Genomic DNA, 121,120 nt, shown 5'->3' on the forward strand with positions numbered 1-121,120 from the left:
CGAGTGTGACCAGGTTTTTACTATTGAGGCTGCCTATGCGGCATCAATAGTAAAAGATAGGATGTTAAAATGCTAAAAAAAATAAAAAAAATCGGGGTATATTTACCTTCCGGCGTCCCGCGCTGCCTTCCCGGGCCACAGAGTTCTCAGTAATGCCTTGCGAGACCTGTGATGACGTAGTCTCGCGTTGCTATAGCGATCTCGAGAGACCGCTAGAGTCACGCGAGACTACGTCATCACAGGACCTTGCCGCAAGGCATTACTGGGAACGCTTAGGCCGGGAATGCAGCGCGGGACTTTGGAAGGTAAATATACCCCGATTTTTTATTTTTTATTTTACAGGGGTATGGTACCCAGGGCCTGGAGGACAGTCTCCTCTCCTCCACACCGTGGGTACCATCCGCATGAGACACTTAACTTCGCGCATGGTGGGCATAGCCACATGTGGGAAGTAAGCGATTCTCATGCATTCCTATGGGTGCGGAATCACGGCAATTCTTTGCGATTCCGCACAAAATGAGCATGCTGCGATTTTTTCCGAGATGCGATTCCGCCGCGGAAAAAAGCGCAGCATTAGCACAGTATGTGCGGAATGCCATAGGAATGCATGGGGGGCGTTCTGTACACGATTTTTAAACGTTTTTGCGCCAAAAATCGCGGCAAAAACGCTTAAAAATCGCTACGTGGGCACACAGCCTCAAAGAGACTTATCCAAAGTGACATGCAGCTGTAATTGCCACAAAAGGAGGCTCCACAAAGTACTACTTTAGGGGGGTAAATACTTATTCACACTGACATTTTCCATTAGTTTGTCCTATTTGTTGTTAGCTTCACAATAAAAAGAAAATGTTCACAGTTGTAGGCATGTTCTTTACATGAAGTGATGCAATAAATAATAATGCAAACTCTCAAAAAAAAAAAAAAAAAAAGTGAAATTAAAGATTGTGAGGTAGCAAGAGACGAAAATGCCAAGGGGGTGAATAATTTTGCAAGCCACTGTATTACTAAAATTTGAGATAAACACATTTTTTCCCTTTAGTTTACAGCTTGACGCTGCTCTCTAGCTAATAATAAGCACTGCACTGGGACTAGGAGATAACAGCACACTCCTGTGATCCTGGCCTGCATAAAAACAGTACTTACAAGCTTAATAGAAAAGAGCTTGTAAGCAATGCATATCTTCTGCTGTCTAGCAGTGCTGGTCAGTCTCCAAGGCAACGAGCTAAAAATATAAGAAAAAAAATGTTGTAAATTGTAAATATGTAATACACTATGTAATGTCGATTACATACATACGGTACAGACCAAAGTTTGGACACACCTTCTCATTCAAAGAGTTTTCTTTATTTTCATGACTATGAAAATTGTAGATTCATTCTGAAGGCATCAAAACAATGAATTAACACATGTGGAATTATATAATTAAAGTGTGAAACAACTGAAAATACTGTATGTCATATTCTAGATTCTTCAAAGTAGCCACCTTTTGCTTTGATTACTGCTTTGCACACTCTTCGCATTCTCTTGATGAGCTTCAAGTGGTAGTCACCAGAAATGGTCTTCCAACAGTCTTGAAGGAGATTCCTAGAGATGCTTACCACTTGTTGGCCCTTTTGCCTTCACTCTGCGGTCCAACTCACCCCAAACCATCTCGATTGGGTTCAGGTCTGGTGACTGTGGAGGCCAGGTCATCTGGCGTAGCAACCCATCACTCTCCTTCTTGGTCAAATAGCCCTTACACAGCCTGGAGGTGTGTTTGAGGCCATTGTCCTGTTGAAAAATAAATGATGGTCCAACTAAACGCAAACCGGATGGAATAGCATGCCGCTGCAAGATGCTGTGGTAGCCATGCTGGTTCAGTATGCCTTCAATTTTGAATAAATCCCCAACAGTGTCACCAGCAAAGCACCCCCACACCATCACACCTCCTCCTCCATGCTTCACGGTGGGAACCAGGCATGTAGAGTCCATCCGTTCACCTTTTCTGCGTCGCACAAAGACATGGTGGTTGGAACCAAAGATCTCAAATTTGGACTCATCAGACCAAAGCACAGATTTCCACTGGTCTAATGTCCATTCCTTGTGTTCTTTAGCCCAAACAAGTCTCTTCTGCTTGTTGCCTGTCCTTAGCAGTGGTTTCCTAGCAGCTATTTTACCATGAAGGCCTGCTGCACAAAGTCTCCTCTTAACAGTTGTTGTAGAGATGTGTCTGCTGCTAGAACTCTTGGTGGCATTGACCTGGTCTCTAATCTGAGCTGCTGTTAACCTGCGATTTCTGAGGCTGGTGACACGGATGAACTTATCCTCCGCAGCAGAGGTGACTCTTGGTCTTCCTTTCCTGGGGCGGTCCTCATGTGAGCCAGTTTCTTTGTAGCGCTTGATGGTTTTTGCCACTGCACTTGGGGACACTTTCAAAGTTTTCCCAATTTTTCGGACTGACTGACCTTCATTTCTTAAAGTAATGATGGTCACTCGTTTTTCTTTACTCAGCTGCTTTTTTCTTGCCATAATACAAATTCTAACAGTCTATTCAGTAGGACTATCAGCTGTGTATCCACCAGACTTCTGCACAACACAACTGATGGTCCCAACCTCATTTATAAGGCAAGAAAAGTCTTAGTTACTCACCGGTTAACGGTATTTTTCGGAGTCCATGACAGCACCACCTGAGAGGGGATCCGCCCTTTAGGAACAGGAAACCTACAGATACAAAAAGGGCGGCACCTCTCCCATGCATCAGTTGGATTACAGAGCACAGAGGACCACAATGGTTAATAGCATAACTTATACATAATACTATACAAAATTTAAATTACCCGTGTACGTATAAGAGGAAGAAGTGCACACCCAAATTAAACTAAAGGGAGGGAATATACGGGTGCTGTCATGGACTCCGAAAAATACCGTTAACCGGTGAGTAACTAAGACTTTATTCGGTTGTCCATGACAGCACCACCTGAGAGAATTACAGAGAGTAATAACTACTTTAGGGAGGGACTACAGCCTGCAGCACCCTTATCCCAAAAGAGAGGTCTGTGGAAGCACCCAAGTCTAGCCTATAATGACTAAAAAAGGTGTTCGGAGAGGACCAAGTAGCCGCCTTACATATCTGGTCGATGGAGACTTCTGATCTCTCGGCCCACGAGGTCGCCATGGCTCTGGTGGAATGTGCCCTCAGCTTCCCGGGTGGCGACCTGCCTTTTGAGGTGTATGCTAAGGAAATCGCTTCTCTAATCCACCTGGCTAGTGTATTCTTTGACACTCTATAACCTTTCCTAGGGCCTTGGTGGGAAATAAACAGGGCATCATCTTTCTTCCAAGGATCGGTAGCTGCCACATATTCTATAAGGCACTTCCTAACATCCAGGGTATGTAGTTTCTCTTCCTTCTTATTAGCCGGATTAGGGAGGAAGGATGGAAGGACTACTTCCTGAGTCCTATGAAAGTTAGAAACCACTTTAGGTAAGAACGCTGGATCAGGTGTGAGTATTACCCTATCATCTTTAATCTGTATATAAGGAGGACGCCTAGATAATGCCTGGATGTCGCTAACTCTGCGAGCTGAGGTTAGAGCTACCAGGAAAGCTACTTTGAGGGACAGGTTTTTTATGGAAGCTGATGAAATAGGTTCGAATGGAGCTTCCGTCATGGCCGTGAGGACTAGATTCAAGTCCCATGGCATGAATCTATCCTTCACTACTGGCCTGGATCTTCCTGCTGCTTTAATGAATCTACTGATCCAGTAATTACCGACGATGTTGCAGCTAAAAAGGGCCCCTAAGGCTGCTACTTGTACTTTAAGGGTACTAGTGGAAAGCCCCATGTCCAGACCTTTCTGAAGAAATTCTAATATCTGACTTATAGGCGTTGAACCCCCAGCGACTATTCCCGAGCTCTGAAGGAATTTCTTCCAAATTCTAACATAGATTTTGGTAGTAATGGCCTTTCTACTTTTAAGAAGGGTATTAATTAAGTCTGGGGAGAAGCCTTTATCTTTTAAGAGTGCCCGCTCAAACTCCACGCCGTCAGATGTAGGCCAGCCACCTGAGGATGGAAGACTGGGCCCTGGGATAGGAGATCCGGGATGTCCGGAAGAACCCAAGGTTCGGACACCGACATGGTCCTGAGGCATGAGAACCATGTCCTCCTGGGCCAAAATGGGGCGATGACTAAAACCCTTGCTCTGTCTCTCCTGATCTTTCTCAACACCAAGGGTAGTAGCAATAGGGGAGGGAAGGCGTATGCCAGCTTGAAGTCCCACTTTATCAGAAAGGCATCTACCGCCAGGGGGTTCTCTCTGGATTTAGGGAGCAGAATTGTCTCAATTTTCTGTTTTCTTTGGTGGCGAAGAGGTCTACCTCTGGCTGTCCCCACCTTTGTACAATAAGGTGGAAGATCGAGATGTTTAGGGACCATTCTCCTTGCCTTAGCAGATTGCGGCTTAAGAAATCTGCCATAATGTTTTCTTTCCCTTTTACGTGTAGTGCTGTCAAAGATAGAAAATGTTGCTCTGCTAGTTGGAACAACCATTCTGCCACATTCATCAGGGGTTTGGAACGAGTCCCGCCTTGGTGGTTGATATAAGCCACGGTGACCTGATTGTCGGAGAGCACTCGCACATGATGGCCCTGCAGATACATAAGTAGCTTCTTAGCTGCCTGTTCTACTGCTGTCAATTCTTTCAAATTAGACGACATATTTATCTGGACCACGACCTCACCCATATGAGCCCCCCAGCCGGATGGGCTAGCATCTGTAGTGACTATGCGGGATATGTCGAATTCCCAGGGAACTCCTCTGGATAAAATATCCTTGTCCAGCCACCACTCTAGGGACTCCCTTGTGTTTCGGGACAAAGTTAGCTGGCCCTTTAAGTAACCTCCGAGGATTCTTTGATGCAGTAAAACCTCGCCCTGAAGTGTTCTTGAATGAAACTGGGCCCACTGGACCGCTGGGATACAGGAGGAAAGGGAACCCAGAAGGGACATGGCTTTCCTGAGGGACATGGTGGGGTTATTGGAAGCGTTTAGGACCTGATAGTGTAAGCAAACAAGCTTCTCCGGAGGCAGACGGCATTCCTGTTTCTCAGAATCTAGAATCAGGCCTAAAAACTGCTGGATTTTCATCGGCTGTAACCGAGATTTTTTGATATTCAGCAGCCATCCTAACCGCTCCAGGGCAGACATTGCCCTCTGTAGCTGTTCCGTACAATGTTTTGCCGTTTTTCCTATAATCAGGAAGTCATCTAAGTAGGGTACTACTAGAATGTCAGATTCACGTAGATGGGCCATAACTTCCGCTACTACTTTGGTAAATACCCGGGGAGCGACTGCCACCCCAAAGGGGAGGGCCGCATATTGGAAATGTTCAACTGACCCATTTAACTGAACCGCCACTCTGAGGAAGCGCTGATGAGCAGCATGAATGGGTATATGGTAGTAGGCATCTTTTAAATCCAACACCACCATAAAGCAGTTTTGAAACAACAATTTTATTGTTGAATTAATTGTTTCCATTTTAAACGGCCGTATAACCAAGAATTCATTGAGGGACTTAAGATTAATTATAGTCCTAAAGGAACTGTCTGGCTTGCGGACCAGGAACAGAGGGGAGTAGAAACCTTTCCCCCTTTCTCCCTCTGGAACCACAGTTAGGACCTTCTTAAAGGGAAAGATCATGAACCTCGGCCTCCAGGGCAGCTTGTTCTGATGTGGAGGACCTGATTGGGGTGACCCTAAATCGATCATGGGGAACCCGGGCGAATTCCAGTTGTAGACCCGTAGCTATCACCCCCCGTATCCAATTACTATCCGAAATCATGGACCAGGCTGGGTAGAAGGCAGCTAGTCTCCCCCCTACCGGGGCCTATAGTCATTGGGGCGGCTTTTTAGTGTCCCGTGCTGGACCTTCCTGGCGCCCCCCTCCTCCGAACATGAAACCTGTACCTCTCCTTCTTTTGTCATCCCATCTGCCCTGATCTCTGGACGACCTTCTACGGAAATATCCTTTCCTGGTAAAGGGGCGTCTATAAGGATTCGGGAGGCTCGGAAACTTCTTTTTATCATCCCCGGCTTTCTCTAACAGTTCATCCAGGGCAGAGCCAAATAGATATTCCCCCTCACAAGGAATGGAGCAGAGTCGTGACCTGGCCTGGATATCCCCTGGCCAGCATTTTAACCAGAGGGCCCTTCGAGCTGCGTTAGATAACCCTGCGGATCTAGCCGCCATCCTTGCAGACTCTGCTGAGGCATCAGCCAGAAAAGCAGCGGCACTCTGGATGATTGGTAGGGTTTTCTGAATGGATGCTCTTGAGGCTCCGTCTCTCAGATGGGAATCCAGTTGATCTAGCCAGACCATCATGGATCTGGCGTACAAGTGGCAGCTATCGCTGGTCTTAGGGCGCCTGCTGACATCTTCCATGTTCCCTTTAGAAAGGAATCTGCTCTTTTATCCAGCGGGTCTTTTAGGGAAGCCATGTCATCAAAAGGCATGGAAGATTTTCTGGAGGCTTTGGCTACTGCCACGTCCAGCTTAGGGGCCTTATCCCATCTGTTCACCACTGGGTCATCAAATGGGTATCTTCGTTTGAAGGCCGGTGGCAAGGAGCCTCTTTTTTCGGGTTTTTTCCACTCCCTAACTATCAAGCTATCCGGCTTTCATTCTTTTTGGTACAGATATGATATGGATAGACAGATATGGATATATAGATAGAACAGATTTCTAATCTGCTTTTGATATTGAAAACATTATCTATGAGCTCAAAAACCTTTCAGGTGATGCTGTTTTTTAAAAAGCTGATCTGCTTTTGCAGCTGAAAAACGTATCCTCAAAAAACGCAGGAAAAACGCTGTGTGTGAATGTAGCCTTAGATCAGGAATAGAACAGTCATTTATAGGACATTTCATAACTTTCCCAAATTCCTATGAAAAAATATTCAGCACATTCTGCATTGAACTACTGTACCCAACTTTTTATATATTCTAGGAGTCGGAGACGGTCCATTTTATACCGACTCCAACTCCGACTCCACCAAAATGAGCACCGACTCAGACTCCACAGCCCTGATTTACCTGCGTTATCTGACAACACCCATCAATGAACAAGGGGGATAACCCTTTAAGGGTATGTGCACACATGTTGGGTCTCTGTGGGTGAAAAATCTGCAGTAAAGTAGCTTTAAAGTGGATGACATCTTAACAAATGCAATCCACATACGGTGAACATTAATATATAAGGTGAAATCTACAGTGAATCCCTAGTAACAAGTCTGCATATGCTTTGGCAGGGTTCACTAGTGGCGTGTTTGGCTGCAGAATTTTCTACATTTAAAATCTTAACTTAAAGGGTTGGTCCACTACTTGCACAATCCCTATATTTCCCCCAAGTAAAATAACACTTCTACTCATTTCTGGGATCGGCGTTGTTCCAGCGAGGTTGGGGCTGTTCCAGCGGGATAGGCGCTGCATCTCCAGGGGATCACACGAGACTGTTAAAATGCACAACCAAGGGTGGAAGTATACATTAATCTTTGATGCAGAAATGCTGCCGATTTCAGCTTGCACACAATCCACACTAAATACACAATGTATGATCCTGGCCTTGTACAGATTCTTTGGGAGGGTGGGGAATATTAGGATTCAATGCAAATACACAGCAAAACATTGCATGTGTATACATACTCAGAAACCATGACAGTAGTGTGAACAGAACTTTCCGGATATATCTGTCCTGAGAGCAGATACGTCCTTTACAAGGGTTATCCTTAAGAAACAGAAGACGACGTGATTCTTGGTAAAGATGTGTAGTAAAATAAATGAATATTTGCGACTGCTGAGCCCATCCCCCCATTGGCTGCCTGTTAACTTTTAAAGCTAGATATATACGGCCTAAAAGCCATTTATAGCATCTGAGTGATCGCTACATTAGGGGTCAGGGTAAATGAATGTGACATAACATGGGCAATAATACACGACGCCTGTGTGAGGCCAGCAGTGTGCGGGTGACAGATTGCCAAACACTGATCATGCAAATTACATGTGAATGGCCATCGTTAACCCATTAGTCTGATCATGGTTTTATAACTGTACGGAAGTATCATTAGGCCGACGGTGAAAACTCAGGCTTTTTGAGAAAGTCAATGGCTAAAAGCCATGATGTATATTAGCGTTTGTACAGTCGCTTTGTGCAAGTGTTTTATGTTTTTTCTCTTTTATCCCAGACTCGGAGCAATTTGTATTGCACAATTGTGGAGTTACAAAGTTGCACTTATTTGCAACTTTTTGCACGTCTTTTGATGCCCTTTCCGCATTTTTAAAAGGTGACTGGGATTAGCTGGAAGTGCGGGGCTATCTGGACGTATTAAAGGGGACGTTAGGATTTTGGAAATCCCCCAGATTTCCTTGATGAGACCACTGCTTGGCAGCGGCGTTGTCACTGGGATGTCAGCGCTGCAGACATTAATAGAGCAGCGGCGGATGCTCAGTGCTGCACCCTCGTCGCTGGACCGGGGGATGTTGAATAAAGCAGAGTTTTTTAAATCTGCAGCTATGATATTCTGGAATAGGAATATCCCTTATTCTAATTAGTGCCAAAAATTGACAAATTACGGTGGAAATCTTCGCCCCCTTGTAGTTGGGGTAGACTCTGGGATGTGGCGTATGGGCTCTGCACGAAGTTTATGGGTCTCCTTGGTCGTAGAGGGACCTGGAGGTCTACACCCACCTTCGGGGCCTAATATTAGGAATCAGCAGTCTCCTATAAAGGAACAAGCAGGAGCCTAGAAAACCAGATGCATTGCAGAAGTAGACGAGCAAAGAACTGTTTTTAACCCTTTGGCTGCTTAGGACATATGTAATTGGTTATGATTATACAGTGGCAAGCTCTAGGCTTAGTACGTCCATCAGTTACATAGTATTGATATAGGAGATATTGCTGATACTGAATGAAGGTACATTAATCATATACACAGCTTATTAACACCAGTATATCAACCATGGTACGAGGGGCAGCGGCTGTCACAGGTCCTGATGCCACGTACACACATAGCCCATGATTAAGGTGAAGGTTAACGCATCCTGACCCGCCAACCAGAAATGCTCATCCAACTCCGATAGCTCTTAGTGCGGCCATTGGAGGGGCCAAGCCTTTCATGTGAAGAGGTGGCAGGAGGTAACTGCGGCTCTCTGCCGGGGACATCAGCAAGTTCCCGGGGCTCAGTGAATGAGGTAGGCCCAGGATGCTTGTGCTGCTTGCAGAGAAGCCGAAGTTGGGATCCAGCCGGACGTTCACCCGCTCCAAAACAGGAAGGCAGGGGCTGGAGATTGTTGTTCGAAGACTGGTGAGCGGAGAGCCGAGTCCTGCGAAGGAAACAATAAGAAATCAGTCTACAGCAGACATCAATGGCTCCGGAGGAAGCACCGAGGAATGCTGGAGCAACAGGAAAAGCCTGGAAAGCCACAGGCTAAGACCTAAATATTGCTTTCTAACATGCAGGTGTGGGGGTCCGCACATAGATGTAGAAATACAAGAACTGCATAAATAACAATTCCTTAAAGGGGACTTGTAAGCAGGTTGTTGCTATGTAATCCAGAAGCAGCAAAACGTAGGGACAGAGACCCCAATTCCGGCAACGTGTCACTCGCTGTGTATTGTTGTTTTAATAAAATCAGCGTTTTATCAGCAGGAGATTATCACTACACGACTAGTTGTTTTGTGCTATGCAGTCCTCAGGCTCTGTGTAACCCCACCACAAATTAACAGCTTTCTGCCTATGCACAGCATAGACAGAAAGCTGCCATTCAGAGCTGTGAGCAAGGTCATACAGAGAACGGAGATCTGCAGCAGTGATTTTATCAAAATGACAGCAAGAAGCCCAGTAAGTGACAACGCTGGAATTAGGGTCTCTGTCCCTATAACACACTACTCTCAGATTAGGGGGGTATAAACCTGGTGACAGATTCCCTTTAAAAAAAAAAAAAAGTGTTGCTACCCTATGTAAGAGCACCGTAACTTAGGGGCAGAGATCCTGATTCCAGCAATGTGTCATTTACTTTACTGGTTGCTGCAATTTCGCTAAAATCACTGTTTTCTCTGCTGCAGATTTAGCAGTTCTCTGAATGCAGAGCTCTGTATAACCTGCCCACACCACTGATGGCAGCTTACTGTGTACACTGTGCATAGACAGAAAGATGCCAGTAGTTAACAGAGCTAATAAATATGAAGGATTGAATGGCAGCAGGTTTACTAGGCCTCAAGTAATCTCCTCCCAATAAAACTAATTTTAATAAAAACCACAGCAAGTAGCCCAGTAATTGACAAATAGCTGAAATCTCTATGTTATGCTTCTCAAACTAGGTGTCAAAAACCTGGTGACAGATTCCCTTGTAGTAGATATCTAGCACAGCAATCATTACTACCTTATACACATCTATCCTGCATCATCACCTAGGCAAAAGATCCAGAAATCTGTGCAGATTTGTTTCCCCAAAAACTTTATATTGGTTAAAAGTCAATTTTATCTGTTTAGAAGCTGCAAATCTACTACAGACACGGCAAGTTAGGCCAGTTTCACATGTCAGTCAGTTACAGTCGGGAGCAGCTGTATTAGCAGCGCTCCGGCTGTAAATATATTAATCCCCGAGATGGATTTACGCAGTGGGACGTGACTGAGCGCCGGACAGGTAATACATACACTCACTGGCCACTTTATTAGGTACACCATGCTAGTAACGGGTTGGACCCCCTTTTGCCTTCAGAACTGCCTCAATTCTTCGTGGCAGAGATTCAACAAGGTGCTGGAAGCATTCCTCAGAGATTTTGGACCATATTGACATGATGGCATCACACAGTTGGCGCAGATTTGTCGGCTGCACATCCCTGATGCGAATCTCCCGTTCCACCACATCCCAAAGATGCTCTATTGGATTGAGATCTGGTGACTGAGGAGGCCATTTGAGTACAGTGAACTCATTGTCATGTTCAAGAAACCAATCTGAGATGATTCGAGCTTTATGACATGGCGCATTATCCTGCTGAAAGTAGCCATCAGATGCCTGTTCTTAGCTGAGAGGAGTGGTACCCAGTGTGGTCTTCTGCTGCTGTAGCCCATCTGCCTCAAAGTTCGACGCACTGTGCGTTCAGAGATGCTCTTCTGCCTACCTTGGTTGTAACGGGTGGCAATTTGAGTCACTGTTGCCTTTCTATCAGCTCGAACCAGTATGCCCATTCTCCTCTGACCTCTGGCATCAACAAGGCATTTCCGGCCACAGAACTGCCGCTCACTGGATTTTTTTTCTTTTTCGGACCATTCTCTGTAAACCCTAGAGATGGTTGTGCGTGAAAATCCCAGTAGATCAGCAGTTTCTGAAATACTCAGACCAGCCCTTCTGGCACCAACAATCATGCCACGTTCAAAGGCACTCAAATCACCTTTCTTCCCCATACTGATGCTCGGTTTGAACTGCAGGAGATTGTCTTGACCATGTCTACATGCCTAAATGCACTGAGTTGCCGCCATGTGATTGGCTGATTAGAAATTAAGTCTTAACACACAGTTGGACAGGTGTACCTAATAAAGTGGCCAGTGAGTGTATATTTGCTTTATTATTTTCAACTTTTTTTCAGAAGAACGAGGGCTTCGCTATGGAATTACCAGTGTAATAAAGATTATAAAAATGTGCGAGTTGTCTTCTTTCATTAAAATAATTTATTCTTATTGTGCGATTGTGTTTATTTAACCCTTTATTTACTGTAGGATTAGTAGTGGATCCCTGTCTTATTGACACCCCTCCATTACTAGTCCGGGCTTAATGTCACCTTATAATAGAAAGGTGCCATTAACCCCTTCATTACTCCACTTGCCACCACTACAGGGCAGTGGGAAGAACCAGGCAAAGCTCCAGATTAGGAGCATCTAATAGATGCGTCTTTTCTGGGCAGCTAGGGGCTGCTGTTTTTAGGCTGGGGGGGTTACCAGCCCTCAGCTGTCGGCTTTAGTCAGGTTGCTTGTCAAAAATACGGGGGGGGGGACCCCACGCAGATTTTTTAAATTACTTATTTAAATAATTAAAAAAACAGCGTGGGGACCCCTCTATTCTTCACAACCAACCTGGCTGAAGCTGACAGCTGAGGGTCGCAGCCCCCAGCTGTAAGTTTCGTCTGGTTGGTTAAGAAAATGAGGGGGACCCCACGTCGGGTTTTCATTCATTCTTCTCTCCTGCCAGCAAAGCAGGAGAGAAGAATTACAGCAGCGGTCAACACCAGCTGCCGGGAACAGCGCTTACTGTAGCTCTTCTGCCCGGCGCCGTCCATGTGGTCCTGATGCGGCACACGTGTGGCACACGGCGGTACCATGTGTCCACATGAACACGGATAGCTCCGGTACCGTTTTTTCCGGTACCGGAATTATCTGGACGTGTGAAACCACCCTTAAAGGGAGACCAACATTACAACATGACTGTTCAAACCAAGCTCAGGTGCTGTGGCCAAACAGTTCAGTTCTGCTTCCATCCTACTTTTTTTCCCCATTTGTCTCCATCTACCTTTTCTTCCTTGATTGTCAGCTTTCTGGCTTTACAAGAGCCACAGGAGGGCAGAGATAAATGGGAAGGTATGCTAAACAGTTTGGTCATGCCAAGGGTGCACCGAGCGCCTGTACTTGGTTTGAACAGTCATGTTGTGTTATACTAGCAACTGATCTATTTGAATGCCGCTGTCAGAAAAAGCAGCAACTAAATAGTTAAAAACAGCGATCGGCGCTCAGCTCTGGAGGTAGCCGATAGTCGGCCTCTGCTGCTCCTGAACTCACTACCAGACTGGCGGAGCCCAGAATCTTTATGTCCTAATGCAAGAAGAGGTTAACAATGTGACCGACCGCTGCTGCTGGACGGCAGAACATCTTTCTATCGAGATTGTAAGTAACATTTTGAAGCTGGCCAGCTCAGAACTTGCAAGCAAAATAGCAGCGGTGGTCAGTCTCCTAGGCAACAAGCAGTAAATGAGAAAATTGTTAAAGGGAGTCTGTCGGTAGAATCAACCCTCCTAAGCCATGAATAACATGGCACCTTGATATCTGCGCTCCGATGTCTTATTCCAGATAAATCCAGATTTTCTTAATATGTAAATGAGCTGCTAAGATCTATGGGCCCGACGTAGATCTCCCCGAGAATCTGCCTCCAGAGCCTATTGACAGGAGATGTTACCAGTGTGAGACATGTAATGACTGACAAGTCTGCTCTCCTGATCCACATGTCTCACACTGGCAATTTCTCTATCATTTATAATAAACCCTGGAGGCAGATTCTCGGGGAGATCTATGTCCGGCTCATAGATCTAAACATCTCATTTACATGTTAAGAAAATTGTGAATTTCTGTGGAATAAGACGTCGGATCGCAGATATCAAGGTATCATTTTATTCAGCTTCCTATGACCTACGTGCCCATATACTGTAGACAGCTTAGGAGGGTTGATCCTGCTAACAGATTCCCTTTAATATCTCAAGAACGGATGCAAATTTTAATAAGCTTTAAATTGCAAAACTGCTCGTTTTTAGAAGAATTATTCGAGATTATTTATCTGTGAAGATGGCAATATCATTTTAATTATGGTTCTCATAAATTCAAGGACTATCAGAGGGTGAAAATCTTGATTAAACTGTTCTATACATATGGGCACTTCCAGGAAGGAGCTACAAAACACTGGGACAAAAGCACATGTGTCCTGACACCAAGCCTTCACATGTATAAGTGGTGTCAGGGGTCAATCACCCTGCACTAAGCAGCCTGGAGTGACGACCTGCAGCCACTTGACCTGCCGTGTAATTTTAAGCTCTAATTTCTGGAGTTGACAACAAAATATAGCACAACCAACAAATTGCAGATTTCCCCTATTAAATCACACAGATTTTCACAATGAGGACGTGTGGTGCACCCTTTATGTGTCAGTGACAATAATAAAAGGCAACACTTTGACAATATCTTAAAAGTTACTGTTGAATATTTGGGATAATGTGGATTGTAAATCAGAGTCAACATGTTCTAAGAAATTAATTGCCAAAAATGTATGAAGACAGCAAGGGCACCCCCTAGTGTCTTTATCATAATAGACAATGTGTGTGCCAATGGTACTATCATGGGAGCTTAAAATAATTTTCATTACTGAATATATAAGTATTTTGTTCCAATAACGACTATTTACTGAAGGTAAACTAATCAAATTTGTAGATGATGCAAAGCTAGAAGGGATACCTAACACCAGAGAAGACATAAAAGATTCAGGAGGATCTAGATAAGCTGGAACAATGGGCATTGACTAATAGAATGGTATTTAACAGGGAAAAATGCAAGATTCTACATCTGGGAAAGAAAAATCAAAGTGACATCTATAGAATGGGAGGAATAGAACTAAGCAACAGCACATGTGAAAAAGCCTTGGGTATACTAATAGATTACAGACTGAACATGAGCCAACAGTGTGATGCAGCAGTAAAAAGGCAAACACAGTTCTAGGATGTATTATGAGAATCATAGAGTCTAGATCACATGAAGTAATTATCCCCCCTCTACTCCTCCTTGGTCAGGCATCATCTGGAATACTGTGTCCAGTTCTGGGCACCACATTTTAATAAAGACATTAAAAAACTGGAGCAAGTTCAGAGAAGAGCTACCAGGATGGTGAGCAGATTGCAAAGTATGTCCTACGAGGAACGGTTAAAGCATCTTGGAATGTTTAGCTTGCAAACAAAGAAGGCTAAGGCCGGCTTCACATTTGCGGATAGCAGAGCTGCAGAGGGCTGTGGACTTCCTCCGTGAAGCTCCACCCACTGCCGCACCTTCTCTGTTCAGCTCCGCCTACGTCTGCATGCGTACCTATCTTTAACATGTGTACCTATCTTTAACATTGGGTACTCAGGCCATGCAGATATATGCGGACGCATGTAGACGTAGGCGGAGCTGAACGGAGGAGGTGCCGCAGTGGGCGGAGCTTCACGGAGGAAGTCCGCAGCTCTGCCATCCGCAAATCTGAACCTAGCCTAAGAGGAGACTTAATAGCTGTCTACAAATCTCTGAAGGGCTGTCACATTGTAGAAAGATCATCTTTATTCTCATTTGCACATGGAAACATGAGAAGCAATGGGATGAAACTGAAAGGGAGAAGATACAGATTAGAAATTAGAAAAAACTTTTTGACAGGCTGATCAAAGAGTGGAACAAGCTGCCACGAGAGGTGGTGAGTTCTCCTTCAATGGAAGTTTTCAAACAGAGGCTGGAAAGACATCTGTCTGAGATGGTTTAGTGAAACCTGCATTAAACAGGGGGTTGGACACGATGACCCAGGAGGTCCCTTCAAACATTCTGTAATTCTCAGCTAGATTGCAAAATGCATAGGCCAGACAGGATGGATTTCCCAGCTCAGAAAAAGGGCGGTCACACCCTTATATGCACAGAATGCACATTGAACAGAATAAAAACAACTGGGGTCTGAGCTGAGAAAGTAAGTTAATGTGTAGGCAGAATGTAAATGCATATTAACACATGCCCATTACATAGAGAAAACCAAAAACAAGGCACAAAACACAAATATCCTAAAAATCCATCCTGCCTGGCCTACGCTCTTACAGATGGTTCAGTCCCTTGGTCCTTGTTCACTTTTACGTCACTTGACAAGTGGAAAGGTTTTAAATACAAGAGTTAGGACTGTCCCACAAGGGTTGACGAGACGTGGCGGGATGGCTTGTACATTCTTTTGATCAAAATTATGTTTACTGAATACCCTTAGGATTACCGTCATGCATTTTTTGCAGTATAATTTTTTTTATTTTAGGATATTTGTGTTTTGTGCCTTGTTTTTGTTTTAACATTGTGATATTGTCGTCTATAATATAAGCGTCAAAACAATCAAGTTCAGGCTAACAGAAATAAGAATATCTATCTACACACACACACTATATATATATATATATATATATATATATATATATATATATATATATACACACACACACACACACACACACACAACTGTCTGATCTATCAAGAGATATATATACTTTAACCATACATTAAACGAAAATAAAAAAATAGAAATGCAAGAGGAACACTTTTTTCGGTTGCTGCATTCCCCACAAAAAAATGCAATAAAAAGAGAAAAGATGCAGTATGTACGTCAAACTGGTATAAGTAAAAATGTGAGCTCAGAGTTTTTTGGAAGCCCTTGCCTAGTTCCAGTAATGGAAAAATAAAAAGTTATGGGTCTCAAATAATGGCAACACAAACAATTTTTTTTTATTTTACAAAGTTTAAGTTTTTTTGAAGAAAATATAAAAAAAAACCCCATAAAACAAAACTGTATACGTTTGGCAGGCTTTATGCTTACCTTCAGTCACATGAGGCTGCAGCTCCAGGAGTTTCTGCTGAGATGCTTCATGTCCCGATTTTGCAGCTCTTTCAAAATGTCTCAAAGCTTCCGGTCCGCTGGTCGTAACGCCGAAGCCTCGTTCATAGCACATGCCGAGGTTGTACCGGCTCTGAACATCCTGATGAATCAAGACAAAGATATTAATGAAATAAAGTGAAATTCCATCTAAATACAAGGCAGACTAGTGGTTGCCACGACAGCTTATCGGTGCCCCGCGTTCATGTGCTTTAAAATATCGAAGTTAGTGATCCATAGCGGTCATTAAATGGTTAACAGCACTGCGTAGAGTTCAGCAACATCAGCTGCTGTTAGAAGCGGATGCCGGCTGTGTAAAACAGTCAGCGTCTGCCAGCAATGATGCGGGCTCAGCTGCTGAGCGTGTACTGAATATGGGGACCGTGGTAAAATTACATGACCAATACATACTCCATTTTCAGCTGCCATCCAAAAATATTTTGCCGCCTTCTCAGGATCCAAATGAGATTCTTTACTATAGAAGACCCCCAGATAAGCTTGTGCCTGGGAAGGAAACAAAAAGCCTGAGCATGTTCTTCATAGATGATCATTAATTTCACTATATAATACAATACCGAAGTTATGCACAATTTAGTGATCAAACAAGTGTATGTTCAAATCCCATAGGAAAAAGAAGGGAAAAAAAGGGTTTAAAAAAAATCCCCAATAAAAAATTCAGTATAGCAACATTGGATTCAGTATTATAGCAACAGTATAATTCAGTATAGCAACATTGTATAGTATTCAGTATAGCAACATTGGCAAAAGTGCAATTTAAAAAAAATATAAAATTATTTCACCCATAAAACACTGACAAGCAAAAATTTTAAACTCAGAATTGCTATTTTTTGGTTGCCAAACCTAGTCCAAAAGTGCAATAAAAAGTGATCAAAAGATTGTATGTATCCCAAACTAGTAGCAATAGAACTACAACTCGCCACACAAAAAAACAAGCCATCACACAGCTCCCTTGACAAAGTAGGTTAAAAAAAAGTCACGGGTTTCAGAGAATGTTTGGCATCACTGTATATATAGTCGACTCTCACTAACAACAAAAAAATTGTTTTTTTTTTCTCCATTTCTTCCCACTTGCAATTTTTTCCCCAGTACATTATATAATAAAATGAATGGTGTCATTCAAATCCACAACTCGTCCTGAAAAATTAATCCCTCATATGTTTTTTTTAATAGAAAAATAAAAAAGTTATGTCTTCTGGAAGAAGAGGAGGTAAATTGCTTGTAGCAGGAAGGTGATCACCATGTTTGCTGCGCCCACAGGTCAGGTGGTGATCCCGAGAAGTCAATGCAGAGTATATTATTTGTAAAGCCTTTTGGGTTCCTGCACCGGACCCACCTCCTTCACTCCGGCTTCAGCAGCTTCTTGCAGCATTTTCACTGCTGACCGAGTGTCCTCAGGCTTAACATTCAGGAGATAACGGGCATAGCGATATTTGGCCTGCTGGTGCCCCCCTCTGGCAGCCAAGAGGTACAGCTCCACAGCATGTAGGGAAAGCAGAAACATTAGGTGCTGATAACTTCAGCAAAAGCCATTTACAGCTTCTTGGAGAACATCAATATATCTGCAATGATCTAATCTAAAAAAAAATTGAGGAACTTCAGGAGATCAAAGAAAACAATGTGCAGGTGAAGACACCTAATCACTGGTTTCTTGGATCTATTGGAGCGCTGCCTCTATGTAGGTCACGTGCATTACCCATCAGTTTAAGGAACAGAGGTAGACGTCCTTCCACTTCTATGAGAACCGAGTTGCGGTACGCCAGAATAGCCACAACAGTGTGTGGCACTGTGGTGCTCCCATTCTGTACTTTTAACGATTCCCGGAAGGACAGACCCCACTTAATCCTATACAGATGACCTATCTCAAAAGAAGGGTCATCAGTATCTCAGTACCAGACAAACTGGTTATTTGAAGACATAATTCCTGAATTCCCATTCCACCAGGCCTGGAGGCCTCACCTTGTGGATTGCAGTTTATCTAGAGAGCCTTAAGTAACGTTCGGAGGAAGCCACATTGAAGCACGTACTTTTGACAGGTCTTTGCTGACACCTTTCCCCGTCTCATAGCACACAGCGGTGTTGTACTGGGCCTTGCTGTATCTGGCCGCTGCAGACTCCTGGAAGAAGTGGAAGGCAGATCTGTAGTCTCCACTGTCCCGAGCACTGATGATTCCTGGTAACAACACAAGAGAGAAATTGAGAATGTCATTTTATCAGGTTAACATCCCCTTCATATATGGCCTCTGCAGTGGCGGATTATAATGAGGTCAATATGGGCGGTAGCCCAGGGCCCAGTGGTGTGGAGGGGCCCACAAGCCCAGGGTAAATTGCCCCATTATAATCCGCCACCGGCCTCCGCAGCCCCTCACTGATAAATCCCTGCTCTGTGCGCACAGGACCTATGATGAGGTCACAGGAGGGGAGGAGTCAGGGGTCACATGATCGAGCATCTCAGTTGGAGGCCCCTGATCATGTAACTCCTGACTCCTCCCCTCCTGTGACCTCATCACAGGTTCTGTGTCCTCAATGTATGTAACTATGCAGGACTCTGCTGTGCTGTTTGTCATCGTGCTGAATCAGTCAAGTATGTGTGGGGTCAGGAGGTGTGCGGCGCGGAGCCACGCGTGTAGGACGTGTGCGGAGCCACGCGTGTACGAGGTGTTGAGAGCAAAGCCGCATGTGTACAAGATTTACAGAGCGTGGCGGCGAGTGTACAAGGTGTATGGAGCAGAGCCGCATGTGTACAAGGTTTACAGAGCAGAGCCATATGTGTACTGAGTGGAGCCGTGTGTGCGAGGTGTATGGAGCGGAGCCACGCGTGTACGAGGTTTACAGAGCAGAGCCATGTGTGTACTGAGTGGAGCCGTATGTGTACGAGGCATACAAAGCGGAACCGTGTGTGTATGAGGTGTGCGGAGCCATGCATGTACAAGGTGTATGATGGGGAGCATTCATACCCCCCAACCGTTCCAGATTTTGAGAGTCTGCGCCACTGCTCCGACCGGAAGCAGACTTTTCCTGCGGACACAGGAGTACATGGCGGAGCTCCGAGGATCACTTGAAAACTCGCACGTGACGTTCCATCGGAAGTGACGTGCTGGAAGCTGACCGTAAATGAGGTAATTTCGGGAGGAGATTGTGACGGAACCATGGAGGCACTTCAGGGAATGCTTCAGATCCATCACCGTGTCCTCCTCCGACAGCGGGATCACCTTGGACCCGGGGATGTCGGCCATGTGAGTGGATCATGATATGTTCTGCACCAGGAGGCTCAGGTGGGCACTACAATGTGAGCCAGACTGGTATGGTATCTTTATAGAATTTTTCTCTTTCTTTCTTTCTTTCTCTGTTCTTTCTCTCTTTCTCTCTGCTGTTTCTTTCGCTCTGTTTTTTTCTCTTTCCCTTCTTTCTTTCTATTCTCTTTCTTTCCCCCTCTTTCTTTCTCTCTCCCTCTGTTCTTTCTCCTTTCTTTTTCTCTTTGTTCTTTTTTTCTGTCCCCTCTTTCTTTCCCCCTCTGTTCTTTCTCTCTGTTCTTTCGTTTTCTCTCTCTCTCTCCTTTCTCTCTCTGTTCTCTTTTCCTCAGTACCAGGCACTGTGCCCACAGTACCAGCCACTGTGCCCATAATGCCAGCCACTGTGCCCTCACTACCAGTCAGTGTGATCAGCAGTGCTAAATGGGTGTGGGTGTGACTAGTTGTGAAATGGGTGTGGTTGGGCGGACGGTAACCAATCATCATAGTGGAAGTTGTCTGTTTCCATCAACTTTGTTATATGTGGGCAGTGGGCACCTCTAGTAAGGTGGGCACGAGATGGTGGGTCTTGTTACCTCTGCCTCACACATAAGTTACTATGAGGTGTACTTTATTCCTGCCATGTTTCTTGGCCTATTGAGAGAAATGTTTTGACCTGTTGAATGTTATACAACCTGAGGATTGTGCATGTGTGCGCTGCCCGCATGTAGTAATATGTGTGTGTGTGTAATATATATATCTCTCTACTCCGACCCCTATATAAACCCTGCCACTCCGACCGCCGTCCACTTTCCCATGCTCCTGTTCCAATCCTGGGGTCTTTTTTGTCCACCCTTGGTCCTCCACATGCTGAACATCTGGGACATGACTAATATTGCGCTATGTGCGCTTGTTCGTCGGCAGATGCAGCGTTGTGTCCAGTGTGTGAGGAGACGGCGACTTGTCTGTGGCGTTAACCTCTCTGCTGCCATGTTGGGCACAGCCTGTGACGAGGAGCGTCTCTTCCTGTGTATGCGGCCACAGGCTGCACACCGGAGGCTGCTTCTTCTATCTGAGGAAGTTCATGAAGCAGAAGCCTCTGTGTGACTCATGTGAAGTAACTTGTCTGACAGATCATGGGTCCAGGTCAACATGTGATTGCAGACTATTAGCTGGTTTCAATGTTAGACACAGGTGAGTCAGGACTAGATGTTGGGTGGAAGCCTTCCAGTATTTGTAAGGCCTCGTGCACACGCTGAGTATTTGGTGAGTTTTTACACCTCAGTATTTACAAGGCCTCGTGCCCACGCTGAGTATTTGGTGAGTTTTTACCTCAGTATTTACAGTGGCATGTAAAAGTTTGGGCACCCCTGGTCAAAATTACTGTTATTGTGACCAGTTAAGCAAGTTGAAGATGGAATGATCTCTAAAAGGGCTAAAGTTATAGATGACACATTTTCTCTGTATTTTAGGCCAAAAAAATTATATATTGTCATTTTTTACATTTTAAAAATTAAAATAAGGAAAATAGGCCAAAGCAAGAGTTTGGGCACCCTGCATAGTTAGTACCTAGTAGCACTCCCATTTAAAAATATCACAGTTGTAAACACTTTTAGTAGCCAGCCAAGAGTCTTTCAATCCTGTTTGATGGATTTTCATCCATTCTTCCTTGGAAAATTCTTCCATTTCTGTGAGATTCCTGGGTCATCTTGCATGCACTGTTATTTTGAGGACTAGCCACAGATTTTCAATGATGATCGAATCGGGGGACTGTGAGGGCCATTGAAAAGCCTTTAGCCATCGCCTTTTGAGGTAGTCTATTGTGGATTTTGATGTGTGTAATCATTATCCATTTGTAGAAGCCATCCTGTTTTCAAATTCAGCTTTTTTACACATGGTGTTATGTTTGCATCAAGAATTTGTTGAAATTTCATTGAATCCATTCTTCCCTCTACCTGTGAAATGTTCCCTGTGCCATTGTCTGCAACACAACTCCAAAGCATGATTGATCCATCCCCATGCTTAATGGTTGGAGAGATGTTCTTTTCCTGAAATTCTATGCAATTTTTTCTCTGCACATACCTTTGATCATTGTGACCAAAGAGTTCTATTTTAACTTCAACGATTCACAGGACTTGTTTCTAAAATGCATTGGGCTTGTTTAGATGTTCTTTTGCATACCTCTGATGCTGAATTTTATGGTGAGGGTGCAGGAGAGGTTTTCTTCTGATGACTCTTCCATGAAGGCCATATTTGATAAGGTGTCTCTGAACAGTAGAACAATTACCACAACTCCAGAATCTGCTAAATCTTTCTGAAGGTCTTTTGCAGTCAAGTGGGGGTTCTGATATGCCTTTCTAGCAATCCTACAAGCAGCTCTCTCTGAAATTTTGCTTGGCCTTCCAGACCTTATCTTGACCTCTACTGTTCCTGTAAACTACCATTTCTGAATTACATATTGAACTGAGGAAAGGACAACTTGAAAACGCTTTGCTATCTTCTTATAGCCTTCTCCTGCTTTTTGGGCCTCCACCATTTTCAGAGTGCTAGGCAGCTGCTTAAAAGGACCCATGGTGGCTGTTTTTTCGCACAAGGTTAGAGGAGGCTATGTGTTTCTAAACCTGTGGAATCTGCATCAGCTGGCCTTTCCTAACAGTGAGGGTGAACAAGCCATAACCCTTACAGGCTAATTAAGGTCTGAAACCTTGGTCAAAGTTACCTGAGCACACAAATCTCCAAAGGTGCCCAAACTTTAGCATCGGACCATTTTTCTTTTTGTAATTTTTAAAATGTGAAAAAATGACAATGTCACCATTTTTCTTTTTGTAATTTTTAAAATGTGAAAAAATGACAATGTGTATTACTTTTTAGCCTAAAATACAAAACAAATGTGTCATGTTTAACTTTAGGCCTTTTAGAGATCATTTTATCTTTAAATTGCTTAACTGTTCACAATAACAGTAATTTTGACCAGGGGTGCCTAAACTTTTGCATGCCACTGTATAAGGCCTCGTGCACACGCTGAGTATTTGGTGAGTTTTTCACTCAGTATTTTATTTGTAAGACCTCATGGACACGCTGAGTATTTGGTGTTTTTTACCTCAGTATTTGTGAGGCCTCATGGACACGCTGAGTATTTGGTGTTTTTTACCTCCGTATTTGTGAGGCCTCGTGCACACGTGTCTTTTCTAAGTTTTTTACCTCAGTATTTAACCCCTTTCTGCTCCTTGACGCACAGTATGCATCATGAAAACTAGTGACTTCCTGACCCCGTCACATGACCGGGGGGCCCACAGAGTCTGAACAGCCCGGGGCCCAGGCTACCCTCAATCCACCCCTGGGCCTCTCCTATAAGTGTCAAATTATAGAGCAGCCAGCAAGCCAGTCGTTAGTCGCACCAGCACAGTTAATTAAAAGAATAGTCGGGAAGGAAGGAGAGTTGGACATGCGCTGTCTGTCCCCATACCATTGCTTGTCTTACCTTCCATGGTGACTACCGTGCTTTGTTGACTGCCCGTGACTGTCTACAGTCATCTTCAGGCATGTGTGTGATATGGCACCAGTGTCATATATTTGTCAAATTTTATATATCCTGTTTTTACTCACATACCTCCTGATGAAGCTAATGCATTAGCGAAACACAGATTGAGCTTTTGCTTTGTGTTGTCAGGCCCTTGCCTCTGTGCAATATGTCGCTAGGTAATATGACATTCTCTAATGTTAATGCTGCGGCTTGATATTTATTATTGTAAGCGCAAGGAGTTATAGTTGTCTTCCACCTGGATACAACTGTCCCTTTGTTAGCTTATTAGATATTCTACCTGCATTTAATAAAGTCGGTGCAAACTATCGGCCTCACACAGTAACCTGTGGCAACTGGATGGGACCCATGAGAACTACGAATTACCTGACTGCACCTGTGGCTCCATTTGATTAACCAGTTTGGCATAGTGCCACATGTGTGTCACGTCAGACCGGCTAATCAGAAGAAGGTGTACGAAAGAGGTGGATCACAGGGTTCCCGTCTGGCCCAAGCGTGGACCATGGACCAGTTCCTGTGGGCAGATTTGCACCAGCTCTAGTATTTACTGGAGGTTACTAGTCAATTATTGATTATCTTTTTGTCATGTTGGGACGGATATACTTTTCACGCTTAAGATAAGATGCGTTTCGCCATTTACCGTACTACTGTCACCTGTGTTCTTGCATTGCTTACCTGTAAGAGTCGCCACTTCTCTTCTGCTCAATTGACAAGGCATGACTGCCAATGCCCTGCTGATTGACGGTGGTCAGAGATGGCTCCGAGTCGGTGCCAAGTAGTTGCCTTTGTTAGCAACTAGCTGCCTGTTAGTTTTTAGGCCTGCAGTACCAAAATTAAAGTAGCCCTGGACATCCCCTTTAATAGGTCTTTCCTGCTTACATCAAGGGATACATGGAATATAGGTTTGGCACTTACTACTCAAGAAGTGAAACCATTTCTTGCTTCCATCCAGGAAAATAAAGACTAATCAGACCCCGCACTCACATGCAGAAGGGGGCAACAACACGAATATTCACCTCAATACTGCTCATAGCTTAAAGAGTAACATTTTATATATTAAGGTCATCCAAACCTGACGATTTTGGTGGCCAACCGTCTAATGTATATGGGTGCGTGTCAGGCTAAAAAGGCATTTCCCAATGGCAGGTGTTGGGAAAAACAGGATTTTGGTTGCTTACCGTAAAATCTGTTTCTCATAGTCTTCATTGGGGGACACAGAAACCATGGGTGTGTTCTGCTGTCACTAGGTTGACATTATGCATGAAAAAAAATGTTAACTCCGCCTCCGCAGTATACACCCCTCCGACAGGCTGTAGGACAATCATTAGTGAAAAAGCAGTTGGAGTAGACATTATCATATAAGCCAATCATATAATCATTACAGATAACAAAATTATGGGTGGGCACTGTGTCCCCCAATGAAAACTCTGAGAAACAGATTTTACAGTAAGCAACCAAAATCCTGTTTTCTCTTTCGTCTCATTGGGGGACACAGAAACCGTGGGACATCCAAAAGCAGTCCCTGGGGTGGGAAAAGACAAACTTCCTTCAGGTCGGAGAACTCACCACTGCCGCCTGCAAGATTATTCTGCCTAGGCTGGCGTCCGCTGAAGCATAGGTATGGACCTTATAGAACCTTGAAAAGGTATGCACGGATGACCATGTGGCTGCCTTGCACAACTGCATGGCTGATGCCCTGTTGTGTACCGCCCAGGAGTCGCCCACCGCCCGGGTTGAATGGGCCTTGACCCCAGCAGGGGACACCCTGTCCTTCACCCGGTAGGCTTCGAGAATTGCCATTCTGATCCAGTGGGCAATTGTCACCTTAGAGGCCGGCAGGCCTCTTCTCACCCCATTGGGGGTAACAAAGAGCGAGTCCGCCTTCCTGAAGGGAGTGGTCCTGGCCAGATAGACCCTTACCGCCCTGACCTGGTCTAGCTTATTCAAAGAATGCGCCAGAGGATGGGTTGGAGCGGGACAAAATGATGGAAGTATTATATCCTTGTTCAGGTGGAAGGCCGATACCACCTTGGGAAGAAAGTTAGGAGGAGGCCGCAAAACAACCTTGTCCTAGTGCATAATTAGGAATGGAGGGCTACGAGAAATACCACCTTCCGGGACAACAAATACATGGGAGCTTCCTGGAGGGGCTTCAAAGGGTGAACCTGTCAAGGCTTCCAAGACCGAGTTAAGATCCCCTGGAGTTACAGGGGATCTGTAAGGAGAGGTCGCATGTGCCACTCCTTGCAGAAAGGTCCTAACCTGTAAGCGGGAGGACAAATTTCCTTGAAAAAAAATAGAGAGCAGATACCTGGCCTTTCAAGGAACTTAGGGCCAGAACGCCATCTAACCCTGCCTGGAGAAAAACTAGGACAGATGGCAGGGAACGGAGCATAGGTGTGATGTGATTAGACTCACACCAGCCAAAATAGGCCTTCCAGGCTCGATAATAGACCCTGGAAGAGGATGGCCTCCTAGCCTGGATGATTGTATTAATGACTCCAAAATGGTCCGAAAATCCCGCTGCTCTCAGTATTATGGTTTCAACGGCCATGCCGTCCAATTGAGCAACCGAGAATTCGGGTGGTAAAACGGCCCCTGAGCCAGAAGAACTGGTCTGTCGGGGAGTCTCCAGGGGGTGCCTGCGAGAAGATTGATAATTTCTGCAAACCAGGCCCTCCTGGGCCAGTACGGGGCGATCAATGTGACCGGCACCCTTCCGCCTTGATCTTCTTTAGCAGTCTGGGCAGGAGAGGAAGGGGAGGGAACAGGTAAGGGAGTCTGAACTGTGTCCAGGGAATGTCCAGCGCGTCGACCCCTATTGCTAGAGGATCGTGGTATCTTGGGACAAACTGTTGGACCCTTCTGTTCTGTCGCGATGCCAGGAGGTCCACATCTGGAGTCCCCCATAGCTGGCATATCCGACGGAACACGTCCTGGTGCAAGGACCATTCTCCTGCCGTGAGCCCCTCCTGACTGAGGAAGTCGGCGGCCGTGTTGTCTGTGTCGGGAATGAAAACTGCCAAAATTGCCGGAATTACTGTTTCAGCCCAATTGAAGATTCTGGATACCTCGGCCAGTGCCCGGGAATTCTGGTTCCCCCTTGGTGATGTATGCCAACGCCGTGTCATTGTCCGTTTGAATCCGGACTGGCTGGTTGTTGAGGTAGCTCTCCCAATGTAGAATTGCTAGGAAGACCGCCCTCAGTTTTAGAATGATGATCTATAGTGAGGATTCTTGCCTCGACCATCGTCCCTGGACCGTCAGGTGACAGAATACCGCACTCAAGCCCAGGGGACTGGCATCTGTAGTTACTACTTGCCAGTGGACAGGGGGAAAAGGCCGTCCTAGATGAACGAGGGGGGAGGTCAGCCACCACTTGAGGGACTCCTTGGTCTGAATGGAAGGGAGGAAGGGGCGATCCAGCGAAGAGACGGACCTGTCCCACTGAAGGAGGATGTTCCTCTGTAGTATCCTAGAACGGAACAGGGCAAAGGGTATTGCCTCTGAAGCTGCCACAATCCTTCCCAGGACTCTCATGGCAGCGTGAAAGGATAGAAGCCGGAATTTCAACAGAGCACGAATTCACTGCTGGAGGGTAATCCACTTTCTTTCTGGGAGAAAGACCCTTGAGCGGCGGGTGTCGATTAACATTCCTACGAAGTCTAGGCGTTGTGTTGGCGTTAGGTGAGATTTCTCCCTGTTTACGATCCAACCAAACCGGGACAGCGTGTTTAAAACTACCGCTAGATTTTCCTGGGCCTGAGCGAAGGAGGGCGCTTTGACGAGAATATCGTCGAAATATGGCACCAATAGTATGCCTCTGACTCTTAATATAGCTACCATCGCTGCCACAATCTTTGTGAAAATTCTAGGGGCTGTTGCCAGCCTAAATGGCAGGGCCACAAACTGGAAATGCTGCTTTTGGACAGTAAAACGCAGAAACCTCTGATGTCCCTGAAAAAATGGGGACGTGTAGGTAGGCGTCCCGGATGTCTATGGAACAGAGGAGTTCCTGATCCTCCATAGACGTAATTACCGACTGAATCGATTCCATCCTGAAATGGCGTAAGCGGACCTATCTGTTTAGCCTTTTGAGGTCTAGTATGGGACGAACTGAGCCATCCCTTTTTTGGCATCACAAACAGGTTTGAATAAAAGCCGGCAAAACGTTCCTGCTCGGGAACGGGGATGATTACTCCTGCGTTGAGGAGAGAGTCGATTGCCGCAGAAAAACCTAGAGCCCTAGCAGCGTCTTTTGGTTGCGATAGAAAGAAGCGATCTCGCGGAAGCACGTTGAAGTCCATCTTGCATCCTGTCGAAACTACCTCCTTTAGGCTAGTTTCACATTTGCGTTTCGGGGCGCAGCGACGGCCTGCGCACGGCCGCCGCTAAGCCCCGCCCCCTGCAGCGCCTCCGCCAGTAGCTCCGCCTAAGGGCGCATGACGCTGCATGCGTCCTGCATCTTTATCACTGGGGATGCAGGCCGTACGCAGTATGTGTTTGGCGGCGCATGCGCCCTTCTGACGCTGCGCCGAGCGCAACCAAATTGCTACAGGTTGCATTTGGCGCTGGTCGGCGCAGTGTCAGAAGGGCGCATGCGCCGCCAAACGCATACTGCGCACGGCCTGCGTCCCCAGTGATAAAGATAGGGGACGCAGGACGCATGCAGCATCATGCGCCGTTAGGCGGAGCTACTGGCGGAGGCACGGCAGGGGCGGGGCTTAGCGGCAGCCGTGCGCAGGCCATCGCTCCGCCCTGAAACACAATTGTGAAACTAGCCTTACCCAGATATCCTCTACTGAACTCTGCCAGACATCTCTGAAGAGTAGAAGGCGGCCTCCTAGTCAGGGAGAGGTACTGGAAAGGAAGTTGGACTCCCTGCTGGCACCAGGCTGAAGTGGCCCTGACCTGGTAGTTCTGCTGTTGAACTGCGGGAATGCCATGACGGGGTGGCCTGAAAGGATACCTTCCTCCTATCTCTTGGTGCTTGCGACCTCTGTGGGCCCTGAGCATAACTGCCTGTCGCTGGGGTACGGTGAAAGGGCTGAGCCCTACGTTTGAAAACATATCGACGAGGCTTGGCCTGGGGGAGAAGGAAGAGTGTACCCCATTGCATCCTTAATGATTTAATCTAGCATTGAATCAAAGAGCCGGGTGCCCTGAAACGGCAGATTGGTCAGTGATTTCTTTGAGAACCAATCAGCATGCCAAGCCTTTAGCCAGACCATCTGCCGGACAGCTACCACGTTACTGGATGCTTGAGCTGCGCAAGACGCGGCATCCAGGGCTGCTGATACCATATACTTTCCGGCATGGGAGATTTGATCTGCGATTTCTGCCAGTTCCGCTGGTGGTGCCCCGGCCATTATGCCCTGTCTAAGCTGTTTGGCCCATTCTGTAACAGATTTAGCTACACAATGTGGCGGCTGCTGCCTCAAAGGCGGATTTTGACAGAGATTCTATCCTCCTATCATTGGGATCTTTTAGGGCTGCCCCACTGGCGAGTGGGAGGACTGTATTGGTAGTGAGTCTGGACACTGGTGGATCCACCGAAGGGGAGGCGGTCCAGTTGGCGGTGAGATCTGGAGGGAAGGGATATAGAATCCCAAAATGATCTTCTCTCTGAAATTGCCTGGTTGGGTTTTCCCTTTCCCTGGCCAACACTTCCTCAAAATCCTTGTGGGAGGCAAAAACCCTAGAGGGGGACGACGCTTAAATGAAAAAGCCTGATCATTAGGTTTTGATGTGGCGTCCCCAATGTTAAAAGGTCTCATTGATTGAGGCAATGAGGCCCTGAACCATATCCTTGACCTGGGACTGTTCTGGCCCGTACTCAGAATCCTCCTCTGAGTTTATCTCCGATAATGCCTCGCCTGATTCCGGGGATGAGGACCGGGAGGAGGTAGACGGCCAGAGGAATTCTGGCGGTGAGATGGAGTGAGAATGAGAAGGAGACCTGGGTTGATGGTCCTGTCTAAACCTTTTTCGGCCTCTAGAAGGCCCAAAAGGAGGCTTCTTTGGTGCTCCTATGTCCACTGGAGTCTTAAGTGGCAATCTGTTAAGCGCCGTTACCAAGGTCTGTGATACCCTGGTAAGGTCGGCCACAGACTTGGATAAGGAAGAGGCCCATCCTGGACACTCTGTCTCCCGTGGCGATGAATGGCAGCAGGCAGGGTGGCTTCCTCCTGTTCCAGGGGTAATGTGGGAGCTATGACAGGCAAAATGGGGGGGCTGCACCTGCTCTCTATCATAGGTGACACCGTAGGTCTGCTGCAATCTGAGCAGAGTGGCGAGGACTGACCTGAAGGAGACCTGACATTGCATTTGGTACATACAAAATATTTGACCAAGGTCACTGAAGCGGATGAGGAGGAGGAGCGGGACTGCTCTCCCTTGGGCATACTGACAGGTTTTACCTGGTGCCGACCGTCGGGGGTAGAAAGCAGGAGTGAGGGAGCAACCTGTAGTGCAGTACTCACATACCCACGACCTGTGTGCCCGCCGCAGCTGCCGCCCGAAGGCTGATGAAGGTGAGAGAGAGAGAGAGAGCGCGTGAGGTGAACAGCCCTGCCTAGAAGCCTTATGAAATCCCCGCCCGGAAGCGGTGGGCGGGGCCCTGCTCTGGCCTCCTGGAGCACCAAGATGGCGCTGGTACAGGAGCCGGAGGGCGGAGTCTGCGGGAAGCCGGAATCTAGCGTCGGCCTTGCTGGGCTCCTGCTGGAGCCCAGGGCCATAACGCCGCCACGGGAGGAGGCTGGAACCGCGCTGCATCGCGTGCTTGAAAGTAAGCTATAGAGCTATTGGCTGTAAGCCCGAGAGCTGATTACAGCGGTCACATTCAGCCAGAGCAGCTGGTAAGCGGATCATACAACGCTGCAGCCTCTTACCTCCGGTTCACCCCGTAACAGGGGTCGGTTATCTACATGAAAAGATTGCTGTCCCAAACTTTATCTGCAGGGCATCTCTCTCGATCATCAGGCTCTGGTGGGTGAGTGATGGGAGACGAAGGTCAGGACCAGGAGCGGCCACCTGAACACGAGTCCTGTGTTAGGGGATAGGGTCCTGCCCGTGGGATTTATGAGGATACGGGGTGGCAGTACACACCGTACTCATAATCCCTGTGGGGGAGTACAGATGTAGCAGATCTACTCTGTATCCCTCCATGGTTACCTGAAAAGGAACGACGCACACTGAGGTAGGCATGGGTCTGCGAGAGACCCCTGTCCACCTCCTACTGACACAAAGCAAAACTGACTGTCCTACAGCCTGTCGGAGGGGTGTTTACTGCGGAGGCGGAGTTAACAATTTTTTTCATGCATAGTGTCAACCTCCTAGTGACAGCAGCACACACTCACGGTTTCTGTGTCCCCCAATGAGACGAAAGAGAAAAGGTGGATCGGGCATGTTGGATATCAACATGCCCGATCCCTTCTTCTTACAGTAGACAGCCTGAAGTCAGACTTGTTTGACACAGTAAACGCATGAATGCTCCGCTGAGCCTGCTGTGCATGTATATGGAGGGAGTTGTGGTGCATTTCATTCTAAGTGGTTTAATAATATACTATGGCAGACATTTACCGAAGATATTGAGCACTGTAGGCACGCTGGTCTCTGTGACGTCCAAGAGTCGTGAGGCAGCACCCTGAAGAGACTCTCCAGATTCTTTCTTTGGTTCCAAGGGCTAAAAAATAAAAGCGAGTAAATCTATACATACCATCACCTTTCGTCAATGCTAAAGACTATTAGGAACCAGCAAAAGAGATGCATGCACCCTACAACATGAATAACTGCGCCGTTACCTCTCGAGCGGACGTAGACGTTTCATCGTCTCTTGTGAGTGGTCCATATGTGGAGCCAACCTCAAGAAAGTCTTCAGTCTGTGATACTTCTGGAGCAGGAAAGACAAGAATGAGTCGATCATGTAGAAGAAGAGACGAGTGGTAAACCCAACAGTCTCACCAGGCCGTTACCCCTAAGGTTACCTGGCACATGCACAAGGTGATGTCGGGAGCTAGCGGGCCCTATGGAGTAGATCGGTAGAGAGGAGTCTCTGTCCCGCTGATTCGCTCCACCTTGTAAGTGGAGATCTTTCCAGGCAAGCGGCTAGACGGCTTGTGGGACGTGACTTTTCACAGCTTTACAAACACAGCAAAAAAAGAAACAGCTGAAACAATATATTATAGGTTATATTTTGATATTTACCCCACCTGCCTTGCCGCATGCCGTATAGACCAGTGGGGAAGACCAGAGGCGTATCTAGGCTTTCTGGCACCCGGGGCCAAGTACATATGCGACTTGAACACTTAGCCATGTACCCACGAGCTGCTCCTCCTAATACTCTCAATGTTCAGTAAAAAACTGAGAGAAGCAGGAAGAGAAGCTCGTTGGTCACAGGATCATACCTATGAAAATCGCATATGAGTGAAGTGTCCATGTGATGACTACGGCAACCTGCAGAGCTGAATCCTGACACTGCAGCTTCTGAATTCTCACAACGAATGCACTGCACACTTTTAGGATTCTCCCTTGCTGATGTACCGTCATGTCAGCACAAGTATGTGATTTATATACTTCTGGCCACATTCCGACTAGACGTGCCCGGCCTCGCTCTGTTCATTTTCATTGAGTGAGGCCACACATGTCTAGTCAGCATGTGACCGCATGTATGTAAATTACCAGCACGAGAGAATCCTGACAGTGTGCAGTGAGCACTGTGAGAATTCAGAAGTCTGCAGTCATATAGAATGACTGCAGACTCAGCACAAACCTGGAGAACCCCTTTAATGTTCCTAACAAATAAAAACATGAGAATAAGTCAGTATCACAAATAACATTTACATCCAAGTACCTTATAGATGACGTCGTCTCTGCAGTCAGTCACCTTTTCTTCTAGACCCCATGATGAGTTTTCTCATCCACATCTCGTCTCTGTAGACGTCCATCTTCTCCGGTCTTCTGCAGAAAATCTCCACACGATGCCCTTAAAGATAGAAGTGTCATTATAATGCCCCTAAATAAAAATATCTGCAATATACTGTCTCCTCACACTATTCCCCTCTAGCATCCCACCTGTTCACCATACTGTCTCCTCATATATTTACCCCCTCACTCTCTATACGGTCTGCTCACACATACCCCTGACTCCCCATAATGTGTCCATCCACATACATTAACCCATTCGCTCCCCATACTGTCTGCACCAATCCCCCATACTGTTTCCTCATACATACTCTTTATTTTGTGTCCTCAAATCTCCCCACACATTAAATCCCCCCATCCCCAATCCCCCACACACATTAAGTACCCCCATCCCCATTCCAAATCCCCCCCACACATTAAATAACCCCCATCCCCACTCCAAATCCCCCCACACATTAACCCAATCCCCACTCATTAACCCCCATCAGCACTCCAAATCCCCCCACCCCCACTCCAAATACCCCCACACATTAACCCAACCCCACTCATTAACGCCCCCATACATTAACCCCCATCCCCATTCATTAACCCCCGCGCACAATAACCCAATCCCCACTCATTAACCCCATCACCACTCCAAATCCCCCCCACACATTAAATAACCATCTGCACTCCAAATACCCCCACACACATTAACCCCCATCCCCACTCATTGATGCCCCCACACATTAATCCACATCCCCATTCATTAACCCCCCCACTCATTAACCCCCATCACATTAAATAACCCCCATCTCCACTCCAAATCCCCCCACACATTAACCCCATGGCATCCCCACTCATTAACCCCCACACACATTAACCCCCATCCCCACTCATTAACCCCCATCCCCACTCTAAATACCCCCACACATTAACCGCCATCCCCTCTACAAATCCCCCCCCATCTCCACTCATTAACTCCCCCTCATCTCCCATCTTCGGTGGTTCTTCAGCTCCACAGAGGAGCACACTTACCACCAGCGCGTTTGCTTTGGGCGCCGGGGAGTGACGTCAGCAGCGTGATCACATGACCTGATCACGTTGCTGACGTCGCTCTGGCCCGGCGGTCAGAGGTTCAATTGTACAGGCGTCTGTATAGACGCCAGTACAATTGCTCCCTGGGAGCCGGCACGGCCTCCTTCTCTGCGCCGGCTGTCAGCTTGACAGCTGACACAGAGAATCGCCGACTCTCAGGCCAGGGGGGGCGGCAGAACGCAGCCGCCAGGGAGGACACTGCGGCCCGCTGCATTAGGCGGCCCAACTGCGCCCCCCTGCTGGCTGCACCCGGGGCAACTGCCCCGGCTGCCCCCCCCAGATACGCCACTGGGGAAGACCATCCCAGCCAGAAGGTGGTCTAAAGACAATCTTTTGGCCTTTGTCAAGCTAATTAGGGGTTTATGGATCCATTTATTATATGTGTCGGGGGCTTTTAGCAGAAAAATCAAATATACATCACTAAAGCAGCGTAAAAGGATCCCAATACTCCTCTTATACTTTTCCTGCATTAGTGAGTTTCCCTTGTGCCAAAGAACTGCGAAAGAACACCAACATACCAGGCACCTTACGTAGGATTTTCCTTAATAAAAAAAGACATCTCCTGCCCACAAGACATTGACAAGTTTCTAAAACCTGGAGAGGCTGCGTCACCCCAAAAAGTCTTTTAAAGAGAATTTTGTCAGTAATCTCAATCCCCCAAATTCACATAGATGGGAAAGGTCTTTGAAATGTATATTAATTGACATCTTTATATGTAACGTCTGTTGCTGCATTTCCAAGTAATCAGCATTTTCATTCATATACAAATGTAATATTAAGTGCTCTGGATATGACTGAGCACTTATCAAGCCTCTGTCTCCCCACCCAGCATCAGCATCTTTAGCTTGATTTATAACTCACTGTCTGATTTCCTTGCTTGACATTACACAAACCGTGAGCTATCAGTCAATCTAAAGAGGCTGGTGCTGGTGGGGGGCAACATCCAGGAAAGGCAGAGGCCCGGGAAGTGCTCTGTCACACAAAAAACACTTAGCGCCTCATTTGATATGAAGTAAAATGCAATAAAATAAATGAAATAAAAATTCTCAGGAATGCAGCAACAGATAAAAGATATAAAGGTGTATATGGATTTACGTAACAAAGACCTGAACACCCATATATAAAATTTGATGGGACAGAAAGGAGCAATGTAAAGTGTGCAACCAGAGAAAGAACAAATAATATGTAAGGGCACCTACATGCGAGACACCATTCTTGGCTCTGCCCACAAGTGTCCAATTGTTTAAAGGGACTCGGTCAGCACAGAATGACTGTTCAAACCGAGTACAGGCGCTCAGTACGTCACAGCGACCAATTATTTATATACACCTTCCCGCCTGCTTGTTTTATATTCGTCAATCAAAGAAGAAGAGGGAGGAGATAGAGGGAAACCAAGAAGGTGGGAAGGAGTATATAAATGATTGGCCACCATGAAGCACCGAGCAGCAGGACTGAGTATGAACAGTCATTCTGTGCTGACAGTCCCTTTAATTGTAGGGGTCTTTCATCCAGATTTAGATTTTCACCTATATCCCAACCATTAGTACAAACCAATTTTTTTTTTTTTTTTTACATGTCTCGGAATGACAACTCCCCGACCTCTGGGGTTCTGCTATTATTAGTGGGTTAACAGAGCCTCCTTGTAGAGAATTTTTAGGCTATTCTGCATGTTCCCTCCTGAACTCACATTTCTGACCATTGACTACAATGGTTGTAGACAATGGACGCTCTTCATGCAGTGGGTTTCCTTTCAGGCTAACATAAAGGGGGCTGATTAAAGAACGCCATTTGACCCCTAGAAATTGCCCTTAAACATTTCTAAATTCCCAAATTAAGCAAGATGGTGTCTTTTTTGCCTTTGTTTGGCTGGAATGATTCAGCGCACCATTTATGTACCTGTATAGGGCTTACCTATACTGGGAGCCATGGTAAGAAAACAGATGGCATGTGGTCTCCGTTATTTTACAATGGGCCCCTATCACAGACCGATGCTGTGGCATCCATGCAGACTGTACCTGCAGTATACCTAAACCCCCATCCCTGGAATTATCCCACTTACATAGATGATTGCACTGGGAGAAAGATTTCAGGATCTGCTCCAGACATGTTCGGCGAGGGGCTCGGTCTTCCCGAGAAGAGTTGGTAGAGCAATGGAAGGAAATCTGCCGAGCCAAGTGCAGGAAGAAGACGGCTGCTGCTCCCTGGATCACCAAGAAAGGAAAGGAATGACATAAGTTTAGTACATTTCCATCTGCATAAACAATTTTCAGTATCCAAACCTTCCTATAAATAAAGGGTCTGCTCTTTTTGGAGAGGGAGGCAAGTAAAATCTATGAGCACGGGAGAAATCATTTCAATTCAGTTCGAGAAAGTCACAGCCTTCCGCGCAGACATTTCTTTTGCAAGATCCCATCACTGGTGGATGGAAAATCACTGCCGAGTGTAAGGTTCTGCTCCATCACCTATGCATACTACTAATCTACATTTATCTGTTCCTCCTGCACAGACCGTTTCCTCCCACCACTCTATGTGACTGCAGACTTGTGAATCCTCACAGCGTGCAGAATGAGCGCTGTCAGGATTCTCCGGTGCTGGCCGCAAGTATGATTAGCATACATGTGGTCACATGCCGACTAGACGTGCGCAGCCTTGCTCAATGCAATACACTGAGTGAGGCCAGACATGTCTAGTTGGAGTGTGGCCGTTAGTATGCAAATCACATACTTGCGGTCACATGACTGCCCACTCCTGGTGAATCCTGACAGTGCACATTGTGCACACTGAGGATTCACAAGTGTGCAGTCACAGATTGGCTACAGAGATGAGCTCCAAGCCTGGACAACCCCTTTAAAGCACCACTGTAGTGTTTTTTTTATTGCACTGCTGGAGTGGCATTTTAAATGTAGGTCTCCTACCCCCTGTCTGATACTCACCTTCCGGCGTTTTCATCGCCGCTCCCTTCAGTCTCCGGCAAAAAGTTACCTGCCTGCAGCTCCAGTGTTTCATGTAGAGAGTCGGAGATCACAGTTCAATGCAAGTCTATAAGAGCCTCGTTCTACCCTCGTTATGGCTCTCATACACTTGCATTGAGAGCTGTGATGTATCTTCTGACTTCTGGATAATCAGAGGCTGCGCTCACAGGATGACGCAGCGGGACTGAAGCGGCACCGACAAACGGTGAAGACACCGGAGGATGAGTATATGACGGGGGGCAGTGGGCTTACATTTAAAGCGACACTCCAGGGCTGATAAAAACAACAACGCTGGAGTGGTGCTCTAACAGGTTCTGAGATGCTGAAATACGATATGTCAAAGTGAATTTCTCATGAATTAAAGCTGGGAGATAGACCTTCAGATAAACGGTGAGGCCGCCAACGTTACTTCTGCCAGGGGAAGCAATGTTCCGGCTCATAAGGCCCCCAAGTAGGTCAATGGGGTTTCTTAGTGCAGCAAAGCCAATAAGTAAATTGATAAAGGATGTAGTTATACCCAGTAGGCTACATATAGATACCACATAGGGTGCATGTATAAAACGGCTATAAGTTATAGGGTTATTCAGAACATGTAAGGTCAGCATCAATCCAAAAGGATCAATAGCTGGGAGCCCCAGTTATTCACTGGATGAACAGAGCAATGTCGTAAGTGCACAGATACTGCTCCACTTCCACAGGCATTTCAGAACCATATTCTCAGGCTCAGTGGGGGTCTCTGTACCAGTAGAATAACCCTTTAACCTCTAAAGAAGAAACCTACTTTGGACCTAAATGACATAGCAATTTTTTTTCCTCTTAAAGGGAATTGGTCACCAGGTTTTTGCTACCCATTCTGAAAGCAGCATAATATAGATGCAGACCCTGATTCCAGCGATGTATCACTTATTGAGCTGCTTGCTACAGTTTTAATAATATCACTGTTTTATCTGATGCAGATCTACCAGCTCTCTGAATGCTGATCTGTGTATACCCCATACACAAAGGATTGGCAGCTCTGTGAACACTGTGCATATATAAAGCTGCCAATCAGTGGTGGAGTGGGGCTACACAGAGCTCATGAATATGGAGAACTACGTGGCAGGAGACAGTCCTCTAGAGTAGGGTTCCCCAACTCCAGTCCTCAAGGCCCACCAACAGGTCATGTTTTCCTTAGTATTGCCCAGGTGATAATTGCGTCACCTGTACAATACAAGGGAAATCCTGAAAACATGACTTGTTGGTGGGCCTTGAGGACTGGAGTTGGGGAACCATGCTCTAGAGATAATATGCTGATAAAATAGTGATTTTATCAGAATTACAGCAAGAAGCCCAGTAAGTGATACATCGCTGGAATACGGATCTCAGCTCCTATTTTATGCTGCTCCCAGGTTAAAAACCTGCTGACAGATTCCCTTTAAAAAGTCATTATTCACATTTAAGGTTATTACCTACCAAAGGAAAGGGGATACCCTGCAGATCAACGGGGGGGTGCGATCATTGGGACCACCACAGATCCTGACAACGGGGCTCTGTGCTATGCTATCTCTGGTAGTCCTGCAGAGGATGAATGGAAGGGGTAGTCTGACAGCCGGATCCCCACTCCGGCAACTCCACGACTGTGTGTAGCTGCGCTACTATTAAGTGATGTTTTCATTGCAGAGTAGTAGCCGGATGGGCTGTTCGCAAGCAGTTACAGAGTGTCGGCACAAAATGACTGTTCAAACCTAGCACAGGCACTTGGTGCACCATTGTTGTGGCCGAGCAGTTCAGTGCACCTTTCCACCTACTTCTTTCCCATCCATCTCCATCCTCCTCTTCCATGATTGACAGCTAAGGTTTTACAGGAGCCAGAGGAGTGTGGAGATAGATGGGAAACAAGTAGTTGGGTAGATGCACTGACTTCCTCTGCTTGGTTTGAACAGTCATTTTGACTCCCTTTAAATCAAAATATGATACATTTGAGGCAAACTAATTAATAGCTGCCATGCCCCTAGTCTGTCCCAGATGAGTTGTGGACATAACTCAAGGCTGAAATGACCAAGATAAAAAGAAAAAATAAAATGGCTTACCCAAAATAATATTGTTTTCAGTTGGAAAAATAAAATCTGCCAAACTGCCCCGTAGTCCTTTATAAGCAAATATGGCAAGGTATGGGGCTGTATGTAATAAGAATGCACCCCCTGCCCTCACCAGTCCAACAGCATCCAACATGCAGTACTGTGGCAGATGGCCAGTGCAGAACTGAAAGCTCGCTCTTCTCTTCTCCTGTCCATTCTGACGACCATGGTCACCTGAAGACTGGGAGCCGTAACTAAAAAAACAGAATATTATGATCAACTTATGGTGAAATATAAGAGGAGCAAAATGAGCATTCAGAAAACAATGCAGGAAAAGTCATGTAATACAAGAGATGACCACTAGGGGCAGTGGTACATAAACTCACACTTTTCTAGACTAAATAAGCCGATTAGAATTCGTCAGGTGACCACTATGAATATTATGAGAATTATGTTGTATATAATAAATTCATTTTACAAAAATGGTTACTTACTTGCTTAAAATAAAAACAAATGTCGTATTGGGCTATAATGCTACAGATAGCTGATCAGATTTAAATGGCATTCTGCAATCACGTGATGACCTACTCCTTTAATATGGACGTAAAAGCCAGCTAAAAAACGGGGATAAAATATTTCAGAACCCCAATACAAAGGGAAAGCAATCTGGCTAATTAATAAAGGCATAAAGACCGTATCCCTTGGGATGTTCTGCCTGGACGGCTCAATTTTCCCTCTTTGCATGAGTTATTGTGAGTGAGACCTGAGAGACCGAGCTCTTATTCTAGGATATGAGGCTGAAAAGATCAAGGACGCGATGGTTAAGCAGCCCGGAGCGCTCATTTTACTGGTGGATAGCGCGATACCAATAATTATTATTGCTTTTTGATTTGTTACTCCTCATTACATTCAGTGAAGGTGACCTTTCCTTAAGAACATTGGAAAGCCAGTCACCTATTGCTCTCCCGTCAGGATGATTGGTGCAAAGACTTTCCCAAACCTAAGAGAGACAATATAGCTGCAAATTTGCCAGTCAGCGCCAGATCGGCGGGGGTGCGACACCCGTGATGCCAAAGAGCAGCTGTTCAGTGTGCCGGCTGGATGTGATCAACTGCGGAGATGAACAGCACAGTGCCATCAAATATATAGTGGCCGCGGCCGGGTACTGCACACCCGCCTCTACTTGTTTTTTTAATTGTTAAGACCTATTTCAAAGAAGATTTTTTTTATTTAAGATGCATTGAGAAAATTAAAAAAAAAAAAAAAAAGTTTGTGAAGGTGGACGTAGTCTTTAAATGGAAGTGAGCTGGGTGGGGAGAGGGTGACCGGCTTTAGAGTAGTCAGCCGAAACGTGTGATCTATGATTAGAATTTAAAAGTAAATTTTATCTGAAATGACCCCATGTTTAAGAGTAAACCATCTTTTAAATGCTAATCGGAGACCACGCGTTTCAGCTGATAAGTCCAAGGCCAGTCCCTGGTGGTTCTCCCTGCCCCTTTTCACCTAGAAAGACATGTCTCGGCCCTATGTATACATAGAAAGAAACCCGTAAGTCTAGTTGAGCTGAGAGAAGTAGCCGGTGACTGACTTCAGAGATTTTAACCGAAACGCGTGGTCATCGGCTGGCATTTAAAATTATGTTTTCCCTGAAACGCAGCATAAATCAGAGTATAATATACATAGTGGTTTTTGGGGCAGTATGAATCGGATATTAGGTTCTCTTTGATGAGGCTGTCCAAGAGTAGAAAATACATGACCGCCTTTTTCCCCAAAAAACAGTGCCACCTCTGCCTACAGGTTGTGATATCGTAGCTCAGCTCCAGAAAGGGGGTTGAGGAAAAATTCAATACCGCCAACACCCTGTAAGCAGAGATGGCGCTGTTTTGGGAAAATGACTTACTGACCCTTGACAAAACCTTTAAGTGGTAAAGGTGCAAAAGGTAAGAGTCTGTGACAGAGGTGTAAACCGGGAGTTCACATGTAGCCCCCAGATCTCTGAAGTATAAGCACTCGGTGTATACGACATGACGTAAGGCTACAATAATACATCATCTTATCTCTATGAACACAAAGGTATGTCACCAAACATGTAAAATATGTGCTAACAGAGCAGCTGGGTTACGCCAGTGGCAGCTGTTCATCTAGAGACGCCTGCCAGGCTTGCTCCGACGCATCGGTCTGATTTCACAACAGCATGTTCACGTTTATGGCCGACTATCAAAAAAAAGATGGAGCCGAGTACTGGATAGAAAGAGGGTTTCCAAGGTTTCTTTCAAAACCTTCGTAATGGAAGGGATCACTATAAAATGGAGGATTCAGTGGTACCATGACCACGGTCTGACACATCCAGATGGAGAAGAGACAGTCAGCCAGACCCCCTCAATTCAAGTCTATGGAAGTCGAAACAGAGGAGGAAGTCCACCTGAAGACACACTGTGACTGGGGCTGACATGAACAGCTATCTCCCACTTTCCACGTACCTTCTGCTACCTGCATTCTGTCCCAAGGGTATCAATGACGAAGGGTTCAGTGCTTCAGCCTCCCCATGGACACAACCCTGGACGTTGGCCACATGGAAGCGGTTCAGGGCTGAAAGACAAAGAGAACGTTTCTAGAACCACAATCTGCTCATCCATGTCATGGCTTCTCCTTCACAATTTTGTCTAAGAACACGGCCATGAATAAGCAATGGGATCTAAACCTCCTCCAAGAGAAACTTCTCCCAACGACCTAAGAGTAATTTGGTGATGAACAATGCTTTTCCCAACATGATGGAGACCATGTCCAGGGGTGGATTGAGGGTAGCCAGGGCCCCGGGCTGTTCAGACTCTGTGGGCCCCCCGGTCATGTGACGGGGTCAGGAAGTCACTAGTTTTCATGACGCATACTGTGCGTCAAGGAGCAGGAAGGGGTTAAATACTGAGGTAAAAAACTCAGAAAAGACTCGTGTGCACGAGGCCTCACAAATACGGAGGTAAAAAACACCAAATACTCAGCGTGTCCATGAGGCCTCACAAATACTGAGGTAAAAAACACCAAATACTCAGCGTGTCCATGAGGTCTTATAAATACTGCGTGAAAAACTCACCAAATACTCAGCGTGTGCACGAGGCCTTATACAGTGGCATGCAAAAGTTTAGGCACCCCTGGTCAAAATTACTGTTATTGTGAACAGTTAAGCAATTTAAAGATAAAATGATCTCTAAAAGGCCTAAAGTTAAACATGACACATTTGTTTTGTATTTTAGGCTAAAAAGTAATACACATTGTCATTTTTTCACATTTTAAAAATTACAAAAAGAAAAATGGTCCGATGCTAAAGTTTGGGCACCTTTGGAGATTTGTGTGCTCAGGTAACTTTGACCAAGGTTTCAGACCTTAATTAGCCTGTAAGGGTTATGGCTTGTTCACCCTCAATGTTAGGAAAGGCCAGCTGATGCAGATTCCACAGGTTTAGAAACACATAGCCTCCTCTAACCTTGTGCGAAAAAACAGCCACCATGGGTCCTTTTAAGAAGCTGCCTAGCACTCTGAAAATGAAAATGGTGGAGGCCCAAAAAGCAGGAGAAGGCTATAAGAAGATAGCAAAGCGTTTTCAAGTTGTCCTTTCCTCAGTTGAATATGTAATTCAGAAATGGCAGTTTACAGGAACAGTGGAGGTCAAGATAAGGTCTGGAAGGCCAAGCAAAATTTCAGAGAGAGCTGTTTGTAGGATTGCTAGAAAGGCATATCAGAACCCCCACTTGACTGCAAAAGACCTTCAGAAAGATTTAGCAGATTCTGGAGTTGTGGTAATTGTTCTACTGTTCAGAGACACCTTATCAAATATGGCCTTCATGGAAGAGTCATCAGAAGAAAACCTCTCCTGCACCCTCACCATAAAATTCAGCATCAGAGGTATGCAAAAGAACATCTAAACAAGCCCAATGCATTTTAGAAACAAGTCCTGTGAATCGTTGAAGTTAAAACAGAACTCTTTGGTCACAATGATCAAAGGTATGTGCAGAGAAAAAATTGCATAGAATTTCAGGAAAAGAACATCTCTCCAACCATTAAGCATGGGGATGGATCAATCATGCTTTGGAGTTGTGTTGCAGACAATGGCACAGGGAACATTTCACAGGTAGAGGGAAGAATGGATTCAATGAAATTTCAACAAATTCTTGATGCAAACATAACACCATGTGTAAAAAAGCTGAATTTGAAAACAAGATGGCTTCTACAAATGGATAATGATTACACACATCAAAATCCACAATAGACTACCTCAAAAGGCGATAGCTAAAGGCTTTTCAATGGCCCTCACAGTCCCCCGATTCGATCATCATTGAAAATCTGTGGCTAGTCCTCAAAATAACAGTGCATGCAAGATGACCCAGGAATCTCACAGAAATGGAAGAATTTTCCAAGGAAGAATGGATGAAAATCCATCAAACAGAATTGAAAGACTCTTGGCTGGCTACTAAAAGTGTTTACAACTGTGATATTTTTAAAAGGGAGTGCTACTAGGTACTAACTATGCAGGGTGCCCAAACTTTTGCATTGGCCTATTTTCCTTATTGTAATTTTTAAAATGTAAAAAATGACAATATATCATTTTTTTGGCCTAAAATACAGAGAAAATGTGTCATCTTTAACTTTAGCCCTTTTAGAGATCATTCCATCTTCAACTTGCTTAACTGGTCACAATAACAGTAATTTTGACCAGGGGTGCCCAAACTTTTACATGCCACTGTAAATACTGAGGTAAAAACTCACCAAATACTCAGCGTGGGCACGAGGCCTTATAAATACTGAGGTGTAAAAACTCACCAAATACTCAGCGTGTGCATGAGGCCTTACAAATACTGGAAGGCTTCCACCCAACATCTAGTCCTGACTCACCTGTACCTAACATTGAAACCAGCTAATAGTCTGCAATCACCTGCTGACCTGGACCCATGACCTGTCAGACAAGTTACTTCACATGAGTCACACAGAGGCTTCTGCTTCATGAACTTCCCCAGATAGAAGAAGCAGCCTCCGGTGTGCAGCCTGTGGCCGCATACACAGGAAGAGACGCTCCTCGTCACAGGCTGTGCCCAACATGGCAGCAGAGAGGTTAACGCCACAGACAAGTCGTCGTCTCCTCACACACTGGACACAACGCTGCATCTGCCGACGAACAAGCGCACGTAGCGCAATATTAGTCATGTCCCAGATGTTCAGCATGTGGAGGACCAAGGGGGGACAAAAAAGACCCCAGGATTGGAACAGGAGCATGGGAAAGTGGACGGCGGTCGGAGTTGCAGGGTTTATATAGGGGTCGGAGTAGAGAGATATATATATTACACACACACACATTACTACATGCGGGCAGCGCACACATGCACAATCCTCAGGTTGTATAACATTCAACAGGTCAAAACATTTCTCTCAATAGGCCAAGAAAGAAACATGGCAGGAATAAAGTACACCTCATAGTAACATGTGTGAGGCAGAGGTGACAAGACCCGCCATCTCGTGCCCACCTTACTAGAGGTGCCCACTGCCCACATATAACAAAGTTGATGGAAACAGACAACTTCCACTATGATGATTGGTTACCGGCCGCCCGACCACACCCATTTCACAACTAGTCACACCCATTTAGCACTGCTGATCACACTGACTGGTACTGTGGGCACAGTGGCTGGTACTGAGGAAAAGAAAGGAGAGAGAGAAAGAAAGAAAGGAGAGAGAGAAAGAAAGAAAGGAGAGAGAGAAAGAAAGAAAGGAGAGAGAGAAAGAAAGAAAGGAGAGAGAGAAAGAAAGAAAGGAGAGAGAGAAAGAAAGAAAGGAGAGAGAGAAAGAAAGAAAGGAGAGAGAGAAAGAAAGAAAGGAGAGAGAGAAAGAAAGAAAGGAGAGAGAGAAAGAAAGAAAGGAGAGAGAAAGAAAAGGAGAGAGAGAAAGAAAGAAAGGAGAGAGAGAAAGAAAGAAAGGAGAGAGAGAAAGAAAGAAAGGAGAGAGAGAAAGAAAGAAAGGAGAGAGAGAAAGAAAGAAAGGAGAGAGAGAAAGAAAGAAAGGAGAGAGAGAGAGAAAGAAAGGAGAGAGAGAGAGAAAGAAAGGAGAGAGAGAGAGAAAGGAGAGAGAGAAAGGAGAGAGAGAAAGGAGAGAGAGAGAGAGAGAGAGAGAGAGAGAGAGAGAGAGAACGAAAGAACAGAGGGGGAAAGAAAGAGGGGACAGAAAAAAAGAACAAAGAGAGAAAAAGAAAGGGGAAAGAACAGAGGGAGAGAGAAAGAAAGAGGAGGAAAGAAAAGAATAGAGAGAAAGAGGGGAAAGAAAGAATAGAGAGAAAGATTAGAGAGAGAAAGAAGGGAAAGAAAGAGAAAAAAAACAGAGCGAAAGAAAGAGCAGAGAGAAAGAGAGAAAGAACACAGAGAGAGAGAGAGAAAGAAAGAAAGAGAAAAATTCTATAAAGATACCATACCAGTCTGGCTCACATTGTAGTGCCCACCTGAGCCTCCTGGTGCAGAACATATCATGATCCACTCACATGGCCGACATCCCCGGGTCCAAGGTGATCCCGCTGTCGGAGGAGGACACGGTGATGGATCTGAAGCATTCCCTGAAGTGCCTCCATGGTTCCGTCACAATCTCCTCCCGAAATTACCTCATTTACGTCAGCTTCCAGCACGTCACTTCCAATGGAACGTCACGTGCGAGTTTTCAAGTGCTCCTCGGAGCTCCGCCATGTACTCCTGTGTCCGCAGGAAAAGTCCGCTTCCGGTCGGAGCAGAGGCGCAGACTCTCAAAATCTGGAACGGTTGGGGGGTATGAATGCTCCCCATCATACACCTTGTACATGCATGGCTCCGCACACCTCATACACACACGGTTCCGCTTTGTATGCCTCGTACACATACGGCTCCACTCAGTACACACATGGCTCTGCTCTGAAAACCTCGTACACGCGTGGCTCCGCTCCATACACCTCGCACACACATGGCTCTGCTCTGTAAACCTTGTACACATGCGGCTCTGCTCCATACACCTTGTACACACGCCGCCACGCTCTGTAAATCTTGTACACATGCGGCTTTGCTCCCAACACCTCGTACACGCACGGCTCCGCGCCGCACACCTCCTGACCCCACACATACTTGACTGATTCAGCACGATGACAAACAGCACAGCAGAGTCCTGCATAGTTACATACATTGAGGACACAGAACCTGTGATGAGGTCACAGGAGGGGAGGAGTCAGGAGTTACATGATCAGGGGCCTCCAACTGAGATGCTCGATCATGTGACCCCTGACTCCTCCCCTCCTGTGACCTCATCATAGGTCCTGTGCGCACAGAGCAGGGATTTATCAGTGAGGGGCTGCGGTGGCCGGTGGCGGATTATAATGGGGCAATTTACCCTGGGCTTGTGGGCCCCTCCACACCACTGGGCCCTGGGCTACCGCCCATATTGACCTCATTATAGTCCGCCACTGACCATGTCACAGGGCAAATGTGGTAACTAAGGGTCTCAGGGAGCAAAATATTGACATTTTTGGTGCACGGCCAGGAATCCCCCCAAGAGAACCTGTGGGCAATCTTCAATACCAAGAGGACAAACAAAAACTCAAGTTATGAGAAATTCCAAATACTTAAGAGAAGAATAGGCGGGGTAAGGTTTCTCCTCATAGAGAGGGACATGCCAGGTCTGGGGAAAAAAAAAGCAACCCTGCATTTTTGTTGTGTTTTTGGTGAATACTAACTTTATTAAACATGTACTGTAGATGACTGACATGTAATCTGCACCAAAAAAAAAAACCAGCAAAAAAGTACCAAACCCTGCTTCTTTATACTGCCAAGAGAGCAGGTTTCACTTGCAGAAAAAAAAAATGCAACGTGCGAACATAGCCTAAGGGTGAAAATTGTAAATATGGAGTCTTTCCATAAACTTGATGCATTTGACAGTAAAAGTTTAAGAATTGAAATGCTGATAATTGTAGTTCAGTTTGCACTAAAAACGCTGAAGCCACAAGCTATGTGAAAGCCAAAATTTGTGTTTGTCTCAAAATTCTTGTTAGTAGAACATCCGCTTTAAGATTTATTTGAAAGAAAAAAAAATAAAACACATTCATTTAGTGGCAATCTGCTGTCACAGCCTGACTTTCTTCAGTGCTTTTTTTTTTTTTTTAAAGTATTTTCTCTCTATTATGCAGCGGTTATGACACTTTTATGCTCTCATGATATACGACACACACTCGCGTCATGAATATTTAATTGTCGCCGTGCATATAAAGAAGCCGGTAATTGATGGAGCCATTTAGCAGGAAGCAGCGCCGGGTTAGGGAATTGCCCCGGCACAAGCTCTACGCTGTGCTGTAATTACAAGCCCCGTACAGATGGCCGTCCATCCACAGACTACGAGACGGGATGCGGGGCCAAAAAAAGCAAGAAATGAGCAGAAAAGTGAATTTTACTCCTAATTATAGTGGTTTGAAAAAACCACTATATTGTAATCCGATCTTCTTCTTCTTCTTCTTCTTCTTCTTCTTTTGATTTCCGCAATTAATACAGCCCGAACCGCTACACGCACAGACTCCGTTGAGGTGTCGTTTCGAAGCCAGCGTCCACGAGAGGTGTGCTAAGTATTTTTCGTGTCGATCGGATTTGTAGTTTTTGCGCAATTTGCGTTTGAAAATTTTTTCACTGTCTCCAATGCTTTTCAATGGGTAATGGCAAAACGTGCCCTGAGGCGATTGAAATGGCAGTTGAGCTCATTGATATGCGCAGGCAGACCCAGTTACTATGCCAACGCCTACGAACGTCACATGACCTCTCCAAGACAGAGCTTCTGCCACATAATATCAGCTCTTAAAGCAAAACCCACAGCACAAATGCAAATCTAGCTTCATCACATGACACTTGCCCCTGACAGAGAATGTGTGCCAAAGTGGATTTAGAAGCCCAGTGAGCCACCCTGGCTCTTAAAGGGCCGACGCGCCAAAGTGATTCTTAAAGAGCCGGCGCACCAAAATGAGTCTTAAAGGGCCGGCGCGCCAAATCGAAAGCTGAGTGACCCAAGGCTCCAAATCGGAGGCTGATAGACCCTGGCCTACAAAAAGGAGGCTGAGCCACCCTGGCATCCAAATTGGACCCAGAGTGGCCCCGCCCACCAAATCGGACCCAGAGTGGCCCTACCCACAAAATTGGACCCTGAGGGGCCCCGGCCACAAAATCGGACCCTGAGGGGCCCCACCCACAAAATCGGACCCTGAGGGGATCCGGCCACAAAATCGGACCCCGAGGGGCCCCAACCACAAAATCGGACCCTGAGGGGCCCCAACCACAAAATCGGACCCTGAGGGGCCCCAACCACAAAATCGGACCCTGAGGGGCCCCAACCACAAAATCGGACCCTGAGGGGCCCCAACCACAAAATCGGACCATGAGGGGACCCGGCCACAAAATCCGACCCTGAGGGGCCCCGCCTACAAAATTGAACCCTGAGGGGCCCCAACCACAAAATCAGATCCTGAGGGGCCCCACCCACAATATCGGACCCTGAGGGGCCCCACCCACAAAATCAGACACTGAGGGCCCCGGTCACAAAATTTGATCCTGAGGGCCCCCAACCACAAAATCGATCCCTGAGGGGTCCCACCCACAAAACTGGACCCTGAGGGGCCCCGGCCACAAAATCGGACCCTGAGGGGCCCCAACCACAAAATCGGACCCTGAGGGGCCCCGGCCAAAAAAATCGGACCCTGAGGGGCCCCACCCACAAAATCGGACCCTGAGGGGCCCCACTCACAAAATCGGACCCTGAGGGGCCCCAACCACAAAATCGGACCCTGAGGGGCCCCAACCACAAATTCGGACCCTGAGGGGCCCCAACCACAAATTCGGACCCTCACGGGCCCCGGCCACAAAATCGGACCCTGAGGGGCCCCGGCCACAAAATCGGACCCTGAGGGGCCCCGGCCACAAAATCGGACCCTGAGGGGCCCCAACCACAAAATCGGATCCTGAGGGGCCCCACCCACAAAATCGGATCCTGAGGGGCCCCACCCACAAAATCAGACCCTGAGGGCCCCGGTCACAAAATTGGATCCTGAGGGGACCCAACCACAAAATTGGACCCTGAGAGGCCCCGGCCAAAAAATTGGACCCTGAGGGGCCCCGGCCACAAAATCGGACCCTGAGGGGACCCGGCCACAAAATCGGACCTTGAGGGGCCCCGGCCACAAAATCAGACCCTGAGGGGCCCCACCCACAAAATCAGACCCTGAGGGGATCCGGCCACAAAATCAGACCCTGAGGGGCCCCGGCCACAACATCGGACCCTGAGGGGCCCCACTCACAAAATCGGACCCTGAGGGGCCCAGCCCACCAAATCGAACCCTAAGTGGCCCCGTCCACCAAATCGGACCCTAAGGGGCCCCACCCACAAAATCGGACCCTGAGGTGCCCCGGCCACAAAATCGGACCCAGAGGGGCCCCACCCACAAAATCGGGCCCTGAGGGGTCCCACCCACAAAATCGGACCCTGAGGCCAAAGTGGCCCCTGAGAGGCACCCACAGTTAAAACGGATCCTGAGTTGAAAGTCTTGCAGGGGCAGCAGCCAAGTCTCTCTTAAAGGGGCAGCCCGGGCACCATTTCAAACCACTATCTGTACTTCCTTCAGGAAATACACATCTAGTTATTATTATTATTAAGTTGATTTCCGCAATTAATACAGCCCGAACCGCTACACGCACAGACTCCGTTGAGGTGTCGTTTCGAAGCCAGCGCCCATGAGAGATGTGCTAAGTATTTTTCGTGTCGATCAGATTTGTAGTTTTTGCGCAATTTACGTTAGAAAATTTTTTTTCCCGTCATTGGAATGCACTGTCTCCAATGCATTTGAATGGGAAATGGCAAAACATGCCCTGAGGCGATTGAAATGGCAGTAAAGCTCATTGACATGCGCAAGCAGACCCAGTTACTATGCCTACGCCTACGAACGTCACATGACATCTCCAGAACAGAGCTTCTGCCACATATCAGCTCTTAAAGCGAAACCCACAGCACAAATGCAAATCTAGCTTCATCACATGACACATGCCCCTGAGAGAGAATGTGCGACAAAGTGTATTTAGAAGCCCAGTGAGCCAAACTGGCTCTTAAAGGGCCGAAGTGCAAAAGTGATTCTTAAAGGGCCGCCGCACCGAATCGAAAGCTGAGTGACCCCAGGCTCCAAATCGGAGGCTGAGGCACCCCGGCCTTAAAATCGGAGGCTGAACCACCCTGTCCTCCAAATCGGACCCAGAGTGGCCCCGGCCACCAAAAACGGACCCAGAGTGGCACAGCCCACCAAATCGGACACTGAGGGGCCCCAACCACAAAATCGGACCCTGAGGGGCCCCGGCCACAAAATCGGACCCTGAGAGACCCCGGTCACAAAATCGAACCCAGAGGGGCCCCACCCACAAAATCGGACCCTGAGGGGCCCCTCCCACAAAATCGGACCCTGAGGGGCCCCGCCAACCAAATCGGATTCTGAGGGGCCCCACCCACAAAATCGGACACTGAGGGCCCCCAACCACAAAATCGGACCCTTGAGGGGCCCCGGCCACAAAATCGGACCCTGAGGGGCCCCGGCCACAAAATCGGACCCTGAGGGGCCCCGGCCACAAAATCGGACCCTGAGGGGCCCCAACCACAAATTCGGACCCTGAGGGGCCCCGGCCACAAAATCGGACCCTGAGGGGCCCCGCCTACAAAATCGGACCCTGAGGGGCCCCGCCTACAAAATCGGACCCAGAGGGGCCCCACCCACAAAATCGGACCCTGAGGGGCCCCACCCACAAAATCGGACCCAGAGGGGCCCCACCCACAAAATCGGACCCAGAGGGGCCCCACCCACAAAATCGGACCCAGAGGGGCCCCACCCACAAAATCGGACCCAGAGGGGCCCCACCCACAAAATCGGACCCAGAGGGGCCCCACCCACAAAATCGGACCCAGAGGGGCCCCACCCACAAAATCGGACCCAGAGGGGCCCCACCCACAAAATCGGACCCAGAGGGGCCCCACCCACAAAATCGGACCCAGAGGGGCCCCACCCACAAAATCGGACCCAGAGGGGCCCCACCCACAAAATCGGACCCAGAGGGGCCCCACCCACAAAATCGGACCCAGAGGGGCCCCACCCACAAAATCGGACCCAGAGGGGCCCCACCCACAAAATCGGACCCAGAGGGGCCCCACCCACAAAATCGGACCCAGAGGGGCCCCACCCACAAAATCGGACCCAGAGGGGCCCCACCCACAAAATCGGACCCAGAGGGGCCCCACCCACAAAATCGGACCCAGAGGGGCCCCACCCACAAAATCGGACCCAGAGGGGCCCCACCCACAAAATCGGACCCAGAGGGGCCCCACCCACAAAATCGGACCCAGAGGGGCCCCACCCACAAAATCGGACCCAGAGGGGCCCCACCCACAAAATCGGACCCAGAGGGGCCCCACCCACAAAATCGGACCCAGAGGGGCCCCACCCACAAAATCGGACCCAGAGGGGCCCCACCCACAAAATCGGACCAAGAGGGGCCCCACCCACAAAATCGGACCAAGAGGGGCCCCACCCACAAAATCGGACCCAGAGGGGCCCCACCCACAAAATCGGACCCAGAGGGGCCCCACCCACAAAATCGGACCCAGAGGGGCCCCACCCACAAAATCGGGCCCTGAGGGGTCCCACCCCCAAAATCGGACCCTGAGGCCAAAGTGACCCCTGAGAGGCACCCACAGTTAAAACGGATCCTGAGTTGAAAGTCTTGCAGGGGCAGCAGGCAAGTCTCTCTTAAAGGGGCAGCCCGGGCACCATTTCAAACCACTATCTGTACTTCCTTCAGGAAATACACATCTAGTATTAATGTTGTAATCCGAACGCTCCTAACTTTTTCTTTTTATTCAGTTCATTTCCGCAATTAATGCGGCCCGAACCGCTACACGCACAGACTCCGTTGAGGTGTTGTTTGGAAGCCAGCTAAAAACTCTCTAAAACGGCCGACGCGCCAAAGTGATTCTTAAAGGGCCGGCGCGCCAAATCGAAAACTGAGTGACCCCAGGCTCCAAATCAGAGGCTTAGCCACCCCGACCTCCAAATTGGAGGCTGATCGACCCTGGCCTCCAAATCGGACCCAGCGTGGCCCCGCTCAAGAAATCGGACCCCGAGGGGCTCCGCTCACCAAATCGGACCCCGAGGGGCCCCGCCCACCAAATCGGACGCCGAGGGGCCCCGCCCACCAAATCGGACGCCGAGTGACCCCGCCCACCAAATCGGGCGCCGAGTGACCCCGCCCACCAAATCGGACCCTGAGGGGCCCCACCCACAAAATCGGACCCTGAGGGGATCCGGCCACAAAATCGGACCCTGAGGGGCCCCGGCCACAACATCGGACCCTGAGGGGCCCCACTCACAAAATCGGACCCTGAGGGGCCCAGCCCACCAAATCGAACCCTGAGTGGCCCCGTCCACCAAATCGGACCCTAAGGGGCCCCACCCACAAAATCGGACCCTGAGGTGCCCCGGCCACAAAATCGGACCCAGAGGGGCCCCACCCACAAAGTCGGACCCTGAGGCCAAAGTGGCCCCTGAGAGGCACCCACAGTTAAAACGGATCCTGAGTTGAAAGTCTTGCAGGGGCAGCAGCCAAGTCTCTCTTAAAGGGGCAGCCCGGGCACCATTTCAAACCACTATCTGTACTTCCTTCAGGAAATACACATCTAGTTATTATTATTATTAAGTTGATTTCCGCAATTAATACAGCCCGAACCGCTACACGCACAGACTCCGTTGAGGTGTCGTTTCGAAGCCAGCGCCCATGAGAGATGTGCTAAGTATTTTTCGTGTCGATCAGATTTGTAGTTTTTGCGCAATTTACGTTAGAAAATTTTTTTTCCCGTCATTGGAATGCACTGTCTCCAATGCATTTGAATGGGAAATGGCAAAACATGCCCTGAGGCGATTGAAATGGCAGTAAAGCTCATTGACATGCGCAAGCAGACCCAGTTACTATGCCTACGCCTACGAACGTCACATGACGTCTCCAGAACAGAGCTTCTGCCACATATCAGCTCTTAAAGCGAAACCCACAGCACAAATGCAAATCTAGCTTCATCACATGACACATGCCCCTGAGAGAGAATGTGCGACAAAGTGTATTTAGAAGCCCAGTGAGCCAAACTGGCTCTTAAAGGGCCGAAGTGCAAAAGTGATTCTTAAAGGGCCGCCGCACCGAATCGAAAGCTGAGTGACCCCAGGCTCCAAATCGGAGGCTGAGGCACCCCGGCCTTAAAATCGGAGGCTGAACCACCCTGTCCTCCAAATCGGACCCAGAGTGGCCCCGGCCACCAAAAACGGACCCAGAGTGGCACAGCCCACCAAATCGGACACTGAGGGGCCCCAACCACAAAATCGGACCCTGAGGGGCCCCGGCCACAAAATCGGACCCTGAGAGACCCCGGTCACAAAATCGAACCCAGAGGGGCCCCACCCACAAAATCGGACCCTGAGGGGCCCCTCCCACAAAATCGGACCCTGAGGGGCCCCGCCAACCAAATCGGATTCTGAGGGGCCCCACCCACAAAATCGGACACTGAGGGCCCCCAACCACAAAATCGGACCCTTGAGGGGCCCCGGCCACAAAATCGGACCCTGAGGGGCCCCGGCCACAAAATCGGACCCTGAGGGGCCCCGGCCACAAAATCGGACCCTGAGGGGCCCCGGCCACAAAATCGGACCCTGAGGGGCCCCGGCCACAAAATCGGACCCTGAGGGGCCCCGCCCACAAAATCGGACCCTGAGGGGCCCCGCCCACAAAATCGGACCCTGAGGGGCCCCGCCCACAAAATCGGACCCTGAGGGGCCCCGCCCACAAAATCGAACCCAGAGGGGCCCCGCCCACAAAATCGGACCCAGAGGGGCCCCGCCCACAAAATCGGACCCAGAGGGGCCCCGCCCACAAAATCGGACCCAGAGGGGCCCCGCCCACAAAATCGGACCCAGAGGGGCCCCACCCACAAAATCGGACCCAGAGGGGCCCCACCCACAAAATCGGACCCAGAGGGGCCCCACCCACAAAATCGGACCCAGAGGGGCCCCACCCACAAAATCGGACCCAGAGGGGCCCCACCCACAAAATCGGACCCAGAGGGGCCCCACCCACAAAATCGGACCCAGAGGGGCCCCACCCACAAAATCGGACCCAGAGGGGCCCCACCCACAAAATCGGACCCAGAGGGGCCCCACCCACAAAATCGGACCCAGAGGGGCCCCACCCACAAAATCGGACCCAGAGGGGCCCCACCCACAAAATCGGACCCAGAGGGGCCCCACCCACAAAATCGGACCCAGAGGGGCCCCACCCACAAAATCGGACCCAGAGGGGCCCCACCCACAAAATCGGGCCCTTAGGGGTCCCACCCCCAAAATCGGACCCTGAGGCCAAAGTGACCCCTGAGAGGCACCCACAGTTAAAACGGATCCTGAGTTGAAAGTCTTGCAGGGGCAGCAGGCAAGTCTCTCTTAAAGGGGCAGCCCGGGCACCATTTCAAACCACTATCTGTACTTCCTTCAGGAAATACACATCTAGTATTAATGTTGTAATCCGAACGCTCCTAACTTTTTCTTTTTATTCAGTTCATTTCCGCAATTAATGCGGCCCGAACCGCTACACGCACAGACTCCGTTGAGGTGTTGTTTGGAAGCCAGCTAAAAACTCTCTAAAACGGCCGACGCGCCAAAGTGATTCTTAAAGGGCCGGCGCGCCAAATCGAAAACTGAGTGACCCCAGGCTCCAAATCAGAGGCTTAGCCACCCCGACCTCCAAATTGGAGGCTGATCGACCCTGGCCTCCAAATCGGACCCAGCGTGGCCCCGCTCAAGAAATCGGACCCCGAGGGGCTCCGCTCACCAAATCGGGCCCCGAGGGGCCCCGCCCACCAAATCGGGCCCCGAGTGACCCCGCCCACCAAATCGGGCCCCGAGTGACCCCGCCCACCAAATCGGGCCCCGAGTGACCCCGCCCACCAAATCGGGCCCCGAGTGACCCCAACCACAAAATCGGACCCTGAGAGGTCCCAACCCACAAAATTGGACCCTGAGGGGCCCAACCCACAAAATTGGACCCTGAGGGGCCCAACCCACAAAATTGGACCCTGAGGGGCCCAACCCACAAAATTGGACCCTGAGGGGCCCAACCCACAAAATTGGACCCTGAGGGGCCCAACCCACAAAATTGGACCCTGAGGGGCCCAACCCACAAAATTGGACCCTGAGGGGCCCAACCCACAAAATCGGACCCTGAGGGGCCCAACCCACAAAATCGGACCCTGAGGGGCCCAACCCACAAAATCGGACCCTGAGGGGCCCAACCCACAAAATCGGACCCTGAGGAGCCCCACCCACAAAATCGGACCCTGAGGGGCCACACCCACAAAATCGGACCCTGAGGGGCCACACCCACAAAATCGGACCCTGAGGGGCCACACCCACAAAATCGGACCCTGAGGGGCCACACCCACAAAATCGGACCCTGAGGGGCCACACCCACAAAATCGGACCCTGAGGGGCCACACCCACAAAATCGGACCCTGAGGGGCCACACCCACAAAATCGGACCCTGAGGGGCCACACCCACAAAATCGGACCCTGAGGGGCCACACCCACAAAATCGGACCCTGAGGGGCCACACCCACAAAATCGGACCCTGAGGGGCCACACCCACAAAATCGGACCCTGAGGGGCCACATCCACAAAATCACACCCTGAGGGGCCACACCCACAAAATTGGACCCTGAGGGATCCCGGCCACCAATTCAAACCCTGAGGAGCCCAGGCCACCGAATCAGATCCTGAGGGGCCCCACCCACCAAATCAGACCCTGAGGCCAAAGTGGTCCCTGAGAGGCACCCACACTTAAAACGGATCCTGAGCTGAAAGTCTTGCAGGGGCAGCAGGCAAGTCTCTCTTAAAGGGGCAGCCTGGGCACCATTTCAAACCACTATCTGTACTTCCTTCAGGAAATACACATCTAGTTCTTCTTCTTATTATTAAGTTGATTTCCGCAATTAATGCGGCCCGAACCTCTACACGCACAGACTTCGTTGAGGTGTCGTTTCGAAGCCAGCGTCCACGAGAGGTGTGCTAAGTATTTTTCGTGTCGATCGGATTTGTAGTTTTTGCGCAATTTGCGTTTGAAATTTTTTTTCCCATCATTGGAATGCACTGTCTCCAATGCTTTTCAATGGGAAATGGCAAAACGTGCCCTGAGGCGATTGAAATGGCAGTTAAGCTCATTGATATGCGCAGGCAGACCCAGTTACTATGCCAACGCCTACGAACGTCACATGACGCCCCAGGACAGAGCTTCTGCCACATAATATCAGCTCTTAAAGGGAAACCCACAGCACAAATGCAAATCTAGCTTCATCACATGACGCATGCCCCTGAGAGAGAATGTCCGCCAAAGTTGATTTAGAAGAAGCCCAGTGAGCCAAACTAGCTCTTAAAGGGCCGACGCACCGAAATGAGTCTTAAAGGGCCGACACGCCAAATCGGAGGCTGATCGACCCCGGCCTCCAAATCGGAGGCTGATCGACCCCGGCCTCCAAATCGGAGGCTGATCGACCCCGGCCTCCAAATCGGAGGCTGATCGACCCCGGCCTCCAAATCGGAGGCTGATCGACCCCGGCCTCCAAATCGGAGGCTGATCGACCCCGGCCTCCAAATCGGAGGCTGAGGGGCCCCAACAAAATCGGACCCTGAGGGGCCTCGGCCACAAAATCGGACCCTGAGGGACCCCGGCCACAAAATCGGACCCTGAGGGGCCCCACCCACCAAATCAGACCGTGAGGCCAAAGTGGCCCCTGAGAGGCACTCACAGTTAAAACGGATCCTGAGTTGAAAGTCTTGCAGGGGCAGAAGGCAAGTCTCTCTTAAAGGGGCAGCCCGGGCACCATTTCAAACCACTATCTGTACTTCCTTCAGGAAATACACATCTAGTTTATACCCAATTATTGAGGCGGGAAAAGTATCGGTTAGTTGTGTAGATTATAACTGCAAGAAAGGACACAAAGATCCTGAGCCAAATGGTATAGGAAGAAAAAAAGGATTTTTTTTTTTTTTAACAAGGTAATGGTCCATTGATCATCCTTTATAGTCTGCGTCCAACCCTCAGAGTCTCTATGGTTTATTTCCAATTAACCAAAAATTAAAAAAAAAAAAAAAGTTTTCCCTCAAGCCTCCCTCTTCGGCATCGGTCTCACAAGGACGGTACTTTTGAGCTGTCCAATGTTTCTGCTTCAATGAATGAGTTTGGTCGGCAAATCTGACCACGGAAGGACGTCTCCAATTTTTTGCATGCAAAAGAAAAACAAAAAATGCTATGTACCGTATTTATAGCCCGATAGATTATAATGGGTTAGCGAGCTGTCTGTGGTAAGCAGATCTCCGAATAAAGCCGAAGGTCTAATTCAGACACCCATATTTCATGTAGGTTTTCTATTTATATTTTCATAGGTAAAAAATGTAGCCATTAGGGGATGTGCACATGACAAATTTTTCAGGTGGTTTGCCCCAGAAAAAGCGCTAAAAAGAATGAATATATGCACTGCGATGACAAACAACTTGCTGTGCACGTCTTTTTGAGCATCTTTTAAGGCCACATTCACACGTTCAGTATTTGGTCAGTATTTTACCTCAGTGTTTGTAAGCCCAAACCAGGAGTGGGTGATAAACACAGAAGTGGTGACATGTTTCTCTTATACTTGTCCTCGGATTGTTCCACTCCTATTTTTTGCTTACACATACTGAGGTAAAATACTGACCAAATACTGAACGTGTGAATGTGGCCTAATGGTTGCTGAAAGCCCCGACTAAGGCCACATGATTTTTTACCTCAGTATGTGCCAAAACCAGGAGTGGGTGATAAACACAGAAGTGGTGACGTGTTTCTATTACACTTGTCCTCGGATTGTTCCACTCCTGGTTTTGGCACATACTGAGGTAAAATACTGACTGAATACTGAACGTGTGCACGTGGTCTAACCGTGGTCAAAAGTGACTAAATGAAAATTATTGAAAAACGCTAGAAAGGGACGTGCCTGAACAAGGGATGCCAGCATGTTCTGAAGCCTCTTCTTCTGGCAAAACAGTCTATGGAGGTCTTCATACACCTTTTTTTTGTGGGTCAATTGTCAGCCAAAAATAAGGCCATGTTCAGTATTTTACCTCAGTATTTGTAAGCCAGGAAAGGATCAGAGGACAAGTATAACAGAAACACGTCACCACTTCTGGATTCATCACCCACTCCTGGCTTTGGCTTACACATACTAAGGTAAAAAACTCACCGAATACTCAATGTGTGCACATGGCCTAAGGGAGGCATTTTTGATCCAAGCCACGGATCAAGCTCGCCCACTTTGATCAATGAAAGAGAAAGGAAAAAACAAACACATTACACAGATGACATCCTAGTCTCACCCAATTGCAGGCCATTTTTACTGTTTAAGGCTGGTTTCACACTTGCGTTTTTTTTCCGCGGTATTTTAGCGCTAAAAAACGCATGCGGTTTTTTTCCCTATACTTTGCATGGGATGCGCTTATGTGCGCATACACATGCGTTTGTATGCGTTTTTCCGCGCATGCTTTTTTTGCGGTATGCGCTCGGGCGCACAAAATGCATCCTGTTGCATTTTTTGGGAGTCCGACTTGCCTCAAAAAAACGCATGCGCGCGCAATGCGTTTTTTTACAGCAAGACACCCATTATAAGTCTATGGGTGCGCATATGTGCGCATTGGCATGCTTATGTATGCGTTTTTTTGCGCATGCGTTTTTTTTTTTACCATTAGTTGGACAATGGAATTTAGGGGTTTGGGTTAGAGTTAGGGTTAGTTAAGGGGGTTTAGGGTTAGGGTTAGTATGGTTTGATTAAGGGTTAGGGTCAGGGTTAGTAAAGTCATGGTTTGGGTTAGTGTGAGGGGCCACCTAATGTTGGAAAAAAACGCAAACGCGGTAAAAACGCACTAAAAACGAATACAAACGCATAAAAACGCTGCGTTTTTTTCATGCATGCTCATAAAAATGCTTGAAAAAAACGCAGCATTTGTATGCGTTTGTATGCGTTTTTTCAATGCGTTTTTTTGCGGGAAAAACGCGCTGCAAAAATAAGCAAGTGTGAAATTAGCCTAACGCAGGTGCAGATCATCGTGTATTCGCTCATTCAAGAGAATTGGGTTGATGTTGCTAATCAGAGTGTCAGATTTCTCCATTCTGTCAGTGTGTGGAAATCTGCCTGCACTTAAATGTCATCCGAGCGCAGTCCGATGGTTTCCATGGACTCATTGACTTGTATGGTTGAGCGTGCTCCAAATATCTGACGCAGTGATTTTTTTCCTCGGACATCTGTTCGGCCCCATAGACTTACGTTGGTCCAAGTGCTAGCCGATGTTTTGTCGAATCGCAACCGGACCAAAAATACAGCCATATGCATGAGCCCTAATAAGAAATTTGGAGTTCTCTTCTTGCACACGAGAAAAACGGATGCCACACTGATGGCGAAAACTGGATCCAGCACATTGAAGAAAAATGGTCTTTTTTCCCTCAAAAGCAAAAAAAAATAAAAGAAAAATGGATGTTTAAAGAGTTAAGAAAGTGCAAAAAAAAAAAACTGTCAATTTTGGGTAGGTGGACATGAAACCACCTAAATGATTTTTGTGCCTATTGTTGACTTGTACATGACATCCTTTTTCATTGATTGCAAAAAAACTACAATAAAAAAACAACCAGATGTGTGTGAATGTGTGAATTGTCCTATGTCCCTCATATAAAGCCTCTAAATGCTGTTAACAGGCAGGTCAGGTAATATGTCCACCCTCATAATCATGTACAGAAAATAAAAAGGATAAAAAAAAAAATCTACAATTAGAAAAAGTGTTACACTATCTGGTTTTAATTTGTTGGAAAAAAAAATAACATTCTTGAAAACTAAAAAAAAATAAGTGTTATTAGAGACAGACATCGTGGTAACAAAAACAAGTTGTGTAACTGCACTCCCTCCTGTACATGCAAGTTCAGGGTCACACAGGATCAGGGGCGGACATAGACTGTAGTGGGCCCCTGTGCAAGAAATTTTTTGCCCCCCCCCTTCATAGGGCAACAAAGTTATTTGTTATTATCTAATATTGAGTCTATGCAGGGCTGGATATAATATCTGTATAGAATATAATGTAACCCCCCATAGAATATAATGCAGTCCCCCCCCGTATAGTATAATGCAGCCCCTCCATAGAATATATGGCAACCCCCTCACAGGATATAATGCAGCCCCTTATATACTATAATGTAGCCCCTCTATAGAATATAATGTAGCCCCCATAGAAAATAATAAATATAATACAGCCCCCCTATAGAATATAATGTAGCCCCAAAAAGAATATAATACAGCCCACCTCCCATAGAATATAATATAGCATAGCCCCCCATATTATATAACACAGCCTCCCCTTATAGAATATAATGTAAAATGTACCCCTCATGGTATATAACACAGCCACATAGTGTATAGCCCAGCACCACAAGGTATATAGCCCACCATGATATACTACAGCCCAGCATGGTATATAGCCCCCCACCATGGTATGATACAGCCCAGTATGGTATATAGCCCCACCAGCATGGTATGATACAGCCCACCATGGTATATAGCCCCCCCCAGCATGGTATGACACAGCCCACCATGGTATATAGCCCCCCCAGCATGGTATGATACAGGCCAGCACGGTATATAGCCCCCCAGCATGGTATAATACAGGCCAGCATGGTATATATCCCCCACAGCATGGTATATAGTCCCCCCAGCATGGTATAATACAGGCCAGCATGGTATATAGCCCCCCCAGCATGGTATAATACAGCACAGCTTGGTATATAGCCCCCCCAGCATGGTATAATACAGGCCAGCATGGTATATAGCCCCCCCAGCATGGTATAATACAGGCCAGCATGGTATATAGCCCCCCCAGCATGGTATAATACAGCACAGCTTGGTATATAGCCCCCCCAGCATGGTATGATACAGGCCAGCATGGTATATAGCCCCCCCAGCATGGTATAATACAGCCCAGCATGGTATAATACAGCACAGCTTGGTATATAGCCCCTCCAGCATGGTATGATACAGCCCAGCACGGTATATAGCCACCCAGCATGGTATAATACTGGCCAGCATTGTATGATACAGCCCAGCATGGTATATAGCCCCCCCAGCATGGTATAATACAGGCCAGCTTGGTATATAGCCCCCCCAGCATGGTATAATACAGCCCAGCACGGTATATAGCCCCCCAGCACGGTATATAGCCCCCCCCATCATGGTATAATACTGGCCAGCATGGTATAATACAGCCCAGCATGGTATATAGCCCCCCCAGCATGGTATGATACAGGCCAGCATGGTATATAGCCCCCCCAGCATGGTATGATACAGGCCAGCATGGTATATAGCCCCCCCAGCACAGTATATAGCCCTTCCAGCATGGTATAATACAGCCTAGCATAGTATATAGCCCCCCCAGCATGGTATATAGCCCCCCAGCATGGTATAATACAGCCCAGCATGGTATATGGCCCCCCCCAGCATGTTATGATACAGCCCAGCATGGTATATAGCCCCCCCAGCATGTTATGATACAGCCCAGCACGGTATATATCCCCCCAGCATGGTATAATACAGGACAGCATGATATATAGCCCCCCCAGCATGGCATAATACAGGACAGCATGATATATAGCCCCCCCAGCATGGTATAATACAGCCCAGCATGGTATATAGCCCCCCCAGCATGGTATAATACAGGACAGCATGGTATATAGCCCCCCCAGCATAGTATAATACTGGCCAGCATGGTATATAGCCCCCCCAGCATGGTATAATGCAGGACAGCATGGTATATAGCCCCCCCAGCATGGTATAATGCAGCCCAGCATAGTATATAGCCCCCCCCCAGCATGGTATAATACAGCCCAGCATGGTATATAGCCCCCCAGCATGGTATAATACAGGACAGCATGGTATATAGCCCCCAAGCATGGTATAATACATCCCAGCATGGTATATATCCCCCCAGCATAGTATAATACAGCCCAGCATGGTATATAGCCCCCCCAGCATGGTATAATACAGCCCCCCAGCATGGTATAATACAGCCCCCCAGCATGGTATAATACAGGACAGCATGGTATATAGCCCCCCCCAGCAATGGTATAATACATCCCAGCATCATATATGGCCCCACAGTCCAGTACTCACACTGATTTAAAAAAAAAAAACACTCTTGAGTCCTCACCTTCTCCTCCTGCCTGCGCTGCTCCCGACTCCTGTCTCCTGCACTGCCTGGTACACAGTGAGAACGCGATGACGTCATCGCACTCCCGCTGTGTCAGAGGCAGAGCAGGGAATGATGGGAGAGGGAGCGTCGGCTGACGCTCTCTCCTCCAGGCTCCATCATTGCCTCTTTCAGTGGGCGGGGGAGTGTGGAGTCGGCGCTGGGGGCACTCACAGGGGCCCCTTTGCCTCCCGCAGCGCTGCTCTCCTGCTTAAGCAACACATGGCTAATTTGAATTTTGACATAATTAGCCATGTGGTGCAGGAGGCTGGAGGGGCCCCCCTTCTCCCCCGGTCCCCCTGCAATGCACCGGATGCACAGGCGGTAGGTTCGCCCCTGCACAGGATTATACATTGCACGCGGAGGCGGCCGCTCCTCTTCCTCCTCTGAGTGGATTAACAACTTTTCTTTCATAAACTATTTTGCCTTTAGGCTATATTCACACATCCGCATGTGTCACAGGCGCACTGATAGACCGTGGGTCTCCTGACCCAAACATGACAGCCTTAGAGCACGGCCATGACACAGACTGTCCACGGGTCTCCTGACCCAAACATGGCAGCCTTAGAGCACAGCTGTGACACATGGACTGTCCACGGGTCTCCTGACCCAAACATGGCAGCCTTGGAGCACAGCTGTGACACATGGACTGTCCATGGGTCTCCTGACCCAAACATGGCAGCCTCAGTGCAGGGCAGGGACACATGGACTGTCCATGGGTCTCCTGACACAAACATGGCAGCCTCAGGGGACAGCCATGACACAGACTGTCCACGGGTCTCCTGACCCAAACATGGCAGCCTCAGTGCAGGGCAGGGACACATGGACTGTCCACGAGTGTCCTGACCCAAACATGGCAGCCTTAGAGCACAGCTGTGACACATGGACTGTGCATGGGTATCCTGACCTGACCCAAACATGGCAGCCTTAGAGCACGGCCATGACACATGGACTGTCCACGAGTGTCCTGACCCAAACATGACAGCCTTAGAGCACAGCTGTGACACATGGACTGTCCACGGGTCTCCTGACCCAAACATGGCAGCCTTAGAGCAGGGCCATGACACATGGACTGTCCATGGGTCTCCTGACACAAACATGGCAGCCTCAGGGGACAGCCATGACAGACTGTCCACGGGTCTCCTGACCCAAACATGGCAGCCTTGGAGCACAGCTGTGACACATGGACTGTGCGCGGGTCTCCTGACCCAAACATTGCAGCCTTGGAGCATGGCCATGACGACTGTGCGTGGGTCTCCTGACCCAAACATGGCAGCCTTGGAGCACAGCTGTGACACATGGACTGTCCGTGGGTCTCCTGACCTGACCCAAACATGGCAGCCTTGGAGCACAGCTGTGACACATGGACTGTCCGTGGGTCTCCTGACCTGACCCAAACATGGCAGCCTTGGAGCACAGCTGTGACACATGGACTGTCCGCGGGTCTCCTGACCTGACCCAAACATGGCAGCCTTGGAGCACAGCTGTGACACTTGGACTGTCCGCGGGTCTCCTGACCTGACCCAAACATGGCAGCCTTGGAGCACAGCTGTGACACATGGACTGTCCGCGGGTCTCCTGACCTGACCCAAACATGGCAGCCTTGGAGCACAGCTGTGACACATGGACTGTCCGCGGGTCTCCTGACCCAAACATTGCAGCCTTGGAGCACAGCTGTGACACATGGACTGTCCGTGGGTCTCCTGACCTGACCCAAACATGGCAGCCTTGGAGCACAGCTGTGACACATGGACTGTCCGCGGGTCTCCTGACCTGACCCAAACATGGCAGCCTTGGAGCACAGCTGTGACACATGGACTGTCCGCGGGTCTCCTGACCCAAACATTGCAGCCTTGGAGCACAGCTGTGACACATGGACTGTCCGTGGGTCTCCTGACCTGACCCAAACATGGCAGCCTTGGAGCACAGCTGTGCCACATGGACTGTCCGTGGGTCTCCTGACCTGACCCAAACATGGCAGTCTTGGAGCACAGCTGTGACACATGGACTGTCCGCGGGTCTCCTGACCTGACGAAACATGGCAGCCTTGGAGCACAGCTGTGACACATGGACTGTCCGCGGGTCTCCTGACCTGACCCAAACATGGCAGCCTTGGAGCACAGCTGTGACACTTGGACTGTCCGCGGTTCTCCTGACCTGACCCAAACATGGCAGCCTTGGAGCACAGCTGTGACACATGGACTGTCCGCGGGTCTCCTGACCTGACCCAAACATGGCAGCCTTAGAGCACAGCTGTGACACATGGACTGTCCGCGGGTCTCCTGACCCAAACATTGCAGCCTTGGAGCACAGCTGTGACACATGGACTGGCCGCGGGTCTCCTGACCTGACCCAAACATGGCAGCCTTGGAGCACAGCTGTGACACATGGACTGTGCGCGGGTCTCCTGACCCAAACATTGCAGCCTTGGAGCATGGCCATGACGACTGTGCGTGGGTCTCCTGACCCAAACATGGCAGCCTTGGAGCACAGCTGTGACACATGGACTGTCCGTGGGTCTCCTGACCTGACCCAAACATGGCAGCCTTGGAGCACAGCTGTGCCACATGGACTGTCCGTGGGTCTCCTGACCTGACCCAAACATGGCAGCCTTGGAGCACAGCTGTGACACATGGACTGTCTGCGAGTCTCCTGACCTGACCCAAACATGGCAGCCTTGGAGCACAGCTGTGACACATGGACTGTCCGCGGGTCTCCTGACCTGACCCAAACATGGCAGCCTTGGAGCACAGCTGTGACACTTGGACTGTCCGCGGGTCTCCTGACCTGACCAATAAACATGGCAGCCTTGGAGCACAGCTGTGACACATGGACTGTCCACGGGTCTCCTGACCTGACCCAAACATGGCAGCCTTGGAGCACAGCTGTGACACATGGACTGTCCGCGGGTCTCCTGACCTGACCGAAACATGGCAGCCTTGGAGCACAGCTGTGAGACATGGACTGGCCGCGGGTCTCCTGACCTGACCCAAACATGGCAGCCTTGGAGCACAGCTGTGACACATGGACTGTCCGCGGGTCTCCTGACCTGACCGAAACATGGCAGCCTTGGAGCACAGCTGTGACACATGGACTGTCCGCGGGTCTCCTGACCTGACCCAAACATGGCAGCCTTGGAGCACAGCTGTGACACTTGGACTGTCCGCGGTTCTCCTGACCTGACCCAAACATGGCAGCCTTGGAGCACAGCTGTGACACATGGACTGTCCGCGGGTCTCCTGACCTGACCCAAACATGGCAGCCTTAGAGCACAGCTGTGACACATGGACTGTCCGCGGGTCTCCTGACCCAAACATTGCAGCCTTGGAGCACAGCTGTGACACATGGACTGGCCGCGGGTCTCCTGACCTGACCCAAACATGGCAGCCTTGGAGCACAGCTGTGACACATGGACTGTGCGCGGGTCTCCTGACCCAAACATTGCAGCCTTGGAGCATGGCCATGACGACTGTGCGTGGGTCTCCTGACCCAAACATGGCAGCCTTGGAGCACAGCTGTGACACATGGACTGTCCGTGGGTCTCCTGACCTGACCCAAACATGGCAGCCTTGGAGCACAGCTGTGCCACATGGACTGTCCGTGGGTCTCCTGACCTGACCCAAACATGGCAGCCTTGGAGCACAGCTGTGACACATGGACTGTCTGCGAGTCTCCTGACCTGACCCAAACATGGCAGCCTTGGAGCACAGCTGTGACACATGGACTGTCCGCGGGTCTCCTGACCTGACCCAAACATGGCAGCCTTGGAGCACAGCTGTGACACTTGGACTGTCCGCGGGTCTCCTGACCTGACCCAAACATGGCAGCCTTGGAGCACAGCTGTGACACATGGACTGTCCACGGGTCTCCTGACCTGACCCAAACATGGCAGCCTTGGAGCACAGCTGTGACACATGGACTGTCCGCGGGTCTCCTGACCTGACCGAAACATGGCAGCCTTGGAGCACAGCTGTGAGACATGGACTGGCCGCGGGTCTCCTGACCTGACCCAAACATGGCAGCCTTGGAGCACAGCTGTGACACATGGATGGGCGCGGGTCTCCTGACCCAAACATTGCAGCCTTGGAGCATGGCCATGACGACTGTGCATGGGTCTCCTGACCCAAACATGGCAGCCTTGGAGCATGGCCGTGACACATGCACTGTCCATGGGTACAATATGCATCTAACATAAAAGAGTGTGGAGGGCTTCTACACTAGACGCACTACTGCTAGGAAGAGCACCCTGTACACGGGCACTAGGGGGCCCTCTTGTTGTAATGCTCCATAATCTTGTGTGCACAGGGCCTAAAACAAAACAAAAAAAAAGTAAAAGCAGAAGTGTGAATGGCTGATGCCGGCAACTTCTTTCTCCTGTTTTTTAATGAATCCCCCTAACACAATTTTGCACTGAAAAATTTGCCCAAGAAAAAGAGAAATAATGGATCCATCTTGGCGAAGAAAAAAAAAATTGTTTTTACCCCTATGAACGAGGCAGTAACCCTTTCCTGATATACCAGGTACATATATGTCAGACGTCGGCTGCTGCGTCTGGTCCGCAAGAGGCCGGTGCCAGCTGGGTTATACAGCCATCATCTGCCTATAAAAGCAGCGCCTGGAGCCACTTCCCTTCGCTGCTGTTTAACCATTTAAACGCTGCTGCCAATTTCCACCACAACTGCTTAGAATAATCGTTCTGGTTAGAGTTGAGCGAAACGGGTCGAAAAATTTCAAAAGTCTCTGACTTTTGGCAAAGTCGGGTTTCATGAAACAAAACCCGACCCTAGGATGAGGTCGGCCACGAGGTCGGCGACTTAAGCGCCAAAGTCGCGTTTCAAAAGTTTGTTTTGCGCTCTTTTTCAGCCAATCAGGTTCCACGGACACTGTGGGCAAAGTGATGACATAGGCAGGGGTCACCACCATCTTTCAGAAGGGCATGCAAGTGATTGGCTTGCTTTGGTGGGCGTCACAGGGGGTATAAAAGGGCGTGCACGCCGACCGCCATGTTACTCATGCTGATCTCAGAATAGGGAGAGCTGCTGCTGATTCTGTAGGGAGAGCGTTAGGCAGGGAAGAAGACACCAAAAACTACTTCTGCTGCTAGCGATTTTGCCTGTACAACACACCAGTCACTGTGTGTGCAGTGCAAGTGGAGGCTATATTTTGCTGGATCAGCGGTGTTGGTTGTTAGGCTGCCTTCTAAGGCTTCCTGACGGCTGCATTGCTGTTTACCCACTGCTCTGCAAACTGCTTTTTTAAAAGCAATCCCAATTTTTTTTTTTGTCCTGGTGAGGTACTGAGCGTGCATTTTTTAACACCATACAGCGGTGCACACTCCTCACACAGTACCGTGTAACGGCTGTTATCACAGCCACAGTGAAGCTATCTGTGTGTCACTCTGTAAGAATAAGTCGAGGACATGATCCGTTCTTACAGACCTGCACCTTCTAGTTTTGTCTAGTTTTCAAACAGTTAAATATATTTGCTGTTTGATCACATTCAAAACTATAGAGAGACAGCTTGTGTCAGTCCGTATACTTTAAAAACACGGAGCTTGACAATTTTACGTACACCGGACAGCTGTGTACGTGCACGCTCCTCTCTCAGTACCGTGTAACGGCTGTTATCACGGCCACAGTGAACCTGTGTGTCGCTCTGTAAGGAGAGGTCGAGGACATGTTCCGTTCTTACAGACCTGCACCTTCTAGTTTTGTCTAGTTTTCAAACAGTTAAATATATTTGCTGTTTGATCACATTCAAAACTATAGAGAGACAGCGTGTGTCAGTCCGTATACTTTAAAAACACGGAGCTTGACAATTTTACGTACACCGGACAGCCGTGTACGTGCACGCTCCTCTCTCAGTACCATGTAACGGCTGTTATCACGGCCACAGTGAAGCTATCTGTGTGTCGCTCTGTAAGGATAAGTCGAGGACTTGTTCCATTCTTACAGACCTACACTCTAGGGAGATTCCTATTCTGCCCAATCCTATATACACCTTGTAGTTTGTCATACACTAGCCAATTTCTGCCTGTGACATAGCACTGTGATATTCACTGGGCCTCACACAATCCAAAAGTGTCCAGTGTCCACAAGTGTGTGCAGAAATTAAAAATTTCCGTTATCCTCTAGTGACATTTTTCACACCTGCGACATCGAGCCAGTGACATAGCGCTGTGATATTCAGTGGGCCTCACACAATCCAAAAGTGTCCAGTGTCCACAAGTGTGTGCAGAAATTCAAAATCCCCCCTGTCCTATAGACACCTTGTACCTTGTTTTACATTACTATATAGTTTGTTGGATTTTGTCTACATTTCTACCAAAAATGAGGAAGGCTGGTGGAAGAGGCCGTGGAATTGGGCGGGGGTTGGCAGTGTCAGAGACACCGCACTGAACTTGCTCACTGAGCCAGTGCACGTGTCCTGAGTAAAGCGAACAGTGCTCAAAGCTACCTGTGGAGCGGGCAGCAACCGAATAGATGCGTACTTCAGAGCTGCAGGGCCTGAAGCACGTGACTGCTAGAGGCGTGGCTTAAACTCCACAGAGCTAGGAGCTGCAAGACAATTCCTAGCAGAGTAACTGAGACAAAGTTACCAAGGGGCATAGACAGTGAGAATAGTCAGGACGTAGCCAATGAGTCACACACAGAGATAGCTGCAAGGTACCAGAGGGGCGAGCAGAGAGTAGTCAGGTCACAGGCAATGAGTCATACACAGATAGCTGCAAGGTACAAGAGGGGCGAGCAGAGAGTAATCAGGTCACAGGCAATGGGTCATACACAGATAATAACGCAGTACAAAATCAACAGGCAAACTCACAACGGGAAACAATTGGGTCAGAACCATATAAACAAGCTATAATAATAATATAATAATAATTTTTATTTATATAGCGCCAACATATTCCGCAGCACTTTACAATTAAGCGGGGACATGTACAGACAATAAATTCAATACAAGTTAAGACAATTCAAACAATGACATTAGGAGTGAGGTCCCTGCTCGCAAGCTTACAATCTACAAGGAAATGGGGGGACACAGTAGGTGAGAAGTGCTTGTTAATTCAGGTCTGGCAATTATAATAGGGATTTTCATATAAAGCTGCATGATCCGGTCATCAGCCCGTGTGTTTAAGTGCAATAGACAAGTATCAAGTGCAGTTATGTGCATGAAGGGTGTGGAGACAGATGAATAGTAGGGTGCAGATTCAGAATAATATTTGGAAGGAGGGAACAGGGCAAAGTTAGCTTGCTGAGTAGTTGATGTGATAGGCTTCTTTGAAGAGATGGGTTTTCAAAGCGCGCTTGAATAGGTCAGGGCTAGGTATCAGTCTGATCGTCTGGGGAAGTGCATTCCAGAGAGCTGGAGCAGCACGAGAGAAGTCTTGGAGACGGAGGTGCGAGGTTCGGATTACGGGGGATGTTAGTCTTAGGTCATTTGTAGAACGGAGGGCACGTGTAGGGCGATAGACAGAGATGAGAGAGGAGATATAAGGCGGTGCAGAACAGTGGAGAGCTTTATGGGTGAGAGAGATGAGTTTATACTGGACCCTGTAGCGAATAGGTAGCCAGTGTAATGATTGGCATAAGATGGAGGCATCGGTGAAGCGGCTGGACAGAAATATGACCCTGGCTGCCGCATTCAAGATGGATTGGAGAGGAGAAAGTTTGGTAAGAGGGAGACCGATCAGAAGAGAGTTGCAGTAGTCCAGACGAGAATGAATAAGAGCGACAGTAAGAGTCTTAGCAGTTTCAAAGGTGAGAAAAGGTCGGATTCTGGAGATGTTTTTAAGATGCAGGTGACAAGAGCGACTGAGTGATCGGATGTACGGAGTAAAGGAAAGTTCAGCTATAGCAATAAACAGGCACACGGGGGTCAGCACACTAGACCAAAGGCAAAAGTATAACTGGCAGGGATTGAAGCTACCCAGAGGTTTATGAAGCTCTCCCAGAACCAGAAAGAGGCCACAATCATTAACCCCAAGTGTGCAGGTCAAAACCTGCACAGAGCTCCAGACATTAACCCCCGGTGTGCAGCTCAAAAACCTGCATTGGGATCATGACAGGCAGCTGGTATTGATGGTGTTGGTGGTGGATCTGATGGTAGTGGCAAAAGCAAAATAGGACCGAATGCAGGAGGTGTTGAGCCTGCGTCATCGTCTGGCTCCACAAGGCCTCGAAGGCTTAGTTTTCTAGGAGTTGGCAAACCGCTTTTAAAGCCAGAGCTTCAGGAAAAAGTGTTGTCTTACATTGCTGACTCAGCCTCCAGCTCTATCGCCTCCTCTTCTGAAGTTGTAAAAAATAAAAGCACTGAGTCGTCATTGGAGGCTCATTTTCATGAACCACACCTTTCCTTGTTTCCTTCACCCCAACCAAGATTGAAGGATGATGCAGGCCATACTACTGATTATTCCATGGAGCTGTTTTCACATACCATGCCTGGATTATCAAGTGAAATGGTGAATTACCCAGGCCAAGATGAATCTGACATGGAGTGTACTGATGCACAGCCACTGATAGATGATTCTGCTGGTACATTCACTCAGAGCACTACATTGTCCTCGCAGTGTACAGTGTTGTGAGTTCATTTTCCCCTTCACTACTGAGGCCCGAGGAACTCCCTCTTCTGGTGAAGAAAGGTAGTGAGCCTGATTGTCAAACACCTGGGGCTGATGATGATGACTGGCTGAGTGGAGTTAATGACTGGATATAAGGCTGCCGACGCCCTTCTGGCCTGCAGGTGATTTCTCTGTGGACTTCTAGGAAACCAGTCTGATTTCTGCTTATCTAAAGCTAAGATTTCTGCTTTGCCTTTTTGCATTAGTGTTTTGTTTTCCTTGCTTTTCTGGATTCTGCCATTCCCTGCTGGGGTGAGCTGAATCTCCTTTTGCCTGTTGCTCTGTCTTCAGAATATTCCTGAGTACTGACATAGCTTTTTTTGAAGCCTAGCGTCTTCAGGGCCTTTTTTACTGTCAGTTGGTTGGCTCTTATTTTCATAGGGTTTTTCACGGATTGCAGACAGCAGCCTTCCTGTCCTTTCCTATCTAAGCTAGCTTGGGCCCCATCTTTGCTCAGTCTTTCTTCTTGCTTCACCGTCATTATATGTGGGGGGCTGCCTTTTGCTTTGGGGGTCTGCTCTGGGGCAGTTTAGATTTCCCTTTCTGTCTTTAGGCTATGTAGTCCTGCGGCTGTGATCGAGGGGCCTAGGGCGTCGTAGGAGCCCCCCACGGCTACTGCTAGTTGTGTTGATAGGTTCAGGGGTCTGCAATCCGATAGCTGCCAACTTCTCTGGTTTTCTGGACTTAGCTAGCATTTCTATTTTTGCCTCCTACGGTGACTCAATCATAACAGTACAGAGCCAGATTCTGACCCTGATGAGACTCAGGTGCACCTTCCCGCACACTATACCACCATACACGGTGACACAGAGAAAGGTGCACATGACATTGAAGAGGAGGTGATGGATGACCCAGTTGTTGACCCAGATTGGCATCCATTGGGGGAAGAGGGTGCTGCTTCCAATAGCTCGGAGGAGGAGCATCCACCGCAGACATCGACATCGCAACAGCTGTTATCTGGCAGGCCCGGAGCACTCCAAAGACAGGTTCCAAAAATCAAAAGAGTTACTGGACAGCTTGTCCAGAGGGTCAAAATATCACAGCGTGCTAGGCCGCAAAATGTCTGCCAAAGTAGGAAGAGTGCAGTGTGGCACTTTTTTGAACAAAATCCTCATGATCAAGCCAAGGTTATCTGTAAGAAGTGTGCAAAGACCTTTAGCCGAGGGAAAAATCTGAAAAATGTTACTGTTATATCAACGAAAGACTGAATCTAGGCCATCAGAAAGAACACCAACTCCATCACCATCACCAACCCTCTCTCAGTCCGCCCTGTCCACCGCTACTTCCACCATATGCAGCTGTCAAGTCCAGCTCACCCTCCCAGACACTATGAGTAGGTCAAGAAAGTACTCAGTCTCTCATCCGCGTACACTGGGTTTGAACGCCCACATTGCCAAACTAATCTCGTTAGAGATGATGCCCTATTGGTTGGTGGAAAGCGCAGCTTTCCGCGAATTCATGGCCTATGCAGTACCACGCTATGACCTACCCAGTCGCCACTTCTTCTCTCGCAAAGCCATCCCAGCCCTCCACCATTATGTGAAAGACCGCATTGTCCATGCACTCAAGCAGTCAGTGAGTGGAAAGGTGCACCTCACAACTGATGCATGGTCCAGTCGGCATGGCCAGGGCCGTTACGTGTCCATCACTGCGCACTGGGTTAATGTGGTAGATGCAGGGTCCACAGGGGACAGCGCTGCCTAGCCCACGGTATAGGAAACAGTTGGCTGTAGGCGTTCGACCCTCCTCCTCCTCCAGAAGCAAAAGCTCATCCACAGAGTGCAGTCGTACGAGCACTCCATCTGCAGCTGCCACTGTTGCACACAAGGTGTCCCCCTATCAAGCAGCTAATTTGCAAAATACTCTGCATTGAAAAATATATGACAGTAATCAGCAAGTGCTGGATAACAAATACAGGGTATTTAGTCGATACGTTTTTTGCCTGTCTGCATCCTGTTCATTTAGACACTGTTCACATGTTCAGGTTTAAATACATTAGATAGGGACTGCTCCGTGAAGGGTTACCGTGACGAGGTGGAGCAGCTTGGCATACATTTTTTGCAAAAAACTTATCGACTAAATACCCTGTATTTGTTATCCAGCACTTGCTGATTACTGTCATATTTTTCAATGCAGAGTATTTTTGCAAATTTGTCATTTTGTGTTTTCTTGTTGTGTTTCAGTCATTGGGTGGTGTGAACACTGTCCACCGACTTGTTCACATTTGTGTATGTCACATATGTTTTTAATCTATCGAGCAGCTAGTGGAAAGCGTCAGCAGGCTGTGTTGCAGATGATGTGTTTGGGCGACACACCGCCGAGGTGCTGGCCGAGTACTTTCAGCGACAAACTGAGTCATGGCTGGGCAGTGTACATCTTGAGGCAGGCAAGGTAGTTAGTGATAACAGCCGTAATTTTGTGGCAGCCATAGCCCTTTCAAAACTCAGCCACATACCTTGCTTGGCTCACACCTTGAACCTGGTGGTGCCGTGCTTCCTCAATAATTATCCGGAGTTAACAGCCCTGCTCCAGAAGGTGCGAAGACTGTGCGCGCACATCCGCCGGTCGCCTGTAGGCGTGTGTCATCCTGCACAACTTTGTACTTTCAAAGGAACCTGTTTCCATAGAAGAAAATCTGTCTGAAACCACCTTGTGGGATTATCGGCAGCAAACTGTTCGGACTACTGGGTCAGTGGCAAGAATGAGGGACACATTTGCAGATTATTTTCTGACACCAGAGGGACAACTTGCCTGGCAAGAAGACATGGTATAATTTTGTTTTTTTTATACCAATTGTGGGTAATAGCAGTGTTGTGTTTTCACCTTTACACCAAGTGAAATGTTACCAAATTTTTTTCTTTTTTACCTTTTTATACTTTCAACCATTTAACAAGAATTAAATTAAAAAAAAGAAACTACACAATAAAGTTCTTTTGAAAAAAGTTTTTATTTGTCTTTTTTTTCAACTTGTCATATTAGAATTTTTTTTTTGGTAGAATTTTTTTTTTTTTAAATACAAACATTATTTTGAGTATTACAAATGTTGGTATTGTTGGGTGGAGATACTATCGGAGGGCTTAACAGGGTTGACCACATCGAGGGGGAGGTGGAGGATCGGGAAGAGACTTGGTGAGGAACAGAAGTGGAAGAGGGATTGAAAAGATAAGGTTGGGACGGGAGTGGATTGACAGACGAGGCTTGTGGGTACATTGAAGGTGTGTGTGGGGGTGGGTATGGTGAGGGCATTGGGGTATAATGTAATGGGGAAGGAAGGTACTGGGAAGAATGGAATGGGGAACTAGAGAAAGGAGAGGGAGTGGTAGGAGGAGGGATGGTTGTATGAAGGATAGACAGTGCAAGGATAGACAGTGCAAGGATAGACAGTGCAAGGATGGACAGTGGAAGGATGGACAGGGGGAGGATGGACAGGGGGAGGATGGACAGGGGGAGGATGGGATGCTTCGGCCAGTACCTCCACTAGAGAATTGTGACAGGCTTGCATCACACGCATCTGCTGGTGAGTAGAGTTGAGCGAAACGGGTCGAAAAAATTCAAAAGTCGCCGACTTTTGGCAAAGTCGGGTTTCATGAAACGAAACCCGACCCTAGGATGAGGTCGGCCACGACGTCGGCGACTTACGCGCCAAAGTCGCGTTTCAAAAGTTTGTTTTGCGCTCTTTTTCAGCCAATCAGGATCCACGGACACTGTGGGCAACGTGATGACCTAGGCACGGGTCACCACCATCTTTCAGAAGGGCATGCAAGTGATTGGCTTGCTTTGGTGGGCGTCACAGGGGGTATAAAAGGGCGTGCACGCCGACCGCCATCTTACTTCTGCCGATCTTAGTATAGGGAGAGGTTGCTGCTGATTCTGTAGGAGGAGCGTTAGGCAGGGAAGAAGACAAAAAAACTGCTTCTGCTGCTAGCGATTTGGCCTGCACAACACACAAGTCACTGTGTGTGCAGTGCAAGGGGAGGCTATATTGTGGTGTATCAGTGGTGTTGGTTGTTGGGCTGCCTTTTAAGGCTTCCTGACACGCTGGCATTGCTGTTTACCCACTGCTCTGCAAACTGCTTTTTTAAAAGCAATCCAATCTCCCTTATCCTCTAGTCACTTTTGTCACAGCTGTGCCATCGAGCGTGTCACATAGCGCTCAGATATCAGTGGGCCTCACACAATCCACAAGTGTCCAAAAGTGTACGCAGAGATTCAAAATCTCCATTATCCTCTCGTCACTTTGGTCACAGGCAGCTGTGCCATCGAGCGTGTCACATAGCGCTCAGATATCAGTGGGCCTCACACAATCCACAAGTGTCCAGTGTCCAAAAGTGTGCGCAGAGATTCAAAATCTCCATTATCCTCTTGTCACTTTGGTCACAGGCAGCTGTGCCATCGAGCGTGTCACATAGCACTCAGATATCAGTGGGCGTCACACAATCTACAAGTGTCCAGTGTCCAAAAGTGTACGCAGAGATTCAAAATCTCCATTATCCTCTCGTCACTTTGGTCACAGGCAGCTGTGCCATCGAGCGTGTCACATAGCGCTCAGATATCAGTGGGCCTCACACAATCTACAAGTGTCCAGTGTCCAAAAGTGTATGCAGAGATTCAAAATCTCCATTATCCTCTCGTCACTTTGGTCACAGGCAGCTGTGCCATCGAGCGTGTCACTTAGCGCTCAGATATCAGTGGGCCTCACACAATCCACAAGTGTCCAAAAGTGTACGCAGAGATTCAAAATCTCCATTATCCTCTCGTCACTTTGGTCACAGGCAGCTGTGCCATCGAGCGTGTCACATAGCGCTCAGATATCAGTGGGCCTCACACAATCTACAAGTGTCCAGTGTCCACAAGTGTGTGCAGAAATTCTAAATCTCCCCTGTCCTATAGACACCTTGTACCTTGTTTTACATTACTATATAGTTTGTTGGACTTTGTCTACATTTCTACCAAAAATGAGGAAGGCTGGTGGAAGAGGCCGTGGAATTGGGCGGGGGTTGGCAGCTGGTAATGATGGTGTTGGTGGTGGATCTGATGGTAGTGGCAAGAGCAAAATAGGACCGAATGCAGGAGGTGCTGACCCTGCGTCATCGTCTGGCTACGTAAGGCCTCGAACGCTTAGTTTTCTAGGAGTTGGCAAACCGCTTTTAAAGGCAGAGCATCAGGAAAAAGTTTTGTCTTACATTGCTGACTCAGCCTCCAGCTCTATCGCCTCCTCTTCTTCAGTTGTAAAAAGTAAAAGCACTGAGTCGTCATTGGAGGCTCATGTTCATGAACCACACCTTTCCTTGTGTCCTTCACCCCAACCAAGATTGAAGGATGACGCAGGCCATACTACTGATTACTCCATGGAGCTGTTTTCACATACCATGCCTGGATTATCAAGTCAAATGGTGAATTACCCAGGCCAAGATGAATCTGACATGGAGTGCACTGATGCACAGCCGCTGATGGATGATTCTGCTGGTACATTCACTCAGAGCACTACATTGTCCTCGCAGTGTACAGAGCCAGATTTTGACCCTGATGAGACTCAGGTGCCCCTTCCCGCACACTATACCACCATAGACGGTGACACAGAGAAAGGTGCACATGACATAGAAGAGGAGGTGATGGATGACCCAGTTGTTGACCCAGATTGGCATCCATTGGGGGAAGAGGGTGCTGCTTCCAATAGCTCAGATGAGGAGCATCCACAGCAGACATCGACATCGCAACAGCTGTTATCTGGCAGGCCCGGAGCACTCCAAAGACAGGTTCCAAACATCAAAAGAGTTGCTTGACAGCTTGTCCAGAGGGTCAAAAGATCACAGCGTGCTAGGCCGCAAAATGTCTGCCAAAGTAGGAAGAGTGCAGTGTGGCACTTTTTTGAACAAAATCCTCATGATCAGACCAAGGTTATCTGTAGGAAGTGCGCAAAGACCTTTAGCCGAGGGAAAAATCTGAAAAATTTGAATACCAGTTGCATGCTTAGACATTTAACCAGCATGCACTTGCAAGCGTGGACACAACACCAAACCTCAAGTGCCACATGTGCAACTGATCACAACGAAGGTAGTCAGCAATGGATTGTTTCCCCCACTGTAAGCCCACCGGTTAGCACAGCAGCAAATGTTGAGGTGTCGTTGCAAGGGCACAGCAGTCAGGGAATCCCACTGTTATATCAACGAAAGACTGATTCTAGGCCATCAGAAAGAACACCAACTCCATCACCATCATCAACCCTCTCTCAGTCCGCCCTGTCCACCGCTACTTCCACCATATGCAGCTCTCAAGTCCAGCTCACCCTCCCAGACACTATGAGTAGGTCAAGAAAGTACTCAGTCTCTCATCCGCGTACACTGGGTTTGAACGCCCACATTGCCAAACTAATCTCGTTTGAGATGATGCCCTTTCGGTTGGTGGAAAGCACAGCTTTCCGCGAACTCATGGCCTATGCAGTACCACGCTATGACCTACCCAGTCGCCACTTCTTCTCTCGCAAAGCCATCCCAGCCCTCCACCATCATGTGAAAGACCGCATTGTCCATGCACTCAAGCAGTCAGTGAGCGGAAAGGTGCACCTCACAACTGATGCATGGTCCAGTCGGCATGGCCAGGGCCGTTACGTGTCCATCACTGCGCACTGGGTTAATGTGGTGGATGCAGGGTCCACAGGGGACAGCGGTGGTGGGACAGTGCTGCCTAGCCCACGGTATAGGAAACAGTTGGCTGTAGGCGTTCGACCCTCCTCCTCCTCCTCCTCCTCCAGAAGTGAAAGCTCGTCCACAGAGCGCAGTCATACGAGCACTCCATCTGCAGCTGCCACTGTTGCACACGATGTGTCCCCCTATCGAGCAGCTAGTGGAAAGCGTCAGCAGGCTGTGTTGCAGATGATGTGTTTGGGCGACAGACACACCGCCGAGGGGCTGGCCGAGTACTTGAAGCGACAAACTGAGTCATGGCTGGGCAGTGTACATCTTGAGGCAGGTAAGGTAGTTAGTGATAACGGCCGTAATTTTGTGGCAGCCATAGCCCTTTCAAAACTCAGCCACATACCTTGCTTGGCTCACACCTTGAACCTGGTGGTGCAGTGCTTCCTCAAAAATTATCCGGAGTTAACAGCCCTGCTCCAGAAGGTGCGAAGACTGTGCGCGCACATCCGCCGGTCGCCTGTACACTCCGTTCGTATGCAGAAGCTGCAGCGATTGCTCCACCTTCCCAACCACCGCCTCATTATCGACATTGCAACAAGGTGGAACTCCACCCTGCACATGGTGGAGCGGCTGTGCGAGCAGAGGCAGGCCATAATGCATTTGTGGGAGGATACACGGCCAGGCACTTTGAGAGCAGACATGGAGTTGACAGGCGTGCAGTGGTCGAAGCTGAAAGACCTTTGTAAAGTCCTTCAGTGTTTTGAGGAATGCACATGGCTGGTAAGCGCAGACGACGCCATCCTTAGCATGAGCATCCCACTTATGCGTCTGCTCATGCAAACTTTGACGCACCTTAAGGAGCAGGCGTCTGCAGCCAATGTTGATGAGGAGGAAGAAGAGGAGGGAATCCTTGATGACATTCAGCCATTGTCTGCTCAGGGACCTCTCCTGGACGAGGTGGAGGAAGAAGAGGAGGAGGAGGAGGATGATGGGGATGATTACTTAGGGGAGGAGGATGCATCTCGTGGGGCAAGTGAAAATGTTGGCGTGGCAAGGTCTGGTACAGGGTTTGTGCGTGACTGGAGGGATGTGGATTTGCCAGAAAGTGCTCCTCCACCCAGCACTCGCAGTGCATCATTGACACCGGGAACATTGGCCCACATGTCAGCTTGTGCCTTGCGGATCCTAAAAAGGGACCCCCGCATTGCCAAAATGATGAACGATGACAACTACTGGTTGGCCAGCATCCTGGATCCACGCTATAAAGGCAAATTACAAAACATCATGCCACAGGAGAACCTTGACCTAATATTGGCTAATAAACAAGCAACTCTGGTAAATCGGTTGCTTGAGGCATTCCCAGCACACAGCAGCGGTGATGGTTCTCACACGAGCCGTACGGGCAGGGGGCAGCTTGGCAGAGGTGTTCGTGGTGCACACAGCAGAAGTGGCGTTGGAGACAGGGGTTTCATGACAATGTTGTGGACTGATTTTTCAAATACCGCTCACACAACTGGTAATACTGCATCGATGGAAAGTGACAGGAGACAGCAGTTGTCAACTATGGTTACAAACTACTTTTCCTCCCATATCGATGTTCTCCCACACAGGTCATTCCCCTTTGACTATTGGGCCGCTAAACTGGACACCTGGCCTGAATTGGCCCAATATGCCTTACAGGAGCTCGCTTGCCCAGCTGCAAGTGTGCTATCGGAAAGAGTCTTCAGTGCAGCTGGATCAATCCTGACAGAAAAAAGGACCCGTCTGTCAACCCAAAATGTGGATGATCTAACCTTCATTAAAATGAACCACGCATGGGTTTCCAAGGATTTTGTCCCACCTTCCCCTGATGACACATAGGGTGACAGAAAAATGGCTTGCTTTGGTCCACCTCTTCCTGGTACTTCACCTATTTCACCTTTTGCATCAGCTGAATGTCCAACATCAACATATGCCACTTTCTAAAACTCCCTAACTGTGCTGCCTCCCCCCCCATGGCCGGGGTAACCACCTAGCGCACGACACCGTGCGAGTGCCGTTGCCCTGGACAGGTGGGTAGGCCGACTCTTGGGAGCGGGCACTGGCACAGGGTCCCTCATAGTGCAATCAAGTGTCTCTGACGGTGGTGATGCACACCCGCCGTCAGACACACCGCTGTACTATGAGGGGCCCAGTGCCAGTACCGACGCCCAAGAGTGGGCCCCCCTTGCTTGGGCAGGGCCCCAGCATTTGCAATCTTTACCTCTCCCTGCTCCTCCGCTGTGTAATCTGGGCAGTCAAATCCATACTGTGCCTGACACCGTCTGAGCCTGCCTCATGCTGTATAGACATATATTTTGAATGTGTACGCTATCCATACATGTTATCCGGGGATACGGTACCCTTTCTAACCTTTGTGCAATGACGTGCAATCCATACTGGGCCTAACAACGTCTGAGCCTGCCTCATGCTGTATAGACATATATTTTGAATGTGTACGCTATCCATACATGTTATCCGGGGATACGGTACCCTTTCTAACCTTTGTGCAATGACGTGCAATCCATACTGGGCCTAACACCGTCTGAGCCTGCCTCATGCTGTAAAGACATATATTTTGAATGTGTACGCTATCCATACATGTTATCCAGGGATACGGTACCCTTTCTAACCTTTGTGCAATGACGTGCAATCCATACTGGGCCTAACAACGTCTGAGCCTGCCTCATGCTGTATAGACATATATTTTGAATGTGTACGCTATCCATACATGTTATCCGGGGATACGGTACCATTTCTAACCTTTGTGCAATGACGTGCAATCCATACTGGGCCTAACACCGTCTGAGCCTGCCTCATGCTGTATAGATATATATTTTGAATGTGTACGCTATCCATACATGTTATCCGGGGATACGGTACCCTTTCTAACCTTTGTGCAATGACGTGCAATCCATACTGGGCCTAACAACGTCTGAGCCTGCCTCATGCTGTATAGACATATATTTTGAATGTGTACGCTATCCATACATGTTATCCGGGGATACGGTACCCTTTCTAACCTTTGTGCAATGACGTGCAATCCATACTGGGCCTAACACCGTCTGAGCCTGCCTCATGCTGTATAGACATATATTTTGAATGTGTACGCTATCCATACATGTTATCCAGGGATACGGTACCCTTTCTAACCTTTGTGCAATGACGTGCAATCCATACTGGGCCTAACAACGTCTGAGCCTGCCTCATGCTGTATAGACATATATTTTGAATGTGTACGCTATCCATACATGTTATCCGGGGATACGGTACCCTTTCTAACCTTTGTGCAATGACGTGCAATCCATACTGGGCCTAACACCGTCTGAGCCTGCCTCATGCTGTATAGACATATATTTTGAATGTGTACGCTATCCATACATGTTATCCAGGGATACGGTACCCTTTCTAACCTTTGTGCAATGACGTGCAATCCATACTGGGCCTAACAACGTCTGAGCCTGCCTCATGCTGTTTAGACATATATTTTGAATGTGTACGCTATCCATACATGTTATCCGGGGATACGGTACCCTTTCTAACCTTTGTGCAATGACGTGCAATCCATACTGGGCCTAACACCGTCTGAGCCTGCCTCATGCTGTATAGACATATATTTTGAATGTGTACGCTATCCATACATGTTATCCAGGGATACGGTACCCTTTCTAACCTTTGTGCAATGACGTGCAATCCATACTGGGCCTAACAACGTCTGAGCCTGCCTCATGCTGTATAGACATATATTTTGAATGTGTACGCTATCCATACATGTTATCCGGGGATACGGTACCCCTTCTAACCTTTGTGCAATGACGTGCAATCCATACTGGGCCTAACACCGTCTGAGCCTGCCTCATGCTGTATAGACATATATTTTGAATGTGTACGCTATCCATACATGTTATCCAGGGATACGGTACCCTTTCTAACCTTTGTGCAATGACGTGCAATCCATACTGGGCCTAACACCGTCTGAGCCTGCCTCATGCTGTATAGACATATATTTTGAATGTGTACGCTATCCATACATGTTATCCGGGGATACGGTACCCTTTCTAACCTTTGTGCAATGACGTGCAATCCATACTGGGCCTAACACCGTCTGAGCCTGCCTCATGCTGTATAGACATATATTTTGAATGTGTACGCTATCCATACATGTTATCCGGGGATACGGTACCCTTTCTAACCTTTGTGCAATGACGTGCAATCCATACTGGGCCTAACACCGTCTGAGCCTGCCTCATGCTGTATAGACATATATTTTGAATGTGTACGCTATCCATACATGTTATCCAGGGATACGGTACCCTTTCTAACCTTTGTGCAATGACGTGCAATCCATACTGGGCCTAACAACGTCTGAGCCTGCCTCATGCTGTTTAGACATATATTTTGAATGTGTACGCTATCCATACATGTTATCCGGGGATACGGTACCCTTTCTAACCTTTGTGCAATGACGTGCAATCCATACTGGGCCTAACACCGTCTGAGCCTGCCTCATGCTGTATAGACATATATTTTGAATGTGTACGCTATCCATACATGTTATCCAGGGATACGGTACCCTTTCTAACCTTTGTGCAATGACGTGCAATCCATACTGGGCCTAACAACGTCTGAGCCTGCCTCATGCTGTATAGACATATATTTTGAATGTGTACGCTATCCATACATGTTATCCGGGGATACGGTACCCCTTCTAACCTTTGTGCAATGACGTGCAATCCATACTGGGCCTAACACCGTCTGAGCCTGCCTCATGCTGTATAGACATATATTTTGAATGTGTACGCTATCCATACATGTTATCCAGGGATACGGTACCCTTTCTAACCTTTGTGCAATGACGTGCAATCCATACTGGGCCTAACACCGTCTGAGCCTGCCTCATGCTGTATAGACATATATTTTGAATGTGTACGCTATCCATACATGTTATCCGGGGATACGGTACCCTTTCTAACCTTTGTGCAATGACGTGCAATCCATACTGGGCCTAACACCGTCTGAGCCTGCCTCATGCTGTATAGACATATATTTTGAATGTGTACGCTATCCATACATGTTATCCAGGGATACGGTACCCTTTCTAACCTTTGTGCAATGACGTGCAATCCATACTGGGCGTGAGAACGGCTGGCGAGCTGTTAAGCAAGCTACAGCACCTGTCCAGACAAGTACAGGGATTCCCTAGCGAGGAGACTTATTTGATTGTTTTCAATGTTGGGACAGCAATTTTTGGGGAGCACTATACTCTGGAGAATGATAGATGGGGCCCACCATACACTGGAACATTCCAAAGGTGGACATCAGACACTGGAGCAGCATTTACAGGGCCCATTATACACTAGAGCATTAGAAATGGGGCCCATTATGTTTGGAGCATTATTTGGGCCCATAAGACAGTGGAGCTTCATCCATGGGGACCAACATGTACTGTAGCATTATGTGGAGCTCATCATATACTGTTTCAAACATTATATGGGACCAATGATTCTGTATGGAGAAATAGATGGGCCTCGTCATGAGATGTAAAAAGTGAGGTATTTTTCATTGTACTATACCGCTATTTATCTGCCGTATCGGAGCATGATGAGTTGTGGTATGTGTTAAAGGGGCGCTCTTTCGCCCAGGGCACATGAAAACCTGCAGCCAGCCCTCCCCCCCCACAACTTTAGCCAAATAACCCCCATTTTTCAGTGCGTAACTAGTATTATGAAGTTAATTAAGGTTGACAAGCTTAAGTAAGAAGAATTGATGCTTTTGGCATTCAAATGGGCACTGTTGGTGTGTTTCCTGTCCTCCTCTCACTGCCGACTTTTATTACCCATTGACTTACATTGGGTTTCGTGTTTCGGGACGACCCCGACTTTTCCCTATAATCGGACGATCTTGCTCGACCCGACTTTTGGAAAAGTCGGGTTTCACGAAACGAAACGCGACCCTAAAAAACCAAAAGTCGCTCAACTCTACTGGTGAGTACTTAAACCTTCCATTTGCCGGACAACAGATTGAAAAAAGATATGTCTCGGCGTCTGGTTTGATTCTGAATTCATCTGTTCCATGCATCTTCTGAGTTCCATGATGCTTTGATTGATCATGGTCAACCCAGAAGATAAACGTTGTCCATAAGTGTGGAAACCCTGCTGGACAGATGTGTTCAGACTCAAACAGTCAGACAAGGTCATCCTTTCCCGACTCCTCAGACGCTGCCGTCCAGAACCAAAAGTTGGTCGAGATGTTGAGGCAGTGTCTGAGGGGTGGGGAACAGGGTACTGAAAGTCGTCACCAGCAGCTTCATGTGATGAAGTCTGCCCTGCTGCTCCAGTGCTGGTGGAGGGGAGAGAGGGACGAGACAAGAGGGAAGGTAGAGAGGGGTCGGATACCTCGATGTGCTCACCGGGGGCAGTCTCACAAGGGATCACTCCAGAGGGAGGCAACTCAGATGCAGGCTCCCGAGTGCTGCAGACGGTGCTAAAAAAAAAAAGAGAAAAAAAAATATATTAAGATATTGATAGTTCATTTAAGTGTGCTGAATAAAAATTGGTTAAACATGTAAACATTTGTACTACGGAAATAGTGTGTGGAATATTTACCTTCTGGTCACCATCGTCGACCGGAGGAACCCCAGGGCTCTGTAATTCTTATACTGGGTTCCCCTGCGTCCTTCCGATCCACTCGGGGCCTGCATCTCCTTGTTGATGTCCCTCTTGAAGCGATCCCTGAGCGACCGCCACCGTGTGATAACCCTCTCACCTGTGAAAGAAAACAACAAAGTGGTTAGTATTCAACACTTCGCAAGCTGTAATATAAGTTACTGAAATTGGAATACTTATACGCAAAATCCCTGGCCCTCGCATCGAGCTCCTCCCAGTTGTCGACTACCTCCGAACACACCTCATCCCAGAGCCGTCAGGTGGTCGGTTGGTTGGCATGCAAACGGTCGGCCATATTCCACAGCGGCTCCCGTGAATGCACTGCCTGGATGAGCTCGTCCGTGTTGATTATTAGAGCGTCCTCAAACAGTCTCTGGGGAGCACGCTGGGAAACCTGTGAAGACAAAAATTAAAAACAAAAAAAAATTTTACATTCAATTCAAACACATGAGGTTCAGTAATCAATTTTAGCCAAGGGTTACTTACCGTTCGCCGACCACCAGAGCCAGCACCTCGACGACGCTGGGATGTCCTGGGAGTCGCTCTTCTGCGGGCACCAGATTGTGAAGACTGTAATAAGAAAAATTTGGGTTGCATGGATGCGTAGTTATTGTGTGTGCTGTGATGAATGTTTGTGTTGGGTATAGCATTATGTATGTATGTGCTAAACTTACACTCTGCACGCCCCCTCCTTGCGTCTCTCCACCCTGCATGTCTCCTCCTGCCAGGTCCTCAGCTTCAGCTTCCTGAGAAAACATAATACATGCATATAGGATTAAAAAAAAAAACAAAAAAAAGTAAAAATACGCTAAAACCAAAATTAATATTTAACAAAAATTTTTTTTGCCTCAGTTCGCTGATGATGTGAGGGGGAGCTGTCAGAAGAAGACATTCCTGCAGCCTGGCTTGCGGGTCTGCTGCGGTGTGTTGCTGCTGCCTTCCTGTGTGGATCTGCTGCTGCCTTCCTGGCTGGATCTGCAAGTATAAAGACACTTGTTACGCTACTATACAAAGGATAAAATAAGCTTTCAGGCCTTTATACTTACTGGGAAAACTGAAATCTTTTCCTAGGCGGGATCTGCTGCGGCCTTCCTGTCTGGATCTGCTGCGGCCTTCCTGTCTGGATCTGTTGCTGCCTTCTTGACTGATCTGCAAGTATTAAATTTTAATAAAATAACCAAAAAAAATCTTCATTGTTATTAATGTGTGTAATTCCCTGAAACTGAGTATACCCACACTTTTAAGTGTGTGCATGTGCGTATATTCCCTTACAATCTCTCACGGACATTACCAAACTGTGATTGTGTGTGTAATTCCCCAAAACTCTCACAACTGAGAGTATACCCAAATGTTTTCATGTGTGTAAATTCCCCAACTCTCACCCAGAGTATTCCCAAGTGTTTTTCAGGTGTAAATTCCCCAACTCTCACCCAGAGTATTCCCAAGTGTTTTTCAGGTGTAAATTCCCCAACTCTCACCCAGAGTATTCTCAAGTGTTTTCAGGTGTAAATTCCCCAACTCTCACCGAGAGTATTCCCAAGTGTTTTTCAGGTGTAAATTCCCCAACTCTCACCAAGAGTATAACCACACTTGTATACCAAAAACCAACACTTTATATACCTATTTTGTACATATACCCATACTTAATTTAACCTGTTTTTAAAATACTACGGACAGTTTTTCAAAAGTTTTTATTAAATTTTTTTTTTTTTGGTTATTTTTTTTTCTTTTTTTGTATACAAATAGGAGCTACTCTGCTCTTTATTTTAAATACCACAATAAGGAAAAAACAAAACAAAACAGTGATATACAAGAGAAACACCAATCACACCACAATTGCAAATATGAAAATAAAATACAGTACACATGCAACAGAAAAGCAATTTAAATATGAAAAAAAATACTAAAAATACACACACACACGCCACACTAGGAGGACACAAACATACATGCAGGAACGCAGACCACACACACACACACACACACACACACACACACTCAGACAGGCCATACACAAACATGCCCCACACATAATTTACCACAATTGCAAATATTTAAATACAATTACAGTGCTATGAAAATAAAATTAAGTGAACATGCAACAGAAAAACAATTAAAGTATGAAAAAAAGCATAATAAAAATACACACACACGCAACACTGGGATGCCAAGAACATACATACAGGAAGGCAGACCACACACACACACACACACACACACACACACATGCATGCCAAACACACAGACAGGCCACACACACAGACAGACAAGCCACACACACGCACAGACAGACAAGCCACAGACATGCCCCACACAAATAGTTTAATACTCACACAATTGCAGGCTTTGGTGTAGGTGGCAGGTCTCTCCATCCTGGCTTGGTGCTGTGCAGGTGGGCTGGTGCTGGCAGGCCTCTTGCTCCGGTGGTCTTTCAGCTGGGGGTCTTGCTGCGGATCCGCCGTCGTCCGCCATTTTGACGGCGCCAAAAAACGTTGCAAGCTCCGTCCACCTCAGACAGAATCCGCCAGGAATTTGGCAGATCCGCCGAATAGCGGACGCAACGTACGACCATCCGCCAAAATCCGCCACTAATGTATCCCAATGGGAAAAAATGGCGGATCCGCCACAAGAAAAGCGGATCCGCCATTTTCAAATTTTGGCGGATTTTGACTGATGGCAAAAAACTGAAGTGTGAAACAGGCCTAAGTTACATAGCCCCGGGAGTCCCATCAGCCCCGCACACCGGCTGTCACACGCACCTCTGGCGGAATCCGCCACATTGCTGCTACCGTCCTGATCACAGGACCGCAGACGGCAGCACGCATGCGCCGCTGGTCATAGAGGTGAGACACCTAGAGCAGAGCGTCTGCGGCGATCAAAGTAGGCGGAACCGGAAGATGGGCTTGTGGATGCGTCGGCGGCCATTTTGGGGTCTGGCACTCCACACAAGAGTGACCGCTGCAGCGGAAATGCTTGGATCTATCGGTTCGGATCTATAGATCTTTCAGATAGCTCCTTCATATCAGATTAGAGCGAATGCGACACCTGGCTTCCCCGCCGATCACCTTTTTGCGTTACCGTCAGAGGCTGAATGTGCCAAGTTGTAGATGCACTACACAGCGCCGCCATCTGTATAGTGGCCGGTCAGGGTATAACGTTTCTATTAGTACCATTTTGGGATAGATGTGACTTTTTGATCGCTTATTTACAGCATTCCTTGTGTAATTGCTGCGACCCCCAAAAAAGCATAATTTTTGCGTTCTTTAATTTTTTCAGTTTTTTTTGGTGTTTACCGATCGGGTTAGTTGTTTTTAGATTTTGATAGATCGGACTTTTCTGAATGCGGGGATGCCACATATCTGGGGGGGGGGTAGGGGTGTGATTTGAACTTTTGATTTTTTTTTCTTAGTTTTTAAAACGTCGCTGCATATAGCAGAAATCAGTTTCCTTTGAAGTCCGGCCATGAGTTAAATGCCGCTGTCAGAGATTGATAGCGGCATTCAACCACCTGCAATTTGTTAGCAGCAGTTGTAATTCACAGCCATCGCTGTATTTCCAGGTATGGGGCGTGCGCGCTTCATAATCCCACTCGATACACCCGCTTCCGACGTGTAAAAGTATACGGTGCATGTTGTGAAAGGGTTAAAGTGCTCACTGCACCCCTAGATAAAGTTAGGTATAGTTTCTAAAGTTTTTTTTTTGCCGTTTTGGCACCCCCAAGGCTCTCCTAAATTGAGATGATGTCTGTAATCTGTTGTAGCAAAAACTGCACTTCAAAACACAAGTGGAGCTCCGTCCCTCCGAGCATTTCCATTTACCCAAAAAAGTAGTTTCTGATTCCATTTTCGGGGCCACTATTCTAAAATTTTCAAAGCAAAATGAGCCAATAGCCTGCAGTAAATAAATAACAATGACATAGACTATTTAGTTAACATAATTTTTCAAAAAGAAAAAAATGTAAAAAGCCATCCTACCACATCAAGGTGACCCTACTCGTACCGGTCCTGACCTCTAGTAATAAAATCTTCCCATGTGTCAAATGTGAATAAGAGCCGAGCAGGACCCAACTACGGACCCCCAGAAATGGGGAGCTATATAAACGTAATGTCCAGCTGGATGAAAGCGGGCCCCTCTCTTACCTGCATACAAATACAAAAACCTGAAATTAAAAAAAAAAAAAAAACTAAAGAGGTGCACTGGAATATAAGATGAAAAACAAAATGAGCAAAAACCCTGCAATAAATAAATAGCAATAGTGCATGAAAATAACAGGGTAGTTAACGTTTTGATCAAAAAGTGTAAAATTTTTTTTTCTTTAAATCCCCAAATAAAGAAAAAAAAGAAACAAATATTTCTCCAATAAATACATAAAGTGTTGCGGAATATGTCGGCGCTATAGAAATAAAATTTATTATTATGGTGAAAAAAAACAATAAAAGTACCCATATTTGGTATTACCACGTCCGTAACGACCCGCTCTATAGAACTATCCCACTAGTTAACCCCTTCAGCGTAAAAAAAGAGGCAAAAAACAATGCTTTATCATCATACCGCCGAAGAAAAAGTGGAATAACACGCGATCCAAAAGACATATGTAAATAAACATGTTGTCGCTGAAAACGTCATCTTGTCCTGCAAATAAACAATCCACCATATAGCTCCATCACTGGAAAAATAAAAAAGTTATAGCTCTCAGAATAAGGCTGCGTTCACACTTGCGTACCAGGGCTCTGCGGACAGCTGCGTACTTCCTCCCTGAAGCTCCACCCACTTCCACACTTCTGTTTAGGTCCACCTACTTCTCATGCGTCTTGTGAAAGGTGCAGTTGGAAGAAAGAAGATCCACTCCTCCACCATGTCTGTTGCCAGGGCGAGGAGTGTGGGTGAAATGGAGGCCACCGTAACACAGCGTAGCAGGGGGTGTCAGCCATTTTTCTGTGAGGCCGAAGAAGGCAAGATTGCGAGAGAGAAAGAAGTGATGAATCACATGAAGCTTACTGCAAATGGACCGGGCATTCCAGAGTGCTCCAGAGAGAGGGAGCAGGGGGGTGGGTGTCAAGGGCACGGGTTTTATGTTGGAAAGATTGTGGTAGTTCATATTAGATAGGGATATTGTAAAGGCTAAGGAAAAAAGAGGGCGCAATAGGGTCTTATCCGGGTGGTGAATCAAATAAATGTAAGAAATCCACTCACCTGATTTAGGAGAAATAAAGGCATAGGAACCAAACGTCAGTCTGCTGCACGTCCGAAGGTCCACTCTGTGACCGCCAATATGAATCCTTATGGATAAAAAAACTTTCTCAGACTTACTGTGCGCTACTAGACAAAGTTCAAATCAACGCTGCATGTAAAGTTTAACTGTTTAATTCCCAACGCGTTTCAAAGTATAAAACTTCTTCTTCAGGGGATGACATGAAGTGAACGGATACAACCATCTCCAGTTATATACATACATTATTTGAAATTTGGCGCCAAGCGCACATGTGATGGTAGGACAGATGTCAAAGTTCACAAGTTCAAAGTTGCATAAAATGTATTAACGAATCTAAACTAATTACAGTCATTAAATATTTATAATTATATTTCAGGGAAAGCAAAAAAAGGAAAAGAAAAAGAAAAAGAAAAAAGAAGAAAGAAGAAAAAACGAAAAAAATGATAACAAAAAAAGGAAAAAAAAAATATCATTTTTTTCGTTTTTTCTTCTTTCTTCTTTTTCTTTTCCTTTTTTTGCTTTCCCTGAAATATAATTATAAATATTTAATGACTGTAATTAGTTTAGATTCGTTAATACATTTTATGCAACTTTGAACTTGTGAACTTTGACATCTGTCCCACCATCACATGTGCGCTTGGCGCCAAATTTCAAATAATGTATGTATATAACTGGAGATGGTTGTATCCGTTCACTTCATGTCATCCCCTGAAGAAGAAGTTTTATACTTTGAAACGCATTGGGAATTAAACAGTTAAACTTTACATGCAGCATTGATTTGAACTTTGTCTAGTAGCGCACGGTAAGTCTGTGAAAGTTTTTTTTATCCATAAGGATTCATATTAGATAGGGAGTGGTAGGAGGGAGTAGTAATGGGCGGTATGAGCTGTGGGGGTCCAGGATTTGGAGGTATGTCACCAACAGTGAGGAGAAGCAGAAAAAGGGAGAGCAGGTGGGAGAAGGAGAGTGGGCGGCTTGTTTTATGTTTAATTAGGACAGATTTGAGGTTGAGGAGCAGGTCAGCAGAGGAGGTCAGGTGGGGAGGTAAGAGGGAAGAGGAGATGATTAATTGGTTAGACAGTGCTGGGGTTTAGGGATAGCGAAGGAGAGTGAGGATTAATAGAGCAAACACTGTGAGGGCATATGTAAACATGGTGAAGGAGTAAGAGGGTTAATAGAAAAGCCAGATCCAAGTAATAGGAAGTGCTTACTCAGCAGACATACCCGAAAGAGACAGATTCACAGTGTGGGGTCCCGACTCCTGCCATGACTAACTGCCATTGAAATAACTGCAGCATCTCAACACTTTAGCTGCAGTGATGCTTTAGTTGCAGGGAGATGAGTGCCAGACTCCACACACGTGCACCTCTTAGGATGCTACTAAATATATAGGACTGAGGATCAGGTGACAGGGATTGTGGGAACTGGTTTGGGATAAATTGGTAATTGGATAGCACACCAGTGAGAGGTTAGTTGATCAAAGGCATAAGGCCTGGATGCATCCATATGCTGTAACACCTTGCACCTGATAAAATCTCTACTGACAACAACATGGATATACAGCAGTAAGTATTGAGTACAATGCAACAAATGAATTTAGCAAACATTCAACAGGCACTGTTATATACCTTTAAAGGGAATGTTGCAGGATGGTAAGCCTCAGATGACCTCAAGCAGAGATTGTAGCAGAGATTGTACCATTAAAGGGAATGTTGCAGGATGGTAAGTATCAGATGACAGCAAGCAGAAATTGTAGCAGAGATTGTACCTGTGTGAAGAGAGGAGATGGATGTTAATTCTCAGCCATTGAAATAAATGCAGTGCAATGATACTTTAGCTGCAGTGATACTTTTGCTGCAGGGAGACGCGTGCCAGTCCCCACACACGTGCACCCCTTAGGATGCTACTAAATTTATAGGACTGGAACACAGAGAAACACAGTACAACAAACGTGAAAAAATTCCAACAATAAACAGCAAATGCTAGTAAAAAGATGCTAACAAAACAGGGTATTTAGTTAATACGTTTTTTGCAAAAAATGTATACTAAGCCGCTCTAACAAACGCCAAGGTATACCCATCAGAGCAGTCCTATCCAATGTATTTAAAACCTGACCATGTGAACTGTACCTATATGAGCAGGGTTCAGAGAGGTAATGTCTGATGTGGACATGCTGCATGAGACATCTTTATATGTGCTTGGCCCACATGGGAGGGGTGGAAACCTCCCAAAGACTTGCAAAAGCAAGAAACCAATTGAATACAAACGAACCCATGGGCCATGCACATACAGTGAACAAGTCGGTAAGACAGTGCTCACACCACCAAGAGACTGGAACACAGAGAAACACAGTACAACAAACGTGAAGAAATACTCTGCTGTAAAATAATTCCAACAATAAATAGCAAGTGCTAGTAAAAAAGATGATAACAAAACAGGGTATTTAGTTGATACGTTTTTTGCAAAATATGTATGCTAAGCCGCTCTACCAAATGCCAAGGTATACCCATGAGAGCAGTTCTATCCAATGTATTTAAAACCTGACCATGTGAACAGTACCTATATGAGCAGGGTTCAGAGAGGTAATGTCTGATGTGAACATGCTGTGTGAGATGGCTTTATATGTGCATGGCCCACATGGGAGGGGTGGAAACCTCCCAATGACTTGCAAAAGCAAGAAACAATTGAATACAAACAAACGCATGGGCCATGCACATACAGTGAACAAGTCGGTAAGACTCATAACTGGTAGGGCCCAGGCTGCTGAAATTATACCAGAAAGGGGACATTACTAATGGAAGGGGCCAGGGATGGGGGACAGTACTAATGGAAGGGGTCCAGGAAGGGGAACATTATATCAGGAAGGGGCCCAGGATGGAGGACATTACTAAATGAAGGGGTCCAGGATGGGAACATTACTAATGGAAGGAGTCAGGATGGGGGACATTATATCAGGAAGGGGCACAGGATGGGGGAAATTAAACCAGGAAGAGGTACAAGATGGGGAACATTATACCAAGAAGGGGTCCAGGATGGGGGACATTATTAATGGAAGGGGTCCAGGATGTGGGACAATACTAATGGAAGGGGTCCAAAATGGAGGACATCATTAACAGAAGGGCCCAGGATGGGGACATTACTAATGAAAAGGGTCCAAGATGGGGGACATTACTAAATGAAGGGGTCCAGGATGGGAGATATTACTAATGAAAGGGGTCCAAGATGGGGGACATTACTAATGGAAGGTGTCCAGGATGGGGGACGTCATTACCGGAAGGGCCCAGGATGGGGACATTATACCAGGAAGGGGGACATTACTACTGGACGGGGTCCAGAATGGGGGACATCATTACCTTAAGGGCCCAAGCTGGGGACATTATACCAGGAAGGACACATGCCTAATGGAAAAGGTTCAAGATGGGGGACAATACTAATGGAAAGGGTCTAGAATGAGGGACATTACTAATGTAAGGGGTCCAGGATGGGGACATTACTAATGGAAGGAGTCCAGGATGAGGGACGTTACTAATGGAAGGGATCCAGGATGGGGGGACATTACTAATGGAAGAGGTCCAGGATGGGGGACACTACCAGGAAGGGGCCCAGGATAGGGGACATTATACCAGGAATGGGTCCAGGATGGGGAACATTATACCAAGAAGGGGTCCTGGATCAAGGACATTACTAATGGAAGGAGTCAGGATGGGGAACATTATATCAAGAAGGGGCACAGGTTGGGGGACATTATACCAGAAGGGGTTCAGGATGGGAAACATTATACCAAGAAGGGGTCCTGGATCGGGGACATTACTAATGGAAGGGGTTTAGCATGGGGGACATTACTTATGGAAGGGGTCCAGGATGGGGGATATTATACCAGGAAAGGTTCCAGGATGGAGGAAAAAAATAATGGAAGGGGTCCAGGATGGGGGACAATACAAATGGAAGGGGTCCAAAATGGAGGACATCATTAATGGAAGGGCCCAGGCTGAGGACATTATACCAGGAAGGGGCCCAGGATGGGGACATTACTAATGGAAGGGTCCAGGATGGGGGACATTACTAATGAAAGGGGTCCCGATGGGGAACATTACTAATGGACGGGGTCCAGAATGGGGGACATCATTACTGTAAGGGCACAAGCTGGGGACATTATACCAGGAAGGGCACATGCCTAATGGAAAAGGTTCAAGATGGGGACATTACTAATGGAGGGGTCCAGGATGGGGACATTGCTAATGAAATGAGTCCAAGATGGGGGACATTACTAAATGAAGGGGTCCAGGATGGGAGACATTACTAATGGAAGGGGTCCAGGATGGGGGACATCATTACTGGTAGGGCCCAGGATGGGGACATTATACAAGGAAGGTGCCCAGGATGGGGGACATTAGTAATGGACGGGGTCCAGAATGGGGGACATCATTACCGTAAGGTCCCAAGCTGGGGACATTATACCAGGAAGGGCACATGCCTAATGGAAAAGGTTCAAGATGGGGGACATTACTAATGGAAAGGGTCTAGAATGAGGGACATTACTAATGGAAGGGGTCCAGGATGGGGGACATTACTAGTGGAAGAGGTCCAGGATGGAGGACATTACTAATGTAAGGGGTCCAGGATGAGGGACATTACTAATGGAAGGGGTCCAGGATGGGGGGACATTATACCAGGAAGGGGCCCAGGATGGGGGACATTATACCAGGAAGGGGTCCAGGATGGGGAACATTATACCAAGAAGGGGTCCAGGATGGGGGACATTACTAATTGAAGGGGTCCAGGAAGGGGACATTACTAATGGTAGGGGTTCAGGATGAGGGACATTATACCAATAAGGGGTCCAGAAAGGGGGACACAATACCAAGAAGGGGTCCTGGATGGGGGACATTACTAATGGAAGGGGTCCAGGATGGGGGACATTACTATTTGAAGGGGTCAAGGATGGGGACATTACTAATGGAAGGGGTCCAGGATGGGGACATTATATCAGGAAGGGGCACAGGACGGGGGACATTATACCAGTAGGGGTTCAGGATGGGGAACATTATACCAAGAAGGGGTCCTGGATGGGGGGCATTACTAATGGAACGGGTTTAGAATGGGGGACATTACTTATGGAAGGGGTCCAGGATGGGAGACATTATACCAGGTAGGGTTCCAGGATGGGGGACAAAACTAATGGAAGGGGTCCAGGATGGGGAACAATACTAATGGAAGGGGTCCAAAATGGAGGACATCATTAATGGAAGGTTCAAGATGGGGGACATTACTAATGGAAAGGGTCTAGAATGAGGGACATTACTAATGTAAGGGGTCCAGGATGGGGGACATTACTAAAGGAAGAGGTCCAGGATGGGGGACATTACTTATGGAAGGGGTCCAGGATGGGGGACATTATACCAGGAAAGGTTCCAGGATGGGGGACATAACTAATGGAAGGGGTCCAAGATAGGGGACAATACTAATGGAAGGGGTCCAAAATGGAGGACATCATTAATGGAAGGGCCCAGGCTGGGGACATTATACCAGGAAGGAGCCCAGGATGGGGGACATTACTAATGAAAGGGGTCCAGGATGGGAGACATTATTAATGGAAGGGTCCAGGATGGGTGACATTACTAAAGGAAGGGGTCCAGAATGAGAAAATGTTATGAATGGGTCTCCGAGGAGGATAGGAGGGCCAGGCTAAGCCACAGAAAACCAGAGAGGTTGGTAACTAAGCGGATTGCAGACCCCTGATCCTATCCACACAACTAGCAGTAGCCGTGGAGCGTACCTACGATCATCCTAGACGCCTCGGCACAGCCGGAGAGCTAACTAAGCATAAAGCCAAAAAGGGGAAATCTAAACTGCCCCGGAGCAGACCCCAAAGGAATAGATAGCCCCCAAACATATATTGTCGGTGAGACAAGATGAAAACACAAACGCAAGCAGAAAAATAGACTGAGCAAATGATGGGGCCCAAACTGACTAGGCAGGACAGGAAAGGAAAGACACTGTCTGCAATCACACAAAAAACCCTGAAAAAAGCCCAACACGTCTGATGCACAAAAAAACACTGAAGTCGCACGACTTCGCCCCACTATATCAGCACTCTGGTATATACTGAAATCAAAGCCAAAAGAGACCAATATAACAGGGGACAGAACAAACTAGCACAAGCAGTAACATATGGGTGGTGATTCAGCACAGCCCCAGCAGGAGCAGGCTGACCCGCACAAAGCAGAGATAGACAAAACCAGATCAAATGCAAACAGATTAGCAAATGAACCACTTAGCTGAACCATGCAGGAACAGAGCAGGAGACATCAGACCTCAGAAGGCACAGGAAGAAATTCACCAGCAGGGATAGAGGGTGTCAGCTGTCTTAAATATTCCAATCAGAAACCCCAGATCTCCAATCGTCATCATCATTATCAGGTGACAAGCCTCTGTCAATCTGATCAGCTCCACTACCTCCAGTAACCACCAGAGGGAGCCCAGAAAGAGAACTCGCAACCCCTCTGTCAATCTGACCAGCTCCACTACCTTCAGTAATCACCAGAGGGAGGCCAGAAAGACAATTCACAACAGGAGACATTACAAATGGAAAGGGTCCAGGATGGGGAACATCATTACCGGAAAGACCTAGGCTGGTGACATTATACCAGGAAGGGGCCCAGGATGGGGAAATTATACCAGGAAGAGGTCACAGGATGGAGGACATTACCAATAGAAGGGGTCACGTATGGGAGACATTACTAATGGAAGGGGTCCAGGATGTGGGACATTACTAATGGAAGGGGTCGAGGATGGGGGACATTATACCTGGAAGAGCTCCAGGATGGGGGACATTACTAATGGAAGGGGTCCAGGATGGGGCACATTACTAATGGAAGGGTTCCAGGATGGGAGACATTACTAATAGAAGGGGTCCAGGATGGGGGACATTATATCAGGAAGGGGCCAAGAATGGAGGACATTACTAAATGAAGGGGTTCAGGATGGGGACATTACTAATGGATGAATCAGGATGGGGGACATTATATCAGGAAGGGGCATAGGATGGGGGACATTATACCAGGAAGAGTTCCAGGATGGGGAATATTATACCAAGAATGGGTCTAGGATGGGGGACATTACTAATGAAGAGGTTCAGGATGGGGGACATTACTTATGGAAGGGGTCCAGGATGGAGGACATTATAGCAGGAAAGGTTCCAGGATGGGGGACATAACTAATGGAAGGGGTCCAGGATAAGGGACAATACTAATGGAAGGGGTCCAAAATGGAGGACATCATTAATGGAAGGGCCCAGGCTGGGGACATTATACCAGGAAGGGGCCCAGGATGGGGACATTAATAATGGAAGGGTCCAGGATGGGGGACATTACTAATGAAAGGGGTCCAGGATGGGAGACATTATTAATGGAAGAGTCCAGGATGGGTGACATTACTAAAGGAAGGGGTCCAGAATGAGAAAATGTTATGAATGGGTCTCCGAGGAGGATAGGAGGGCCAGGCTAAGCCACAGAAAACCAGAGAGGTTGGTAACTAAGCGGATTGCAGACCCCTGATCCTATCCACACAACTAGCAGTAGCCGTGGAGCGTACCTACGATCATCCTAGACGCCTCGGCACAGCCGGAGAGCTAACTAAGCATAAAGCCAAAAAGGGGAAATCTAAACTGCCCCGGAGCAGACCCCAAAGGAATAGATAGCCCCCAAACATATATTGTCGGTGAGACAAGATGAAAACACAAACGCAAGCAGAAAAATAGACTGAGCAAATGATGGGGCCCAAACTGACTAGGCAGGACAGGAAAGGAAAGACACTGTCTGCAATCACACAAAAAACCCTGAAAAAAGCCCAACACGTCTGATGCACAAAAAAACACTGAAGTCGCACGACTTCGCCCCACTATATCAGCACTCTGGTATATACTGAAATCAAAGCCAAAAGAGACCAATATAACAGGGGACAGAACAAACTAGCACAAGCAGTAACATATGGGTGGTGATTCAGCACAGCCCCAGCAGGAGCAGGCTGACCCGCACAAAGCAGAGATAGACAAAACCAGATCAAATGCAAACAGATTAGCAAATGAACCACTTAGCTGAACCATGCAGGAACAGAGCAGGAGACATCAGACCTCAGAAGGCACAGGAAGAAATTCACCAGCAGGGATAGAGGGTGTCAGCTGTCTTAAATATTCCAATCAGAAACCCCAGATCTCCAATCGTCATCATCATTATCAGGTGACAAGCCTCTGTCAATCTGATCAGCTCCACTACCTCCAGTAACCACCAGAGGGAGCCCAGAAAGAGAACTCGCAACCCCTCTGTCAATCTGACCAGCTCCACTACCTTCAGTAATCACCAGAGGGAGGCCAGAAAGACAATTCACAACAGGAGACATTACAAATGGAAAGGGTCCAGGATGGGGAACATCATTACCGGAAAGACCTAGGCTGGTGACATTATACCAGGAAGGGGCCCAGGATGGGGAAATTATACCAGGAAGAGGTCACAGGATGGAGGACATTACCAATAGAAGGGGTCACGTATGGGAGACATTACTAATGGAAGGGGTCCAGGATGTGGGACATTACTAATGGAAGGGGTCGAGGATGGGGGACATTATACCTGGAAGAGCTCCAGGATGGGGGACATTACTAATGGAAGGGGTCCAGGATGGGGCACATTACTAATGGAAGGGTTCCAGGATGGGAGACATTACTAATAGAAGGGGTCCAGGATGGGGGACATTATATCAGGAAGGGGCCAAGAATGGAGGACATTACTAAATGAAGGGGTTCAGGATGGGGACATTACTAATGGATGAATCAGGATGGGGGACATTATATCAGGAAGGGGCATAGGATGGGGGACATTATACCAGGAAGAGTTCCAGGATGGGGAATATTATACCAAGAATGGGTCTAGGATGGGGGACATTACTAATGAAGAGGTTCAGGATGGGGGACATTACTTATGGAAGGGGTCCAGGATGGAGGACATTATAGCAGGAAGGGGTCCCGGATGGGGGACATTACTACTGGAAGGGGTCCAGGATGTGGGACAATACTAATGGAAGGGGTCCAACATGGAGGACATCAGAAGGGCCCAGGCTGGGGACATTATACCAGGAAGGGGCCCAGGATGGGGACATTCCTAATAGAAGGGTCCGGGATGAGGGACATTACTAATGAAAGGGGTCCAGGATGGGGGACATTACAAAAGGAAGGGGTCCAGGATGAGAGACCTCATTAATGGAAGGATCCAGGATGGGGGACATTACTAAAGGAAGGGGTCCAGGATGGGAAACATTACTAATGGAAAGGGTCCAGGATGGAGAACATCATTACCGGAATGACCTAGGCTGGTGACATTATACCAGGAAGGGGCTCAGGATGGGGTTATTGTACAAGGAAGGGTCCCAGGATGGGGAAATTATACCAGGAAGAGGTCCAGGATGGAGGATATTACTAATAGAAGTGGTCCAGGATGGGAGACATTACTAATGGAAGGGGTCGAGGATGGGGGACATTGTACCAGGAAGGGTCCCAGGATGGGGGACATTACTAATGGAAGCGGTCAAGGATGTGGGACATTATATCAGAAAGGGGTCCAGGATGGGGGCATTACCAAGGGAAGGGGTCCAGGATGGGGGACATTGCGAATGGAAGGGGTCCAGGATGGAGGATATCATTACCAAACGAGTCCAGGATGGGGACATTATACCAGGAAGGGGCCTAGGATGGGGGACATTAATAATGGATTGGCTCCAGTATGAGGGACATCATTACTGTAAAGGCCCAGGCTGGGGACATTATACCAGGAAGGGGACATAACTAATGGAAGAGGTTCAGGATGGGTAACATTACTAATGGAAAGGGTCTAGGATGAGGGACATTACTAATGGAAAGGGTCCAGGATGGTGGACTTTACTTATGCATTGGGTCCAAGATGGGGGACATTACTAATGGAAGGGGTCCAGGATGAGGGACATTATACCAAGTAGGGGTCCAGGATGGGGGACACTATACCAAGAAGGGGTCCTGGATGGGGGACATTACTAATGGAAGCAGTCAGGGATGGGGGACATTACTAATGGAAGGGGTACAGTATGGGGGACATTACTAATGGAAAGGGTACATGATGGGTACATTATATCAGGAAGGGGCAAGAATGGAGGATATAACTAATGGAAGGGGTCCAGGATGGTGACAATTCCAATGGAAGGGGTCCAGGATTGAGGACATCATTAACGGAAGGGCCGAGGCTGGTGGCATTATACCTGAAAGGGGCTCAGGATGGGGATAATTTTACCAAGAAGGGGCGCAGGATGGGGACATTATACCAGGAAGGGACTCAGGATGGGGATATTACTAATGGGAGGGTCCAGGATGGGGGATATTAGTAATGAAAGGGGTCCAGGATGGGGGACATTACTAAACAAAGGGGTCCAGGATGGGAGACATTTCTAATGGAAGGGTCCAGGATCGGGGACATTACTAAAGGAAGGGGTCCAGGAGGGGAGACATTACTAATGGAAAGGGTCCAGGATGGGGGACATCATTACCAGAAGGGCGTAGGCTGGTGTCGTTATACCAGGAAGGGGCCCAGGATGGGGATATTGTCCAAGGAAGGGGCCCAGGATGGGAGACCCTACTAATGGAAGGGGTCCAGGACGGGGACATTACTAATATAAGGGGTCCAAAATGGGGGACATTATACCAGAAAGGGGTCCAGGATGGGGGCCATTATACCAAGAAGGGGTCCAGGATGGGGGACATTAGTAATTGAAGGGGTCCAGGTTGGGGGACTTTACTAATTGAAGGGGTCCAGGCTAGGGGACATTACTAATGGAAGGTGTACATGATGGGGGACATTATATCAGGAAGGGGTACGGATGGACGACATTACTAATGGAAGGGGTTCAGGATGGTGGACAATACAAATAGAAAGGGTCCAGGATGGAAGACATCATTAACGGAAGTGACCAGGCTGGGGACATTATACCAGGAAGGAGTCCATGATGGGGACATTACTAATGGAAGGGTCCAAAATGGGAGACATCATTACCGGAAGGGCACAGGCTGGTGACATTAAACCAGGAAGGGGCCCAGGATGGGGATATTGTTCCGAGGAAGAAGCCCAGGATTGGGACATTATACCAGGAAGGGGTCCAGGATGGGGAACATTATATCACGAAGGGGTCAAGGCTGGGGTACATTACTAATGGAAGGGGTCCAGGATGGGGGTATATAAAAGAAAGGGGCCCAGGATGGGGTACAGTACTAATAGGAGTCCAGGATGGGGGACATCATTAACACACTGGTCGGATCTACATTTTTTATTCTCTTATTGCAGAATAAATAATGAACTTGCTGCAGTTTTGTAACAATGGAGCAGAAACTACAAAAATAAAAGTCAGAAGATCAGCAGCTATTCCAGGATCATTGCAGAGTTCTCTGCGGTCTTTGCAGCTCAGGTCCCCTCTGTGGGCAGAGGAGAATGTCAGGAACACATTCTGACCAACACATGGCGCTTAAAGGAGCGCCGTGATAAGTGCTCCCGCCTGCACGCTTCGGCTCCGCAGACCGCTCATGTGATGCTTCATGAATGGATTATTTTTAGGACTATTTCATAGAATCATAGAATCGTAGAGTTGGAAGGGACCTCCTGGGCCATCTGGTCCAACCCCCTGCTCAAAGCAGGATTCGCTAAATCATCCCAGTCAGATGTCTGTCCAGCCTCTGTTTGAAAACTTCCATTGAAGGAGAACTCACCACTTCTCGTGGCAGCCTGTTCCACTCATTGATCACTCTAACTGTCAAAAAGTTTTTTCTAATATCTAATCTGTTTCACTTCCTCTTTCCTTTACACCCAGCAACCGACCACTCCCCACAGCCAATCAGCGTGATCACTCTACAACTGCCGCCATCCAATACTAGTGGTCCAGGAAGGTCTCCGCCCCTCAGATGATTGGTGGCTGTTATAGCCAATGATATTTCGATATACACTGAGTAGCTGATGTGGCCAGTGTGGGTGTCCGCAGAGGCTGTGTCTTAGCTTGTAGTGCGTGACTCCTCAACCCTTCTGCGTCACTCCCGGCAGGACTCGTGACGGAGCTGTTGGTGAAGCGGGCATTTGGCGGTTGACTGTGGAGAGTGAGGATTGTACCGACGGTGAATGCTGCGGAGGGAGAGGGGGACGCCTGTACATCGGCTGTCAGGGCCATGACACTAGGTCTCACATACACGGTGCTGCCCATTCATCCTCATAGCCCTGACAGACCGTAAACTAAGCCAGCGGGCACGACTCTGCTCGCCTGTATACATATGTGTGTGTTATGGATTATTATACATTGCTGCTGCCCCTTGGGTCCTCATTGCTGGGCTTCTAAATTATATATATTTAACATATCTCCCAAGTTTTTAATAGTGTGGGGTGTTAGACAATTCAACCATAACAATATCTCCTTTTGTAAGCCGTTATATAGCTTTTTTACTGCTTAACAAAAACATAAAAAGATTCTGGCGAAAATTAAAATATTCTTTATTTTTCAATTGAAATTAAAACATGAACACCAAACAATAAATAAACAAAATGACAGTGTAAGAAAAGGACCTCCTACGGGAAGTGGTACAAATATAGGCTGCCCAATAAAGGATCAAATTGATATGAAGACAGGTAAATCAATATATAAAATATCATTCACTATGAATGCCCAATGCTAAATGTAAGGTGCCAAGTGCAATATAAACATAGACCAGTTAATTTTATAGGGGACTAAATCCTCCTATATTAATATCATAGCCATAATTATCAGTGTTCTGTCGCCGACATAATTCATGACCTTTGACTGTCTATTTTCCTCTTCGCCACGACAGCACCCACTGAGAGAGGGGATCCGACCCAGGAACAGGAAACCTACAGAGAGATAAATGGGGCGGTCCCCCTCGCTCCCTCAGTTTGGTTTCCTGTTCCTAGGAAGGAACCCGCAGAAGAGGATACCTGGTCTGGTAGCCGCCTGCGTGCATAATATGAGCCGCAGGGGCCCCAGGACTGGAGGCAGCGTCGGGCGGAGAGGTGATGTTTTCCCCCCCCAGAGCTGGTAATGCAGGTGAGGCCGGAGGTAAGAAGGTGCCAAGGCTCACTGAGGGGACAGGGGCGTATACCCCCCCCAGGAAGGGGACAAACGCATTACACAATGCCATTAGGCATATCAGGGATGGTGGCCACGCGCCCCCCCTCCCCCCGAGAGAAGCAGAAGAGCCTGAGCGTTTGTGCCAGGCAGCGCTACCGGAGGTCATACCTGCAGGGGTTAACGTGTGGGCCGAGTGCGTGGTGTCACTGTCGGGGCCGCTGCATCAGCGCTTCCAGCGGCGCTCCCAGGCAGGCAACCCGGAAGTAAGGGTATGGAGGACTTCCGGGATCAGTGCAAGAGGCGGCACTCGCGGGAGAACGCCCACGCATACGCAGAAGCGGCTAAAAAAAAAAAAAAATGAAGGATGAAAAAAAAAAAAAAGTGGAAAGGCTATAAAAAGAAGCCACGGAGGCAGTCAGCCAGTGGAATCCCCACATGGCAGCAGACAGAGCCGTGCTACAAGGAGAAGCAGCAGCACCAGAAGAAGTGGCAGCTCCAGGAAGGAATCTAGCGGACCTTCCAGGCAAGTTGAGCCCCTGGAGAAAAAATGGAAGGAGAAGAAATCATCCCACGCCTCGCCTCAGCCTGAGGCGCGGACCCCGCAGCCGGTAGTTTGCTGACGAGACTCACGTGTGAGTGTTTTTAGTCAGAATAAATAGCTGATGGCCTTCTTTTTTCTGGTCCATACCCCCTTTTTAGGCCAAAAGAACAGAGAAGGCGAAAAATAGAGAGTGTGCCTTATGTTCTCAGCCCCTCCCAGACAGCCACCCTAAAAGATTATGCCAAGCGTGTATTGAGGAGGCCTTACAGGAGGAATCCTCGCGGAAGAAAGAGGATATCCGAGCGATAATTAGGGAAGAGCTACGGGCCTTGGGCAGCTCCAGTAGTCTGGGGGGGTCACTCCTCCGTGAGACAGATAAGTTCACCGAGAGGAGGAGCTTCGCCGGCGTCAAAGTCGCCGTCAGAATCCGGGGAACTAGACTCTGATAGATCCCAGGAATACCCTTCCTCAGAGGACGAGGAGCAGGCGTGTTTCCCTACGGACAGCGTCAGTAACTTAGTTAAGTCTGTCCGAAATACCATGGGGCTACCAGAGAGTAAGGACCCCAAGACTCCACAAGACATAATGTTTGCAGGCATTTCCCGTAGAAAGGTCCGAGCATTCCCAGTGGTCCCAGCTATAAAAGAGCTGGTGAAAAGGGAGTGGGAAAAACAGGGGCAGAGAACCTTCCTCCCCTTAACGTCAAAGCGTAAATATCCGTTTGACGATGAGGAATTGACAGCTTGGTCGAGAGCCCCCAAAGTGGATGCGGCGGTGGCCTCTACCTCTCGTAGATCCTCCCTGCCGGTAGAGGATTCAGGAACTTTGGCTGACTCATTAGATCGTAAGACCGATACGCTCCTTAAACGATCCTGGGAAGCATGTACGGCAGCTTTTAAGCCCGCAATAGCAGCCACATGCACAGCAAGATCAATGTTGGTATGGCTGAATGACCTAGAGGACAATATTAAAAACGGAGTGGCCAGGAATAAACTCCTGTCCTCTATGCCCCTCATTAAAGGAGCAGCGGCCTTCCTCTCCGATTCCTCAGCGGACTCTCTCCGTTTATCGGCTAGAGCAGCAGGGCTAACCAATGCAGGCCGGAGGGCCTTATGGTTGAAGGGGTGGAAAGGGGACACGCAGACAAAAACTAAACTGTGTGCTATACCCTGCCAGGGTAAGTACCTATTTGGCACGGAACTGGACGAGATTTTAACAAAAGCGGGAGAGAGAAAAAAAAAGGTTTTCCTAACCCGTATATTCTCTTTAATAGGAGGTCCTACAGAAAGCCGCCGTTTGGCAAAAAGAAAGACTTTAAACCCCAGGATCGCTGGGGAAATAAGGACCCCAAACAGAGGGGCAATCTATTCGGGAAGCGTCCCTTCAGAGGAGACAGGTTCCGCTAATACCAGTACACCGGTAGGTGGCAGACTACTGGAATTCAGCCACCAATGGGGGAAGGTAACATCAAACCCATTGATGTCGTCTCATCGGGCCTAAAACTAGAATTTGTTCGGCATCCACCGAACTTCTTCCTATTGACTTCCATGAAGTCCCAGATACAGCAGGAAGCACTGGAGATGGAGATTGCAGTATTACTAACTAAACAGGTCCTGATAGAGGTCCCAGGGGACGAAGAAGGAATGGGCTTTTATTCTCCTCTATTTTTAGTCCCAAAACCAGATGCCTCTTTTAGGACCATAATAAATTTAAAGAAGCTTAATACCTTCTTAAGGCTGAGGCCATTTAAGATGGAGTCAATAAATTCTGCAATAAAACTTTTGTTTCCCAGGTGTTACATGGCTGTCTTGGACCTAAAGGATGCCTATTACCATCTACCCATATACCGAGAGCACCAGAAGTTCCTGCGGGTAGTGGTTTGGTTCAAGGGTCGGATTCAGCATTTCCAGTTTGTGGCAATGCCATTCGGGCTATCCATGGCTCCTCGGGTATTTACCAAATTGATGCTGGAAGTGATGTCGTATGTAAGGCTGAATGACACGCTAGTGGTCCCTTACTTGGACGACCTGCTCGTAGTAGGGAATTCTGTTTCTCAGTGCTAAACAAGAATGGCTAAGATTATCTCATCCCGACAAACGCTAGGATGGCTAATCAACTGGGAGAAGTCCAGACTAGAACCAGTTACCTGTCAGAGGTTCCTAGGCCTGCAAGTAGATTCTGTAAGTCAGAAGTGCTTCCTACCAGACGCTAAAGCAGTGGCCATAATCAATAAGATACAGAATACTACAGGAAGACCCGTAATATCATTGAGACAGGGTATGTCCTTGCTGGGGTCCCTGATATCGTGCATCCCAGCGGTGCAATGGGCCCAGTTCCACTCTAGAACACTACAGTGGGCTATTCTGCAGGAAACAGAGAGACTGCAGGGGCGGTTGGAAGGGAGGATGTCCCTATCGCCAGAAGTTGTTAAATCCCTAAAGTGGTGGTTAAATCCTACCAATTTGTCTAAGGGAGTGCAATGGTGGGTAACTCCCACCAAGGTGCTCACCACGGATGCTAGCCCCTTGGGTTGGGGGGCCCACCTGGAGGAGCACATGATACAAGGCCGGTGGCGTAAACATGAGATAGAAACCTCCTCTAATGTAAAGGAGCTAAAAGCAATTTACTATGCGATATCTCAATTTCTCCCACAGTTAAGAGGAACCCACGTGAGAATCCAGACAGACAATACCACCGCAGTGGCCTATATAAACCGACAGGGAGGTACGCGGTCGGGACCGTTGATGTCTATCGTGGAAGAGATCCTAGAGATAGCCGAGGTACATCTTCACTCCTTGTCGGCACTCCACATAAAAGGAGTAGACAACTCTCAAGCAGACTATCTCAGTCGCCAGGTCCTATATCAGGGCGAGTGGGTCCTCAGCAGGCACGTCTTCGAGACAGTAGCGACAGAATGGGGCAGACCAGAGATAGACCTGTTTGCCACCAGAGCCAACAGACGCGTAAAGAAGTTCGCTTCGCTCTACAGGTCAGACAACCCAGACATTCTAGATGCCCTCCAAGCACCCTGGGCATTCCGGCTAGCCTTTGCCTTCCCTCCAATGGTTCTACTTCCAACAGTAGTCAGGAAAATAAGACAAGAGAGGGCGAGGGTCATCTTGATAGCCCCGTTTTGGCCCAAAAGGCCGTGGTTTTCATGGCTGAGAGCCATGTCAATAACCGACCCGTGGATCCTGCCGCTGCACCAGGATCTTCTCTCGCAGGGGCCCTGCTACCATCCACAGGCCAAAGCCCTACACCTAGCGGCCTGGAATTTGAAAGGGAACTATTGAAGCAGAAGGGCTTTTCGGAAAACCTGATTAATACCCTGCTACAAAGTAGGAAAGAGTCTACTACAAGAATAAACGCTAAGGTGTGGAGGAAATTCCTGGCCTTTCACCCAGCAGAGCTAGCCGGTGAAGTACCCATTACGCCCATCTTAGAGTTTCTTCAAAGAGGCCGAGAAATGGGTCTTTCAGTTAATACTCTAAAGGTCCATATATCGGCCCTAGGAGCCCTATTTAACTATAACGTGGCAGCAAATAGATGGGTAAACCGTTTTGTTTCAGTTTGTCAACGATCAGAACCGGTGCATATTCCTCGGCTTCCGGCATGGAACCTTACTCTGGTTTTGGATGCCTTTACTCAGGCCCCGTTTGAGCCCATAAAGTCGGCATCAGTGAAGTGCCTCTCATTGAAAACTGCTACACTAGTAGCTTTAGTATCAGCTAGAAGAGTAAGTGATCTTCATGCTCTATCAGTAGACCCTCCGCTCCTGTCAATAACACGAGACAGACTGATTTTGAAGACAGACCCGTCCTACCTTCCCAAACGGGCAACTAAATTTCATAGGTCTCAGGAGATATGCCTACCTTCCTTCTATGAGAACGCGTCAAACCAGGATGAGGTGAAATATCACACCTTAGATGTGAGAAGAGCGGTACTAGCCTACCTTGATAGGACCAGTCCCTGGAGGCAGAGTAGGTCTCTTTTTGTCTCCTTCCAGGGCAACAGAAAGGGGTCTGGAGTTACAACAGGCACATTATCCAGGTGGATTAGAGATGCGATCACAATGGCATATTTGGCAAAAGGAGAAGACCCTCCGCTGGGGATTAAGGCACACTCTACTAGAGCCATATCATCCTCCTGGTCCGAGAGAGCAAACGTCCCAATTGAACAAATATGTAAGGCTGCAACCTGGTCTTCTCCATCTACCTTCTATAGTCACTATAGACTAGATTTGTCCTCTACAGAGGATTTGACCTTTGGTAGATCGGTCCTTAACACGGTGTGCCCTCCCAAGTGATTATCTCTGGAAATCTCTCAGTGGGTGCTGTCGTGGCGAAGAGGAAAAACCGGATTACTTACCGGTAATACTCTTTTGTAGAGTCCACGACAGCACCCGCTCACTTCCCTCCCGTAAAAATTTTTCACACATGGGTCTCCTTGGTGGTGGAGATTGTAATTAGAATTTAATATATGATTAAACTTAGCGAATATAAAGGTTATAGGGGTAAGATATATGAATCGCCCAAACAAAATGACTAAAACATGTATGGCGGTTCCTCCGTTGTTCTCGGTAATACAAACTGAGGGAGCGAGGGGGACCGCCCCATTTATCTCTCTGTAGGTTTCCTGTTCCTGGGGCGGATCCCCTCTCTCAGTGGGTGCTGTCGTGGACTCTACAAAAGAGTATTACCGGTAAGTAATCCGGTTTTTGAGAATATATATACAGTGATTTGCTGAGAATATCTATAATGCTCAGTTTTCCATAGATTTAATGTTCCTTGTTATTGGCTCCATCTAGTGGCCAAAGTAATAACTGCAGTGTTATTCTATTTTAGTTTCGTTTTGCTTTTCCTCCCATTCACAATGTATTCCGGGTAAGATTGCAAAGCATTATGGTCTAGTCCAGCCCCATTTTTCTCTCCAGTCCTCCATTTTCTTTCAAGCCTGCTTCATCGGAACATCTCATTTCTCTACTCCCCTCACGCTGGTTGTAAAAAAACGCGTATTCTTATATAATACTCAGGACTAGTTACCAGATGCGATATGACAATGCAAATGTTCTTATAAAAAATTGTAGTGGTTTATTTTGTTTCTTCCATCAAAGAAAAGATTATTACAGGAAAATAAAAATAGGTGAAATGATTAAAAAGCTAGATTGTCCATAGCAAAACTTGTATTCTTCTTTCCTGGAACTCTGAAAAAGACATGTGTCTTGTAGTGCGTAGCTTCACTGGAAGGTAGTTGGATTACATACCAGCTGTCCATTCAATGCTGTGTCCGTGCGGAGATGACTTCCTTGCTTGTCTGTTTCCCATGATGGGGAGGGAGCAAGAGCAAGCGACCCCTAGCGTCCGCCCTCACCTTAAATATACGTCTTTTAAAACACGTGATCTCTATAAATGGAGTTGTTAACCTTTATCATGAGCTAAAACTTCCAAGAATAACCTATGTAGTGTCAGCTAAAGCAATGATCAGTACAGAATTGCGTGTAATAAGAAATACATATCCATAACTAATATAAATCCATAACTAATAATATTTAACAATTCCTCCTTTTGAGGGCGACAGACATTAATTGGAACCCTCAAAATATAATGAGATCTTCTTTCTTCTTTTTTGACAAAATAATTTAATATTAATAACATCAGATTATTGTTATACATACTCAATGACATAATTGATGTGAATTCATGTTATGGTAAGCCGTGAACAATATTCATATAAAATATGTGTATAATTATACTTCTAAATTGAAGCATCTCAGGTCCAGTCATCATCATCTGATGTCATCTGGTCTTCATTTTGATGTCTTCTGTCTTCTTCTTGGTTCTTTTAAAAACACAGTTTTTCTATAGCATATAGATGTTGTAGAAATCGTGTTGTGTATCAAATCAAAGTCCATAAATTCAAATGTTGATAAGAAAACAAAGTCCATAGATGAAATGTAGCTTTAATATCTGTGCAGTGTCACCTTTAAAAACCTGGACTTACATTGGCTCGCCTTGGATATTTCTGGAATCCTTCATCGGCACTGGTCTTTGAACAGGTGTGACGTCTTTGGTCAGCAAAGAAAGGGTTAAAATGACTCTACCTTGCTAAACTTAGCACCATAACCAGTCCTCAGTCCTAATACACAGGACACATGTCAGGGTTGGAGCTTCCTGACAATTACCTTATTGTTCACCAGCTTTCATCAAAGCTTTTACAGGTGATTGAAAACCCCTGGAACTTGATAAGAACGTGATAACACAGTTCATCTCAGCATCACAGGATCATCGTCCTCTGGTTGTCAGGTTAGACACTTTAATTGTGGCTGTCAGTGGTGGATACTGCACTTGTAATTAACACAGTCTATTACTCAGAAATCATAGCTTTGTTACCTTCTGGGACTTCTGGATCGCGGCATTCTTCTTGCAACTGATAAGAATCAATTGAATTTAGAAATATGAAATGTCTTTATTACCGTAATTTCAGTATCTTGCTTGAAGTCTTCATTCCCTATTCTATACCAAATCTGGTAATTTTCCTAACCTATAATGTCACAGCGTACCATTGCAATCAGTAATATCCATATAATTATCAGAATTTGTACCATATATGGATTTCATGTTTAGAATAATAAAACAATAATAAGTGATAAATACATTATTAACCATATTTTTTCAATGTGATAAAACATTTTTTTTATGTCAAAGGTGTAATTACCTTTTTCAACCCATAGGTGTCAGTGTTTTATGTAACAAGTGTTTTCAGCTTTATTATTCAACTTTATTTATGAATATATTCATTATACCAATGATATGTAAGAATGTATAGCCATTAACCAAAATAAGAATATATGAGTGAATGAATGAATGAATGAATGAAAAAATTGTTGCATATAACTCAGAATTGAAACATTTTCTTTTCTAACGGAACCATATCCTCGCTATATTTAATGAAGCAATATTCTTATAGTAGATATTACTTTATTAAATATTGATTGTTCTTTTCTTGATTGGCAGAAAAAATAAAAATTTAAGAATTAGAAATAAAAAATAGAATATTGAAAATGAAAAATAAAAATAAAAATAAGAATAAAAATAAGGCCTTTATGTTGATACCAAATGCAGAGTAGTTATGTCCTCAGTAACACATACCCTTAATATTTCCATGATCTGGATTATTTCATATTTGCCATAAACTTGTATTACCAAAATATTCAAATTTTGCAACTTTGCATATAATACTCTTCTCAGTGTAAAGAAATGACTCTTTATAATTTTTAATATTATTATACCCAATACTTATACCATTGTACCTTATTATATTTCTTCTTTTTTATTAAAATGTGTGAAGAAGAGGTATTCATCAAATGTGATGATGTAGGCAGGATCAAAACATATTTCCCCATTAATACCAAAAAATATTATTTCATGAAATAATTCATTTATCAAAACCAAAATTAAAAATAATTAATTTATAAATTGTGTAAATATTATACTTTCTTTATACCATGTATTTGTCTGAAGATGTGTAACCATTAAAATTATTTGAATATCATAAAATTATTCTTTGGAAAAATTAATCTAAATGTAGATTTTCTTCATAAACCATTTTGATGTGCGATTGCACTTATCCACAATTAACTAAATCAAGAAATTACTAAAGAACTATAGGAATATATGTTGTGTAGATAATATTTCATTATCTCTTAACCCCTTAAGCCCCAAGGGTGGTTTGCACGTTCATGACCGGGCCAATTTTTACAATTCTGACCACTGTCCCTTTATGAGGTAATAACTCTGAAACGCTTCCATGGATCCTGGTGATTCTAACATTGTTTTCTCGTGACATATTGTACTTCATGTTAGTGGTAAAATTTCATTCAAATAACTTGCGTTTATTTGTGAAAAAAACGGAAATTTGGCAAAAATGTAGAAAATTTCGCAATTTTCCAACTTTGAATTTTTATGCCCTTAAATCACAGAGATATAGCATACAAAAAACTGAATAAGTAACATTTCCCACATGTTTACTTTACATCAGCACAATTTTGAAACCAAAATTTTTTTTTGTTAGGAAGTTATAAGGGTTAAAAGTTGACCAGCGATTTCTCATTTTTGCAACACCATTTTATTTTTACGGACCACATCACATTTGAAGTGACTTTGAGGGGTCTATATGATAGAAAATACCCAAAAGTGACACCATTCTAAAAACTGCACCCCTTAAGGTGCTCAAAACCACATTCAAGAAGTTTATTAACCCTTTAGGTGCGTCACAGGAATTTTTTGAATATTTAAAAAAAAATGAACATTTAACTTTTTTTCACTAAAAATTATTTCAGGTTCAATTTTTTTTAATTTACCAAGGGTAACAGGAGAAATTGGACTGCAAAAGTTATTGTGCAATTTGTCCTGAGTACGCCGATACCTGATATGTGGGGGGAACCACTGTTCCGGCACATGGCAGACCTCAGCAGGGAAAGAGCGCCATTTGACTTTTTCAATGCAAAATTGGCTGGAATTCAGATCGGACGCCATGTCGTGTTTGGAGAGCCCCTGATGTACCTAAACAGTGGAAACCCCCCCAAGTGACCGCATTTTGGAAACTAGACCCCCCAAGAAACTTATCTAGATATGTGGTGAGAACTTTGAACCCACAAGGGCTTCACAGAAGTTTATAACGTACAGCGGTACAATTAAAAAATCATATTTTTTCCACAAAAATGATCTTTTCACCCCCAATTTTTATTTTTCCAAGGGTAATAGGTCCCTAAAAGTTATTGTGCAATTTGTCCTGAGTACACTGATACCCCATATGTGGGTGTAAATGACTATTTGGGCGCATGGCAGAGCTCGGAAGGGAAGCAGCGCCATTTGACGTTTTTGGCTGGAATTGAGATCGGACACCATGTCGTGTTTGGAAAGCCCCTAATGTACCAGAACAGTAGAAACCCCCTATAAATGACACCATTTTGGAAACTAGACCCCCCAAGGAACTTATCTAGATGTGTGGTGAGCACTTTGAACCCCCCCAGTGCTTCACAGAAGTTTATAACGCCCGTGCGTGAAAATACAAAAATCGTATTTTTTCCACAAACATGATCTTTTAGTCACCAATTTTTTTCATTTTCCCAAGGGTACAGGGAGAAATTGGACCCCAAAAGTTGTTGTCCAATTTGTCCTGAGTACGCTGACACCCCATATGTGGGAGAAAACTACTGTATGGGCACACGTCGGGGCTCGGAAGGGAAGTATTGACGTTTTGGAATGCAGACTTTGATGGAATGGTCTGCGGGTGTCATGTTGCCTTTGGAGAGCCCCTAATGTACCTAAACAGTGGAAACCCCCCACAAATGACCCCATTTTGGAAACTACACCCCCTAAGGAACTTATCTAGATGTGTGGTGAGAACTTTCAACCCCCAAGGGCTTCACAGAAGTATATAATGCCCATTCATGAAAATAAAAAAATCGTATTTTTTCAACAAAACATGATCAATTAGTCTCCAATTTTTTTATTTTCCCAAGGGTAACAGGAGAAATTGGACGCCAAAAGTTGTTTTGCAATTTGTCCTGAGTATGCTGATACCTCATATGTGGGAGAAAACTACTGTATGGGCACACGTCGGGGCTTGGAAGGGAAGTAGTGACGTTTTGGAATGCAGACTTTGATGGATTGGTCTGCGGGTGTCATGTGCGTTTGGAGAGCCCCTGATGTACCTAAACTATAGAAACTCCCCACAAGTGACCCCATTTTGGAAACTAGACCCCCCATGGAACTTATCTAGATGTGTGGTGAGCACTTTGAACCACCAAGTGCTTCACAGAAGTTTATAACGCCTGGGCGTGAAAATAAAAAAATCATTTTCTTCCACAAAAATGATATTTTTGCCCCCAATTTTTTACTTTCCTAAGGGTAACAGGAGAAATTGGACCCCAAAAGTTGTTTTGCAAGTTGTCCTGAGTATGCTGATACCCTATATGTGGGGGTAAAACACTGTTTGGGCGCATGGCAGAGCTTGGAAGGGAAGGAGCACCATTTGACTTTTTCAACGCAGAATTGGCTGGAATTGAGATCAGACACCATGTTGCATTTGGAGAGCCCCTGATGTGCCCAAACAGTGGAAACCCCCAATTATATCTCCAACCCTAACCCCAACACACTCCTAACCCTAGCCCTAACCCTAGCCCTAACCCTAGCCCTAATGGGAAAATGGAAATAAATACTTTTTTTTTAAATTTTATTATTTTTCCCTAACTAAGGGGGTAATACCGGGGGGGTTTGATTTACTATTTATGGAGGTTTTTATGTTTGGCGGCTGTCGCACGCTAAAAGACGCTTTTTATTGTAAAAATAGTTTTTGCATCACCACATATTGAGAGCTATAATTTTTCCGTATTTTGACCCACCGAGTCATGTGAGGTCTTATTCTTTGCGGGACGAGTTGACGTTTTTATCGGTACCATTTTTGGGCACGTGACATTTTTTGATCGCTTTTTATTCCGATTTTTGGGACGCAGAATGAACAAAAACCAGCGTTTCATGAATTTCTTTTGGGGGCGTGCGTTTACACCGTTCCGCGTGCGGTAAAATTGATAAAGCACTTTTATTCTTCGCGTCGGTACGGTTACAGCGATACCTCATTTAGGTTGTTTTTTTATGTTTTGTCGGTTTTTTGCAATGAAAACAATTTTATATAAAAAAATAATTATTTTTGCATCGGTTTATTCTGCGAGCTATAACTTTTTTATTTTTTTGCGGATGATGCTGTATTGTGGCTCGTTTTTTGCAGGACAAGATGACGTTTTCAGCGGTACCCTGGATATTTATATGCGTCTTTTTGATCGCGCGTTATTGCACTTTTTGTTTGGTGGTATGATAATAAATCACTATTTTTTGCTTAGTTTATTTTTATTTTTTAAGGGGTTCACTAAAGGGGTTAACTAATGGGACAGTTTTATAGGGCGGGTCGCTATGGACTAGGCGATACCAAATATGTGTACTTTTATTGTTTTTTTTGTTTTTTTTTACTTTATTACATAGTCCCAGGTGGGACATCACTGTCCTGTGACAGATCGCTGATTTGTCACATCACAGTTCTGCAGACTTCCTCATGCCTGCGCTTTGCAGGCAGTGAGGAAGTCAGCTCCCTACAGGCCCCCGAAGGCCCCCGTCGCCATCTTGGATCCGGGGGCCTGTAGGGAAAGAGTCTCCCGCAGCAGCGCTGCACATTGCGCTGCCGTGGGGGTCTCAGGGAAGCACGGAGGGAGCCCCCTCCCTGCCGAAGCTTCCCTTTAACTTCCGGTACACCGCGATCGTGTTTGATCGCGGTGTACAAGGGGTTAACGTGTCAGGGGTGGTCCGTGACCGCCCCTGACACATTGTGCCGGGTGTCAGCTGTGATAATCAGCTGACACCCGGCTGCGATTAGCGGCGCTCACCACGTGGGCGCCGCTGATCGCATTAGACGTACTATCCCGTCCTTGAGAATTAAGTCCCATGGCACTTGGACGGGATAGTACGTCTAATCGCAGAAAGGGGTTAATATTCTAATAATTTAGTTGATCTGCATTTTTCTCCTAAAAATAAAGGTTTTTGTTTTTTTTTCTCTTGTATTCAGAATCTGCTTCACACACATCAAACGTATCACATTACTCCTAAGCAGCTGCTCATACACTCAGTCATATGTCACTCAGACTGTCACATATAAGTTCACACCACAGATTCCACATACGGAGGTATGAATTCATGAATATAACCCCAAAAAATTATTATCCCCAAAAAATTACTGGCGATTGTCTAAACGCTGTGTCTAATATCATGTCCTCACTATATCTGAAACTGAACCTGTCAAAGACTGAACTCCTTGTGTTTCCTCCCGCTACTAATGTACCTACACCTGACATTGCCATTTCCGTGTGTGGTTCCACTATTACTCCCCAGCAACATGCCCGCTGTCTTGGGGTCATACTTGATTCCGAGCTTTCCTTTGCCCCCCACATTCGATCACTGGCTCGCTCTTGTCATCTGCACCTCAAAAACATTTCTAGAATTCGGCCTTTTCTTACTTTTGACTCTGCAAAAACTCTTACTGTTTCTCTTATTCATTCTCGTCTCGACTATTGTAACTCTCTTCTAATTGGTCTCCCTCTTACCAAACTCTCCCCTCTCCAATCTGTCTTGAATGCTGCAGCCAGGATCATATTCCTCACCAATCGTTACACCGATGCTTCTACCTTGTGCCAGTCATTACACTGGCTACCCATCCACTCCAGAATTCAGTATAAACTTATTACCCTCACCCACAAAGCCCTCCATGGCTCAGCACCACCCTACATCTCCTCCCTTGTTTCAGTATACCACCCTACCCGCGCCCTCCGTTCTGCTGATGACCTGAGGTTAGTATCCTCAATAGTCAGAACCTCCCACTCCCGTCTCCAAGACTTTACACGTGCCGCGCCAATTCTTTGGAATGCACTTCCCAGGTCAATACGATTAGTCCCCAATCCCCACAATTTTAAGCGTGTCCTGAAAACGCATTTATTCAGACTGGCCTATCGCCTCAACACATTAACCTAACCTATCCCTGTGTGGCAGAGCCAAAAGTTTTACCATAACCAGGTTCCCAGCATCATGTTCCCACATGCTTTATGCATCCATTAGCCCTCTGTGTCTGTACTGTTACACACTTAACATTATGGCTGGTCCATACAATCAGGGCAACTGTTACCACCCACCTTTCGTGTCTACCTCTTTCCTCATAGACTGTAAGCTTGCGAGCAGGGCCCTCACTCCTCTTGGTATTTGTTATAATCTACTGTATGTGATTATTGTTATGCTGTAATGTCTATTATCTGTACAAATCCCCTCTGAAATGTAAAGTGCTGCGGAATATGTCGGCGCTATAAAAATAAAATTTATTATTATTATTATTATCCGAATTATCAATGCACATTGTAAACTATTAAATTTAGTATCTTAATATTTATTTGAATATTCCCCAAATACATATAACATAAAAATATATATGTTATATTAGCTATACTTAAAACTTTAGGCCTGAAAAAAAATTACTTTGAGTTGAAAAAGTTGAGACCCCCTTAAAAATTATTTTCCCTAAGGCTGCAGACATTACAGCACTAAAACCAGGGTCTTGGTATACTGGTATACCTATTATTAGAACAAGGATCAAATTTCACATGCTGTGTTAGTCATGTCAAGCCATGCAGTAAAGGCACACACAGAACACATTTAAAATGCAGTTAGTTATTTTATTTCAAGTGTTAAATATATAAAATCATGCAATTATTGCAACTTCCTGTGTAAATAAAGGCATAAATCCTTGTAAGAGAATTTTTCCCGATTAAGTCCTGCTTTGAAATGAAAATTCTAAGGAAAATAAAAGATAAGGTTAATATCATAATTCATAATTCTAAATATTATTACTGGAGTAGATTTTAATTTTCACTAAAAAATACAGTTCTACAATCTCTACTTCTACATCTATATATACTGTATGAATATGTATCTCTACAAAGCTATAGAACTACAGAATTATACTCTATAAAATAATTACATATAACTGACCAATACATTGTATAACACTTTTACACAACATTTAATTACATTTTTAGCCAATTCCTAAACCCACTCTTTCCCTGTAAAAAATGTCTTTAAATATTCTTGCTACTTTGAAATTAACGGATCCTTTGAGCGGCTCTGATGGATTCTTCAGCGCAAAGTCAATGATGTCACTCACCACCTGCTTCTGTCTGTCAAATTCGGCCATCGTTTTTACAGAAAGATCAGAATTTTGAATTTTCCTTAACTCAATCCGTGAAGTTTTTTCGGTGGTCTGCATGATTCCATAAAGCCTATAACAAACATGTAATTTTCTTCGTTCTTCATAGATTTGATTTCGGGGAAAACTCATTTTAGAAGGCTTTGATAATACAGGCTTCTGATAAGATTTTACTCTGCCTGTGTTCACAAAATTAGCACAATTTACCTTTCTTTCACGATTCTCGTGTTTTCTGGCAAAATCAAGGGATTGCGCACATTCAATTAACCCCTTTCTGCCATTAGACGTACTATCCCGTCCATGTGCCGTGGGACTTAATTCCCAAGGACGGGATAGTACGTCTAATGCGATCAGCGGTGCCCACGTGGTGAGCGTCGCTGATCGCGGCCGGGTGTCAGCTTATTATCACAGCTGACGCCCGGCACAATGTGTCAGGGGCAGTCACAGACCGCCCCCGACACGTTAACCCCTTGTACACCGCGATCAAACACGATCGCGGTGTACCGGGAGTTAAAGGGAAGCATCGGCAGGGAGGGGGCTCCCTCCGTGCTTTCCTGAGCCCCCCACGGCAGCGCAATGTGCAGCGCTGCTGCGGGGGGCTCTTTCCCTACAGGCCCCTGGATCCAAGATGGCGACGGGGGCCTGTAGGGAGCTGACTTCCTCACTGCCTGCAAAGTGCAGGCATGAGGAAGTCTGGAGAACTGCCTGTGACAGATTGCTGATCTGTCACAGTGATCTGTGATGTGACAGATCAGCGATCTGTCACAGGACAGTGATGTCCCACCTAGGACTATGTAATAAATAAAAAAATTAAAAAAAAAAGTGTAAAAATAATTTTAAAAAAATCGCTAAATAAATTAGTAAAAAAAAAAAAATATTCCCCAATAAATTCATTTTTTGAAAATAAAAACAAAACAAAACAATAAAAGTACACATATTTGGTATCGTCGCGTCCGTAGTGACCCGCCCTATAAAACTGTCCCATTAGCGAACCCCTTAAAAAATAAAAATAAAAAACGAAGCAAAAAATAATGATTTATTATCATACCACCGAACAAAAAGTGCAATAACACGCGATCAAAAAGACGCATATAAATATCCATGGTACCGCTGAAAATATCATCTTGTCCCGCAAAAAACGAGCTGCCATACAGCATCATCCTCAAAAAAATAAAAGTTATAGCTCGCAGAATAAAGCGATGCAAAAATAATTATTTTTTATATAAAATTGTTTTCATTGCAAAAAACCGACAAAACAAAAAAACGACCTAAATGAGGTATCGCTGTAACCGTACCGACGCGAAGAATAAAAGCGCTTTCTCAATTTTACCGCACACGGAACGGTGTAAACGCACCCCCCCAAAAGAAATTCATGAAACGCTGGTTTTTGTTCATTCTGCGTCCCAAAAATCGGAATAAAAAGCGATCAAAAAATGTCACGTGCCCAAAAATGGTACCGATAAAAACGTCAACTCGTCCCGCAAAGAATAAGACCTCACATGACTCGGTGGGTCAAAATACGGAAAAATTATAGCTCTCAACATGTGGTGATGCAAAAACTATTTTTACAATAAAATGCGTCTTTTAGCGTGCGACAGCCGCCAAACATAAAAACCGCCATAAATAGTAAATCAAACCCCCCCGGTATCACCCCCTTAGTTAGGGAAAAATAATAAAATTAAAAAAAAGTATTTATTTCCATTTTCCCATTAGGGTTAGGGCTAGGGTTAGGGCTAGGGTTAGGGCTCAGATTAGGGTTAGGGGTGTGTTGGGGTTAGGGTTGGAGTTATAATTGGGGGGTTTCCACTGTTTGGGCACATCAGGTGCTCTCCAAATGCAACATGGTGTCTGATCTCAATTCCAGCCAATTCTGCTTTGAAAAAGTCAAATGGTGCTCTTTCCCTTCCAAGCTCTGCCATGCGCCCAAACAGTTTTACCCCCACATATAGGGTATCAGCATACTCGGGACAAATTGCAAAACAACTTTTGGGGTCCAATTTCTCCTGTTATCCTTAGGAAAATAAAAAATTTGGGGCAAAAATATCATTTTTGTGGAAAAAAATGATTTTTTTATTTTCACGCCCAGGCGTTATAAACTTCTGTGAAGCCCTTGGGGGTTGAAAGTTCTCACCACACATCTAGATAAGTTCCTTAGGGGGTCTAGTTTCCAAAATGGGGTCATTTGTGGGGGGTGTCCACTGTTTAGGTACATCAGGGGCTCTCCAAAAGCAACATGACACCCGCAGACCATTCCATCAAAGTCTGCATTCCAAAACGTCACTACTTCCCTTCCGAGCCCCGACGTGTGCCCATACAGTAGTTTTCTCCCACATATGAGGTATCAGCGTACTCAGGACAAATTGGACAACAACTTTTGGGGCCCAATTTCTCCTTGTACCCTTGGGAAAATGAAAAAATTGGTGACTAAAAGATCATGTTTGTGGAAAAAATACGATTTTTGTATTTTCACGCACGGGCGTTATAAACTTCTGTGAAGCACTGGGGGGTTCAAAGTGCTCACCACTAGAATTGAGCGACTTTTGGTTTTTTAGGGTTGAGTTTCGTTTCGTGAAACCCGACTTTTCCAAAAGTCGGGTCGAGCAAGATCGGCCGATTATAGGGAAAAGTCGGGGTCGTCCCGAAACACGAAACCCAATGTAAGTCAATGGGGAAGAAAAGTCGGCAGTGAGAGGACAGGAAACACACCTACAGTGCTCATTTGACTGCCAAAAGCATCAATTCTTCTTACTTAAGCTGGTCAACCTTAATTAACTTCATAATACAAGTTACGCACTGAAAAATGGGGGTTATTTGGCTAAAGTTGTGGGGGGGTAGGGCTGGCTCCAGGTTTTCATGTGCCCTGGGCGAAAGAGCGCCCCTTTAACACATACCACAACTCATCATGCTCCGATACGGCAGAGAAATAGCGGTATGTACAATGAAAAATACTTCACTTTTTACATCTCATGACGAGGCCCATCTATTTCTCCATACAGAATCATTGGTCCCATATCATGTTTGAAACAGTATATGATGAGCTCCACATAATGCTACAGTATATGTTGGTCCCCATGGATGAAGCTCCACTGTCTTTTGGGCCCAAATAATGCTCCAAACATAATGGGCCCCATTTCTAATGCTCTAGTGTATAATGGGCCCTGTAAATGCTGCTCCAGTGTCTGATGTCCACCTTTGGAATGTTCCAGTGTATGGTGGGCCCCATCTATCATTCTCCAGAGTATAGTGCTCCCCAAAAATTGCTGTCCCAACATTGAAAACAATGAAATAAGTCTCCTCGCTAGGGAATCCCTGTACTAGTCTGGACTCCTCGTTGTCCCCATCTTCCATCTCACTGCACAGTATTTCAACCTTGCAAGTGCTGTGATCCTGAGCAAGCAGGGGGGGCCCACTTGTTGGCGACGGCACTGGCACAGGGCCCCTGATAGTACGGTGGTGTGTCTGATGGCGGGTGGGCCGAACCTGCACTTTCATCTGCAGCTTCATCTTTGTCACCGTGTAAGATGGAACTGTATATGGGAAGGGTAACCTGAGTTTCATCAGGGTCAGATTCAGGCCGTGTAGCGTGCGAGGGGAATGTAGTGGTCTGGGTCAATGTACCAGCAGATTCATCGAGCAGTGGCTGGGCATCAGTGCACTTGTGTCGCCCCCAGGAGTACGGTCACCACAGTGGCATTACCTTCCTCCTAGGGAGTGTGATGTCATGCTTGGGAGCAACGATGGATCTCTCTAGCAGGTTAACTGATTGGGCGGCGTTATTCCCACGAGTCATGACCCTCCAAACAGCGTTCATGAAGGTAAAGTGTTTGTTTTACGTGGGCAGTATGGTTGCAAAGCTGAACCTTAAAGGAATGTCCAGAAGGGCACCACCAGGAGTGGAGCCTACGGCGTAATTTGACTCAACACGGGCAACCTCAACCATGCCAGCTACAGAACAGATGCACACATTGCAAGCTTAATTCCGTTAACGAACGAGACTCCGTCATGCCCCGCGGTCCGAGTCTGGCTTACTAGAGGGACACGTGAGGCTCTGGCACATGAGAATGGCCAATAACTGGTGTGTCATGCCCTTACATGTCCGTGACTGCATGTGCGCTACACTGAAAAGGCCAGCGTTTGTCGCTTACAGGTGCAGATAACCCACTGAACAACGTTAGTGATGGGGATCACTGATTACAATTATTACTCGCGAATGATGATGTCCCAGTAAGTGCAGGTCAACCGCAGTTCCGGAATTAGGCCTAACTGTCATTCCTGAAAAAATGAAAAACTTACGTGTGCAAACCACAGGTGCTGTAGCTTGATTAACAGCTCGCCAGCCGTTCTCACGCCCAGTAATGATTACACGTGATTGCACAAAGGTGAGAAAGGGTACCATATCCCCGGATAACATGTATGGATAGCGTACACATTCAAAAGATATGTCTATACATCATGAGGCAGGCTCAGACGGTGTTAGGCCCAGTATGGCTTGCACGTGATTGCACAAAGGTGAGAAAGGGTACCGTATCCCCGGATAACATGTATGGATAGCGTACACATTCAAAAGATATGTCTATACATCAGGAGGCAGGTTCAGACGGTGTTAGGCCCAGTATGGCTTGCACGTGATTGCACAAAGGTGAGAAAGGGTACCGTATCCCCGGATAACATGTATGGATAGCGTACACATTCAATAGATATGTCTATACATCATGAGGCAGGCTCAGACGGTGTTAGGCCCAGTATGGCTTGCACGTGATTGCACAAAGGTGAGAAAGGGTACCGTATCACCGAATAACATGTATGGATAGCGTACACATTCAAAAGATATGTCTATACATCAGGAGGCAGGCTCAGAC

General features: G+C 46.9%; 1 pseudogene; it reads right to left on the minus strand.

Moving 5' to 3' along the window:
- Positions 1–7,950: 7,950 nt before the first annotated feature.
- Positions 7,951–61,850, minus strand: LOC141059350 (DAP3-binding cell death enhancer 1-like; annotated as a pseudogene).
- Between the last annotated feature and the right edge of the window lie 59,270 nt (positions 61,851–121,120).

This window comes from Dendrobates tinctorius, unplaced genomic scaffold, assembly GCF_039654945.1.
Source record: "Dendrobates tinctorius isolate UK_male_01 unplaced genomic scaffold, ASM3965494v1 ptg000227l, whole genome shotgun sequence".
Lineage (NCBI taxonomy): Eukaryota > Metazoa > Chordata > Amphibia > Anura > Dendrobatidae > Dendrobates > Dendrobates tinctorius.